Here is a 112027-nt window from a genome sequence, read left to right on the forward strand (position 1 = left end):
AAATGAACCCAAAAAAATCCTGTGTGTAAAGGCCAATAATTAATCGGAAGATGAACCAGACACTGCGACTCATCTGGTCCCACAACTAGCAGTGCGTTGATTCTTAGCATTCCTGTTCTCCCCATCCAGAGCTTAGACGGGATTCTTTTTGATAGCAGTGCAGTCAGCACACTAAGTGAAACGCTTTGCATTCTGCTGAGAAAGACGTTTCTCTTGTATCATCTATCACTCGGTCTTGTGTTTGGAGGAGGAGGAGGAGGAGGAAGCTGTGTGTTGTTTGGGCACCGTTTCCTCCTCCTCTTCCCAGTTTGCTTAGCTCACAGCTTGTGTTGGTTTTACCTGGCCATGGGGGAACAGGTCTCTGCTGCGATTCTACGTGTCTTTTGGATTTGCGCAGGGCCAGCGGGTGCCAAACATGTGCCAATTGTGCTACATCAATCTGCCTGGCCTTGTTTGTGGGCATAGGCGATATGCTAGAACAGCTTGTCCTAGATACACCAGAAGAGATGCTCTATGGCAACAGTGGAAATCATTTTCCATACAGCTTGGGAATGTGTTCTCTCTGCCTTGGTGTCATAACTATGCTGAGAGCCAGCGTGGTGTAGTGGTTAAGATCAGGGGCACTCTAATCTGGAGAACCGGGTTTGATTCCTCACTCTGCCACTTGAGCTGTGGAGGCTTATCTGGTGAACCAGTTAGCTTGTGCACTCCAACACATGCCAGCTGGGTGACCTTGGGCTAGTCACAGTTCTTCGGAGCTCTCTCAGCCTTACCCACCTCACAGGGTGTTTGTTGGGGGGGGGGAGGAGATTGTAAGCTCCTTTAAGTCTTCTTACAGGAGAGAAAAGGGGGAATATAAATCCAACTATTATTATTATTATTATTATTATTATTATTATTATTATTATTATTATTATTTGAGTTTTGTGTTATTTTAGATTGGTTTGTACAGAAGAAATGTCTTCCCAGTTTGTTTGGGTACCCATATTTGGCCATCTGAAGTTTGGTTGAAGGCTTCCAAAATCAGTGAGTCTTTTGATTGCTTTCCCCGTGGGTAAGGAAAGGATGGAACGTACAGTCAGGGCGATGAGCCAGCTTTGTGCCTTTCGAGGAGAAAAACCTTGTTCGTTGCAACGTTTGCATGCAGCCACGGCGCCCAGGCACTTAAAAAACCCCACAACATGGCACCACGTGGCGTTGACAGCGTGTTTGCTGATTCCGCAGGGAGGAGAGGCATGCAGGGTTGGCGTCAGACGTTCTACACTTGCAGCAAAAATTTGAAACGGCAGTGCAACTTGTAAAAAGAAAAATAGTGACGTAGCGAGAAGGAAACAGGACACCGGGAATTGAACCTGCGACCTGGCGCTACCCAAAAGGAGTGGTTTGTGCATCCAAGCAAGGATTGCTGCTCTAGTCAAAGCAGACTCCATTTGGCCAGCAAAGCTAGCAACCCTGCTGTGGCCCCTGCAGTCAGTCCGAGCTGCTTCCAGGGACCGGCTGTGCTCAGAGCTTCTGTTCCCTGTTTCAGCATCCTTGAAGTTTCCTTGCCAAGTACTCCCGGGAGGAGGGAAGCGAAACACTGCACACAGCAAAGACTGCTCTGAGCGGCGTCTATTAATATTTCATTCCAGTAAAAGGGGAGGGGGGGCTTTCTTGTGCTGCTGGGTAAACTCAAGGGGGAGGGGAAGAAGGAAGCCAGGAAGGCTTGGTGGAAATCCAAGGCAGGAAACGGAACCGTAGCCTGGGAGGAATACAGATAGGCGCTTGCTGTAGACTCCTGCCCCCGAATGGGGCACTTGGTGCTCACTCGAGAGGCCATTCACCACTGGCTGATAAGAACCTAAGAAAGAGTCTGCTGGATCAGACCAGAGTCCATCTAGTCCAGCACTCTGCTACTCGCAGTGGCCCACCAGGTGCCTTTGGGAGCTCACCGGCAGGATGTGAAAGCAATGGCCTGCTGCTGCTGCTGCTGCTCCTGAGCACCTGGTCTGCTAAAGCAATTGCAGTCTCAGATCTTGTGTTTTTCTGTCTCAGTATTTAGAACTGAATTGCCTGTTCCTGTGAAAGGCATCTTTTCATTGCCAGAAGTGTCTGGCTGTATGAGGGGGTGGGATTTACTAAGTCACTCTCTGCTCTTATTGGCAGGTCTCTTCAATAGGGGTGGGGTGGTCGGGGCCAGCTTTTTGGGAACAACTTGGCCCCCTGGTTGTCGGAGGGGTAGGGTGCAAAAACGCAGAACTCTGTCCATCTATTGAATGTTTCATCCCATGCAGCATGAGCAAACGTGCACGCTCCTGTGGATACATGTGAAAGCAAGCAGTGGCGGCGGAGGCCACATTTCCAAAAGCTGGCAGTGCATTTTCCGGCAGGGCTGCATTTATAAGTATTTCATGAGCTGCCAGGTCACTCATCCGCTGGGTTATTAATAACTCACTTCCCCAACACTCTATTGAGCATCTCCAAAGATCCCCTTCCTCCAGATTCCGGTTTAGTGCCGAACTAACAAAAGTCCGGGGCTCCTGGTATTTCTACGCTCCACATATTCCCTTTCATTGGTTTCTGCCCAGCAAGCAAGCAGGTTTGGCTTAGAGGTGCCAAGCCGAGAAGGGAAGTGGCAAACTCCTGGCAGGAGGATTCAGTCTCCCAGAAGAGAATCTCCCGAACCTGGCCAGCCCAGAAGGATTGCTGTGTGGTCACCTTACAATGGGTGTTTACATTTGCAGAGCCTCTTCCCCACATACTAGCCTGCCAATCCATACTTTCTGGATAGGCTGGCTTTCAAAATGTACCGTGATGACGTTGCTCAGGAGCCACTAAGTATGTAGATTGCTCCCAATGCTTGATATATTAGAAGGCCTGCTGTTTAGGATATTTCTGATTTCCACCCCAAGCATTTCATAAGCAAGCCAGTGTAGCTCCCCCACTTTCACAGGAAGATGCCCACCCCATAATAGACGTGCCAGCCTCCAGGTGGGGCCTGGAGATATCTCAGAATTACAGCTTCTCTCCAGGTGGCAGAGTTCGGTTCTCTTTGGAGGATGGGGTGTGTGGCATTATTTCCCAGTTAGGTCTCTCTCCTCCCCAACCCCCCCTCCCCTCCCCAGAGAGAGAGCGTGGTGTAGTGGTTAAGAGCAGGTGCACTCTAATCTGGAGAACTGGGTTTGGTTCCCCGCTCTGCCACTTGAGCTGTGGAGGCTTATCTGGTGAGCCAGATTAGCTTCTGCACTCCAACACATGCCAGCTGGGTGACCTTGGGCTAGTCACAGTTCTTCGGAGCTCTCTCAGCCCCACCCACCTCACAGGGTGTTTGTTGTGAGTGGGGAAGGGAAAGGAGATTGTAAGCCCCTTTGAGTCTCCTTGCAGGAGAGAAAGGGGGGAATATAAATCCAAACTCCTCCTCCTCCTCCTCCTTAGCAAAAACTGCCATCCTAAAATTCTGCTGCTTTCCCTTTTGCAGAGGTTTCTAGCAAGCTGGGGCTAAGGGCCACTAAATCGGTCCCAGGCCAGCCTTATTCCTGACCAGCCGGGCTAGGTTGGCCAAAGGGAAGGACCAGACCAGTGTGAAACCCACCTCTTTCCCTGACCTCTTCCTCCGGCCACAGTCACCTTTAGGCACCCAAGCTCTGTTTCCTTTCTTGCTGGCTGGCTGAAATGATTTTTGCAGCTTTGCTGGTGTGCTGGAGCTTTGCCTGGGCAGCCCGCTCTGGGGGTGTTACCCAGAGAGTTCCTAATGCAGACAGACGCACCTGAGCTTGCAGGGACAGCCTGTCAGAAGAGGCCAGCAACTGTTCTTGGGAGCCTCTATCCCCAGCAGGGTTGAATTATTCAAGGAGATGGGCCCAAAAAGAAGGGGGAGAGAAATCACATTAAAAAATAAGCAGCGTGTTACACTGGCAGATGTGCCGGAAAGAAAGGGCACTTGAGGCGAACAGCAAAAAAGCCTTTTAGGCCGACACAGCCAGCCGCTCAATCCCTCTTCAGATAGAAAGCGACGGTGAGCCCCGAGTGCAAATCGAAACCGTGGGTAAGGTGGACCCTCTCAGTGGGTCCTTACCCATAGCTGCCCCCTTTTGTTTTTGGCCTGGCTCCTACCACACTGTGTTTTCTTCCCTTCCAAGAATCCTTGGTCTCAAGCTGCAGTGGCCTGGGAGAAATGGCAGTGTGATAAGTTAGCAGCCCTCAGTTTATCAAGCAGAGCAACTGACAGGGCAGGAGACATAGCTGCTGTCGAGTCTAAACCCAGTTCCTAGAGTCACTGCAGTTTGGAAGGCTCCCAGGAGTCTAAAAGGCTCACGAGAAGCCCCTGTTGTTCCTGTATCATCCAGGAAACGGAAGCGTATGCCTGCTTCAAGAAGTGGATCTGTCACCTTGAATCTCTGGACAAAAGGGAGAATTCTAGCCAGCCCAGCTTCTCATGTCACGGTGCCAGGAGGAAATGTTCCTTTCTCCCAAGGGATCTGGCCCCACATTCCAGATGAGATTTGGGCTCCTGTCCCGTTCAGGGCTGTGGGAAACAAATTCCCATCTTGCCTCTCAGATTGCAGTATGGAAGGGATAGTAAAAACAGTTCCAGCTGAATCATAAGGAAGTCAGAAAAAGAATCTTGTGTTTGTAATGGGATAGTCTTAGGGGGGGTCAAAAGAAGGTTTAGCAGAATCAAGACAAGAAATATTAACTGATGTTTGGATTGCCAACTTCAGCTTGGGGGGTTCCTGAAGCTTGGGGGGCTGAGCCTGGGGAAGGAGCTCAGCAGGGATGTGATGTCACTATAGGACTTCCAGTTCTCCCGGACTCTATGGTATACCATAGAGCCTGCCTTCTAAATTTGCAATTTTCTCTGGGAAACTGACCTATCTGAAGTTTAGAAATCAGTTGTAATTCTAGGGAACCTCTGTATCCCATCTTGAAGCTGGCTGTCCTACCAGGCACGGACGTGTTTGCAGAGTGGAAGCTCCCATGTTTTTTAATAGCTGAGCGGAAGAGGAAATGAGGGGTGGCGCAGACGGAAGAAGGCTGTCCTGGTTGTGTTGGTTTTTAATTTTGCATCTAATCAGATATTGGATTCTCCTGTCGTTAGTGTACTAATACAGGACTCCTCTGTGGCTGTCTACATTGAGGGCGTTCCTGCATTTGGAATGATGGATAATTAGTCCAACTAAGGGTAATTAGCTCAGGGATGGGACTTGATGGGAGGTTTGAAAGTGTCAGCTGCATCTCAGAGCCGGTGTGTCATCTCTTCCTGTGAGTTTTTTTGGTTTCTTAGCCGTGAGGTATCTTGGACAGACTGTCAAACCTGACGACTGGGCAAATCCCCTCTCCACTGAGAACGAATGCTCCATGACATTTCCGGTTCACTCTGATTGAGCTCCCAGACTACCCATCGCTGACAGCGGCTGTTTTGCCCGCTGTAGAGCAAGTTCTTCTTAGCTCTCGCCTCCCTAGATATCGGGGACCTTAAATTTGACAGGTAGACTGGAAGGATTTTAGGCCCATAAATTCTGCAAAAATCCAGAATCAGCAGTGTGAGTGAGCCACTTTGCTCCTGGAAACAGCCATCCCATTCCTTGAGTCTCCTTACAGGAGAGAAAGGTGGGGTATAAATCCAAACTCTTCCTCCTCCTTTTTCTCCTTGTTCGTCTTGCTTTTTCTTTCTTATCTCTTCCCTTTTGTTGTTAGGTTTGTTCTACTTACTTTTAAAACTTTCTTTCCTTTTTCTGTAATTCTTCATTGAGAAATTAAAAATTGTTTTGAGAGAGAGAGAGAGAGAGAGAGAGAGAGTTCTCCACCTGCTTCTTCGCCATCTCATACAGAACGCCCGCCCACCATGGCTAAATAGTTGTCCCCCAGGATTTGTAGGCCCAATCAGAGGACGGCACCTTCCCAGCTCAGTCTGGGCATATTTGTGACAGTTAAATTGTGACAGTTAAATTGTGCACACTTCAAATCTCATCCTGTTTTGTTTTTGTTTTGGTTGTCTGTGGTTCTTACAACACCCCTGAAAGGTAAGCCAGCATTAATATCCCCAAGTTGCTGGGGCACGTGAATTTGGAAGATGTGGCTTGTCTGAGGCATGGATAGGATTTTTTAAAAATGATAATTGAGAGATGTGAAAAAAATGGTCTCAAAGATATTTACAATCCTATTGAGACTTGTGCATGATGGAACGTATAAAATCAGACCATAACACAATGTGCCTAAGACTTTAGACAACCCGTTTCTACCCCAGGGGGGTACTTGAGTGGGCTGCTCTGTCATTCCTTTTGTATAACTGGTTGTGAGCAGAATGAAAACAGTATTTCTATGTGGTATTTAATATAGTGCTCTATTTCCCATAAAAAATGAGCGGCGCCTTTCCCCATGGGACAGATTGTACATTTGCTTAGAAATAAGTCCTGTTCAATAAACGTCGAGCTCCTCTCCCTGCCATTTCTGCTTTCAGTTTTGTTACTTCCTCATTGACGTCGTGTAGCTGTGTAGGGCTCTGGGCTTATTTCTTGTTCAAGGGAGGTGGCTACCACACAGATGACTCAATCCTGACTCAGTTTTTGGACCTGGGAAAGGAATGATTGTATGTCATCACTGCTTTTCCCTTTGTAGTCAAAGCAACTGGTTCACCAGCACGGTGTAGTGGGTAAGAGCAGGTGGATTCTAATCTGGAGAACCAGGTTTGATTCCCCACTCCTCCACCTGAGTGGCGGAGGCTTATCTGGTGAACCACATGTGTTTCCGCACTCCTACATTCCTGCTGGGTGATCTTGGGCTAGTCCTCTCAGAACTCTCTCAGCCGCACCTACCTTACCAGGTGTCTGTTGTGGGGAGAGGAAGGGAAAGGAGCTTGTAAGCCCCCTGGAGTCTACTTACAGGAGAGAGAGGTGGGGTATAAATCCAAAATCTTCTTCTCTTCTTCCCTTTTGTTGTGATTGTATTTTCCTAGTTGTGCGATTCTGATACAGAGGGACAGTCCCCATGTTTTTGTCCCTGAGAGATAAATATCTCATTTTGTCTTTTTCTCATACCGACTAACATTTGCTGGCATCTACTTCATGAGCTGCCATTCTCTAGGGCTCCATCCTTAAGATCTCTATAAAAGTTATATTTCTTGCTGCTGGTAGGGAATACTGTACTGTCTCCACAGAACATGCATAAACGTGCACTTGCACGAGCACTAAAGCATCATGTGCTCGCTGGCTGTTTCACCCACTTTGACAAAGGCATCGAGTTATGAACTGGGGTAGCATGTTGTTGGATACTTACCAGTCCCTAATATGTCTTTAACCAAAAGAACTGTCTTGTGCGGTTTAAATTGGTACAGGACAGACTGCTGCAGACTAAGCTAGCACAGTGACTTCAGCAATATGTAATGCGGAGAGCCAGCATGGTGTACTGCATAGGTGTCAAACTCAGGCTCTCCAGGTGTTCATGGACTACGATTCCCATCAGCCCATGCCAGCAGGGCCAATTGGCCATGCTAGCAGGGGCTGCTGGGAATGGTAGTCCATGAACATCTGGAGGACCTGAGTTTGACACCTATGGTTAACAGCAGTGGACTTTTATCTGGAGAACTGGGTTTGATTCCTCACTCCTTCACGTGAAGCCTGCTGGGTGACCTTGGGCCAGTCACAGTTCTCTCGGAACAACCTCAGCCCCTACCTACCACACAAGGTGTCTGTTGTGGGGAGAGGAAGGAGAAGGAGTTAGGAAGCTACTCTGAGACTCTTTAAAGGTTGAGAAAAGTGGGTTGTAAAACCAACTCTTCTTCAGAGGGAAGGGTCTTGGCTTGTGAGGTTTGAAATGATAACAGAAGTTTGCAAGCATCCCTTTGTGTCCGTTGTTGAACGTCTGGAGGTACGGGATTGTTCCTGGCAAATAGGGACTGTTAGAGTGTACGACCCAGTTAAGCGGGATCCACAAGACTGTCAAGCGAGTTCTTTCCCAGGCCTGCCACCATCCAGAGGAACACAATGGGTGTCTGATCCAGCAAGGCCCAGCCTCTGTCCTGCTCCTGTCGTTGACCAAAATGACAATAGTTGTTGGCTTCATCCTTCCTATTGCTGCACAAACCTCCAACAAGGCTGCCTTGCCGTGGTTTCACAATCACTCTGTTCTAAAAGCTTCCCTTGTCAGGAAGATGAGTGGCCTGCAGGACCGGGTAGCCATGACGGGGAATCTCGGCTGCCTCTCTCTTTCATTAGTATGCTGTTCGCGGTATCTTTGCTTGCCGGTTCGGTCTCCTGGTTTGTGGGCATTCGATCAAGGTGGCTGTTTATCAATGGCTGAGACTGTTCCCGTAAAGAAGAGGGGAAATGCTGCGGCCACTTGTGCATTAATGGGCATTAAGTGCTTTGGATCAGGCTGCTGAAGAGTTCCTGGTGTGTGTTTGTGTGTGTGTGTGTGTGTGGGTGGGTGGGTGGGTAGAAGGGGAGGCAGGAGCTGAGTATGGAACAAATTCATTGCTTTCAACCTGTCATCCTGTTTGGCTCTCGCCAACCAACTGCGGATTCTGCGGGAGTGTCGCAGTGGTGTTCTGACTGCAAAGTCTGATTACAGAGGACCATTTCTATGTAGAGGGACTTTTCCCCACTTGCTGCTACTTTGGTGTTAGGTCTAATCCAGGTTCCAACGCTTGATAAAGCCTACAGATTTCACAAAAGGAAAGGGGTGAGGCTTTTCTAAATTACAGCTTTTTCCAAAGCTTTTTTCTTTCTTTTTTTTTCTCTCAAGGCAACTTACAAACCTCTCCCCTCCCTCTCCCCACAACAGACAGAGGCAGGTGGGGCTGAGAGAGTGCTGAGAGAACTGGAACTGGCCAAAGGTCACCCATCAGGCTTCATGTGGAGGAGGGGGAAAACAAATCCAGTTCACCAGATAAGACTCCAGCAGTGATGTAGAGGAGGGGGGAATCAAACCTGATTCTGCTGGTCAGAATCCACTGCTCTTAATCACAACACCACGCTGGCTCTCAAGAAAACCAGTTTCCTTCTGGCATCAGGTCTGCACTCATATTATGAAACCACACAAGAAATAATAGGAGTTTTACCTTCTTCAAAAAGATTACTTGAACAAAGATGCTGGATTATACACACCCCCTCCCCAAATTCTTGCTCTATCTGTGGATCTTCCCACCAAAGCAAGACACACACACTGCCACCCCCTGGAGCTCTGCAGAGCTCAGACTGCGTCACTGGCTTCACGATTGCCAGAGGGAGGGAAAGTTCCCACTGCTGAAACAACACAGCCCCTGCTGCGAAATTGCTGAGCACCCAGCAGAGCCGTCTGGATATTGAGATGTAAATGAGCCGGGCTAAGCACAGGCTGAGGAAGAATGGGGCTGCTTTGCTGGGAAGAGGGTCCGGCTGGGGGGACAGATGGGGGCGGGTGTCTGCTTTCCTGGGCTGAGTTTGCAGCCAGCCCGAGGAGCCAACCTGCCAATCTGTCTTGGCATTACCCACTCTTGCCAGTTCTTTTAGACTTGAGGACGTCCTTTGCAGGGAGAACACAAAAGTGGTTTTGAATACAGAAAGAAATTGGAATTGTCAGTGGGTTGCATCCAGCCACCTTTCCCACTGATTCTTGCCCATTTTTTCCTCCTTATTACAGACATAGGGCTTTTGGCCTTGCAGGTCCAGTGCTTGTGGGGAGGGGGGGGCAGTGTCAAAGAGAAGAAGAAGAGTTTAGATTTATACCCCCCTTTCTCTCCTGTAAGGAGACTCAAAGGGGCTTACAATCTCCTTCCCCCCACCCACAACTAACACCCTGTGAGGTGGGTGAGGCTGAGAGAGTTCTGAGAGAACTGTGACTGGCCCAAGGTCACCCAGCTGGCATGTGATGGAGTGCACAAGCTAACCTGCTTCACCAGATAAGCCTCCACAGCTGAGGTGGCAGAGTGGGGAATCAAGCCCGGTTCTCCAGATTAGAGTGCACCTGCTCTTAACCACTACACCCCGCCGGCTGCCATCTTTGTTTCTCACAGGTAGAGACCTCAGCTGGATGTAACCTACTGAGTCTCACTGAACAGGTAAATGGACAGGCACAGTTGTTGGGGCGGCAGGTCCTCTTAGCCAACAGGGGGGCTCCAGGAATTAATGGGTAGCAGGTAAGTCTGGAATAGGTGTTTAATTCACTCCATTTTCCCCCTAGGGTTGCCAATCTCCAGAATGCAGAGATCAGTTCCCCTGGAGAAAATGGCTCCTTTGGACCCTGCTGAGGGCCTTCCCCTAAACCTGCCTGCCCACCTCCCACCCCCAAACCTCCAAGAATTTCCCAATCCAGAGCTGACAACCCTACTTTTTATGGACAATCCAGATGACCCACAGTCAGTGCCTCGTGCTTACCTGTGACAGTTCAGTGATGCAGATCAGAACTTGGGGGAGTGGGAGATGGAAAAACAATACATAAAATTCTGGTATGTGAGGCTGACAATTATGTTGTCTGGATTCTGTCTGTGTGTGACAGTTCAGTGGTGCAAATCAAGGCTGGAACAAAGATGGAAAGCAATATCAAAACATCAGCAGCGTGGAATATCCATCAGTCAGCTGCAAACCAAAAACCCTCGTTCCCTTGGTGGGGTGTGTGAGTTAAGTACTATTCTGTGCTTTCTAGTTCTTGATCGATCTTTGTTGTTTGGTGATCGTGTTGTTGCAATAATAAACTAGCATGAGCTATGACTAGTGACATTGGCTGACTGCAACGTAAAAAGCTACCCAAAGGAACAGGAACTGGTAATTACCCATTATTTCCTGAGCAATAATCAGACCAGAGAAATGACAAAAAAAATAATCAATTCATTTGGAGACTAATGAAGTAAAAAAACCCAATGTATTGTTGAAGGCTTTCACGGCCGAAATCACTGGGGTGCTGTGTGGTTTCCAGGCTGTATGGCCGTGTTCTAGCAGCATTCTCTCCTGATGTTTCGCCTGCATCTGTGGCTGGCATCTTCAGAGGATCTGATGGGGGAAAAACCCAGATTGTTTTCATCATGCCATGGTAAGAAACGTTATTGTGGGGAATCATATTCCTTAGGAGGAAAGTTGGGGGCCTTTATACAGGCTGGTAGGCTCTGCATCTCAGAGCTGAGCGAAAGGCAGAAATTCCATTTAATATAATTATATACTACTTGCCTTCCCTGCTTTAAAGTTCAGCAGCCCATAAAGTTGCTATTCGAGAGTAACTGCAAACAGAGGGAAACTGACCCTCTTAAATGTTGGGTCCCAACTTGAGTTGCTTATGCATCAGTATTGCATCAGTATAGATCTGAACCAGCCCTTCCGATGCAAAACTGTGCCTATCGGAAGGCCATGCCACCCACAGCGTGCTGTGATACATCAGAATATGTTCTGACATTCAAAAGTGTTTTCTTCTCATGCATTCAGTTACCAAGCCGCTAATCAAGGTTGAATTTGGCAGCCCTATCAGGAAGTCGTGGATGACTTGATGTAGCCTTTTCATTTGGGGAAGTGGCAGCGTTTCTTCCAAAGGACACCATGCCTGTACTGTTCGTATTTCTAGTAACACAGTTACTCTGTAAAAATGGCATCGAGCTGCAAGAATAAAGGTGACCTCTTTTTTCACATTCAAACTCTGCTTTCTGTTTCCCGCTCAACACCTTTTCTCCTCCACCTGGTCCCAACAGTAGTATTTTAACATTAGAGTTTGTAGGGCCAATTGAATTTCCCAGTAATAATGGTCCATCCCGAACTTTTTTTCCTGGGGTCATCAAGAGGGGTACTATTTAAAGCTGCCATACCTTTATACTTTCAAAAGCAGAATACATATGCAATAGCATCCCAGTCCCAAGGAGGGGGTTTCTCAAAAACAGCTTGATCTGGACATAACTGTGTGTGCCTTTTTTTCTCTCTTGTCACCTACTACATTGGGAACCTATAAGGGATTGGTGGGGAAAAATTCCCCCAGTCACATAACTCCCTCCGCCTCCCCCAAATTCTGTTCCTGGAGCCTTGAATGAACTCTTGCCAGCTTCACCAGACTAGTTTCGCCTCTTTTCTCTTTGTTTTCCTTGAATTGGCTCAGCCTGTCTCTGCAGTTCCTCTTGTGTGGAAAGTCCTCATCCTATATAAAATAGTTTATTATTATTCTTGGAGGGTGGTTTATTTACCAAAATGCTGTTTCCCTGCACATCTGGGGCACCCCCCACGTAGCTAAAAGCAAAAGGTGAATCGTACAGTTTACCAGTCCGATTTGGGTTTAAAATGGGGTCCATGTTAAAATTACAGAGAAGGCAAATCCTTGCTCAGGGTTTTGTCCGAGGCATACAATGGCAGACCTTTTTCTGCTCAGAGACAACTCAAAGAAGAGTCCAGTTCTTGTAGATGATGTTGTTGTTATTGTGACAATACATGGAAAGATTGCCATGTGTGTGTGGGTAGACCTGCAACATTAAATCCTGGCCGCTTAGTTAGACTTTGTCACCACCATGAGTCAAAAACAAAATGCCGAAAAACATGTTTTTCACACTCAAAAATGCAAAGTGTAATCAGTTTGGTCAGGCTGCCATACCAAAGTTTCAAAATAGGATGAGGCATGTGTGTTTCAATGTTGTGTTGCAATACAAGCTAAGGGTAGTATGCCGTACTGGGCGCACCATCAGGCTGGGATGTGACAGATCCGGGTTCGAACCCCCCTTTTGCCACCCAACCTTATGCCCAGTTGCAGGGGGGCTCAGTAAACATGTTTAGGGTAGCCGTTTATCGACTGATGGATTTTTTGCGGGGTAAATCAGTCCCCAATTTCATCAAACGCCCCAACGTGAGTCTCATTCCACAACTTTAAGGAGCCGAAGGAAATTTAATTGTTTTTATTGTTTGCAGGGAGTGTAGGTGCGTCAGAGACAGGGTCCCTTAATCTATCGGCCTCCCCAAGCCCCCTCTCCGAATTCGCATCTTTCCCCCCTCATAACGCCCACACTACAACGCCCACTCTGCCCCGCGCGATCTCCGCGGCCGGCGCATAGAGGGGCGGCGCGGGGCATGCTGGGAGTAGTAGTCCCTCCAGGGAGGCGGACTTTCTACCTCGCGATTGGACGAAGAGGCGAGAAGAAACGACCAATCGAAAAAGGACTCGGGACGGAGAGGGCGGGTGTGGCGCCGCAGCGACGCGCGCGCTGGCCTGTGAGGCGTCGGGGCGTCACTCGTGGGCGGTGCGATGCGGTGACTGAGGAAGGGGAGGTGGCGGCCTGTGGCGCTTGGGTTGCGGTCCCCAATTGCGACGAGGCGATTCCCGAGGCCGGTCGGCGACCCGAGCCCGGTGAGACTCGACGACGTCGTAAGTCTCCCCTTGTTCCCGAGCTAGGCTTTAGACCCCGCCCCTTTTCTGTGGGGAAACAAGAATGACGTTTCTACCCTCCCATAGGGCACCTCTTTGCTTCCTCCCCCTTAATTCAAGCTTGAATCCCCCCCCCCCCCAAAAAAAACACGTATCCACAGTCCGACCCTTGAGGCCTGGTCTCCTCAGATTTCCTCCCTTCCCCCCCATCGGGTTTGTCTTACCTTCCTCACCTCCGCTTTTAAGCTGCCTTCAGTACCACGGATAGGTGGGAGGGAGGCCATTCACACGCGCATCATGCGTGTCAGGGAGACTAGATTGCCTCCCTGTGAATGTACATGTGTATTATGCATGCAAAATCTGTATCTTTTTTAAAAATCAAATATTTGGCATCCTCTCTTTAGTTGGTGCGTATTAAACACACATGTGTATAATTTGTTGGTTGTTTAAAATTTGTGTGCATGCAGTGAATGGTGTGTGGCCACTAGCAATATGATATATAATATTTAATGTGTTCATCTAATATGCAGGATGTGTAAGACAACCAAAATTTTGCAATATATATATTTCTGCATGTATGAATTGTGTGTGACTACAGATAGAAGATAGATTTATAATGTATGGATGCTGAGTGTAATACTGTACTGTACGCAATCATTGTTTCTCTATGTCTGTACAGAATGTGATGCGTGTTATAATGATGTCTGTATTAAATATGTATGCCTGCAAATCTTGTTTGTATTTTTGCTGAGGAGGCTCGACATGACTCCTCACCCCTGTACACAAACATGCTTGAAGGAAAATATGACGGGTGTTGAAATTACTCTCTCCCCCCACCCCCAATGGCAGATTCTGAGTATTCTGTTGGTGAGATATTGCAAAACTCTTCTTCTCCCCTATTCGTTTTGCTCCAAAAAAACTGTGTTGCAAGGGATATTGTGATGCTATGTGTGTGTTTATGTGTATCCGCGTACAGATGTGTATTTTTGTCAGGGTAGCTGGATTTGCGTTGTGCATATTAGGGTGGAGGCTCTTCTGCACTGTCTGAAAAATCAAAATGGGGAGGGGTCAAAATGAGTCCCCCACCTAAATTGGCAGCCAGGTAATGTAGGTCATCTTGTCCAAGAAATCTACAGAACTGTGAGAACTGCCCACCCTACTCCATTCGCTTCTGTTAGAGGGGCTGCTGTCTTCCTTTGGGGCGGTTTTCGGTATACAAGTCCTCGCCTCCTGTTCCTGCTGTCAAGTGATTATTGTGTGGGGGGTAAACCTTCCCTGAGGAATGGAGACTGTAATAACTGCCCTCTTTTCTTTCTGACCACCCGCTCCCCAGTCTTACTTCATTTGTTTTTCTCTCATGCCTCCTCTTATTGACCCAATACCAAGGAACAGGCTTTGTTTCACCCAATTCCCAACAGCTTCCCAAGGACCCTTATTTAAGATGTGTTTATTCCTTGACTCTGATCACTCACTGGACAGCTCTCTGGATTCACCCTGACAAGTAGCAGCGTAGATCCGTATTCCCATCTTGCTTATGATTGTATGTGGACAAGTTGAGGTTGAAGGAGGAGATTTTCCATTGATTAGAAAGAGATGGCTACAAAGGCATGTTGGCAGCAACTTCCATTAACTCTCCTGAGCGTTCTGTCTTCCTTCTCATTCCTCCCTTCTAATGCCTGCTTCTGATGTGTGCCCTCTAGTAATCAGGAACGTTGGTCTTCATATTAATATAACACACGTACCCCTTTCATTTGTTCTGGCTTTGTACCTTTACTGACATATTTTCTTGTGTGACTGACTGCTGTTCCCTGATTTTTGGAATCTCTTCTTTTGGATTCTCTATGCTTTCAGCCCTCCCTAGGAGGCATGTCATACCACAGAGTTCTCCTCCTTGTTAATCCTGAACCACCTTTTGTATTTGTGGCATTATAATCCACGTCAGCTCTTGCAGCTCTCATAAACCCGCCCTGAAAAGCTAGGGACAATTTACCTTCAGACTGCTTGCTGACTGCCCTGTTTGCAAATACGGAAAGGGCAAGGGAAGTCTGTAACATTTTGATTACTGAAAATGTGCTGTACTCTGAATACCTACTCTTTGTCGAAGTGTGCTGCTCTACTTTCGGTGGAGGAAAAGGTTGGGCAGAGTGAGGAAATTAACATGACGTTGATGTCTTCTGAATTCTAATGAGCCACTTGATTGATCTAAGAAGTTAAATCCAGTAGATATAATCCCCTTTTCTTTAGACATGGACTCTGGTTGCGGTTGTCAAGCGTTATGAGTCCATGGACCGAGGAAGGAGGGTGGAATGAGAGTGTAAGAAGGTAGCGATTTTGGTGTCTTAAACCTGCAGCGTTGCACTGCAAGTGGAGTCCAGTTCTTTGATCTGGGAATGATCTTTTTCTAGATTGGGGAGTGGCTATGCTTTCAATCAAAGAGACCAATCCTTTCAGGCTAGGTGAGCAAGGTGATGAGTGGATTCATATGACTGCTACTGCAGTCACTGGCTTTAGGGGTCCCCCCCCCCCCTCCGAGTTGGTTGCTATCTGTGCACGCATGTGAATAATGGTGCAGCCATTGGTGCTCAACCTGGGTGTTTGGCAGCTGGAATAATTTAGACTGTGCATGTTCTTCTTGATCATTCAGAAGGAACTATAAGGCTATCTTTTTTATTTTCTCTCTCCTTCAGGATCCTGGTATATTTTGACCGAAGATTCCCTGCAAAGGATGGAAGGCCTGCTGTGATCAGAATTGTCATCCTCTCTGCTTTTTGCCCACCTTCGGAGGGATTTAAACTGTCCTCTTTCTGCCAAGATTGCCTTGGAAAGTTTCGTCATCACCTTGCGCACCTCACAGCCTGACTGCACGCTTAGTATGCAGATAGCACCTCTTCACTAATGAGAGGGAGAATGGGGACCCAGGGCAGCCCGGTCAAGAGCTATGATTATCTGCTCAAGTTCTTGCTGGTGGGAGACAGCGACGTGGGCAAGGGAGAAATCCTAGAGAGCCTTCAAGACGGAGCGTCGGAATCACCCTACGCCTACAGCAACGGTAAGGATTTAGAAATAAGCGACTAAAAGGGCCACAGCCAAGATTCTGCGCTAATTGGGGATGGGAACCTTTAATTTATCGAATGTGACTTTATAGCCGGCAGCCTAATTGGGTAGGACGTTCACGGGTATAGCACAAAGCCTGGTTATGTCTAAACGTAGCCAGAGGACAGCTAGATTCACTCAAGTTTCCTGAATCCTGTCAGTGAGGTGCAGTGCTAAATCCTGCTCCTGTTCTGTGCGACTGAGGGCTTTTTTTGACACAGCGTGAATTGTCGTGAATTGTGTGGCAAGCCTGTAATTAAGAGCCGAGGCATCGCTCCCCCCTTCTCTCTTTCCAGAGTAGTTATGACTGTCACACCGCCGCCTGGCAGGGCCCCATGTCCTGTGGCGCTGTGCAATCTGCCACGGCTCTCTGTAGCCATCTTCAGTTCAGAATGATGGCCCCCAGGGGGCTCGACGGGAGAAAGCAAGCTCCTCTGCCCGCTCTGTTCCTGGGGCTTTTATGCTTGCTCTCTGATGCTAGCTCTGGAAGAAGAGTTTGCAAGGCTCAAACGAGTCATGAAATGGCAACACCCGTTTGGACCCAGACCTGCTTCGGTTGCAGATTGACTAGTAAGGTGTGCACTTTTTCAACACAAAATTGGCTTGCAGGGAGAAAGGGCCATGTGGCCAACAGGCTCCCCTCCTGGGGCCTCCCAATTGCTTTTCACATCCTCTTTCCCCATGGGGTTTTCCCCCTCGCCAGTCTCATTTGTGGGCTGGAAATTGACTGAGAAAAGCACCTGGGAAAACATATGCTGGCGGCGAGAGAATCCCAGGCACCAGGAGGCACTTGTGGGCCACCCCCCTATCATATTCCCCTTTTCCTTCTAACTCCTCTTCCCCATCTCCTCCTTCATATGCAATTTGAGCAGGCCCAGGTTTAAACCAAACCATCTGCCTTGACTCAGCATTCACCTCCGCAGAGCTCTTGCTGTTTCCTGATCCTGCAAAGCCGCTGGGCTAGCGCGGGCTCAAATTGCCAAGGATGGAGAGAGTGGCGTGAAGGAATTGGGCGGGATCGTGTAGAACCATGTTCACTGGTGAGTTGGATGAGGCAGACGAGAAACTGCCCGCTCCCGGAGCCATCCGGTGGGTTTAGGGCACTTTAAGCATCTTGTTTCTTAAATTTAAAAATGGTTACTCAGCACATATTTTCCGGAGCGGTTAAGCATAAATTCACCATGAACGCAATGAGGTTATAGCTGAAATATCCAGAGCAGCGAGTGTGTGCAAAAATAAAAATCCAGTGACAGTCTCATCAGACTGTGTTTGGGGGGCCCACGGCTGATCCAGAAGGTCAGAAGCACCCCAATATAAAACTGTCTGTGTCTACTAAAGGTGTTAGGGGCAGAGAAAGAATATGATCCCTTGCTGCTGAGAAGAAGAGGAGTTTGGATTTATATCCCCCCTTTCTCTCTTGTAAGGAGACTCAAAGGGGGCTTCGGCAGTCGTGCTTCTTCCCCACACCCTGTAAGGTGTGGGTAGAGCTCCCAAGAACTTCCGTGACTCAGCCCAAGGTCTCCAGCTTGCGGTGTTGAGTGCAAATATCAAGTTAGAATCCGGGTTCCCCAGATAAGCCTCTGCAGCTCAAGTGGCAGAGCGGGGAATCAAACCTGGTTCTCCAGATTAGAGTGCACCTGCTCTTAACCGCTATCCGCCGCTGCTCCTGCAGAACACGACTCCTGCAGCTTCTCTGAGAAAAGCCATAGGGAGGACCTGTTAGTGCCAGACTCTGGATGGCCTGGGCTTAGCAGTGTGTCAGGGAGGGTGACACACCATCCATCAACAACTCTTTTGCTTCTTGTGTAAATAAAATCCTCTGCCTCGAACCCAAACAGTCATGTGGCTAAATTGCCTCTTCTCTTCCTGCCGTCTGTGCAGCTGCAATCTTAGATAGCGTACTGACAACGCCTGTCTTTATTTTTATATATAGTCCTTTGGGATAGACATTTGCGTAAACACTGTTGTTATTGAAAACAGCCCAAGAGTTCAGAAACCGGATCGGGTGCTTTCGGGTTCATTGCTGTGCTAAGGGTGTTGCACAAATTTCACCTTTGTGAGCAGTGTAAAACAAACTAGGGAGACATTGGGGTCACTGCAAGTTTTCCGACTTGTCTGCTCTTGTCCTCCGCTGCAGTGGAGGTGAACTTGTGAGTGTGGAAGCTTATTAGCTTCATTTGTTCGTTTGTTCCCAGTCAGCTGTCATCTGCAGTTAGCACGGGCAACTTTGAACTACCAGCTGGGCTGTGAAAGGCTTCTGGCCTCTTTTCATCTGAACCTCAAAGGCCTTTTAATGGTGCAGTCAGACCACCGCTATGAACCATCATGGCAGACGTCTTGTGGCCTGCCGAAAGACATCCTCATTGTTAATTTCCACACATACTCTTGTCCTTTTTCCCTATTTGCGTTCGCTTGCCAGCATTCAGTTACCCCAGTCCCAGGTCATAGAAAACCAGCTGTGTAATTCATTCACAGTGATAGAGATGCTCCCTCCAGTCTCTGCTTCTTTCTGAACCCATCCTGGAGGGGAAAGTAAACATTGGCAAGTGTTGTAGAAAACCACCAGCGTTCTCCTGAACATTGGCTGCTGGAATCCCCAAATATAAAAACAGCCAGTCTTGCAATGTAGTCAGCTGAAACAACTGAAAAGTTTCCAAATACTTGCAGTGGCATACTCAAGAACATAAGAAAGAGCCTGCGGGATCAGACCAGAGTCCATCTAGTCCAGCACTCTGCTACTTTCAGTGGCCCACCAGGTACCTTTGGAAGCTCACAGGCAGGATGTGAAAGCAATGGCCTTCTGCGGCTGCTGCTGCTGCTCCCGAGCACCTGGTCTGCTAAGGCATTTGCAATCTCAGATCAAGGAGGATCAAGATGGGTAGCCAGAGATTGACTTCGCTTCCATCAATCTGTTAGTGGCCGTTGCCACCTCCTGCGGAAGCATATTCAAAACACCAATCCTGCGTTGCGTGAATAAATGTTTCCTTTTATCAGTCCTAATTCTTCCCCCCAGCATTTTCAATGTATGCCCTCTGGTTTTAGTATTGTGAGATACTTATGACAAAGACTTCCCTGCAGGTAGCATGAAGGATGGATTCTCTTGTTTTTCATTTGTGGCTTTGGAAACCCAAAGCAGCCATGGCTGAAAGTACTTTGGCCGGCAGCTGTTTGCAGAGAACGGGCCAACTTTCCTCGAGCGCAAACATTAGTCTCTTTCTAAACCGCTGATCTTGGTACGGCTGTCCTAGGCGAGCTTCTAAATCCAGTGGCCCCCGTGCGAGTATAGGTTTGCCTGCACGCAATGCTCACAGGGGCAAAGTCATTTGTTCCTTTCTGGAACCTGGCTTGTGTTTATTGCTGCCTCTTGTTTTCATGACTTATATCACAGTGGCTTTTTCTTCCTCCTTTAGCAGCGGTCAACAACTCTTGCGCAAATACTGGAGACTCCAGGAAGGTGGAAAATTCCATACTTGGCTTGAATCATGTGTCTCCAGAGCATGGGGCAGGGGGGGCGGCATCTGTAATCCACGAAGGCCTTTAAAGTGCTGGGGGAAAGTTCTGAAGCTCCCCCCCCCCTCTTCTGTCCTTTCCCCCTTAGTGCCTTCTGTTGCCTTCTGATCAGATGCCCACAAGATGCGGATTGGGAGTCATTAGATGGGCCTCATGCTGCGATCAGCTCATCCCTGGAAGCCCGTCTTCCTGCTCTAGACGCAGGAACGCAGTTGGTCAGCCTGGAGAGGAGTCATCAAGCGTAGCTTTCCCCCCTCCCTGAACCCTGGGAAGGAGCAGCGTCTTGAGTAAACGACGCTGTAACCCAAATCTTGAAGCTTAAACTGTAGCTGCCGGCCTTTCTCCAGTGACTGGGTACAAAATAATTCTGTCCAGGGTTCTTTTTTTCCCTTTTTTTTTTGATTTGGGATTATTGCCCTATTCTTTGCACATAAGGGAAGGGCTGAGTCATCCTCTGTCGCCCTTCTTTTCCCTGGCCTGTTTGACAGAGCATCTCACAGTGCAGCTGTGCATCAAGGCATTCAGCATCTGCAAAGAATTAACTCCCAAGTAGGGCTCAGAAGGGATCTCCCCCCGCCCCTCGCCCCCACTATATGCCAGTTTTAGAATATTTTGCATGCTTTCTCACAAGCTGGCCTTCCTTCCCCGTCCCCCTTTTCCTTTGGTTTTTTTGGTATTTTGTTTATGCTTTGCTGTATCATATCTCTTATGAATTATTCCCCCTCTGGCCCATCTGTCAGCAACTAAAGCACCGGGATGTTGTATCGTACAGAATTACACTTTTAGCATTGTGACATGACTGTTGTAAGCTTCGCCAAGCTCGCTTGCAGGGACAGGCAGCCCATAAGCCTAATAAATAAAATAGAGAGAGAAGCTGGTGCAGCTGAATGGAAATCCCTGTAGCTGGGAGCGCCGTTTAGATAGGACCCTTATGGTTCAGGACCCAGTAGAACAGTGGTTCCCAACCTGGGGTACACGTACCCCCAGGGGCACGCACCACAGTGTTTGGGAGATGGGCAAAAAAAAATATTACATAATGGGTTTGCTAATATGGGGGTACAATTTTAAGGAGCAGGAAGAAGAAGAAGTAGAGTTTGGATTTATACCCCACCTTTTCATTCCTGTAAGGAGACTGAAGGTGGCTTACAAGCTCTTTTCCCTTCCTCTCCCCACAACAGACCCCTTGTGAGGTAGGTGGGACTGAGAGAGTTCCAAAGAACTGTCACTAGCCTAAGGTCACCCAACAGGAATGTAGAAGGGCGGAAACACATCCAGTTCACCATATAAGCCTCTGCCACTCAGGTGGCGGAGTGGGGAATCTGCGGTTCTCCAGATTAGAATCCACCTGCTCTTAACCACTACACCACGCTGGAAATGTGTTGTACACGAATGAAAAAAAGCTTGGGAACCACTGCCGCAGAAGAAGAAAAGACAGTTTATTCTGTATTGAAATGCAACCTTGAGGAATAACAAATCATAGCAGCACAGCAAGTTTTTGTACCAAACTGGCATGGCGTACTGTGCGAACCTTGGTTGTGAAAAGCGTATTTGTATTCTACAAGGGGGGGGGGCTGTGCAACCACAGCAGGACACCTGCTTAGCCCACCAAAGAGCCAGTCCCCAGCATCTCCATCTGAAAGGATCAGGTCACAGGTTACGTGGAAGGTTACGTGGGATCCACTCCTTGCCAGAGTAGGCAGCACTGCCCTTGGCAGACCAGTGGTCTGATCGGGCATAAGGTGGCTACATGTGTGATCATGCACTCACCAGAGGAGGCTGCAATTACGCATGCTGAAAGTTTGTTTTGTTTTTCTCCTGTCTGGGTGTTTGGTGCTCCCCCCGCCCCCCCATCCTGTGGAATTCCTTCTGCTCTGCCCTGGATAGCCCAGACTGGCTTGATCCTGTCAGATCTCAAAAGCTAAGCAGGGTTGACCTTGGCTAGTATTTGGATGGGAGACCTCCAAGGAATACCAGGCTCGCTATGCCAAAGACAGGCAATGGCAAACCGCCTCTTGTTACTCTGCTGCCTTGAAAACCTTGCTGGTTTTCCATGAATCAGCTGTGACTTGAAAGCAAAAACAAATTCTGCTCCTGCCTTCTCCCTGTCCCCCTGTAAGTTTCTGGCCATTAGAAGAAGAAGAAGAGTTTGAATTTATACCCCCCTTTCTCTCCTGTAAGGAGACTCAAAGGGGCTTACAAACTCCTTTCCCTTCCCCCCTCACAACAAACACCCTGTGAGGTGGGTGGGGCTGAGAGAGCTCCGAAGAACTGTGACTAGCCCAAGGTCATCCAGCTGGCGTGTGCTGGAGTGCACAAGCTACTCTGGTTCCCCAGATAAGCCTCCACAGCTCAAGTGGCAGAGCGGGGAATCAAACCTGATTCTCCAGATTAGAGTACACCTACTCTTAGCCGCTGTGCCACTACAGGAGGTTAGGACACTGGCTTTCTAGCCATTAGGGCTAATAGATAGAGATTAAAACTGTAATTGTAAGGGTACTCCCTGATGCAAAAATGTACCTGTGGGGCCTTCGTGTGTCCCATAGCTTCTTATGTCTGTCACAGCAAATCTTCTCAACACTCTATTATGCAGTCACAACATCTCTTGCTTTCACTTGTGCATCACTTGCTTTTAACCTCTCGTTTGGTGTTAGCAGAGGTCCCATAAACATGAGACTTGTGCCAAGGAAACAGAGTGAGTTAGGCTGCCACATGCAGGTTGGGCACAGCCTTCACTGCGTTCTCAAAGAACCAATTGTGTAGCCAAGCTCTGGCTTTGGGGGTAGGGGGCAGAGTTTCACTGCTATTCTGAGAACAACACGCCAAATGACAAGGCGTTTTTCCCCCATCTCACCCCTGCTTTGAAGATGCAAGTTGGTGGATTAATATTCACTCCAACCCACGAAGGTGTGTTCCCCGCCACGCGGCTGGAGCCACGAGCGTGAGACAAAAGGCAGATGATGTGCTGAGCTCTGTGGAGCTGTGTGGTAAAAGGGGCTAATCATTTGTCAGCGGAGTCCCACTGTTGTGACTCTCCGATTGCTGGGGAATGAATCAGCACACAGTGCTCCAGTGAAATTGTATACACAGCTGAAAAGCCATAGGAAGGCAATGGCTCCATCTGCTCTTGCAGCCCCTTCAAGGAAAAGTTTCGATCTCGCCTTGCAGCTCTGCAGTGTTCAGCGTAGAACAGAGCAGTGCAAACAGTGGGATCGTTTCTGAAAAGAGGGGCTTATTTTGGGCTAAATAGCTTTTGGTCTTTGCAGCCAAAATGCTTTCGACCTTGGGTTTAAGTCCAGTGACTCTGAAGGGAGCATAATCTAACAGAGCCGACATTGGCACAGATGTAAAAATTCAGCAGAAGATCCGCTAACTGTTTTGAGTACCCAGTTAAAGAAATAGAAAATGTTGTCATAACTTCAAAAGGAGACTTTTAGAAGAATACCGAAGTTGAAATGAAAATAAAGTGTTTTTTTTGTGTGGACGAATCGTCTCAGATATATTGCTGGGGAAAAGAAATGTCGATAGACAGGCAAGTGAATAGGGCCACAGTAAAGTGGGGTATAAATCCAAACTACTACTACTCCTCTTCTCCTCCTCCTCTTCCTCACCATCCTAACAACAAAAATATCCCGTGAGTGTGACTGGAAAGGAATCTCTCTCCCGCTATTGGCCGCCATTAGCAACTTCTGCAAAGTTACATTCTTGCAAGGTTGAACGATCTTTCCCTTTGCAGCGGTGTTGAAGATATTTCTGGAAAGTTGGCTCTCTGGCAGCGTTTGTTGCTAAGGGTTGATGCGGCAGTCGGCAGTTCTTTCCTGATTTGTCACCTCTTTGTGTTCTCCCAAACACTTCCTGTCGGGCTTCTATTTTGGGTCGCCCAATAGCATGTTGGCCTTGGAAGTGCGCTCAGGTCTGGGCTGTTTGCTCCAGCCAACTGTCCATTTAGGGACTGTAAGGAAAGGCTAACTTGAGTCCATCATTCTCTGCCAGCCTGCACGGCGCAGAATTTGTCTTCCGCTGAAATCTGAGCTACGACATGTGTGCGATAAAGCATTCTTTTAGCACTTAAAGCTGTGAAAATATGCCCCAAAGAGCGTGCCCCTCCATCTCCACCAATTTGCCGGGGTTCCGTCCAGAACATTGTTCCCGCCTTTATACAAAATTCTAATCAACTCTGGGTTGGGGGGAAGGAGAAATAACACTTGGATTTGGAGAGCGTTGGATTTTGGTCTGTGATCAAAGATGATACCCCTGTACTTCCCTGGAATTAAAACAAAATTGAAAGCTGTCGCATACTGCAATTTTAGAGCATCCACAAAGACAGTCCAGGCCCTGAAGCTGACGGAAAACATGACAGCTGACCGCCAGCCAGGAATTAAGTGCCTCGTGTAAAACCAAATCGCAAGGCCAATTCACAGCCTGCAAATCCCAATTTTTTAATTTTATTTATTTAGATTTATTTAAAGCGTCTGTCATCCCCCTCCCTTACGCCAGAGCACATAAAAATGCGTCGAATCAAAATTTACTGTCACAATTTAGGGCTTCTTTAATCAAACAGAACTGACTTCAGCTGCCATCGAAAGGGAGGGGGTCAGGCACACGTCCCTGGGGAGGCTGCTCCGTAACCAGGGGGCTGCCACCGAACAGCCCTTTGTTGGGTATCCACCAAATGAGCTTGTTTGATTGACTAGACACTCAGGAGGGCTTTCACCTAGGGGAGCTTAACTCTCTGGCTTGGTATCCTTTCGTCTGATGTATGCTGCTGTTTGGTTTTCATTCTGGCCTTGTCTTGCTCGAGATCCTCGGGTCTCCTCTTGTAGGTTGGCTTGATTTTTTAGAAAAAAAGTTGTAGTCAACGTGTTTGGTTTTTTTCCCATCGACAGGCTTTGCACCTTGTTCACCGTTCCAGCAAATATCTGTATCCAGCCAAGCTGGATTAAAGTGATTAAAATATCAACCGGCTTTTGTCATTGTTTATGAAAGCCCTGTGTACCCTTAGACCCAGCCCTGCTTTGCATTTCGTTTGATTAGGAAACAGCTTGGAATCGGCGTAAAAGGCTTGTGCCTACTCTGCTGTGACGCCTGTTTATGGAGCTCTCTCCTTTTGAGCAGCCCTTTTAAACATTTATACAGCGCTTGCTTGCTCCAAAGAATGCTTCATCTGATTGTAGCCTTAAATGCCTCTGAAATGTTTTGTGGTCTGATCTTTAGATTTGCATCCTTTTAAGCCCCCTGAATTGAGAAGGTGGTAACCTTGTTTGTGATGGCACCATTGGTGAATCATACTTGTATACAAGGAACAGCTTTGTATCAGTTTTGTAACCTGCGTCAGGCCTCCCAATAGGAACTGGAATAGTGGGAAAGAAAGCTGTGTGAGAATGTTTCCTTGGAATGTGTACAACACCCAGAGGATATGCAGCTATTTGTCCACAGAAGTGGAGAGCAGGGAAAAATATTCCATCTGCCTTCAGCAACAACTAGACTGGGAAACCAGAGTGCCTTTGGTTTGCTCACTAACGTATTGCTTGAACTTTCGTACACTTTATTACAGCATCAAAAGACTGGCTGGGCTGGATTGAAACCTGCAGGCCGCTCGCAGCGCTCAAAACTAGGGGTTTCCAAAGTGCCTATCATTTGACGTTATTGCCAGGAGAGCTATAAAATTGGCTTGTGTCAAGATTAACACGGAGGTTCCTGGGGAAGGTAGCCGATAAAAGAGAAATTGACCAGATGTTCCTTCCACAGAGAACTAAATGCATTGTAGTAATGTGATGGGATTGAATAGATGAATCTTTAAGTTTTCCAATATTGTGGTTTTGCAAGGCTTCCATCTAAATCTCTCTGTATCTACTTCTGGCTTCCTCAGCCTTCTGTAATTCTGCTCTTCTGTTTCTAGAGGCACCCCCCCCCCTCCGCAATAAGACTGGAAACTCTGCTTGCAGGGAGCATCCTCGGGAGGCATCATCCTCTCGCCCTCAGCAGCTGTGTTCTCTGTGATCATGCTGGAGTGGCAGGATGGGGGCAGCTGTACACAAGCTCTGTCCAAGTTATACCCCTCAGCACTTCACTAGTTAAGCCAAGTGTGAGGAAGTGATTAGGAAGAAGGATCCATTTCATAGAACATCAGAACACCTGAACTAGCTGTGTTTAGGAAGCGCTATAATTGGAAGCCTGCAATCATCCATGTTTCACCTTTCTATTCCCGTGGCCAGTCTGCACGCTCGCGAGGCTGGGTCCCCACAGCGGCGGAGGCTGTTGCTTCCTGTTATTCTCACCCTGTCCTGTTTCAAGTTCCATGGGGAGCAAACATCCTTTTATAGCCTGTATGTTGCAATCATCTATTTCCTTGCAGAATATGGTGATGATGCAGGAAACTGTATCCCGAGGGGATGTTGTTTCCCATTCTACTCCAGAGTAGACAACTGCCGCAGAAACTTTTATCTAATACTTCAGCTCCTCTCCTTGTTGTCCCCGACTCCTTCTGCGCTGCTTCTAGGGAAATGCAACTCAGGAGAGACATCTAGTGTGTCACAAGGAGGACTCCTGAGAGCCAGCGTGGGTGTAGTGGTTAAGAGCAGGTGGATTCTAATCTGGAGAACCGGGTTTGATTCCCCACTCCTCCACCTGACTGGTGGAGGCTTATCTGGTGAACCGGATATGTTTCCGCACTCCTACATTCCTGCTGGGTGACCTTGGGCTAGTCACAGTTCTTCGGAGCTTTCTCAGCCCCACCTACCTCACAAGAGATCTGTTGTGGGGAGAGGAAGGGAAAGGAGCTTGTAGGCCACCTTGAGTCTTCTTTCAGGAGAGAAAGGCTGGATATAAATCCAAAATCATCTTCTTTGTGGAGTAAACATTTTTTATAATGTAGCCCAGATCCCAGTGTGTGCTCACTATGGTTTTTGCAGGTGGCATATCTGTGGGTTATAGAAGCTTTGATGAGCTGCCAGGATCCCCCCCCCCCCCCCCGGTATTTAAGGAAATACCAAGAGCTGCATCTGATGATTGGTGTCAGTCACCTTGCGATCTGTATAAATCATCCATGTCTGCATGTTCAAGAGATATATACGAAGGGTTGCCCGCCTACTCAATCTCTTAAACTAATCTCGCCAATTTCATGTGGCCAGCCACTTAATTGCAAACTCCTGTTTTTTGTCATGATGGTTTGTGTTTCCTGCATCGTGATCAGATTTCAAAACATGGCTTCTGAAAATTTCTTCACCACAGGGGTGGACTCCCAAAAAGCATCCAGTGTGATTGTGTTCAAGGGGTACGTTTTTCAGAAAGCTGTGGTTGATTGCTGCTCAGTGGAAGGCAAGTATTTGCCGCTGTGTGTTGTGTGAAATTGATTCTCCTGGAAAAGGAAAATTTAGTTGCTGATGCCCACTTGTGTTGTGTGTTGTGCAGTGCTATTCTGAACTTCTTTGGCATACCCCCAGTAACTGCCACTGGCCTGCTTGCTGGGTTTTGGGTGTTATGTATGTTTATATGTTTTTACTGAATTATTTTGAGTGTGTGTATACTCGAAAACATCTCAACATAACAAAAAACATTGAAAATACTGTTTGATATTCACTGGATCAGAGGCCTTCTTCGGGTGGAAAGGTGGCATACAAATTTTTTAAATAAAATATTCAGCGTTGAGCCCCAACAAACACGTATTGGGGTGCCAGTTTCTCATTTTTATTTATATGGATGATAGCATACTTTGCTTTTTGGACACATTTTAGACTCAGCTGAGATTCCCACTCAAGTGCCAGTTTCGCTCTGTCTCTTCTCATATTTACTTGCGTGCGGGTATGTCTGATTACGTTCCCTATAAAACAAAATGAAAAACCCTACAGGAGTGTCTCCCAGAAACATTAGTTTGCCTCGTGACTGGAAGAACCTCTACCAGTTCTCCGCGTTGTGTGTCCTGCGGCATTATAAACGTGGAGCCTGCTGACTCTGTGAGAGCTGAAACTTACTCGTATTCTGTTGCTGACACGGTGGTGGCCTGGCCTTAGGTTTGTGGTGCATGTCTTCCTCCTACATGGTAGTACAGTGACTCACCGTCAGCTTCTACTACTTTCTTCTTGCCTCCTCTCAGTCAAAACCCCACATATGATATGCCCACCACATTCAGGGCAAAGCCGCTGTCAGTCGCTTCGTGACAACCAAGATGTGTTGCCAGACGAGAGTCCCGTCGCTTTTGCCGGTCTCTTGGTGCTCCTGTGGCTAAGCCCCTGTTGGTTGATTATTCTCCGCCATCTGCAGGTCCCAAACCCAATCCCGTCTCTGCCTTCAGGGCCCCGGAGTGGCGCACCTTCTGGACTAATTACGTCTGGTATTCAATCAGCAATCTGGCAGTTTTAAAGAGGCAGCTAGACTGGCTTTGATGGAAACCTAGTTAATGTTCTTTATTGCTGTCGGCCTAAATGGTTCGTTCAGAGGAAGCTTGTTTTGTAGTCAGTATTTCCTGGAGTTGCAGCAGTGAAATTGATGTAGGAACTTGATGCAGTTGACATTAAAAAATAAAAAATCCATTGTGTGCACGAAAGACATCTTCTTAATTAGAGGCTGACTTCTGTGATTCAGGTGCTCGTTTTATGCTTGAAGTGACTTGAAAAACGAAATTTAAACTCTCAACACCCCTTATCAACCGTAAAAACAAAAGTAGCATCCGAAGGAAAAACCGGCTGCAAATTAAACCTGGCTGATCCCTACTCCCAGTGCCTTTCTAAACAAGAAAAGCTTGTCACTCCTCCTGAAAGGCTTCAGGGTTACAGTTCAGTGGACGTCCTCCAGGCTGGCCATTTCGCAAGCAGAGTTGCCCCCTCTCAGGGTGAGACATGGAAGAAAGCACCAGATTCAGGTGAGAGGGTGGATGTAAGACGAGAAGCAGTCACATAGTTGCTGGGCCGGGAAGGGCTTGAGAGAAGAAGCAAACGTCTTGAACTTGGAGGCTGGCTTGCTATGGGATAGGCAGCGCATTCCCTCACCTCTGCACATCCTCCCAGAAGCAAACAGCAGCATTTGGTGCCAGCTGAAAGACCCACGGTGTCTCCAAGGGTAGCTCAAGCCGACTCCTGTGCAGCAGTCAGACCGTGCGTTGACAGAACCTCATGTCGTGGAGGAGGAGGAGGAGGAGGAGGAAGTCTCTTCGAGATGGGGAGCCGCCTTCACGGGTTGTTGGCAGAAGGTGTCCTTGATCCAGCCTGACTGCCAAGGCATACAGATCTTGAACCTTTCTTGGCTATGAACCTGTTCTGTTAGCAAGTCAACAGAAGACCAGTAAAACCACCCTCCATACAGTAAGCAGCCTTCCATACCATCATAGCAGCCATCTTTGGGTAGTTGCTTTCAAACCTAGTTGAGCACTGAAGCAGCAACTTCTAGTTGCTTAGTGAAAGAGAAACAGCATAGTGCGGACTCCCAGCTTTTGGCTCTTTTGCCTAGGAAACTTTGAGCAGAACGTTGAACTGGGCAGCATCCAGTGACATCCTTGCAAATACAGCAAGAACCACTTGAGAACTCTGTGTGTGTGTGTTTGTGCGCGTGTGTGCGCGCGCACACGCATGTGTAAACCAGGTTTTAAAAAAATAACTGGCACCAATAACAGCCACCATGAAGTAGGGGCTGTAGACAGAGAAAATGAGTGATGCTAGGTGTATCCTGCTTTTTTTTTCACTGTGTTCTTTTCTAAATTTGAGACGGGCCATCCATAGAAGGTGCTGGCAGGTAGAACTTTCCTGGTTGCTGATATACCTGAAGGCCACAGGCAGAGACTTTGGATAGCTGTTTGAAGCTGTGACATTTTAGAGGTCATGAATTCATAGGAAGTTGCTTGACGGCCTGTAACGCATACACATTTGAAGTCCGCTTGGGCCCTTTTCTCTTTCTTGTTTCTCCAGTTCTTTGTACCGTAATTCTCTTTTACCTGCCAGCTTTGTCTCTTTGACTTCCTTTCCCCCATATTCTTTTGAATCTCATCCTCCTTTCCTGTCCCCCTGTTCTCCCCTCCCCCCTTGCTGCACTTTGCCAGAGAGTAAATTCCTTGCCGTGTGTGGGTTTGAAATTCTTGCGAAGAACAAAAGTCTGGTGACCTTCCCATGCAAACTGCATCTTGGTGTTATCTCGTTTATATTGCAACGCATGAAACGTAGCACTGCTAACCGTGAACAGACCGGGTCAGAATACCTAATGGATGATGATGATGATGATGATGATGATGATGATGATGATGATGATGATGATGATGATGATGATGATGATGATGATGATGATGATAAAAATAAAAATAATTTGGTAGTCATTGTCCCCTGGGTCAACTAGATGAAAAGCTTGCCAGAAGTTGAGTTGACGACTTGGATGCGATGATGCTGCAAGAATATTGGCCTTGCTGGAAATACACACTTCCGGGCTTGCTAGAGGGGGAGGCGAGTGAGTTTGGCTGCCTTCTAAGGAGTCAGCATTGGCTCCTCTTGTAATTGCAAGCGTGACTGGAGCAGGAGGATCAGAATGTGACTGAAGCCAGAAACGACCCTGACTGGTTTTCCAGGTTTCGCCAATGAAGCAGGAAGAAGTCCTCGGCGCTGCGTATAACGCCTGCATTCCTACTTTGCCCTCCAGACACGTGGTTACCAAAATAGGGGTTCCTGGAAAGAAGGTACTGGTGAATGAACAGGGGCCAATTTTGACTGACTGACCCCCCCCCCCCCAAAAGGTCTTGTTTTTAATCCAGATGAAGGGAAACGGAGAAACTGGTTTCTCGAATGCATCTTCCTGATGCCAGAGTGAGGGTCCCAGTGTCAGAATCCTGCCCTGTAAGGTTCAGCATCGACACAAGGAAGTGCCATCTTACAACAGCATAATTTTTATAATTGGTTGCCTCGGAGTGTGGAGATGGCCAGCGGCTCAGATGGATTTGAAAAAGGATTATCACCAAAATGCAAGGAACAGCAGGATTAAATCCCCAAACCACCAACACTTGGAATGAACTGCTGCAGATAATACACAAGGATCTTTTTAAAAAGCATTTTCCAAATGAAATCTTATACCACTTAGCACAGAGACAAAGTCTCCTCCATTTTCCATTACACCGAATCGCATCCGTTTATTTCGGCTAAGTCTGTATATGAAATCTTTCAGTGGGGATCAGTTGTTGCCAGGAGAAAATAACAGTTCCAAGTTGGAGATGCTGTGTGCAGATGTTGGTGGGGGGTGTTTGATAATCTTGTCGTTGGCTGTTCTATAATGAATTCTTGCCTGGGTGGTGGAGATTAGTTAGTCTATACCACTTCAGTACTCTAAAGGTTAAGGAACGGTTACTCTGCAAGCAGGAACCTGGTGTAAGAACTGCCAAATATGCAATTTTGTAGTTCCTAATGTCTGGGTGGGAAAGATCCAGACTGGGGGCAATTGGACGTTGACTGGCATGAAAGTCTTAGGAAAACTCCAGGATCATCAAAAAAATTCAGTGATTAGATGAGAGATCTGAAGAAAAGTCATTCTCTCAAAATGGGACACATGTTGGAAGATAAGTTTCCCATTTTGACAGAAAACTTTTCAAGGCTCTCTTCTGTAATACCCTGTTTCCCCGAATATAAGACATCCTCTGAAAATAAGCCGTAGTAGAGGTTTTGCTGAAGTGCGAAATATTAGGCATCCCCCGAAAGTAAGACGTAGCAAAGTTTTTGTTTGGAAGCATGCCTGACGAACAGAACACAGAAAAATAAGACATCCCCTGAAAATAAGACATAGCACATCTTTGGGAGCAAAAATTAATATAAAACACTGTCTTATTTTCGGGGAAACACAGTAGATACCAACAGGTGAGATATCTGCAACTAGCCATTTCTCTGGGGAGACGGTTAATACATTGTTAGCAGATTTGATGTGCAACTTACATCGATGTCAATTGATGTAAGTTACCATTATGGAAAGATACGTGAGGTTTGGGTCCTACAGTAAGTAGCATCTGGCTGTATTTTGAAATGGTACTCTGAAAGATGGATGTGTATGTATCTCCCAAACGTAGTGCCTTCCAAACACTAGTGTGTGTTTTTAAGGTTAGGCAAACGTGCAGAGGTTGGATTTGTAGTTATTACCTAGGATAGTTGAATAGAACCTCCATATTCAAAAGCAGTGTTCCTCTGGATGCAAGATACTTGCGAATCAAGCAGTACAGAAAGAGCTGTTTCCTTCATGCCCTGCCTGTGAGTTTGAAAGCGGGATACCATAGAAGCTTGAGCTGGATTTGTTCGTTAGCTCTCTTGCTTTTTGAACCAGTGTTGGGAATTCTTTGTCAATGTGTCTCTAAAGTCATTCCTGTTCTGGAAAAATTCCTGTCTGGCTTCTCTTATAAACGTGACTTTTAAACACCAGAAGCCATGTTGGGGTTGGCCTGACTGCGCCACAGTCGTTTGAACAAAAGGCACAAATGTGTACAATGATGTGGAAGAAGGTGGTGACGCTTCTGTGGATCGCTTTAGGTCAGAACCCATCTACCTATATCTTCCTGTCGTTTCCCCAAGGCCCGTGCTTTACGCAGGGCTTACGCAATTGACGATTGCGACCCGCCGCGTTGAATTCAGTGTATCAACCTTGTACAACAGACCTAGGTGGGGTGGGGACGCAGTAACCTCTTAGTCCTCATGGCCTGTGTTTGGGGATTGCAAAGAAGAAGCAAGCATGCATGGTTTTCATGGAGTGTCATGTTTGGACAGGTCTGTTTTTAAGCATTTGGTTCAACCTTTAATATCCCCTGTATTTAAACTGATAACTTGTGGGTGGCACACTGTGAAAAGGCTTTCCAGCTACTCTGCTGCATGTGCATCTGGGAACACTGGTCCCTTCTGATTCCCAGGTGTGTACATGGGCGTGTATAAGATTTGTGGGCATGAATGTTTATATGACACACACGTTGTGTGGTTCTCACAGAACACCTCAACACCACTGCTGTTTCCCACTGCAGTTGTAATATATGAAACAAGAAGGGCGGTGATAGTGGTGGTGAAAATAATGGTTTCAAGTACTCAAGATTGGGACAGCAGTAATTGTCTTCCGAGCCTCTGGGAGATGGCACCATCTGGTGGCAGAGGATCACACTAGCTCTGCTTCACCGCTGGTATAAAAAGGCCTCAAGACTAGATGTCTAGTGCATTTGGGCAGCTAACAGCAAACAAACCTGCTTGGTCTGGCTTGAAGGTTTCCAAACACAGAGTGATAACTGTAATGCAAAACTTTCTGTTATGGGGAGCTCCCCTTACGATAGGATCAAAATGTGCATTATACAGTGTTACAATTAAAACTGCGGCTGTTTGGAGGATCTAGCCGGGCATGTGAGCATTTTGGAATGTGAAGGTGGACGGGAGGCTGGCTGAATAAGGGGCCTGGAAGGAAGGCTGCTTGATGTGCAAGGTGTGGGCACAAGGTGTGGGTCGGAAAGATCTTACTGTGAAGGGGATCACCTTTGCTATTCCGAAAGTTTGCTTGGTGAGGATTCTGCCCTGAAACCCAGTTCTGGGACACAACCGTTAGAATTGTGTGTGGGTTTTTGAAGGAGGAGGAGGAGTTTGGATTTATATCCCCCTCTTTCTCTCCTGTAAGGAGACTCAAGGGGGCTTACAGTCTCCTTTCCCTTCCTCTCCCCACAACAGACACGTGAAGTAGGTGAGGCTGAGAGAGCTCCAGAGAACTGTCACTATTCCAACATCACCCAGCTGGCATGTGTTGGAGTGCACAAGCTAATCTGGTTCCCCAGATAAGCCTCGACAGCTCAAATGGCAGAGCCAGGAATCAAACCCGATTATCCAGATTAGAGTGCACCTGCTCTTAAACACTACACCATGCTGCTCAAAGTTGCTGTCGAGACTCTCCAAAATGGCCTGTGCCAGGGGGACACCTCCACACCTGCCAGGTAACCTTTTTTTGGAGCAGCTAGAGTCCATAACTCACTAAGCTCTTATACACGTTAACTTCTGACTCGCCCAAGCACCTGAAATACTAAAAATGTGTTGAAGCTGCTGGCCATGGCAGCGAAGCTCTGCTGCCGTTCCCTGAAAGCGTGAAATATTTCTTCAGCTCCAGTTCTAGCAAATGAAAGGGTTTCTCTCTTTGATATCGTATATAATTGTAGTACTGATACTGTGCTAGCTTCAAAAGTGTGTCTTTCCACATTAGAGAGATCATAAAAGTTTTGCGGATTTTTTTTGAAACCATTCCTGCAGAACTGAAAACAGGGTTGGGCGGGAAGGGGGGGCGGGTTGTTCCTTTTGGTGTCAATCCTTGAATTTAGTTTGCAGATTTCACGGAACCACGTGTAACGCTGTGGTTTTTCACAGCAAGGGCTGAATATACATACTGACTGTGGCTTCCCGCTGACAACTGTGGAGCCGTTATCGACTTCACACCACTCAAGTCTGCCACCTCAGAACTGTGTCTTCTCGAGACCAATTTTCCCCGCCGTGGTTCATTCTTTATATAAAAAGCAACTTGTTACCATGTAGGGTGCTTTTGATAGACATTGCCGATGAAAACCGAAGGGATTATGAATCCGTCATTTCTGTTTCGGTTACACTAAGGTTTTGTCGCGGGCGAGAAGAGAAGTTTACCGTTATTAAAAGAACCGCATTGGATCGCATATCATGTCAGAACACTTGCGCACAAAATATTTTCAGTCTTATTGAACAAAAATTGATTCTCTCCTTCCCATCCCAAGAGCCAAGAGCCCTGCTCAGAATTGCAAATTGTTATCTGAATACTGGAACCTCCCCGTGCCACCTTAGGAGTTTTATCCAGCTGTTATAAATTATTATTCTGGAGACGAAAATGTATGAATCGAAAAGCTAGGGAACCAGATTTTGCAAAGTGAACCCGTTCAAAGTTGCCCTATATTGCCTATGAAACGTAATACAAAATTTCAGCTCAAGACGATATGGTGAATTATAAATATTGAAGGTTTAAGACTCATAGGTGTCAAACTCGCGGCCCTCCAGATGTAATGGACTACAGTTCCCATCATCCCCTGCCAGCATCATGGGAACTGTAGTCCATAACATCTGGAGGGCCGCGAGTTTGACACCTGTAAGTGAACCGGAAGCTTTCTAGCTCTAGGTCTTTTGGGCAAAGTTTGTGTCAGAGGATGCCAGTGTGCCGCGATGTTTGTGTGTCGTGTGTGTTGACTGTTGTCCCCTTGTTCTCTTTACAGGGATTGACTATAAGACCACCACGATCCTCTTGGACGGCAGGAGAGTCAAGCTGGAGCTCTGGTGAGTGTATCTTTCAGCTGTTTCCCAGCATGTCTCAGTTTCCCTCTCATCTGAGAGAGAAGAGAGCTTTGATTCTTGCAAGTAAAGTGGTGGTGAAGCAGAGCTTATGCCTTTCGGGTGATGAGAGACGTTCATAAGCCTGTCTCATTTTCTACGATTAGATGTGCGCCTCCTGTTCTTCCAAAGCTTGGCTCCCAAGCATCTGTCTTCTCTTCTGGGCCCAGTTCTTATTGACTTCTAGGTCTCCTTCTTCCCTTTAAAGGTGAGGTGTAGGGGAAGCAAAGACAGGTGTGTGTTTCAACATAGTTCATCCCAAGGGGTCCTAGTACTGTGGTTTAGGGCCACCTTCTTCATAGGATTGGCTTGGTGCTCAAGCAAACTTGTGAAGTCACATGCCACCCCTCTGGCATTTTTAGCACAGCAAGCCAATAGTATGCAGAAAAGCTGCTGTGGCAGAAGTTATGTAACTTCCTGGCTGGCACTTTACATTTGTATATGTGAGAAGAGCGCTCCAAAAACCACATGCAGGTATCTTAAGGACAACATTTCCTAGAATCAGAACCCTGTAGATGGCCAGCGCTGAGAGCGGCGTTTTGAGTGTGTGCGGCTGGGTCATGTTTAGGAACTCAGAGTTCCTCTGGCTCCCTTGCACGGAAAGCCTGGGAAATTTAATACGGGGCGATGGGGCTTCCAGCTGCTTGTTACACACCCCACCCGGGGCTGAAGGCGGCGTCAGCGTACTCGCACTTCAGTAGGTCAGCATGGCACTCAGCACCACATCACAGATGTCTGCAGACGCCCCTCGGTGAGCTGCAACGTTTAAATAAATGTGAAGGCGTGCCTTCGACCCATACAAAGGCTGCGAGGCAGCTGGTGTCCTGAGTCACCCTGTGTTTGTTTACTACGGAACATGTTGTACTCCTCAGTGAATCCTAAACATTGCATGGGTTGTCGTGGGCCTCCAGAGTAGCCGCCACACTCTGGATCCAAAAAGGCCTTCTCTCTGCCCAGAAGCAAGTTAACCCTGTCTTGAAAAGCTACAAAACCTACTCCAAACCATAAGCTGAGAACTCTGTGTACCCAGAGACGGTTTCCAGCTTTGTTCTAGCAACAAAAGAAAACACCCCCAACTGAAGACCCCTGTTCTAAGACAACATCTAACAATGTCGTTTTTTTAATTGGTCGTCAAGTCACTGTCGGTTTCCAAGGCAGGAGACTTTCAGAGGTAGTTTGCCATAGCCTGCCTCTGCAAAGGCTTTCAGAGGTGGTTTGCCATAGCCTGCCTCTGCATTGTGACCCTGGTATTCCTTGGAGGTCTCCCACTCAGATACTGAACACTCAGTCATAGGTGTCAAACTCAGGCCCTCCAGATGTTCATGGACTACAGTTCCCAGCAGCCCCTGCTAGCATGGCCAATTGGCCCTGCTGGCATGGCCTGATAAGAAGTCGTGAATCCATGATTTTATCTGGAAAGGGCTGATTATTTGACCTCGCCTAACTAGGCTAGAACTCGGGGGCTGAAAGTGTGTGACTGGCTCAAGATCATCCAGCAAGCTTTCGTGGCCCAAGTGAGGATCCGGGCCTGGTTTTCCCAGGTCCTTGTCTGACTCCTGACCTACCATGTGGCACTGGCTCAAACAAGGTCATTCGGCAAGGCAAACATTTTAGCATGTGAGCATCAGTGCAAGTCTTTTGTGACACAGTTTGGCAGTGGAGGGGGAGGTCAGAATTGATCTTCATCCATTTTACAGCATTCCTCACTGCAGGTAATTCTCCCACAGATGAGAGGTTCTTTATTGAAGTTGCTTTAGCAAACAGCCGCAGTATGCAGCCAGCAAAACTGTAGACATTTGTACGCATAAATTCATCACAGTAATTACTGTTTGTGCATCGAAAGCCCCATGTTTGAAAAAGGTGGTATACGGTCTGTGCGGAAATGAGGCTGAGTAGTCGTTACTGGGCTAAGTTAGCTCAGCAAGGCATTTGCAGCGGTTGGGCTTTGTTTAAGTATTTCAAGGGTTGCTGACGCTGTCGGTTTGCCAAAAGTAGTACCTGCAAGGGCTTGCAGTGCAGTCAACAACAGGAGAAATATAACACACCACAGTCAAATAAAAAACACAAAATGGTAAAGAGGCACAGAGTTTTAAAAGTCCAGCAGCTTGAAAAGTTTTACAAAAGCTGCCACAGATAACCACTAGAATTGAAATTTGCATGGTCAGACTTATCCAGAGAATCTAGCACAGGTCTGCAACTTACGGCTCTCCAGATGTTCATGGACTACAATTCCCACCAGCCCCTGCCAGCATGGCCAAGTGGCAGAGCTGATGGGAACTGTCGTCCATGAACATCTGGAGAGCCGCAGGTTACAGACCCCTGATCTAGCACAATAACAGTTGAAGAAGAAACTGGCCATCAGCACCCTCACAACAGAGCAGGGATTTGAACAGTGTTCTCCACATCTGATACTGGGTTCTCTGGGCCATATTGGTAGTTCTGAGGTGAAGCTAAGCTAAGGCCTGACTTCTGTAACATGAACGCAGGCAGCGTGCTGGTGAGCTTTTAATCACCCTGTAACATATCCTGTCGGAGGGGCGCAATGCGAGGGGATGGAGAATTTGCTCACAGACCTAAAGGACTTCTAAGCAGGATTTTCGACACAGACGCTTGTGTGCCCTGAGGTGCTGTAGGCGAGAGAAGGTGAGTTTCAGGAGGGCCCCAAGACACTTGCTGCGGTTTCTACCAGCAGAATGCGCTCTGGAAGAGTTTCAGTGTATCCAGATATATTCCCAATTATTCTTAAAGCTCTTAACACAGAGAGAGCACATTGATTGTGGAGAGAATTAGCCACACTGAAACAATGAATAGATTGCTAAAAATATTCCTTACGTCTACCATGAGCATAGGAATTATCATTCTCTAATGCAGGGGATGTCCTTAATACAAATCTTCCAAATGTGAGTGAATCTTGTCTTTGTAAGCCTTTCACGCATTCGAAAGATCAGAAGACCTTACAACCACTGTATTTTTTTGTTCCAGGGACACGTCTGGCCAAGGGAGGTTCTGCACCATTTTTCGGTCCTACTCCAGAGGAGCTCAGGTAAGTAGTGCCGACTGTTTGTATATGTGAGTATCTGTCCCTTTTTCCCAGACATCCCTTGCTTCCCGAGCTTATTGTTGACAGCTAAAAGTGTTTAGAAAGGACTGAAAGATTTTTTGAGGTTTCCACGCAGCTCTTCTTTCATGAGCAGTCGACCTGGTAGGAGAATTTGTCTTGCTGCCTGAGAAATAGGAAGAATCCTTGTTCTGGGGTTCGCTATTCCGAGCTCTTAAGGTCTCCCCCCCCCCCTTTCTAGTTTAAAGTTCTGTGCTGGAGTTGAATCAAAGCTGTCCAGTTAAAAGGAAATAAAGTTTATTTGTGGAGAATGTAGCAGCATAGCCAGATGCTTCTTGTAAGTTTAAGGGGACTGGAAAGTGATGGTGGAGTTTGACTCCATCCTCCAAAGCATCCTTCCTGCTTAGCCTATGGAGCAGCAGTGGCATAGTGGTTAAGAGCAGGTGCACTCTAATCTGGAGGAACCGGGTTTGATGCCCCGCTCTGCCGCTTGAGCTGTGGAGGCTTATCTGGGGAATTCAGATTGGCCTGTGCACTCCAACACATGCCAGCTGGGTGACCTTGGGCTAGTCACAGTTCTTTAGAGCTCTCTCAGCCCCACCCACCTCACAGGGTGTTTGTTGTGAGGGGGGAAGAGTAAGGAGTTTGTAAGTCTCCTACAAGTGAGTCTCCTTACAGGAGTGAAAGTGGGTATATAAATCCAACTCTTCTTCTTCCTATCAAATCACATTTCGAGGCAGTGGTCAATTGACAACTGGCTTTAACAGGGCGATCTTCTAAAGCCACGTATATTGAGTGCCAGACAAGTGTAGGCAACCGTGTGTTTTTGAGCACAGGAGTCTGCCGTACAGCGAGTCCAACTGTTGCTCCCTCTGGCTTGATGTTGCCTGGCCCCAGCTGTCTAGACATTGGGAAAAGAAGGCATTTCTCAACCCCTGCCACATGAGCTCCTGTAGAGTGAGGTGTCAGAGACATTAATTAGATGGAGTCCTTCTGGAAGAATCCCTCTGCAAGTAAGCCATCCCCCCAGGTTTATCTTGAAACTGGAAAATGATGTCTTCTGCTCCACACAGGGAATTCTCTTGGTATACGACATCACCAATCGCTGGTCCTTTGATGGCATAGATCGATGGATCAAGGAGATCGATGAGGTAAGGATGGCAACCGTCGGCACTAGGTTGCCTTGAGCTACCTGGGGGTTGAACATCTGACTTGGTAGATCTGCACACAGCAATCTAAGATTGTAGAGTTGAATTAGCTTTCAGCAGCCAGGCGCCGTTCTCTCCTTCTGTCTTGGGACCCAGCACAGATCAGGAGGTAACTTCATGTTGGCTAGGATTTCCAGACCAGAAGGAAAGCGTTTATACCCAGCGGGGCAGGTGAGATGCCCCTTCTAGGCAAAGAAGTCTGTGGGGAGGCTAGAAGCCCCTCCTTTTAAAAACCAGCCTCTCAGGGAAGTGATGTGTGCTGGGCTGTTCCGGATTACAGATAGAAGCCAATGCGACAACTCCTCCATTCTCCCTCCCCCAAAGATAAAGATTCCTTGCACTTTGAAAGCTAGCAATTGAGGTGGGAATGTCAGAGGCTACTTTGGCCTTGATGGGTGTATTTTCTCCATGCAGGGTATTTCATTTCCTTGCAGTCTGCATCCACAGTCTGAAATAGGCAGGCCAGCCACAGTGAGAAGCGAATGCTTCTTCAGGAGAGAGCGTGTACAAAAAAATGACAGCAAGTCCACAAGCCTGGATTTGGGCTTGTTTGTTGTTTCATGCAGCTCTCTGGCTCTACTTTCTACTCATTGCTTGCAGTCTGTCATGCGTCCAGGTTTTTGCATATGGCAGCATCCAGGTCATGCAGTGCCTCTTTTCTCAAGGAGGCCAAGATCTGCGGCCTGCTCAGTCTCTTTTAGTTAAATGAACAGTGAGGAACTTGAGTCAATCCCCAGGGCTGTGTGGATAATAGGTGTTGAACGGCCCTCGTTCCAAAGCAAGAGGTCTTAGAAAGTGAACTGAGGTTTGAGAGCAATGGCAGATGTCCCTCCAAGATGTGCTTTCCTTTTCTTTTTGCCAAGCATGCCCCGGGCGTGCCTCGCATCTTGGTGGGCAACCGACTTCACCTGGCCTTCAAACGGCAGGTCCCAACAGAGCAGGCCCGGTCCTACGCGGAGAAAAACTGCATGACTTTCTTCGAGGTCAGCCCCTTGTGCAACTTCAACGTGATCGAGTCCTTTACGGAGCTGTCTCGCATTGTGCTGATGAGGCACGGCATGGAGAAGATCTGGAGGCCCAACAGAGGTAAGCAGGCCCGCTTCTCGGAGGGAATGTTTGAGCAGTTGCATCCTCTGCTAGGTTGTGCTGGGAGTGGCTGAGCAGGGGTCAGTTTGAGAATTGACTGCTAGGGCGAAGACTGAGGAGTTTGCTGTGCGTTAAAGAGCTCTTAGGTGTAAACCTTGGTAGTTTATCTCTAAGCCTTAGAACATCACCGTTGTCTCTTCTATTAGATTCAGTTGTTTAGATGCCTTGCTTATAAAAACTAGTTTGAGTGCAAGTATCTGTCCTACCCTGTCTTCCCAACCTCCTCTGATATTGTTTGGCACCTTCTTCATAATTCAGGTGGCCTTCCCGGCTGCCTTGACTTTCTGATGTATTGAAGCCACGTGTGCTCCGGTGCTATGAGCTGAACGCAGTCCGCCTAACCGTATCATTCGCTTAATGTTAATCATGTCAGAGGTTTCACTGTTTGGACACGACGCGTACTTTTTAAACAAAGCTGCCTCGCTCCTTGATTCTTCTTGCTCGCTTCTATTGTATTGGGAGTTTTGTAGACAGCCTTAGTGCAGGACAGATAATGGTCAAAATAGATGTGGTACGTGGACATCTGTGAACAGATTTTCCTCGCAACGGCCATGTGAGACAGGAGCAGAGGGTTATTCTTTTAATATAGGAGAGAGTGGCACCCTTTCTGTGCCGGTCTCTTCCACTCCAGGGCTGATCAAGGTCTGCCGGGGTTGGTTGCAATCTGCAGAATGGCACATGGGGAGCACAGGGGCTGCTCTCTGAATTGGAGCTCTACACGTGTCTTTTCCTGTTGGGAAATGCTTGGGAGATCTGCGCACAGTTCTGCTAGCGTCCCTTTTAGCTTTCATGAGAGCTTCTGCTTGTACGGCTGCAAGCTTCATCGCAGGGAATTTGGACCTTTCCCCCTTTAAGTCACACCAGAGGCTTTGAGAGGTCTCCTCTGGAAAGGAAAGGCTGCCATTGTTGATGCTGGTGTGCTGTATTGGAGTAGTCTTGGGGGTCACTTCTTGAGCAGTTCAGCTAATTCTGTACTATGTGCTATGCTTATAGTGTTCTTTCCCCTCCAGCTGGCTCCGTAAGTAAGGCTTGATCCTGATCACAGGTGGAAATTTTATCTTTGTTATGACAAGATACGCCTTTAACTTGGTTCTGAAGGTATCCTACAGCACCTGAAACATGGGCCCATAGGTGTCAAACTCGTGGCCCTCCAGATGTTATGGACTACAGTTCCCATCACCCCCTGCCAGCATCATGCTGGCACGGGATGATGAGAACTGTAGTCCATAACATCTGGAGGGCCACGAGTTTGACACCTATGTGTTACACCCTGGCCTGGGTATCCCAGACAAACCCGGTCTCATGAAATCTTGGAAACGAAGTAGGGTTGTGATAGGATTGGGGACCACCAAGGAAGTCCAGGATTGCTCTGCAGGAGGCAGGCGACAGCAAACCACCTTGGAACGACTCTTGCCTTGAAAACCATACAGGGTCACTATAAGTGCAGATTGATGGCAAAAAAATCATTTTAGCTGCTCCCCTCCCCCCCCCCTTTTGACATCTTACAGGTCATGACTTGTTTTAACTACGGTGAATTGTTGAAACCTGCATCGACCTGAGATGCAGCCATTAAGGTGCTAGTTTGGTTGCCGCATCTCTATTGCTTGGGAGAGAAACTGAACGTGTGAAAGAGGCAGATCAGAGGCAGCACTTAGCCAGAGCAGAGCACGTTTCCCGTCCTTACCAAGAGATGTAGCTGTCCTTTGCTGCCAGAAGAGGGCACTGTAGGTTTGCATTGAGAAGAGCGTAGGACACTCAGTCTCTGCCTCCTGTGTCATAAGATAGAGAGAGAATTCACTCCTTAAATATCCCCCTATCCAAGGCTGATGTTTGCAAGGTTCCCCTCTTGCAAGGAGAAAGGACTATGACTTTAGATTGGGTCTAACTCTGTTAAACTCTGTCAAACATTATAGCTAATTCCTAATCTCTGGTAGAAGAGGGGCTGCACTGCTCTCTTTTGGCCGTCCTGCTTACACTGGGCACTGTGTGAAATGAGGGGATAGACCAGGGGTCTGCAACCTGCGGCTCTCCAGATGCTCATGGACTACAATTCCCATCAGCCCTGCCAGTTAGCCATGCTGGCAGGGGCTGGTGGGAATTGTAGTCCATGAACATCTAGAGAGCCACAGATTGCAGACCCCTGGGATAGATGCTGGGGATAGCCTGCTGCAGTCTTCACGAAGATGAGCGGCTGGCACTCTGGCTGGCACTCAGTTTCAGGAGCGTACAGAGCTGGCTGTTGAAGAGACTATCTGTCAGCCTGCAGGAGTTCATAGCAGCTTGAGAGTTCGTTGTCTCCTTCAGTCAGGTGCCCAGTTTTCTCTGAATGGAGCTGGTCTTAAGGGGGCTGTTCCTTGAAGTCACAGGCTCCTCTGTGGGGGAAGGGGGGGCCTTTTCAAAGCAAACCTGGCCACCTTCCCCTAGCTGTCCTTGACAAAGCAGATGTTGCATTCAAAAGAAACAGACCTTGGGCTCTTAGGGGTGTGAGCAACTTGCGCTCAACAGGTCCCACTCCAGCTGTGGGAAGGGGTCAGAGTTCAGAGCTGTTTGCCTGAGGTTGCCGGGGCTTGCACTGTGGCTGAGCTGGAATGCGGTCTGTTCCAAGGCCCGCGGTGTGTGTCTGCTCACCTCCAGACCAGCCCTGTCCCTTTCCATTGAATTTTCCGTCGGGGAAGCCCTCTTGCAGTTTAATTGCAAGTCTCGAGGGCTTTGTCTGGAAAGGAATTGATATGCGGTGTGTCTTCTGCAGACAGTCGGCCTTCCTTCCCACCCGCCAGCCTATTGGTGGGGGGGGGGCATAAATTATGGTGACAAAGGCCCCAGAAACCCATTTGAGGCAGGGCAGTATGGATCAGGCAGAGATCATGGACTCGTTCCCATCTCTGAAACTCCATTGAGTGAATCGCCTTTTCACTTCCTCAGTTCTTCATCTATAAAATGGGGAAATGGTAGGGAACAGACCCCCACGGACTGTGTATTGAAAGCCAAAAGACATGTGGAGACTTGGAAGAGTGTAGTACTGATTTGCTGTAGAATCATGGAAACATAGAATTGGAAGAGACCACAAGGGCCATCAAGTCCAACCCCCTGCCATTTAGGAACACACAATCCAAGCACTCCGAACATATGTTCATCCAGCCTCTGTTTAAAAACCTCCAAAGAAAGAGACTCCACCACTCTCCCGGGCAGTGAATTCCACTGTTGAACCACCCCAACAGTCAGGAAGTTCTTCCTAATGTTTTGGTAGAATCTCTTTTCCTTCACCTTGAATCCATTACTCCGTGTCCTAGTCTGTGAGGCAGCAGAAAACAAACTTGCTCCCTCTTCAACATGGCATCCCTTCAAATATTTAAACATAGCTATCATGTCCCCCCTTAACCTTCGCTTCTCCAGACTAAACATCCCCAGTTCCCTAAGCTCCATAGGTCATGGATTCCTGACCTTTGACCTTTTTGGTTGCCCTCCTCTGAACACGTTCCAGCTTGTCAATGTCCTTCTTAAATTGCTTTGCCCAGAACTGAACACAGTACTCTAGGTGAGGTCTGACCAATGCAGAGTCAAATGGTACAATTACTTCCCTCAATCTAGACACTATACTCTTTATTGATGCGTCCTAGAATTGCATTGGCTTTCTTGGCTGCCATATCACACTGCTGACTCATGTTCAGTTTGTGGTCTATGAAGACTCCCAGATCCCTTTCACATGTAGGTGTCCCCTGTAGAGATGCACGTAGTAGCTGTCCCTTTTGATTTTTTCCAATAGCAAGTTTGTAGCCCCCAGACTCACATTTTTTTAAAAAAAAAGCAACTAGAGCCAGCTTGACTATACAGGCCAACTGAGAGCCTGTTTAGGGTGGCACAGGTCCAGGAGTCTCCATGAATGTGGGATTGGAACAAAAGCCCCCGGTTTCTTGCATGTTTGGCACCCAGTGCAAAACTCACAGTGTGTCCTCAAGGTTCTTTATGGCTTCAGAGTGGGCAGAGAAGTTTCAGACCCTGTAGCGTGGAGTCCGTGGCAAATGGATGACAGTGTGTGACATTTGAGGCTCTGATACTGGAGGGATGACTGTTGTAGCTATAGGGATGAATCTTCCGAAATACACGGCCAAACCAATTCTGAGACGGTTTGGGAAATCGGCGATTAGCAAGGGGGTAAAGAGTCCCTCGCCCCGATCTCTTGTGTTCCTTTCCATGGAGAGAAAACTGCATGAAACTAAGTTGGTGCAGGCGCTATTGCATAGCCATGCATTTTGTTTGGGTTTTTACTCTGACAGTTCCATAGTTTTATTATAGAGGCTGAGGGTATTGCAGGCCCTTGCGGGTTTTGGATTCCATCATTACTAGTTTGCTGTATGGGTACCCATTCTCAACCAAGTCAAATTTTCGGGGGTGCCCATTCCACTTGGACGTAATGGTTTGCTTTCTGTCCCCAGTGTTCAGCTTGCAGGACCTCTGCTGCCGCGCCATCGTCTCCTGCACGCCTGTCCACCTGATTGACAAGCTGCCCCTTCCTGTCACCATCAAGAGCCACCTGAAGTCCTTCTCCATGGCTAACGGCATGAACGCCGTCATGATGCACGGCCGCTCATACTCCTTAGCCAGCAGCGGGGGCGGGAGCAGCAGCAAAGGAAACAGCCTCAAGCGCTCCAAGTCGATCCGCCCGCCCCAAAGCCCGCCGCAGAACTGCTCGCGTAACAACTGTAAGATCTCCTAGCGAGCTGGGGGGCACACCTCCCTCTGAACGCGCATCGAGTGTGGACGTTTACATCCGGGGCTTTGTTTCGGCCAAATGGTTTCCCAGCGTGGCTCTGGTGACAGTGCGTACGGGGCTGGCAAAGAGCTGGCGCCCTGGCCTTCAGCCGGCCGGATCCCACGTCGCAGTGAAGGCAAGGCTGTGTCAGGCCACCCTTTCCCAGAATGCAGTCGGTCTTCCCTGGCCCAACTTGGGGGAATGACCGAGTTGGAGTGTGTGTATGGGGGAGGGACGGTTCTTCTTCAGACTTGGGGGAGGGTGGGGGGGGGATAAGGCATGACTTTGTGCTGCAACTTTAACCCTTGGGCTCCTGGATGGGATTGCTGGGGCTGCAGCCAACGCTGAAGCAGACCAAGCAGCCATGACCTGAAAATCCAACCTGACGGAGTCCCATCTTTATCCAATGGACTGTGACTGGCTGGAAGTCTGCAGAATCCAGGCCGCTGGAGATTTTCACCTATTTATAGAACAATCATATATCTCACTACTGTTTTTTAAAGGGAACTTCTTTTTTCCTTTCCTTTTTTTTTTAAAGAAGAGGGAGGCCGTCGGGGCAGATTTTTACGCAGCCGTGTAAATAGAAGCACTAAATTTTGAATCCCGGGGCTCACCGAAGGGGGTGCCAGCAGAGGTCAAAGTGTAGAATAATCCAGCATCCTGAGAACTATTTAGGAGGGACAGGGTTAGTCCTGAGATCCTTGGCTCAACATTATTATTCCATATGTGAAGGGAAGGAGGGATTTGCACCTGTCGTCCTCCAACTTCGATTTCCCAGACGTTTGTGGTAACGGGCGCCATTGGTTAGCCTTGGAGTAGAACAGGGGTTTGAATGATGTTACTGGGTCAGGGCGGGAGGAGAGAGGGCCCTGGCCACATCTGGGGCTTGTTAATGACTGGTCAGGGGATTGCTCTAGAGACAACTTTGCCCCCCGGAGCCTCCAGAGAAAAGGTTCATCTGGCCCAGATATCTCAAAACGAGGGTCACGGCTTGGAGCATTGCGGGGAGGTAATGCTTGGGCCACAAATGCTGCTTTTTAATGGTGTGACATAAGTACCGAGTCAGAGGAAGGGTCTAGGGCTCCCGGAAACATAAAAAAAATCACTCGTACCACATGTTCCCTGGTAGAGCTTGCTTTGCGGCTCTGTGGATCTAACCATATGGCTCAACTGTCCTGCTTCTGTGGCTTCATTTGAGTCCAGGGGAGGGGACAGCTCGAAGGGACCCCTGAGAAAAATCTAGGACTTTCTGGTTTCCACATTAACCTTTTCAAGAGTCTCGCAAAATCACCCAGGGATTGTTGAAGGAAGCGGTTCCAGAGTGGTGTAAGACCCTGTTGATTGTGTGTGAGAGAGAATTTGGTCCTTGACCTGGGTGGACCATCCTAGGCAATGGAATGAAGGGGCATGTCAAACCCAGAACCCAGGGGGCCTCTTTCCTGTTTTGCTGGATGCTGAGTAGAGCGTCTCCATCTTCAGTGTCCTTGTGGTCCAATCGGATACTTGGGTCTGGCGGTGGCTGCTGTGCTCTTTTTCGCCTACCTTGAGCAGGTTCTCGGAGTTGCCGTTGCTTTGGACAGGCACCTGTCCTCTGGCGGGAGTTCAGAGTCACGTCCTAGTGGTTCCTTCTGCAAAGCCTGGTGGAAAATACGCTCCAGCGTGAAGGAAATCTAACTACATGGGCGAGGAGCATTAGACACTTGATTGGTCAATGTGTAGCCCATGAAAGGCATGGTGTTTGACTTGTCTTCGGAGTTCTCTGTTCTCCCACCCCACTGCCTCTTTTCTCTCCTCTCGGACCGGGCGCCTCCTCCCGCCTGGGCAAGGATTGACTGGCTGCCACGTCGCAGATCAGAACGGGCGGTGTGATGCTGCCGGTCGCTCGTCGGGCAGCTGAGCGCCCGTTCCGTTTGAGCACTTTGACAGGGGTCTGGCCCGCACGGCTTGCAGCGCAGGGACCGCTCCGAGAGCGCTTGGCATGAAAGGCGAGCCGCTGAGCCTAGCTGCTTGGCACGAGCTCAGACAAACCAGCGAGGAGATAGGTCAAGGGCAGGGGAAAGCCTTTAGCGGCATCTCTGCCCGGCTGCGAACAAAGCTGGAGCCAAATCCAGGACGAGTGGTGTGGGAGCTTAGAGATTTACGGGGCATGTCCGCACAGGGCACCTGTTGCCGTTTGCTCAAAATGGACCAGGAGATGATCGCTGACTCAACAGCCTGGCATTTTGGGGATGCGCGCCAAACAGGTGATCTCCGATCGGCCCGTCTTTCCCCCCTCAGTTTTAAAATAGCCACGTCCCAAAACAGCTCTAGCATGTGCATTGTCTTCTCTGAAGAATGACAGGGAGCCCCCAGCCCCTCTTGGCAAGATGTAAATCCTCTTGTATTGTTCCTGCACTATTTGAATACAGCTTTGTACATACTTGGTTGGAAGGAGGGGGCCGTTGGCGTTTTTCTTACGACAGGTTTGAGAGATGCTGTGCATCACGAAGCCCTGTTTGATTTACCTGCGTTTCCTCTCCACCTAAATACTTCTGAATTGTAGACATGTGCTCCCCAACCTCAGCCCCCCAAAAGCCCCTGAACATTCCTTCCTGTTTCTTTATTTTCAAATTAAGGCCAATGCGGCCGCTTGGAATGAAATTTTTCTGGAATGTGTGCTAATCGAAGCTGGACTCTCTTCTCTCTTTATTTTGGTTAGTTTTCAACTCCAAGAATGTGATCTGATACGGAACACTAGAATGTAGCTGCTCTCAGACACTTGTACCATTCCTCTGTTTCTAATTCCTTTGTACAGTAAATGTTGTTGGGTCAACTGATACTTTTTTATATAAATTAAAGAAAACCTTGTCAAAAGCCCCCTGATTGGCTGTGGAAGTTTTGTCGGTGAGAAGCCCGTGAGCTCTTCAGGAGAGCACGGCTGAAGGGCAACGGGAGGGTAGGGGGTGGGTGGGGGCGGAAGCTTGGTCGGCTGGGTTGAAGGGGATTAAGAGGGCTTGTGGCAGTGGGATATTCCCAGGAGTGGCTATGGAAAGCACTTTGCTAACTGCCTCCTTTGAAAGGAACGTGAGTTTGACCCTGGACTAGCAGCAGGGGCGGGTCACAGAGGAATGCTTTCTTCACACCCTCGGGATGGCTAGTTATAGGCCGTGCCCTGAAAATCAAAGGTCCGGGCTGAGATGACTTAAATTCTGCACCCGAAATACGCCGCACGCTCAAAAACGGGCTCGCTCGTAACATCTCTTTTTGGCTTTTGGTCTTTAAGCCTCTGTAGTGAAACGTGAACGTGAGAACTGCCGCAAATTTGGGCCCAAATGCTTTATATAACGACTATCTGGTGGTAGTTGTGGTTCGTGTGCATTAGACAACCCTTCACCTTTGGAGAAAGCGTCTCCGTGAAGCATCTGTCTCTTTTGAATGAGCGAAGGGAGATGGAAGTGCGGCAGATGTCACGGGCCTTTCTGGATAGGAGATCTCGTGTGTCTTTAAAGGGTATTTTTTGGGGGGCGGGAGTTTTAAATGAACGTTGCACTTTTATACTGGTATGAAATGATTGTGAAGGAAGTGGGAAATAGCAACCTGGCCCTTTGCCAACGCCTTTGGAGACGAGTTTGAAAGTCCTCCCAAATGTTTCCACGTGTACAAGTTGTTCTGACAAAGGAATGTTTGTGGGGTTTGCAAAATATGGTCATCAATCCAGGAAACCTTAGCTAGGTTTGTACAACAAGTGTAGCATCTTGAGGTCAGAATTGGAACTTCCTGGGTCAAAGGTGACCTCTTGTCATTTAATGTGACCCTGATTGGAAAGAAGTGTGATCGGCTCGCATGCCAGTGCAGTGCTGTCTTTGGCACACTGAAGCTGTCCCAGAAGGAGGCGAGAGCTATGGAAAGACTGTGTGGTGACGATTCGATCTGCCATTGTGGCTAGAGGTTAAGAGCCAGCATGGTGTAGTGGTTAAGAGCAGGTGGACTCTAATCTGGAGAACCGGGTTTGATTCCCCACTCCTCCACTGGAGTGACAGAGGCTTATCTGGTGAACCAGATGTGTTTCCTCACACCTACACTCCTGCTGGGTGACCTTGGACTACGCACAGTTCTTTCTGAACTCTCTCAGCCCCACCTGCCTCACCAGGTGTCTGTTGTGGGGAGGGGAAAGGAAAGGAGCTTGTAAGCCACCTTGAGTCTCCTTGCAGGAGAGAAAGTGGGGGTGGGTATAAATCCAAACACCTCCTCCTCCTCCTCCTTCTTCATTGTTGCATTGTTGCACCTTCGGGTGAGCTGATGTCTCCCTCCAGCATGTCTCCCTAATCCAGCATGGGGGTGATAATGCTAGCTTGGCTTCCTGGGTTATTCTTCCTCCACCTTCTTCTTACAGACCCTGGCGTGGGGCAGGAAGGAATGGTCAAGGACCGAGGGAGAGCCCGGCGTGGCAGTGGCCCCCTTGTATGTGGTGTTTAAATGAGGCAAAATAAGCAAACATGTGCATTAGTTCCCCTGCGGCTCCGGGCAGTCTCCCCCCAGAGGAGGCCATTGGAAGGCGTTCTGTGATTTCAGGTGGGATTGGGAAACAAACAGCGGGAGGCGGGGATGTGCCCTTGAGGTGGCGCGTTCTCTTTCCGTGCAGATGTCCTCGGGTGGAAACAGGAGTGACTGGCCCACGTGGGGGCCAAGGATGGGGCGCGCGGGAGAAATGGAGCCATCAGATCTGTATGACCCATTCCTGAACTCCTTTATGCCCCCTGCCGTTCCTCAGCGCAACTACCAGTTCCCGTGTTTATGTACTCTCTTCATTTGTCTGCCTGGTTCGAAAGTGGGCATTTCCATGGCCTGTCTTGAGTATCCATTGGATATGCGCTGGAGGAGGACCTGCGTCAGCTCTGTGCTGGGATCCAGTTGCAGAGTCAAGGGGCCCTGCGCTGGTATGTGTGAAAGAAGGGTAAAACATTTCATGCCTGGATAACACTGTTGTCCTGACCTGGATGAGCCAGAGAAGAAGAAGAAGAAAAGGAGGAGGAGTTTGGATTTATACCCCACCTTTCTCTCCTGTAAGGAGACTCAAAGTGGCTTACAAACTCCTTTCCCTTCCTCTCCCCACAACAGACACCTTGTGAGGTCAGTTAAGCTGAGAGAGTTCGGAAGAACTGTGACTAGCCCAAGAACACCCAGCAGGCTTCAGGTGTAGGAGCAAGGAAACAAATCCAACGGGAAGTATGAGCCACATCCATTGGTGTAGGACAATTGCAGATCAATGACTTTCAGTATGTTCAAGAAGATTAATATGTCCCCTGCTGTTTTTGGGATGTTTTGATTTCTTACATCAGATTTGCCTTCACTGGTTCTCTCCTGCGCTGACCGAACCATTTGTCTGAAGGGTGTTGCTGGCACGTGACATATTACATTGAACGATGCGCAGGAGGACGAGCATCTCGGATGGCGTGAAACCCTCCAAGCGTGTAAGTGGATAAAGTTGGCACCTAGGTATGTTGGGGTGTGGTTTGGGGGTTTCTGTCTGTGAGGGGCTTTCCCCCCGACCTATCGTTTACCTGCAGCCGGAGCAGTGTTTTTTTAACAGAGTCCTTTTGAAAAGCTCTACCCAGGGAAGCATGTGAGCACAGCGGGCACAATGCCGCCCTGTTGTCTGTCGGCTCCTCTGAGAGGGCAAGCGTCCTGGGTCAAAGGGTCATGGCTGAGGTCTGTGGATCAAATGCCAAAGGGGATAACTTCCTGCAGTTCGGGCCTCTCCTTTCCAGCCCGGTCTGCGTTAGCCGCAAAGGTTGCCACTACTAGCGCACACACATTCCCGCCCCCACCCCCCCTTGATCCTGCACATTCGCTTTTGATCTCTGCGGCAGGGGTGTGAGACATCCAAATGTGGTGTGTGAAATGCATCAGCCCAGCAAGGGGGCTGAGGAATTGCTGGTTCTTTTCTTCTCTTTGAGAGCCATGTTCTGGGTGTGGGGTTTTTTGTAAACCCAGGAAACTCTGCCTTCCTTTCCCCCCCCCCCATCCAAACCAAGTGAGTTTTTGACGTATTGGGGAGAGGGACATAGGTTAGCGTTTAGTGGGGGCTCAGGAATGTCCTTGTTTTAATCCCCCCACAGATTTGATTAGACAACAGGCATTTGAAACAACAAGTAATCTTTTGATGGCTGTGAGGGCTGTAGAAAACAGAATGTGTCCTGGGGTAAGGGGTAGGTTGCCAGAGTTCTGAAATCATGTCAATCCTTCTCCTTTTTCTGTAGATCTCTTGGATGTTGTCAGCTCTGTGGAAACTTGAATCTGTTTTCCCCCTTTCCATACACTCCCTTTTACAGTAAAACCATAGCCATGTGCATTATGATGTGCAGAGCCTTGGTAACGTAGCATGTTTATAAATCTTTCTTCTCCTAAGAGTTGGTGATCTTTGACTTCGTGCTGCTGGTGCTCTTTATTTCTGAAATACGAAGCTAGATGCACAGAAGTAACAGAATGAAGTTATAGCGTTGAGACGCTTCCCCCCTGTGTAAAGTCCCTCGCAAGTAGAAAGGTGGGTGTCTCAAGAAGAAATCCTTTCCCTTCTGTGTTAGTTTTCTAGCTGCAGGCCTGTGTGTAAGTGTTGTAGCAAACGGTGGAATCTGCCCTGATGTAGTTATATCTTGGGGGATTCATATATGAAGTTGTGCCATTTATATTGCATTGTTGCGAGTCTTGAAAGCGGGCTGCGTTTATGGTATCTCCTCCTCGTAAGATGCTTGTGTTTCTGGAAAATGTGCTTGAATGCCACTGTATCACACCATTGTACCCCTGCCTGGTTTAGCCCATGATGCCTCTTTCCAAAGTTAGCAGTTGAAGAGAAATTTTTATTTCAGAAAGAGACTTTTTCACAAATGTGGAAGGGAATCGGTAGAAGAAAATCTACAAAGGCCATTCCAGTAGGCCCTGCTCCGTCTGTGGGTAAGTTCTCCGTAGTGGTGTCGCCCGAACGATAATATTTGCTGGCTGCGGCACCACGAGATTTTCTTGCCCTGGATGAGGCTTTCTAATCTTAGCGCCGAAACCCAAACATGCGCATGCCGAATCCCTGTTGGAAGTTGCTTTGCAAAACCTTGAAACGGTTTGAGAACGAGAGAGAGACTGGAATGAATCCATGAGAGATTGGGGGAAGAGTCATCTGCCTAGCCCGGAGTAGCTCAGAGAGATTTTGTTGCCTGAGGCGGAATCATCAGAAGGACACCACCTCCTCTGGGTGACTCCCAAGTGGCGGTCCCTCGGAAAGTCCCCCCGACCAGCCTTGTTGAAGCAAATAATTGGGCCGAAGGCCATGTCAAATGTCAGGGGGGTTTGCAGTTGTCACTTCTGTTGTCCAGGGTGATCACCTAAGCATAGAACAATTCCTAGCCTGCTTTCAGGGAAAGAAAAGAGAGCTTTCCTACAGCTGTCTTGGTCTCCAGCTGTTGCAAAAGGCATCGCCACAGAGGCCCACAGGAATGTCAGCCACTCTTCTGGAGAGGCACCAACTGATCTGCCACATAAGGCAACTCCTGTCCAGTCTCTGCCAGAGGTTTCACTTTTGGAAAACAGGAGAGCTTTATGATTGTGCCTCAGTTCTGCAACTGACATGTAGCGGTGGACACCTTGCCGATGTGGCCCTTTCATCCGTGCCCAGGGCAATGGCCGATTTTCCTCCAGGCCATATTGGCCAGGGATCCTGGAAGTTTTTTGCCTTCTTCGGAGCTTGGAGCAGGAGTGCGGGGAGAGGTAGTTTTGAATTGCCCTGACTGCCCCTTGAGGTGCTTTCCAGCTCTGTGTGTCCAAGAGAAAGCATTGGGGATTTCTTTTTGTATAGGTTTATGCTGGCCTGCCTGGTGTCTTTCAGCATCCAGTGGGAAGCACGGGCAAGCTGTCATAAGGGCCAAGGAACAGGAGACTTTCCTCTCAGACCTTTCTGTCTTTGCCTGGACTCTGGGCTATGCATGCCGTGTCCCAAGTGCAGGGCCCTGGGTTTTGAAGATGCTGAGTTTCTAGCCCTGAACACTGACATGATATTCTGTGGAGTTTCTCTGGGCACCATCTGGGGAGGCCAAAGAAGGCTATAGAGCGTGTATTGTCGAAGGCGGTCTTCCCAATGGCACTAACCACTGTGTTCTCTGTCCTCGCCAGAGGTGTACTGCCTCCGTTTGTGGAGGCTCGGCCTCTTGGATTTCTTCCCAGAGCCACTTTCAGCCTCGAGTCCCCATCCGCCAGGTGCGCGCCTTCTGTTTTGCCTGTCGATTGCAAAGAGAGCCCATCCCTACAATGCGTGGGAGTCCTTTTGAGAGATCTGGGCTTGCCTGAGCCCTCGGAGGTATGGTCAGGCTCTCTCCTGGTGGATGGGAAGCGTTTGGGTGTTCTCTCATCCCGAAAGAATGCCCCTGGCTCTGTGGCCGGGGTCTGTCTCTCTCTCTCTCCCTCTCTTTTTTGGAAGGCTCTTCACTGTTTCCCCCCCCCCCCTCCCCCTTTGATCTCCTCCTAGTGTTTGTCCAGTTGATCAACCCAGACAGGGTTAGAGTCTGAGGTCAGTAGCTGTTCCATTCCAAACTCCCAGACGGCATCGGTGAGAGGGGAAGGGATTCAGGTTACAGCCCCCTCCTACTTTTCCCCCTATCTCCCCCCCACATCTCCCCAGCAGCTTTATAACTCTTTGCACTGGCCAGTGATTACAAGTGCCTGCTGATGGTCCCCAACTGCGAAGACAAAAACGGAGGGCTCGATCTCTATCTGTCTATCTGTCTCTGGGCATGTGTTTCCAGTAGGTGGGGGTTGCACGGTTGCTCCTGACCAGGACCAAACCCCCACCCTTATTTGGGGGGCTTTAAGAACTCTCGGCAGGGGGAGAAGCTGCCAAATTCGAGGAGGAGGGGAGCAGGTCCGACAGAGAGCCCCATCTCTCTCGAGGCGCGTGTAAGGCTGGGGCCCCGGTCCAGGCGTGGGATGGCTGCACTGGCTTCCTCCGAGGGCCTTGTGGTTTTGCATGGCTGGCATCCAAGCACGGGAATGGACACCCTGCAATCTGCTGCTGAGGGACAAATCGTGGTGATAAGATGCGCTTGTGCTAGGAGGAGAAACTGAGACCAGCGGGGAGAAAAAGAAGAGGAGAGGTTGCTGCTTTTAAAACGCGAGGAGCCTGCCTCCTTCCTTCCTTTCCCCCCCCCCACCCCCCTCGGCTCTTCTTTGCGAATGTGATTGTTTTGTCTATCACACCAGGCGAAGTGGAAGACTCCCCACCCCTCCTGGCTGGGGTGGGGGAGAAGCGCAGAAGGGCTGCAAAGGAGCCTACCGCAGCTGGATGCCTTTCTGGACTTTGCTGGGGACGGGATCTAGGAGCGGCGTCTGCGAGAGCCGGCTTGGGGGGCCAGGCCGGGAGCTTCATCCGGACCCCATGCTTCCCTCACTCATCCTCTCTCTGCTCTCCGTCCTGGCAGAAGGGGCCAGCCTGCGACCCACCCAGACCGGCCACCTGGGGGTGTGCCCCAACCAGCTGAACCCCAACCTCTGGGTGGGATCGGCTCCAGAGCACTCTGGGTGAGCGGAGAGTGCTAAGCCAGGACGGACTGCGAGTAAAAGTCTTGGCCTCGTTCAGCCTGGCCGGCGGGAGGCTCTGCAGGGATCCTGGGATGCAGAAATGACTTTTTATGGGAAAGGAGGCTGAAGGTGGCAGCAAAGGGATGGGTTGGTAGCTGAGAGGGAGGACTGCTTTGGAAAGGGTCCACATTTGATCCCCAGCACCCAGCATTGCCTGGCTGAATATCCCCATCTGCCTGAGATCCCAGAAAGCTGCCACCGACCAGAGGGGGCTCCTTTTAAGGCAGCGGGGGGGGGGGGGGGGGGGGGGGGCCCCTGACATATTCAGCTACTTAATTAATTCTCCGCCCAGCCCATCCTAGAAAAGCCCCTTTCCTGCAGGCACAAAAAATGGTGCAAGACTGGACCGCTCTCATTTCGCACATCTGCCTTTGCAGACGTTGCTGGCTCTGATCTGGACGTTTTGTTCACGTGCGCCTTTATGGCCTCTGCTTGCCACCGCTTCTGTTGAGCCTCGCCCCACTCCCCCGCCGCTGTTTTCCTTGTACTAGTTTCTCAGCAGCCTTCCTGGGAATTGAGATAGTTATTGGGAAGGAATTCTCTTCTCCCCGGCCAGCCGTCTGCTGTACAGAAGATGGTCCTGGGCCGAGCAAGGTGCGGGACTTTTAGGTGCCCTCCAGGAGGGGAGAAGTTGATCCCATCTGCCCTGCTGGCATGCTGCAGCATACCCTGTTTCCCTGTTAATAAGACATCCCCGGAAAATAAGACCTAGTAGAGGTTTTGCTGAAGTGCGAAATATAAGGCATCCCCCAAAAGTAAGACGTAGCAAAGTTTTTGTTTGGAAGCATGTCCAATGAACAGAACCCAGAAAAATAAGACATCCCCTGAAAATAAGACATAGCGCATCTTTGGGAGCAAAAATTAATATCTGTCTTATTTTCGGGGAAATACGGTAGCTCCCGTTCACGTCAGCTGGGCTTGTGAGGAACAACTCCCCAGAGGCAGGTGAATTGGTGAGACTTCCTATTGTTCTTGGGTCATAAAATGCGGGAGGAGCCCTGAGGTATGACCACATTTCCAAGGGGAGGGGAAAGGAATGGCTATTTCCAGTGAAGGATGCCGAAAAATGCATGACACATTCTTTATTGACCTCTCTGTGCCGACATTTGTGGCTAGGGGAATCGCTGCCCAGCTGGGCAGATTTTTGTGCGCAATTGTGCCCGTGTGGTGGAGAACCAGCGAGGGTAGTGCGGCAGTGCCGTAATTCAACTCCTGAGTGTTCAGAGTGCAGTCCGGGCATTGAGAAAGCCCAGAGGACAGTTCTTCACACAAGTACCTGGGGTGCAGTGTAGTTTCAAGTCAGGGTCGCTCAGTTTGCTCACTGGGGAACAGTAGAGGTTCCCCGTATCCCCCTCTGACCCCATCAAAACAGATAGTCAGTGTCTCAGGATTCATATGGGCTGAAATTCCTTCCAGTAACCTTCCACTTCACTTGGAAGGCAGGTGCCAGACCTGGCTTGGAAGGAAAATAGCTGGGAGTGTTGACTGTCTGGCCTGGGTCTTGCTTTGATCCAGTTTCTTTTTTTAACCCCCCCTCCCCCTCCACACACATATACATGCCACTTTCTGCCATGTATATAAATGAGTCTGATGACTTTACACTGTCAGCGGCAGAGCGGCTTCTGAGCCTTGAAAAGGTTACGGAGGGAAACAGTGTTAATCTCTCAAGCGCCAAGGGACTCTGTGGTATCCTGTTCCCACAAACTAGCAGGGCTAGCTGGCTGGTGCCCTCATCTCGTTGACCCCGGCCAGCCCGATCTGCTTGGATCTTGAAAGCTAAGCAGGGTCAGCCCTGGTTAGACAGGAGAGCACCGAGAGAGTCCAGGGTGGGCATGTTGAGGCAGGCGATGGCAAACTGCCTCGGAACATGTCTGGCTGTAAAAACTCCCCGAGGGGTCACCACAGGCTAGCTGTCACTTGACGGCAAAAAGAAAGACAAAAGCACTGATACCCACCTGTTGCTGAGCATGAAAACAGCCCTGGTGCTGTGCGGTAAAAGTTAGGGACTGCAAGCGTTCATGTAGTGAAACAGCTGCCTGAAAGTAATGGTTGAACTTGATGAAGAGGGAGATGTTAAGACTCACATGCTAGCATCCCTCTCCTAAAGAGATGTTGTGTTTCCACTGAAGAAAAGGTTTAGGGTGGACTATTATATGGGGATCTAGTCAAGCGGAGGCTGCAGCGTTGACATGTTCGTTGTCGCATCCCCTACAGGACTGCGAAGGCTTCGAGAAATGTTGCACCAACGTCTGTGGCCTGCGGAGCTGTGTGGCCGCCCGTTACGCGGATGGAAGCCTCTCCTCACCGGAACTGGCGCGGGAGGCCACGTGCGAGAGCTTTGTCTGCACGCAGCAGGGGTCGGACTGTGACGTCTGGGATGGCCAGCCTGTCTGCAAGTGCAAAGACCGGTGCGAGAAGGAGCCCAATTTCACCTGCGCCTCAGACGGACTCACCTACTACAATAAGTGCTACATGGATGCCGAGGCCTGCATCCGAGGCGTCGGCCTGGCCGTGGTCCCTTGCAAGTACATTTTTGCCTGGCCTGATGCCAGCCCAGCCCCCACAGAGACAACGGCTCGCCCGACTCCTGGAGCAGCTGCGGAGGTGCCCGTCCCTCCGGCGCTCTACAATAACCCTTCCCACCGGTCAGTGTACGTGGGTGGGACCGTCAGCTTCCATTGTGATGTGAGTGGCCGACCGCGCCCTGACATCACGTGGGAAAAGCAGAGCGACCGCCAGGAAAATTTCATCATGCGCCCCGACCGGATGTACGGCAACGTGGTGGTTACCAACATCGGGCAGCTTGTCGTCTACAATGCTCAGCCGGAGGATGCTGGAGTATACACCTGCACCGCCAGGAACGCTGCCGGTCTCCTCAGAGCGGACTTCCCCCTCTCGGTTGTTGAGAGGGAACGCTCTGGATGGGAATCGAGGGCACCGGGCGTCTCACAACTTCCTCCTGGAGAGTGCCTGAAGGAACCAGACAAACGGGACTGTGAGGCCAACCAAATCCGCTGGCATTTTGACTCGAAGAAGGGCTCCTGCATCACGTTCCGCTACGGAGGGTGCGGTGGGAACAGGAACCACTTCGAAACCTACGAGGAATGCCGCCTGGCCTGTGCCGATCACGTGGTTGACCCATGTTCCCTCCCCGTCGTGCAGGGCCCCTGCAAAGACTGGGAGCCCCGCTGGGCCTACAACCGCCTCATGAAGCGGTGTCACTCCTTCATCTACGGAGGCTGCGAAGGCAACGAGAACAACTTCGACGCCAAAGAGAGCTGCGAGGACGTTTGCCCCTTCCTCAAGGCCTCACGGTGCAAAGCCTGCCGCCTGAAGAGCAAGATGGTGTCGAGCTTGTGCCGCAGCGACTTTGCCATAGTGGGGCGGCTGATGGAGGTGGTGGAAGACCAGGACTCTGGCATTGCCCGCTTTGCTCTGGACGACATCTTGAAGGACGAGAAGATGGGCCTCAGGTTCTTTGACATCAAGTACTTAGAAGTGACCTTGTCCAATATGGACTGGAACTGCCCCTGTCCCAACGTGACCGCCGAGGACGGGCCTCTCGTCATCATGGGGGAGGTGCATGACGGCATGGCGGTCCTCGACTCGGACAGCTACGTGCGGGCGGCCAACGACAAGCGGATCAAGAAGATCCACGAGCTTCTGGAGAAGAAGACCTGTGAGCTTCTCGACCGGTTCAGGGACTAGCGTCGCCGGCTCTCTGCCATGGGCAAGGGAGGACTCCCTAAAACGGTCCATCTGTGACCACCCTTGCATTTATGTCAAGTCGACTCGGCCTTCCCCTCTTAGAAACCCCACATGTCTCTGAAGAGATGCACAGAAATGTATCCTCGTGCCTTCGTCGTGGGCTGTGGCCCAGCCTCTCATTTTTGAACATTCTGCATTTATTTTCAGTCTCCTGTTATGACTCCCCCACACTCGTGGCGGAGCCATTCTATTCGTCTGTTTTCGTGTGTGCTGTAATTTATCTCTTTGTGCCTATACCACTCTCCCCTGGCTTCTGTACGATTAAAAGGACTTCTGTGGTTTTTTTCCCCCCAGGCATGACTGTCTGCCTCCATCTGTGTCCTCGTCCTTTTTTGGATCTGCTGTTAGGGTTGCAGGGCAAGGTCCATGACAGGGATTTGGATGATTGTTTTTAAATAAAGATTTGATTACTTAAGAACCCTTTGGGGGGAGTCTGCACTTTATCTGTACACACTAGTTAAATTTGAGTCCCCAGCAGGAAACACCTCTCTCTTTCTCTCTATGTGTATATATCATGTCCCCTGTTTTAGAACAAACCTGCTCTCTGATAAGGGAAGCCATTTCATCACATACTTCCCCAACCTCTACACTGTACCTGCTACATTTATGAGAGCCCAGTAGTTTCTGTCTAGCCACAAAGAGTGTAGGGAAGAGTCAGCACAGAGGAGCTACACAAAAACTTTGTTTTCTACATATCCTTTTGACAAACACATTCCTAATGCAACTTTTGAGAATGAGCCCTGTAAAGTTAAATGAGAAGGAGGGTGTTGGGTTGGAGCTAGGAAAAGGACATAAACATAGATTTCTATCTATCTATGTGCAGCAGTTACAGCTACATCCTCTCCCTATCTATCTGTCTATGTGCAGCAGTTACAGCTAGGTCATCTGTCTGTCTGTCTGTCTGTCTGTCTGTCTGTCTGTCTGTCTATGTGCAGCAGTTACAGCTAGGTCCTCTACTTATCTATCTATCCATCCATCCATCCATCCATCCATCCATCCATCCATCCATCCATCCATCCATCCATCCATCCATCCATCCATCCATCCATCCATCCATCCATCCATCCATCCATCCATCCATCCATCCATCCATCCATCCATCCATCCATCCATCCATCCATCCATGATAGCCATGTTTAGATATTTGAAGAGATGTCATGTTAGTGAGGGAGCAAGCTTGTTTTCTGAAGGTCCAGCGACTAGGACCAGGAGTCATGGGTTCAAGGTGAAGGGAAAGCAATTCCATTTAAACATCAGGAAAAACTTTGTGACAGTAAGGGCTGTTCAAAAGTGGAATTCACTACCTCAGAGTGTGGTGGAGTCTCCTTCTTTGAAGGTTTTTTAACAGAGGCTGGATGGCCATCTGTCAGGAGTGCTTTGATTGTGCGTTCCTGCATTGCAGGGGGTTGGACATGATGGCCCTTGGGGTCTCTTCCAATTCTGATTCTATTATTGTGATCAAGTCTGAAAAGGGCATTAATTTTTCCTGGGATTCAGGCTGCCATACCAAAAAGTTCCACAGGATGGCGGTAGAAGACCACAAATGCATTTTCACTGATTTGTAAATGGGCTCCACTTGGGGCCAGTTGTGGCAAGATTTCTGCTTGTGTTGCACCCGTTGAAGCATTAGCTGGGCCTTCTTGTGTGTTGTTGTCTTCAGGGTGACCCCTAGGTTCGCCCCAAAGATTGTAGCCATTTTCAGGATGGCCGTAGTTCCGCTTTCCTGCACCCTAAACGTGGCCTGTCTACGTGACAAGTGACATGGCAGAACATTTTGAAACCTGGGCAGTGGCTGCGATCGTCTCCTGGTCAGGTTCATTAGTTGGATCAATGGGAGGGTCTTTGGGGGCAGTTCCATTACATGGTTCTGAAAGGGGGAGGGGGTGGGCTTTGTGATTTGTTCAGTGTCATCCTGAAACCAAGTACCAGCGATGGGATCTTGTAAGAGACTGTCTGGTTGTGTTGCCAGCACTCCCCAAAAGCACATAGAGTGGCATCCAGAAGGGGTGTGAATGTGGGAAGCTTCAGGTCTTGTAAGTCATTCAAAGTGGGAGCTTTTACTCCCAGGAAACTGTATCTGGGATTGTAGCCTTAGTGGGTGACATCGCCATAGCATGAATCCACTTGTCCAAAGAATAGTGGTTGCACATGGCTGAAGAGGAAGCCAACAGTGTGAACCAGTGCTTTCTTTTGGGGCTACTGTGTGAAGGGTTTCCTGAATGTGTGAGTGTGCCTTTATGTCACATCCATGGCTTTACTGTCATCCCCCTGGACTGTTTCATAACAAGACTCTGTGTTCAGGTGATGTCTTTTTTACGAAACAGCATCAGGAATAAGAATGTAGACCTCCATTGCCAGACCAAAAGCATAAGGAGCAAAGCGCCCTCCATTATAACCCACCCAATGTCACACAAAACCACCCCTGACTACCAGTTCCCAAGGAGGGATGGCACCCCATCAGTCCCACGGTGCAGAGACAGTGCAGCCTGGCCTAAACATCCTCTCTACGTGGCTTCTAGGTTCTCCCTACCTGACTTCTAGGGGGGCTGCAGTGTCCCCCAAGCATCCTCTCTACGTGGTTTCTAGGTTCCTTTTCTGCTGTCACAGAGTGGGAGAGTCGAACCTGGGTCTGCCAGAGGCAGGTCTGTGTAACCACAAACATTGTGTTGAACAGATCAGCCAAGTTACCCAGGAGGACTCAGAAACACAGTCTCCTCCGCTAGTCGGGGAATCATGAGTTGGGTGCCCTGTGTCTGTCCAGGGTTTGTTCAGTTGTGATGAACAGAGGCCTGTGAATGTCATCTGTGCGTGTGTGCACCTGTGCAGCCGGTGCCTCTGAACATAGCAGTGTGATCCCTCCAAGAGGGAAGGGATAGGTCCTTTTGTGGGCAGTTAATGCAGTGGTGGACAATGTCATGGGGGGCTTCAGCGTGTGGATACTGTGGGCAAGGGAGAGATGGAAATGTGTGCCACGTGTGCATCCGATGGGCATTTTGGAGAAACTCCAGAAGACCCCTTTTATCAGGTAATGCTAGGCAGAGGTGTCTACTTGAGTGTCAGGGAAGTGAATGGGCTTCAATGTGGGTGAGAGGTGACTGGAGCCACCTGGCTAGTCAGGTGTGCTCTCAATAGCGTCAAAGTGAACTTTTAATAGGTGAACTGTTAACCTCATAGGTGGACTTTTAACCTCATGTGCTGCAGCCCCAGAGTAATGTTGGTTGCGCTTGTGTGTAGTGTGAGGCGTTGTGATCTCATGTGTGGAATGTGGCAGTGGGAAAAGCATGCAATCTCCCGAACGAGGGCATCACACAGCAGGGTGTGACAATGTTGTCTTGTGAACATGGCATTCCTCCTGGCAGAAGTGGTGGTCCTTTCTGTACCCCGCATTGAGGAGAAGTGTGCATTTTGAGGAAAAGCTTTTTCATTGTTTGGGGTTGCGCTGATGAGGGGCATGAAGCAGGCAGGGAGCCCTCCATTATACCCCACGTCACACCACACCACCCCTGACTAAAAAAAGGAAAGCTGGGGTTTCTTGTGCGTTTTTGTGGCTGGATGGCCATCTTTCAGGAGTACTTTGATTGTGTGTTCCTTCATTGCAGGGGGTCCGGCTTGATAGTCATTGGGGTCTCTTCCAACTCCGATTCTATGATTCTATGGTGATATCTTCACTGGTGATTAATCCTGGGATTGTCACCCGAAATATCCAGGTTCCCTCAAGATCTCCTCACAGCCGAACCACGGAACACAGACCAGTCCCGTTTCTGGTGCTCCCCCCCCCCCCCCCCCATCACGGGATTTTCCTGGACATGCTTGTACAGTATATGCACCTTTTTGAAAAAAACACTCCAATGGGAGCTAATAGGAGATGGGGGCTACACATTTGAGGGTCCACAACATTCGCCCCCATGAACCAAACTTCACCAAACCTGGGTGGTATCATCAGATGGTATCTCCCAAAGATACTCTGAAATTTTGGTGCTGCTAGCTTAACAATTGCACCCCTGACAGCAGGCACCCCCCCCCCAAGGGGCAGGCCTAGATGTCTTCACTAGAAACATACTACAGTAAGGATGTTGGAACCTGGATGAAAAGGTGCTGATTCTTTTGAAACTTGGTTGTATCTAGATTAAATTTTCAGTGGGAATTCGGCCTATGATTGTGAGCAAGTCAGAAAAAAGCATTAATTTTTCCTGGGCTGCCATACAGAAAACATCCACACGATGGCAGTAGAAGACCACAAATGAATTTTCACTGATTTTGTTTCTCTCTACCTGGCTTCTGGGTTGCTGATTTGTAAATGAGCTGCATTTGGAGCCAAGGGTGGCAAGATTGTGTTTGTGTTGCACCTGTGAAGCATTAGCTGGGCCTTCTTGTGTGTTGTTGTCTTCAGGGTGGCTCCTAAAATTCGCCCCAAAGTTTGTAGCTATTCTCAGAATGGCCATAGTCCTGCCTTTCTGCTCCCTAAATGTGACCTGTGTATGTGATGACTGACTGGGTAACACTAGGTGTCCTTTGCCAGAACTGAAGTATAAGGAGCAAAGCGCCCTCCATTATACCCCCACATCACGCCCCAACATCACAACACATCACCCCTGACTAAAAACAAAAAGCTGGGCTTTCTTGTGCATTTTTGTGTTATGTTTTGGCAGAAGAAAAAGCCAGCAGGGGAAGAGAAGAGAGTCAGGGTCCCATGTCCTGGCCAGGCGTCATGGGACAATCAAACCAGAAATGGGCTGATGGTGACATGCACATTTTCAAACAGAGGAGTAACAGACCTCTGGTCTTCTTTGGGGCCATCCATCTCAAAAGTGAAGAATCCTGTCAGCATTGTCGTTGACATGTAGCTTGGCTTGTTTGCAGGAGCTTACAGCGCCGTTTTATGTGTGACATGTAGCCTGGCCAACTATAACATACACAACCAGCTTAGTTTTTTACTTCCAGAGAGCGCTTAAGGGACTTTATTTCAAAGAAAGACCCCTGGATTGGGGCAGTCCATGATGCCATCTACTTGCGAGGCCCCGGGCTCAGCCTGCTTATGTGCATTAGGCTGAATTAGTCACATACTCTCAGCCTACCTTACAAGGTTGTTTTGAGGAGAACGATGCTTTGCAGGGGAGTGGGATATAAATAAAATAAATGACTACATTTATGTGGAAGGGAGGGGACCAGAGTTATTTCTATGTGGGGTGCAGTTTGCAAAGCCTTTCCCCCTGGTTCTGGACACTCACCAGATGACCTCCCTGCCCCGCACCCCCAAGAAGCAACAGAGCCACGCCAAGGAGAACGCGGCCAGATCCCCCTGCCTGTGGCTCAGCTGTACGGGCAAGACGCACTCCGTGGAGGCCGCCATATTGAACTGGTCACATGACAACTCTGTCACTCGCCAGCCCAGCTCTGGCACTCGCGGCGCCCTCTTGTGGTCAGGGGAGGCGTGGCACGTTTTGGCACCCAGTATCCTTTGCAAAGTTTTTGCATTTTGTAGGATCAGAGGAGCAGGTCCTAAAATGCGGGACAGCATCGCCCCTGGAAGCCTCTTGGGGGTCGGGGGATCCGGGAGGGCCAGTCGATTTGCATGGGTCAGACATGACTATGCAACAGAAGTTGCACAGGACACACGTGGCCGGGGTTTCCCACGATCGCGGGAATGGGACGACAGCTGCTGGGAGTTGCAGGAGCGTTGCGGACTAGGCCTTTTCAATGGGGCTACTTCGGAGAAAGCGCCTGAGCTCTATTTGTTTAGTTGTAGTTGTTAGAGGCAATTTTAGACTATCTCTAGTTGTGTGTCTGACTGCCAGTAAATAAATATTCAATTTAGTTTGAATCAGTTGGTCCCTGTTGCTTTTTCTGTTTCAAAGGAATAACACCTGTGTATACATAGGCAAAAGATCCCTTGTTTCTCAGGCTGGAGACTCTGTAACATACTGACCCCCCCTCCCCCTGGGTTCAGTTCAAGTAAAATGGCAGGTAAATAGAAGCAGAGGTGGTTGGAATCCCTTCAGTCCTTCTACATCGATTTTCATAAAACGCAAGGAGACTAAAATGACTTCATACAGTATCTAGAAGGGGCACTGAAGTCTCCGTGTGCTGGGGAAGTTAAATAGGTGAGTTTTCTCATGATGACAAAAGGCAGGATGTCTACGCTTCCTTTGCCATTCTCCCCACTCCCCAACTTGGTATTTGTTTTCACTAAGGAATCATGTTTGTTGCCTGTGGAGCTGTAATTTCCAAGAAGATGTGCAGCTGTCTCACCACAAAACCCTTTTGTTCTCTTGTTTCCTTTGTATGGTTCCTCTTTCCTCTCACAGCCTTTCTTCCGCCTACCTTTATCTGATAATAACAGACCTGGGATGAAAAAGGATTGGGTATCTTCTACACTGGAGATAGAGCAGATCACCTCCACTTGTTCCCACCACCAGCATGTCCCAGCGAAGACCACCCCGCCTATCTCAGTATGGCCGGCCAAGCTCATTGAAGCCGATCCTCATCCTAGGAGTTACCTTGCAGTAGAAGAGCTCTTGCTCTTTTGAAGTCTTTCAAATAATAGGCAGTTTCCCTGTCATTAACACCTAATACCCCCAAGCCAGTCTTGCTGTCTTTGAATTTTGGACAACAGGAAGGCACAGAGACATTTCCCATCCCATAGGGAGCTACAGGGATGAGGCTAACTCTTTTTTAATGAAGAGCAAGAGAGATTCTAAGGACAGGGCCAAAGCAAGATCCCGCCAGGAGCTCCGCCAGTCTTCACTGCTGCCAGATGATCAGCTAAAACTAATAAACAAGGTATTCTCTCCCCCCTCCCTTTTCAGTCCCTCCTGTAACAAAGTTGATGTCACATCTGAAGGAAGACCTACGGGCACACTTTTCAGCCGTTCCCAGCTGCTTTTGGCTGCCTGGCTAGCAAGTTGTTGAATCTGGATTCATTACCCAGAGGGAAGCACAGCCAGTTATTCTCTGTTTGTCTGAGCGATTTTGCCAAAATTGGTAAGTGTCTGCCACTGCTTGAGCCAGCTATGAATAGCTGAAGCAAGTAAATAAGAAGTCCTTAGTGAATCCCACTGTGGAGGTTTCACAGCAAGTTTGGGAAACAACTGAATAAGAGTCCTCAGCTGACAAGACATAGGAATGCAGCAGCCTGGACCCTTGTTTTGTGTGGGGCTGTCCAATTAGTCATTGTTAGAACTGTAAAGGGCACCGCGTATCATCATCCATTCCTGCACAGCAATAGGAAACCTACTGAAGCAGTTTGGTTTTCAACATTGTTTTCTAGTAAGTACAAGTCATGAAAGAGACTTTCTCTCTAACAGTGGACAGGGCCTGTCCTCCCCTAGGATGCAGGGCGAAACCAAGAGGCCGTGGCTCCCACATCTCACAGCAATAAGTGTGAATCACAAGTTCAGGGGGAGGACAGAGAGTCCCGTGGCACCTCAAAGACTGACAAATGTCCCAACGGGCCCTGGATCACAAAAAAATGTGTTCGACCATGGTTATTTTGGTTGCAGGAGAGTAGCGTAGCTACCCCCTCTGAACTACCCATATGCTTCAGTTGCTCAACCAACCAGGACTATTGTGGTGGGGCTTCATGTGTTTAATTTCTTCACTAGTTACATAACTATACAGTAGCAGCAAAAAACAAAAAAAGAGTTACATAATTTCAGCAAAAAATAAGGGACCCAAAGCAATGTTAAAAACTCAGATACTACCTGAAATATAATAAAAATGTGCTCTGGGTCCGGGCATAGTGGGAGTTGGTCTTGTTTGTTTTCACTTAAAATGTGCATATTTTTTTAAAAGGGAAGCATAGAAATGCTTTTGTATAGAGGGGAAGTGCTTAAGATCTGAAGAACATGACCCAAAAGAAAGACAAGTACCCTTGTAGGTACAATGAGCCAATGCAGAGAACGGGCTCCCCATTTTGGCACTGCACTGCTAGGCACCCCAAGGGTTGGCAGAATGGGTATAGGCATCGCTGTCTTAAAACAGAGCTCCACCCAATCACTATGGGTTGGTCAGGCAACCCCCCCTCCGCCCTCAGCCTGATGATGACTGACATCTCTACAAGGAAGGGGATGTTGACAGCAGTTCAACATTGCTTAAGGAGGCAAGGAGGGTAAAAATGGATGGGGTTTATAGCATTCTGGAAGGTGAGACTTGGGTCAAGAAGAAGAGTTTGGATTTATATCCCCTCTTTCTCTCCTGTAGGAGACTCAAAGGGGTTTATAATCTCCTTGCCCTTCCCCCCTCACAACAAACACCCTGTGAAGTGGGTGGGGCTGAGAGAGCTCCAAAAAGCTGTGACTAGCCCAAGGTCACCCAGCTGGCATGTGTGGGAGTGCACAGGCTAATCTGGATTCCCCAGAGAAGCCTCCACAGCTCAGGCTGCAGAGCAGGGAATCAAACCGGGTTCCTCCAGATTAGATACACGAGCTCTTAACCTCCTACGCCACTGCTGCTGATTATTTACTTCCTCCCCTAGAATTCCTCTTGCCCCTGCACCATTGGTACATTTCTGAGTTCTAAAATACAAGATCACTGTGAAAGAAAAAAATAATTATAACTAATTCTAAGTATAGATTAGATTTGGTCAAGGAGTCAAAGCAGGTGTTTTTCAAAGTAGCCAAGCATTATCCCATGATTACGGAAGTGAGATGTCTGATCACCTGATCCTGAAGTCTTTTAGAGGCAACAATTACTAAATGCTCTTGGGCATCTTGCCCTCTCAACCAAGTCAAAAAATCCCTGATTCCTGCCTTCCGTTGGTTCTTTGGCTGACTTATCTTTTTGTAAAAAAAATATTTATTTGTTTATTTACTTGGTTGATTTTCACCCTGCTTTCCTCCACCATAGTGGACTCACTTCCAACTGCTACTTCCAACAGGCAATAAGTTTTACAACATTTATAATAAAATGCATGTCTTGTCTTCTGAGGGGAGAGTTCATTCCAGATACAGAATGAACATGACTGGCCCCAGGCCAAGAAGTTCGCCACCACTGCCCTCTCCCTATGGCCTGTCATTAAAAAAGCAGCACCAGGGCCAGCTCAGGACATGGCAAGGCTGCCCCCCCCTCAAGACCCCACTTCTCCCTCCGTGCGCATCCCCTTGCCAACCTCCAGGTCCCCTCCACCCTCCCCTTCCAACGACCAGGAACTCCCCCCCCCCCCTCACCGCCAACCCCGCAAAGCGGGTGCCAACGCGCAGAAACGACTCCAGCCTTATGCAAGGACGAATTGCCGGAAGTTAAGATTGCACGGCACTCTGCTTGTTTTCCTACCCCTTGGGTGAAGATGCCCGGTGCACCCCCATAAACGGCCCCTGCGGAAACTCCCGCCACCCCCTCGGGTGTTCCGCTCAGCACGGCTGCTCCGCTCATCGCTTTGCTGGGGGCTAAATCCGGAAAATAGGCAGCTAACACAGGCCGAGCCGTATTTCTGAATGAAATCTGGAGCTCTGCGAACTCTCTTTGTTTCCGCTTTGGAAGGAGCGGAAGTGTCCCCACCCGGACAATATAGTGGACGGACCGCCCTTACTCAAAGCGCAGGCGCAAGTCAAGGAGGTGAGAAAGCGCGATTAAAGAGGGGATGGGGGCAGAGCGGTTGCTTGGTCTAAGATCCGGCATACCATTGTGTGCAAGGATAAATTTTGGCAAGGATTGCTGACTGCTAGGATCAGGGTCTCAAAAGCTGCTCCTATTAAATGCAGATTTAGACCTGACTTGGATGGCCCGAGGTAGCCGGGACTCGCTGGATTGGGAAGCTAAGCAGACTCCCATTTGGTGCTGAATGAGAGACCACCAAGGAATACTATGCAGAAGAAGGGAATAGCAGACCACCTCTTTTAGTCTCTTGCCTTGAGACCCCTTGAGGGGTTCACCAGCAGTCAGCTGTGACTTGGCTGGCCCCAGGTAGCTGGAACTTGTTAGATTGGGAAGCTAAGCAGACCCTATTTAGTTGAGGATGAGAGACCACCTAGGAATACTATGCAGAGAAAGGGAATAGCGGACCACCTCTGGTAGTCTTTTGCCTTGAAAATCCCATAAGGGGTTCACTATCAGTCAGCTGTGACACTTGACAGACACACACACACCCCAATTTAAGCCCTTCTGTGCCCAGTGAGATCCGTGGACTTTGAAAGGTTCAGTTCTGTTTGGGAGTGCCCTGTTAGCCTCTGTTTCCAGTGGTCACTCTTTGCTTGGGAAGCAAAAGGAAATTGAAAAATAAACGTATATGGAAGTTTGCTGGGGTAACCTTGGGACAGTCACACACTGCTTAGCCTACCTCACAGGGCTGGCCTTGCATTGTTGTCCTCTTTCGTATTTGAAGCCCTTTGTCTGTTGGATGTCTTGTACTGTGCGATTACATGTTTCCTCTTTCTATAGTCCGTAATCTGTCTTGCGCTTCAGTAAGGTGAGCTATAAATGAATAAAAGTACAGGAGACTCATGTAAGCTACTCTGTGCCACTTTTTATGAGAATCAGGGTGTATAAATGAGGCTAAATAAGAGGGCCACAGAGACTGTATTTCCCAGCATCAGTATTACTTTTCCTGTTGTTGTTTCATAGACAGCCATGGCTCGCAAGAAACTTTACCGCCCCATCGCAGCCATGGCCAAGAAGATCCGAGAGTACAGGGCTTTGAAAAACCAACCCCGAGACTCACAGCGCTTTGCCCTGGACTACGAGACCATGACCCGTCCCTTTACAGGCAAGCGTCTGCCTGCACTGGCTTGGGAGGATGTGAGGAACGAAAATCGGCTCTTCACCCTGCTGTGCCGGCTGCATCATTTTGGCATCAGGCGCATGGTGACGCGCAAATCTTGGGTGTGGGAATTTGATGAGCCGTGCTACTGGGTCATCACCAGCATAAAAGTGGATTATACCGCTGAGGTGAGTGCTATTGGCCAGCAGGAAATGGAGAAAGGTGGAAATAAAAGGTCCTTTTCTTCTGTTTGCTCCACCGTCTCTTCTACATTTGGGGAGAGTGCCTGGACTTTTAGAATGGTGGGGGCCTCTTCAAGATGTGCATTTAATCCTTAGCATCTCCAGTAACAGCTTCCATTGGAGACTGCCCCCCCAACCCCCCGGGCAGAAATGTTTGCAATCAAGAGTGAATATTACTAACACTGACAGACTGCTGCTTTGACATGTGAGAAAGCAACGTCACATACTTTCCACGATTCAAGAGAGGATTTGAACCGTGGTATCTCCATCCACATCTGACTGCTGCAGAACTAGCCCTCTGCATTAGCCCTGGAAAGAAAATACACAACTGTTTCTTTTACTTATTTATTGGCACAGCTGATAGCCTGCCTTTCCGGCTGAGGCTCCAGGTGGATAACCCAGGGTCATTACAAACCGTAAGAACAGACATCCAGTAAGCAATGTAATAGGGTTGGGATTGCAAAAATCTAAGACCAAGCCAAAACAAAACATGACATAACATCACATGTTGAACAATGCAGAAATTACATAGTAGGATAATACATGCATCAATCAACAGACAATAGATGCTATATAAAGTTGTACAGTCTAGACTTCCTGTCCTTTTAGCAAAGCGTCCTTCTGAACCATTTCATTACAGTACAGTGTGAAAAACCACTGCAGAATAATTCAGTTTTGCCTACTTTGATGAAAACCAGGAGAGCAGGAGCTTTCCTGACTTCCTTAAGCACGCCATTCGGTAGGATAGAGGGCCATAGTGGAGAATGCCACTGAACGGGCAGTTGTTGATTTTGCCTATTTGTGGGATGGCACTGTCAGGAGGCCATGCTCAGGTGAGTACAGCATAGGAGGCCAGGTGGTCTAACAGTTTTGAGGGGCCACGCCCATGAAGGGCTTTGTATGTGGAAGCCAGTATGTTGAACTGAACCTGGTCACTGATAAAACAGCCATCGGCCTGGCTGCGGAATGGGAGTAATATGCATGCTCCTCCTGGCTTCTGGTAAAAGCTAAGCTGCGGCATTCTGCATCAGCTGGAATTTCCAAGTTGACTTTGAGTAGCGACTGACCTAGTAGCCTCATCTTGATGTCTCCGTAGCATGGATCCAGATGAGCCAATTCGGGAGAGGGGCTGGAAGTTGGAAGGACGCGTTTTCTGAAGCTGCGTTAACTTGTTTTTCCAGCTGTCATGATGAATCCAGTATGTCCCCTAGTTTCTTAACCAAGCCCGCAGCGTCCAGCTGAACCCTGTCAGAGTCGGGAGGCGCGGTGTCATTTGAGATCTCTACCTTCCTAACCAGCATTACTTCTGTGCTCTGTTACAGAATATGGATCACGGAAAAGCATGGGGCTATCTAACATTCAGAGGTAAGGAAAACACAAACAACCCTCCTATGGTCACGGAGAAAATTCCATGAAGAAACTTAAGCTAGAGGACCATCATTTTCCAGTCAGTGGGATTCTCCTTGATCTGAAAAGCTGGAGAATTTTGCATTTTTGTCTAGCATTGCCCACATATTTCCAAGTGCATTAGAAGGGCTAGAAACGTGTTTTTAACTATACAAAACTGCATTTTGTGCCAAGTACGAAACTTTGCACGCGTGTGTGTAGTATACATGTCCTTTGGTTTTTTTACTCAAGTTGAATTACAGCACCTTTCAGCTAGCACAGGAATGTGCATAGTAATCAGTAGAAATCACCTCTCAGCCATGTTAGTTGTGGGAGCTGATCTTGCTGGGATGTTGTTGTTGTTTTTAGCAAGCCTTTATTGGCATAGACAACAGTACAACAATAATAAAAAACGGATTAAAAAGCATATACAATACAGGAAATAAATGTTAGGCCGAAGGAAATCTGCTGGCGTTTAGTAATTTCCAGGAGAAAGTCTGCCACTATCATACAGAGAGAAGGATCAGGATTGTCCAACAAGTAGTGTAATCTAATTAAATCGGAGATCGGGTAAATGTAAAGGAGTAAGATTCACATAATTGGATCTGATTTCCTTGAATCTGAGACAGTGTAGTAATTGGTGGGCCAGAGATTCAACTGAGCCATCATTACATGGGCACAATCTTTTAGCCTTTTCTTGCTTATTAAATCTGCCATATAACAAGGCAGAAGGCATAACATTAAACCTGGCGAGCATTATGGCTCTCCTTTGAGCAGGGTTTATTAAGCAATACAGGTAGTGTGCCAAGTGGCCCTGTTCAAATGGGAGAGAAAAATACAGGGGGGAACACGTTTTCTTGGCTGCGGTGATTAGGGTAGAGAACTCTCTATCCAACAGTTGACCTTTTAATTTTCTATAAGCTTCTGAATAGGACAAGGGACAAAGTGAATCCACTGACAGTCCAACAGAGGCCATTTTTTCTTCAATTATGGAAAACCAGGGGTTGGAATGGGTGTCAGAGAGCAGACAGTGGACCAGGGAATTACAGTCCGAGAGAAAATGAATTTGCAGCCAGAATCTAAAAGCCCTCAGCCAAGCGGCTGATTCCAAGGAGTTTTGACCTAACTCCAGACAAAGGGCTGCATAGGGCACGCAATTTGGGAGTCCAGTTATCTTATGAAAAAAATTGGATTGAAGAGAATTCAAGGAGTGGTTAATAGCTTGAATCCAAATTGGGACTCCATAAAGCAATCTCAAGGTGACTTTGGCATTGAAAAACTTGAGGGCAGGAGGGATAAAGGAGTGGCCAGTGCTGTAAAAGAAATGTAGTAATGCTGACATACTGTTAGATGTAGCTAGGAGAGCGGCCTTCCTCTGGGTTGCCCATGAAAGATTAAAGGAGAATGAGAGGCCAAGGTATGTATAGCACTTAACCTGTTCAATTTGGGTGCTTTTCATTGCCCATGTGATCTTCTTAAAAGCGCCTAGAGAAGACCAATACCTTGGTTTTTTCATAATTAATTGTCAGTCTATTGGATTCACAGTAATCCACACAGCGCTTCATTAAGCGTCTGAGGCCAACTCTGGATCGAGAGAGGACAGCGTCATCTGCATAGAGCAGAATTGATACATGGGATGTACCCAGTTTTGGGGCATGGCTGTTCACTGCTGAGAGAGCAGAGGGGAGGTCACTTAAGAAAAGATTGAAAAGAGTGGGGGCCAGGACGCAGCCCTGTTTGACCCCTTTGGAAATTGGAATACTGTCTGTCAAAAGGCCTTCGTGGGAACACTTGATCCGGCAACTGGTATTTGTGTGCAGTTGCCTAATTAAGAACAAGAGTCTGGCATCAATGTTGAGGGCAGCCAGTTTTGCCCAGAGAAGTTCTCTTGGCACAGAGTTAAAGGCAGCCCTTAAAATCTATAATTTGTTTGTTATCTGCATTGATTGAGTATTTACTGGCTAGGTGTAATAGCACCAGGGCGTGGTCCAGAGGAGATTTCCCCTTGCGAAAGCCTATTTGTTCAGCCCCCACTGCACCAGAGTGGGAAAGCCACAGCTGAAGTTTCTTCAGTAACAATTTAGCATAAATCTTCCCTATCACTGAGAGGAGGCTGATGGGGTGGAAGTTGGTGGGTTCTGAATGACTTCCTTTTTTATGGATGGGAAACACAGTCGCAGACAGCCACGTCATATAGTTTGTAACATTCTTATTTGGTCTGCTTGTTTTTAGGCCAGACGGACAACACACTGCAAGAAATTCCGAAGGTCATGTATCATGATTGGCGCATGGTTCCTAAGCATGAGGAGGAGACTTTTAAGAAATGCACGCCTTTGCAAGAAGAAAGTGTACGTTATGTTCCCTACCCTCCGTTGCTGCGGGCCATGATTCTTGCTCAGAGACAGAAGGAAGGGGATCTAGACGCACTGGAGCCTATTCTCGACCTGGAGGGTTTTGATGCCCTCAAGGAGAAGCGTTTGAAATTTTCCCGAAAGAAGCAAGAGGAGGGGACGCCAGTCTGAGGATCTCGGGGATCTTTTCTCCAATCTTTCTATTTCAGTTTGTTTTCTAGAAAATTACCCATAATGGAAAGGACATCTTGCCAAATTTCAGTTTTGCTTAGTGTGTAGAATGCTGTCATGAATCCATGTGGATCGGTGTGAATCCATCTGGATATGCTGGACTGCCCGTACAGGCCAAATGCATTTGAGACCCAAATCCTAAATGTGTTCATTGTTTGGAAAAGACCCACTGATTTGAGTGAAACTGGTTTCCTGACCAGCTGTGTTCAGCAGTGCATTGATAAGAACTTTATCTCACAGTAGCTAAAACAGTTTTGGCAACTGCTAAGAAATTCCATCTGTTTTTAATTGGTTTAGGAGGGTTAATTATAACCTTAAAATATAATAAAATACTTCCATAACTTATAGCTTTGTTTTGCTTGGATCTTGTTTGATAACTATTACATTACCTAGGTGCCTGGGCAGGGGCGTAAGGAGGCAAACTGGAGCCCTGGGCAAAACATGAGTTGGATGCCCTTCCCATGGGAGGCCACCCCACCACAACCAAGAAATTTTTTTTTCCCATCAGGTCATTAGTGCCTTTAGCCCCCCCCCCCTCCCGGCTCCCCCAGGACCGCCCGTCCTGATCGGGTGCCGCAGCTGAGGAGAATCTGCCCCTCTGGAGAGCCCCCCCGTCCCTCCCCTGAATCACACCACGCTGACCGCTGCCTTCGCACGAAACCGCACATGGATGTTAGGGGGGGATTCCGCCATTTTCCCAAGCCTCTTTGAGCTTGGCAGCCCGTTTGGACAATGGAGCCAAGAGCCCCTAGGGCGCCACCTTCGCACGAGGCCCCACGTTGAGGTTGTGGTGTGGCGTGTCGGAGCCTCTTTGGGCAGGGGAGCCGCTGGGGGTGCTGCTGCTGCCCTCCAGTGGCCAAAGGTGTGAATTACAAGCGCAACCCCCTCCCACACACACACACGCTGCATTTCTCAGGTTATAGTTGCTATCATGTGGCGTGTTGGGGCCTCTTTGGGAAGGGGAGCCGCTGCGGAGGGCACCCCAAGAGCGTGCTAAGGCTGCCAGAGAGCGTTGTAACACTGCCCGAAAGATCGTGGTAACGCTGTGGAGGGGCTCCCGGAGAGCATGCTAAGGCTGCCAGAGAGCGTTGTAACACTGCCCGAGATCGCGCTAACACTGCCCGAAAAAGATCGTGGTAACGCTGCGGAGGGCTCCCAAGAGCGTGCTAACGTTTTCTGGCAGCATTAGTCCTACTGCAGCAGCACATGTACGTCCAGTGGCGGATCCAGCAGCTGGAAGACGAGGTGAAGAGAGTCCAGAACAACAACACCCTGCGAAAGTAAATTTGGGTTTTGTTTTCCTTGAAAGCTGGTTTGTGGGGGTCCTCCCAGCCTCCCCTGTCCTCAGGTGGGCTCCCCTCAAAGACCTTGTTATAGAACTTAGAACATTCAGATAAATATAACCCTAACCCATACCCTCAGCGGCTGATCTCTCCAAAGGCCCGGTGGTATCTTTCAAAGGGGGGGAACCCTTTCCCTTTCCATCACCTCCCTCTTTCCTGTGGATTCAGAATAACTTACTCATGGTGTGGGTATTACACCATTCCACCCTCTGACAGATTAATTTGTTTTGCAAACCTTACTTTTTAATTTTTAAAAAATGGTGCACATGACAACACGTACCGGGATCTAACTTCAATGCAAAAGAGAGCTGTATATAGCGATCCCTTGACACAATTAGAAATAAGTAATAGTGAGACAGAGTTCAACATTAAAATATTGAAAAACTTTAATAGGCATTTCTCCCTTACACCTTGCGGGTCCTTTTTCTGAGAATGTTATTTAAGTCATGAAGATTCTGCTGCCTAATGGTTTAGCGGCCTCTACACAGCACTCCAAAGAAAAGATGGCTCTTTCACATTACCAGTATTTAATGACATCTTCATTGGGAACAATTATTTATTACCTGTTGGTAAATAAACGCCCCACTTCCTCATTTTACAAAATGGGTTATATGTAGTCTCAGTCTAAATATAATTATTTTTCTCAACTACAAGATACACCTACAAACCTCCAGGACATTCAACTGTAATAATTCATGCAAAAAAGCATGGGAAGCATGCGGATTATATTGACCTCTGAAAAAAGCCACGAATACTAACCCAAAAGATACTAAGAGATGAATTTCCTATGTTACCAGAGTCTTATTTGCTGGGTATATTCCAAGACAACATTCCACCCAAAAACATTAACCTGTTTTTATATCTTTCCACCACTGCAAGAATTCAAATAGCAAAAAAGTGGAAAAGCAAAGTGAAACCGAGTTGCAAGGACTGGATCAGTTTATTGGAAGACTAGAACCACGGACAGAATATCGACATATCAGAAGGATCTGCCAAAAAAGAAGATTTGAAATGATGTGGGAACCATTTAATCAATACTGTAAAAAAATTTGAAACAAAGATATAATTAAAAACAGTAAAGTGTAAAGGAAATACTGAAATCAAAATTTACCGTTTTGGTTCAAATCTCCACTAATTAAATTAATTAAATTAATTATAATTTAAACATGCTGGAATAACAAATATAGTTGAATATATGTATTAATTTTGCGATGTGACTATGTTAAACTAAAGTTCCAAACTGCGTCCCTTATGCAGCCCTGTGTTTAGAACTGGGGCAAAACACCCTGGAACATAGAGCCTGGCTTAGAGCCTTTAGATTTTGGCTCCGCCTTCACTACCTGCCATCTGAACGCTCCCTTGTCTCATTGACATTACAGGACACGCAGGCTAACCCCTGGTTTTCTCTAATCGAGAGAAAGATTATTTCCATCGGCCTGCCTATTGAAACACTCTACCTAATGTCCTATTCAGAAGCGTACAATAGGCTCAGAGATCGGCTTTTAGATCTAGAATTTGCAAATTTGCATCTAGCAGCCAAACGAACCTGCTCCCCAACACAACTCCTAATTCCATTTGAGCAGAGACGTGTGGCCTATTATCTCCATACCTTAACGAACCCACGGGCAAGGAGAGCCCTTACCATTGCATGTTTTAACGCTATGCCCTCTGCCCTGTTAAAGGGTAGGTGCAGCAATTTAGATAAATCCAGAAGGTCATGCAGTTGCAAACTTAATGTGGTTGAAACCCTGACTCACCAACTCTTGCACTGCACCAGATTTGATAACATCAGATCTAAATATACCAACTTACATTTTTTCTTCCAATCTGGGCTGCCTGATCTGATTAGGTTATCTCTGTTGTTAAACAACTCGGACCCCAGTCTTTGTGAAGAGATCGCCAATTTCATTGCGGAGATAGTTGAGAGTTCCCAGTAGAACGTATTTGTTGTGCTCCCCGTGGGGCCTTTATCTATCATGTATCCATGCAATTGTTCCTGAATTATGTAACTTTTTCTGTTTATGCCAATAAAAGCTTATGTATGTAAAAAAACCTAAAGATTAATAATACATATATGAAGTAAACTTATTGTATGAAAATAGAAGCTCAACAAATATAACTCTTAGAGGCAATTTATAGTTAAATTTTGCACCCCCACCAACATATCCTTCTCCAGTTCCTCTTACACAACATCCCCCGTTTGCTTTCACCCCAAGGACCATATCACAACCCAGAGCCTTCTAACTTGAGCACATGCAACTGCCGAGTCATATCTCTACACATCCCACAATCACTGCCACAAGATGTTCCCCCTCACCCACACCTGAGCAAGAGGCACACCTTCATTCACCTTGTCAGACACGCTCAGATGTCAGATCTCAGATGTCAGACACGCTCAGTCAGCAGCCGACTGACTAAGGAGGCCTTCTAGAGCAGAGGTCTGCAACCCGCAGCTCTGGAGCCGCATGCGGCTTTCACCCTATACTCAGTGGTCTCCCGTGGCCTGGAGGTCGGAGGGGCCAAACTGGGTGTCTCCTCCAGGAAAGGTGAGGGAGGGGCAAACTGGAGGAAGCCGCCTCCCGCCTCGGTAGATCTTCGGGCTGTGGAAAACGGGTCCAAATGGCTCTTTGGGTGGTAAAGGTTGCTGACCCCTGTTCCAGAGGAACATCCGGGATTCTCCCACCATTGAGGAACCAGCCCTCCTGCGGAATAAACAAAGGAGCAGAGAAGATTAGTTTCATTCTTGGCCTTCCTCCACTCAGGACTCATCCTCTGCACCATCCCAAGAGATTGACCAGACCCCAGGCAGGCGTCCCACACCCCACTCCACCCACCCACCCACCTCGCCAGGTTAGGGTATACGTGCGAACACTGCAGCCTTCCAGATGCTATGGATCATAGTTATCATCCCCTGCCAGCATGATGCTGGCAGGGGGTGATGGGAACTGTAGTCCATAACATCTGGAGGGCCGGGAGCTCGAGACCTGTGGGTTAGGGCTACTACAGGACTAGCACATTAATCACTCTCCACATCCGCGCCTGTGCGCGCGAACACAAAAGCGCGTGCACATAGGATCCTGCCACCGAGAGCGAGGACCAAAAGTTTGGTTCTGGGTCGCGGGAACCGCCCCCCATGCGCACGCGCTGATGGTGGCAAATGTGCCAGGGCCGAATGGAAGGAAGGCAGGGCCAAAGGGGCCCGAGCCACGCAAGGGAAAGGGGAAGCCGCACCATAGATGGGAAGGGGGAAAACGGACCCGCATTCACGGGTTGCAATTTTGATTTATATCCCCGCAGGAGGCGGGCAACCAGTTAAACACTGAAGACACACAACACTGAAGACACACAACACAGCATGGAAGGCAACGTTATGCACTGCAAGTCAGCAAGCCTCAAATGTTCAACTACAATACAGCCTGTCTAGCGAATGCATCAGCCTTACACACACACCCCCCGCCCGCCCCAAAGCAAAATCCGGTCCGACGACCGCACACCCCACGCACACACACGCAGCCACACGCCCGCCCGGCTCACCGGCCTCTCCCGCAGCACAGCCACCAGGCGCCGCCCGTCGACTCAGGCCCCGCTCCTTGCCGCCGCCGCTCCCCTGCCTCGGCCCGGACGACTCGCCGCAGGAACCGGCTGCCTGCACAGAGAGAGAGAGAGAGACCGAGTGAGACGGCAGTCCCCCGCCCAGCTCCCGCCCTCCTGGCACCAGCCCTAGGCCGCCTGTCGGAGACGACTGAGAGAGCCTCGGCCCAATGCCGCCCCCCCGGAAGGCCGGGCGGCCAGAGTCCCCGCCGCGACGACGCCCTATCCGGCCAGCCAGCCCAACAGAAGCTCCGCCGCCACTCATAGGCTACACGCTGAGCACTTCCGCCTTTACGCCCCCCCATAACCCCGCCCCTCCGCCGCAGCCAATCAAGAGCGGCGGCCCGACACCCCGACCAATCGACGCGCTCGTCAGCCGCGGCCATTGGCTGGGCCGCCTCACCCGGAAGACGGCGGGGGGCGTGCAGTTACACGTGCGGCTGGGCGGCGGAGGGGAGCGGTGACCTTCTGACCCCGGGACCCCACCGGCGAGAAGCGGATTCACCTGGGCCGCCCCCGAGACAACTGCGGGCCCGGCCGCTTATTGCACACGACCCTCAAGTGACATCTGCAGGATCCCCAACAGCTGCGGGAGTCACCAGACCGCCTCCTCTCCCTGATTCGACACTGCGGGGTCAACAACAGGTCAGCCCTCCTGGGCCCACCTGATCCCATTCCCCTCCCTGGCACGAGGGCATCCAGCAGGGCATCATCCCCCAAACCACCTCCCTCCTCACATTTGACAGGGCCACAAACCACCCTCCACAAGGGCGGGCACCTCACGGGGGAAATTGGCTCCTCCAGCGCACCTTCAGATTTACATTGCTTATATTACGTTGTACCACCGTCTCCTTGTTGGTTTATTGCACGCTGCCCCTGAGCCTTTCGGGGGTCGGGTGGTCTATTACATTTAATAAATAATAATAATAATGCCCACTGGCCATTCTTTCAGTACGCCACACTGCGACTGCAACATCAGAGGAATAGCAGAATTTGGATTTACGCCCCCTCCCCTTCTTACCATTTCTTCAGCGCTCAGGAGGGTAAACACCACCCCCACCTCCTTCACAGGTGCCCTCAGCACGAAGTCTGGAGACAACTGCTCCCCTTTCCACCACCCACCCCGGCGGAGGAATAACACCCCTGAACACGGCCTGCACACTGTCAGCTTTAATCAGAGGCTGAGTGGTCTCTGTGTCATACAGGTTAACACAAGAGACACAGCGGTTACATGCATGCAAGGTACAACTTCCACAGTCAAGACAACTCGTGAGAGATTGCTTTCACTGGACACTTCACTGAGCAGCGACAGTGTGGACAGCTCAGTGTCAACGCCCTGGAGACATGTTCACAAAGGTCACACAGGTCTCCTTGGTCTCTCACGCCTTCAAGATTCCTTCCCTCCACCCCAATGGCACGCATCCTCCGTGGCTGATGGCAGTCCAATACCCTGGCCGGCAAGAGTCCCATGTTTCTTCCCAGACGGGACAGGGCTTGGTCGTCCACTTCACCAAAAGGGCACCCAGACGCTTCACTCTGAAACCCTGGCCCTTTTCCGGAGAAATGCCAGCTTCGACTGGCCTGAAGGCAGATCCTTTGCCCGGCAGGTCTTTCGGGAACCCGGCACCTACGTCCTCCGGCATCGCTTGTGCCGGCACACCTCAGCTTCTGAACCGCACGAGCTCTCTGACTCGCTACTCGGCCAGGGGGAGGAAGAGGGAGACGCCAAGCCACAGTTCATGTTCAGCACCCAACCCAGTTTGTTCTGCAGGACTTGCTTCAGTCCCGGAGGGAGAGGCTAGGCCTCGAGTGTGTCTGTGGAATCTGGGAGCAGCTGGCGGAGGCGGTGGCAGCACAGGTACTGCAAGGAGGTGTGGCTGGCACAGGACCGGATCACTTTCATGCTGCTCTTGGCAGCCGTAGAACACACCATGGGGTAGAATCCCTTGTCCTGTAGCTTTGTGGCAGCAACTCCTGCATGGAAGCCAAGGAGCAGGATTAAGTGGGTCCCACAAACACACCGGACAGACCCATGCCGCCTTCTCCACTGTCAATTATTGCAGATCTGCCACACTTATCCCCTTGAGAGCTCCTTTTTGGGCCTTCACACAACATTCACTTCATGAGAACCTTTCTGGCTACACTATTCTTGACTCTACAGGAGGCTCAGCAACGAAAGCCTCCTTCTCCCATCCTTTCCTAACAACTTTCTCTGTACCTAACCTCATGGGGTCACTGGCCCCATTCTCTCCCACCACCCAATTTCACTCAACAATGCAACCAGACAGGGCCCTACCATTCTCAGGGGTGGGGGGTTTCACAGACTCTCTGTTCCACCAAGTTTACTAAGCTGGCTGTCGCTGACACCCTTCATGAGGATTCTGTCCCCCTCCAATTGTCTGGGAAGGACAACGGCCTTCCCATTCCTCAACATTTGCCGCTTTCTTGGCAAAGGATCGAAAGCAGGAAAAGTACACCTTCCCACAGTTCCCTCACCATTCCCCAAGAAAGCCATCTCCCCCATGCACACTGTCCCCAAACAACCACAGGAAACATCTGCGAGGGGCCCACTCATTACTTTCAGCCTTCTCACTTCCACCCTCTACACAACTCTCAACATATCTCTGCTCCTTCATCACAGGCATGTACTTGGGTGGGTGAACAATGCCCAGCAGACATCAGACAGATACACCACCACCAACACATTTAGCAGAAGAAGAGTTTGGATTTGTAGCCCCCTTTTCCCTCCTGTAAGGAGACTCAAATGGCTTACAAATTCCTCTTCCCTCCCTCTCCCCACAACAGACACTTTGTGAGGCAGGTGGGGCTGAGAGAGTTCTGACAGCACTGTGGCTAGCCCAAGCAGGCTTCATGTGCAGGAGCAGGGAAACAAATCCCATTCACCAGCTCAGGTGACGGAGTGAGAAGTTAAACCCAGTTTGCCAGAATACACTCCACCTGCTCTTAATTATTGCACCATGCTGGGACCCCCAAAACCAAGCATACAAGCACACCTTTCTCCACAAATCTCTGCACTTCACCCCACAACATTGATGCTTCAGGACTGCCCACCTTAGCCAAGGGTATTCCATTCCCAAAGGCGTACGCACAAATCCAACCCCTCTTCCCCAATCAACCACATGTTCCCAGAGAAAGCTACCATTACACACGATTCCTCGCTGTCCTGGCAGGATACACATAGTACTATCCTTCAAAAAGCTCCTGGAACATGTCCAGTCAGAATCCTTGGCTCATGCACACTTCCCCAAGGCAGGAAAACCTCCCACCGGTACGCAACTTTGGATTGGTGGCAATAATCACATCCGCCCAGCTCCCCTCCTCATCCTCCCACCGTCAACAGCTTACCAATGCACTTCCTGTTTTTGAAGAAAGTCAGAGTCCCGTGCCAGGTATCCAGATGCACCCCGATAATGGAGCCTTGTCCAAACCGCGTGGAGAAATTGACTCTGTCACCTTTGTGGTGGAGGAGCCCTGCAGGACAACAAACAGCCACACATCAAAACGAGGCAGATGCAACCCACCCATGTTTTCTGCTGCCTCGCAGACTGGGACACGGAGTCATGGGTTCAAGGTGCAGGAAAAGAGATGCCACCTAAACATTAGCAAGAACTTCCTGACTGTCAGGGCTGTTTGATGGTGGGATTCACTGCCTCGGAGAGTGGTGGAGTCTCCTTCTTTGGAGGTTTCTAAACGGGCTGGATGAACATTTGTCCAGAGTGCTTTGATTGTGTGTTCCTCCATGGCAGGGGGTTGGACTGGATGGCCCTTGGGGTCTCTCTGCCCACTTGGGTTCAGGTTTGCTACCTTGAGAAACAAAATTAGTGAAATTGGATTTGTGGTCTACTACTGCCATCGTGTGGACATTTTCAGTATGGAAGCTTGAATCCCAGGAAAAATTAATGCCCTTTCCAGATTTGCTCACAATCATAGAATCACAGAATCATAGAGATGGGAAATATCCCAAGGGGCATCAAGTCCACCCTCCTGCAGTGCAGGAACACACAATCAAAGCACTCCTGACAGATGGTCATCCAGCCTCTGTTAAAAAACCTCCAAAGGAGGAGATTCCACCCCACTCCAAGGTAGTGCATCCCACTTTTGAACAGCCCTTACTGTCAGGAGGTTTCTCCTGATGTTTAGGTGAAACACTGCTCAGTTTCTCCACTAATTGCTTCATTTTTTTTTGGTGGGACTAAGTTGAGCAGACTGCAAGATCTCTGAGAATGCAACTGCCCATTTACCACATAAGAAACTCTCCATTGGAGGGAACAACAGCTAATTCTGTCAGAGAGCCGAAGGCTCTTCCAAAGAATCAGTCCACCGGCAGAAAACGGTATCTATGTTCATCTGCCAATGGGGAGGAAAAGAAACGCGCTAGGCTTCCCCGAGAAATATTCCTGCGGTTCTTCGGAAGGACTGTTTGTTCTCTCTGTGTTTGTAACACGTGTAACATGTGTTTCTCAACTTGTTTCACCACTATTAAAAATTAATATTAACAGCAGGCACAAGCTTTTTGCAGACGGGGAAAATTGGACGGATGGTGACTAGCTGATCAGCTTCATGCACAGCCAGCTTCTTACAGCAATCTTGTAGAACTGTCCCCCCACCTCCAGAGCTCAACAACTGATGACTGCATTGTCTGCATGAACCACGTCACAAACAACACTCCCTACCCCTCCTGTTTGTTTGTTTTCCCATCTGGTCCTCCTGTTCTTCTTCTATAAGAGGGCTGGAAAAGGGGACAACAACAGGTACTTACCCCACATGCATAAACATGTAGGTGAGAAACCGCCAGGCATGGGCTCTTTGCCGTGGGTGATAGACCAGGGGGCTCTTCATATACTCCGGATGGTACATCTGCAATGCCCATTTGTTCAGGCGAGCGCCGTAGCAGAGGAAAACGATTATCTAAGGCAAGGAGAACCGGGGGGGTGGGGTGGGGGGGCGGACACAGGCAGGCAAAGCCGGCAGACATCTTAAGCTCCCAAAGCACAACTGGATCTTTTCACCAAGGAATAGAACGTGCTCAAACCCCTTCCCCAAAGTGCTGGGCCACCTCACCTGAAAGGCGACGGGGGGGGGGGGGCTACAGTCACACGTGCGGATGGGGGCAGTGAACGTCTGACCCTGGGACCCCACTGGCACCAGCAAGAAGTAGACCCACCTGGGCCACCCCCGAGACACCTGCAGGCCCGGCCGCTTATTGCACACCACCCTCAACTAATATCTTCAGGATCCCCCATGGCTGTGGGAGTCACAAGACGGGCTCCTCTCCATAATGCGGCCCTGGGGGCAACAGGTCAGTCCTCTTGGCCCAACCTATCCCATTCCCCGTCCTCCAAGGATGCTGCCCTGGCACCAGGGCATACAGGGCGTCCCCTGTATTTGAAGGGCCTCAAACCACCCTCCACAAGGCTGGGCACCTCCCAGGGGAAACCATCTCTTCCCATGCCCACTCGCCATTCTTTCAATACCCACCGCTGTGACTGCAACACCAGAGTAGGGAAGCCCCCAGAAGACACCCCAGTCCCAGGGGAGGCCTCCTACCATCCGCTGGGGGTTTCACAGTCTCTCTATTCCAATAGGTTTACAACGCTGGCTGTCGCTGACATCCTTCATGAGGATTCTGTCCCCCTCCAATTGTCTGGGAAGGAAAGTTCCCATTCCTCAACATTTGTGGCTTTCTTGGCAAAGGATCTAAAGCAGGAAAAGTACACCTTCGCACAATTCCCTCGGCATTCCCCAAGAAAGCCATCTTCCCAATGCACACTGTCCCCAAACAACCACAGGAAACACTTGCGAGGGGCCCACTCATTACTTTCAACCTTCTCATTTCCACCCTCTACACAACTCTCAATATATCTCTGCTCCTTCACTACAGACATGTGCTGGGTGGGTGACCAATGCCCAGCAAACATACACCACACATACACCAATAACACATTTAGGAGAAGAGTTTGGATTTACAGCCCCCCTTTCTCTCCTGTAAGGAGACTCACACAGCTAACACATTCGTCTTCCCTTCCTCTCCCCACAACAGACACTTTGTGAGGCAGGTGGGGCTGAGGGAGTTCTGACAGAACTGTGACTAGCCCAAGGTCACCCAACAGGTTTCATGTGGAGGAGTGGAGAATGAAACCCAGTTTTCCAGATTAGAGCCCTGTGCTGTAGAGCCCACTACACCATGCTGGAGAGGCTGGGAATCGAACCCGGCACTGCCTGCAAGCCAGGCACATTCTCTACTGCAGAGCCACAGCTCCTCAGGTTTGCCCTACCTGTGGGCAATGCGTACCTGTTGGAGAAATCCCACCGCTTGTTAGATTTAATTACAACCTCTTTACCACCTTAGCAGAATCTTCCCCAGGGCCTTTTCTCATCCCAGTGCCCAGGTCTTCTTAGCGCCTCTTCAAACTCAAAGGAGTGAATTAGGCCTCATTTCAACAAGAATGTGGATGGGATGGAGTAGGTACGGAGTGTATTACAAGGAGGGTCAGGGACCAAACCCTAGGAGGAAAGGCCCAGGGACTGGGGAATGCTCACGCTGGAGATTGAGGGGGCATGTTAAGATCTGCCACTTACAGGAGGGCAGTATGTGCTAGAATGGCTTCAAATTATGGGAAGAAGGGCTATTAGGAATTTTTTTCCCCAATAAGAATTGTTTGGCAGTGGAACTGGCTGGCTGGTGAATGGGGTGAGCTTCCTCTGACTGGCTGCCTTCAAGCAGCGGCTGCGTGAACACTTGTCATGGATGCGGGCTGATCGTGCATTGAGCAGGGGGTTGGATTCGATGGTCTGTATGGCCCCCTTCCACCTCTCTGGCTTTAATAGCCCAGTGGTGAGACAGTGGTGCAAAGATGGAACCAATCTTTGCCTAAGCAAAGATGCACTGCTAAATAGACTCTACGCAGCCTAAACTGAATATTAACTTAACCAAGTCAATTGGACAAATGTAATCCAAGGAAGTGGCCAATTCCAAAAAGGCATGCAGCCTGAAAACTAAAATATACACTAAATTCTTCACCTAAATTCCCAAGAAGCCGCTCAGCCGCAAGCTGTTGTAATGCAAAGCAAAACACTCCACAAGTGTCCAGGGGTCAGCGAATTCAGCCCTCTCGTTCAGACCTCCAGCTTCTCAAAAATGGGGTGGGGGAAACATTTTGAATGGTGAAATAAAAAAAGGGGGGGAAGACACAGAGGAACGACATTACAGAGCAAAATTACAGGGCTGGATTTAAACAAACACCAGAACCAACTCTTAAGATGCACCCCCTGCCCCGCGCCTGCACCAAAAAGGAGGGAGGAGCTAAACACAGAGGAAATGACGGGGGTGGGGGTGCATCAGAGTTGGTCCTGGTGTTTGTTTAAGCCCACTCCCTGTAATTTTGCTCTGGCCTTTACCAGTTCATAACAAGAGAAGGGGAGAATTGGGCATCTTCAAAAACATTTTAGGCACAAACTTCCAGGCTTCCTGCTCCCTTAGCTGAAGAAAAAACACTTTGGGGTGAAATTGGAGGGAAATGAAGGGACATCCTTCCCCCCGCCACGCCCCACCCCACCCAGCCCAGGTGTTCTCCCTTTCTCACTTTAGAGGCTCAATTAATTACAGATAATTCATTGATGACACTTTTGTTCATAAATGTGAACTCATATCTTCCTTTGAAATTTGCTGGGAAAAGGTCTATGTTGTTTTCTTGTGGGATACGCAAGGGGGCGTTGGGAAGAGGAGGAAGAGAGTCTTGGACTTAGAGGCTCAGGGGTTATACACAAGGGAGCAGAGAATTGGACTTAAGTATTGACAGTATAGTAGACACTAGAGAGGTTTGGAAGAGAGATTTGGAATTACCTTCCCAAGGTATCTACCACAGGTTTGCATACATATTCACAACCGATAAATCACACAAGGCAAACAATCCTTTTTATTCATTAAAAAAAACATAAGATACAGAGAGATTCCCAAGGTACCATTACAAGATACCGTCTCAATACTATGACGCTACAAAAAAAATCCCACAAATATAAAGCACGGTACTCATTCCTTCACACCAGAAGAGCTTCTTCTAAGCGTAGAGTTCAGCTTTGCATGGAAGGGAACTTCAGCCCGGGAGCACGATGGTCTCTGCAGGCCACCTCACTGCTTTCGGAACACGAGGCACTTGTTATTGGCTGGCATGTCAACCTGGGGGGTGAATCCCAAAATCAACTGGGATTTTATGCCGTGCTCATGCTGAGCCCCTGCCACACAGGCAACATTCCGAATATACAGTCACACCCCACAAGTACGTAACAACATCCAACACAAGCCATCCAACTCCTCAGAAGCACACACTTCAGTGAATCAGGTCGGAAGGCTCTGCTTGAGAATGTCTCCAATTCCACGTGCCCCACAACCGACCCAGGTTCCATCCCTGACAACATTCACCATGAGTACAGATGCAATTCCTTCTCCCTGTACGACTCAAGATTGTGCCAATATTGATCATTTCTAAGTAGATAGTTGTTTTCCAGGACTCGATATTACTCTGTAAAGTTGTACTACGAAAGTAGTAAGATCAGAGGTATGCACAGTGATAAGATTATGTAGTTATTCCTCGGGGGTAAGAATCAAGACATATTAAAGTCAATTACCACAGTGGAAGTATTAATCACAATGGGGTGTTGTGGGGTTCCTGGGCTGCATGGTCGTGTTCCAGTAGCATTTTCTCCTGACGTTTCACCTGCATTTGTGATTGGCATCTTCTGAAGATCCTCTGAAGATGCCAGCCACAGATGCAGGCAAAATGTCAGGAGAAAATGCTACTGGAACACAGCCATACAGCCCAGAAACCCTACAATACCCCAGTGATTTTGCCTGTGAAAGCCTTCGACAACACATTAATCACAATAATGGGTAGGAAGCAATAGAAGGTGCAGACCTTCCCCACACCAAATTAAGTGTACCAGATACTAGTTATATAACTTCACAATCTGATGTGGTGATTTTGAGATGTTGCTTTGTATAAATTATTGATTGTATTTTCAAATTTTAACAAAATAAAATTTATTTTAAAAAATTTCTAAAAAAAGATTGTGCCAATATTTCACAAGGAGGACTTAGAGGCTGAGTTTGCATCCCCCCTAAACGTCCCCAAGTCAAAAAAAAATTCAAGGGGACATACATCACAAAAACATACTCCATGGGATTTTCACTGAAGGGAAACAACAATTGCAACAGACACACCACTAACAGAAAGCACTATCATGTACTAACTACCACGTGAAGTGCCTGAATTGATAGTTTCGCACGCTAGGGGTTCAAAAAGCTGAGTGGCAGGTGGAATATCATTGCTGTTTGTTTTTAAACACTAGGGAATACATTATTATTTTATTATCATTATTTATTAAATTTAGTATACCGCCCTATCCCCGAAGGGCTCAGCGCAACATACAAATAGGAGCGCAACATACAATACAGCGCATTGGAGCGGCGGTCCCATGTCTACCTACCATCCTCTCCAGTTGCATCCCATTCTCCTCAGCAAGTTCCTGCAGTAAAGACATGTCCCGAAGACCCCACACTGGGTTTCTGCCACAAGAAAACAAAAGTCACATATTCAATGCTCCACAATTCTACCTCTCAAACGTGTGCTCCCTTCAAAAAACTAGCCCCTCTGGAAGCACCACACTGGTACTCCACTCAAAGGCATGACAGTAAACACCAGGCTGAATCTCTGGCTCCCCACACATAACATGGCAACAAGGGAGAGCAACAGTCATCTCCAAGTCCATGTTCATGTCTAGGAACTGGCTCTAGATCCATGAATGCCACCAGGATAACATAGAACCCCTTTGAGGCTACACTTACATCCCCCCTAAACGTACCCAAGTCAAAAAACAATATCAAGGGGACATAGATCACAAAAACAGGCTCCATCGGATTGCTACTGAAGGGAAACAACAACTACAACAGACACACCACTAACAGAAAGTTCTACCATGTACTAACTACCACGCGAAGTGCCTGAATTGATAGCTTACTGCCTGTTGATATCATAAATCCAGAGTAGCTTTCCACTCCTTTCAGAGTGGTCCTATGAAACTTTCCAAAAAAGACCGTTTTTGTTAAGCAATTTGAAAAAGGTTACTGAGAAGATACAGTGCTTCTAACTCTGTTTCTTCCATTACACATCCTCTCTTTTTACATTTAGATGAAATTTAGATCAAATAACATGTCACTTTCACAGTGGAACACACAAATGTTTGAAACAACAGTCTTTATTTACACTGAAGGAATATTTGAAAGCAGTGAAGGAATATTTGAAAGCAGGGAGCAGCAGTGGCGTAGTGGCTAAGAGCAGTGGCTAAGAGCAGGTGCACTCTGATCTGGAGGAACCGGGTTTGATTCCCAGCTCTGCCACTTGAGTTGTGGAGGCTTATCTGAGGAATTCAGATTAGCCTGTACACTCCCACACATGCCAGCTGGGTGACCTTGAGCTAGTCACAGTTCTTCTGAGCTCTCTCAGCCCCGCCCACCTCACAGGGTGTTTGTTGTGAGGGAGGAAGGGCAATGAGATTGTAAGCCCCTTTGAGTCTCCTACAGGAGAGAAAGGGGGGATATAAATCCAAACTTCTTCTTCTTCTTCTTCTGAAAGCTTCATAAGTCCCTATCACCTTGAGGAAGAATTAAATCCTTGAAATATGCTGTTGCTCATTTGGTCTTTGAACGCTACGTAAGAACCTTTCCTCAGGAACTCCATGCAAAGGGAAAGAATAGGAAAACTGACCCTTGCAATGGTAGATGTGGGAGTGTATAGTGATATGTGGCTTTTTGTGTTGCAAAACTGAAAATTCATTACACCAACAACAACAAAAGGTCACTTGGCTGGAACAAAGATTTCAGACACTGGTCACTTCTCTTGCTACACTTTGCTCACACTGTCAATTACAGTAGAAACTTGGTCAGAAAGAAGCAGCTATGCCTTAGAGTTGGCCAAACCTCCATTCCATTTAATTAAACATATCCAGAGGACTTCAGCCCAAGATTCTATATAAAAAGGACAGAGTAAAAGGACAAGGGAGACATACCCTATCTATCCTGGTTTGCAAGGACAATATCTACTCAGATACCTTCCATTTCAGAACATCCCAGATGGCAAAATGTTACACCTAAGAAGCATGACAGCTCTAGGTTACTGCGAAACTGTTCGACTGGAGATGTACGATGGTCAGGAGCTGGTGACATCCCTATCAAAAATGCAGAATGAGTCTTCATGGCTGCCCCAATTATATGTTGTTAATACCCTTTACCAAACATACCCTTCACTAAACACCAGGAAATACTTCCTGACAGTCAGGGCTGTTTGACAGTGGAATGTGCTACCTAGGATTGTGGTGGAGTCTCCTTCTTTGGAGGTTTTTAAACAGAGGCTAGATGGCCATCTGTCAGGAGTGCTATGATTGTGTGTTCCTGCATTGCAGGGGGTTGGACTTGATGGGGTCTCTTCCAACTTATTATTCTATCATTCCTTTTCTACATTCAACAGAAAAGGTCCCTAGTCAAATTTTTATATAACTATTCAGAAACAAACACAGCCTTGCATGCAAAGGAATGTCCCCAGAGCCAACTATCTTGGATTTTTAATGTCACACAGGCGAAACAACGATTTCAGGCAAAATACCTCATAGTACATGATAGCTTCACATCTTCACATCTTTAAGTGGTCCTTCACTTAAAATCCCACAGAATTACATTTATCCCACCACTAAAAGGGCGTCCAACAAAACCTTCCCCATGCTAATGACCTTTTAGAACAACTTCACTTCTGCAAAGTTTGTTTCCAAAGCCTAAATCCACTACTTCAAGGCTGGATGTGTGTGTCTATGGTGCACTGGCATAAATCAAGGCCCTCAGTAACCCAACTCAGACACACGCTCTTACCTCATCCGCAAGCTGTAATCGAAGTCCACGTTACTCTGGGGGGTGATGCATCCGTTGATAGCGTAAGGCTGTGGACCACAGATGGAAAAGAAGCTATGGATGAAAGGACATCCCAAACACATGGAGAATATCTTTTCGCCACACACACAAACACAATCACGCCTGTGTCAGGAAAGCATGTTGTTCAAGAGGACAGGGTTGGGTTTTCCAGGCCACAAAACTACAGCTTTCCAATCGACTGTTGGCGACACAGGCTTGCCGAGAATACAGATAGGGACTGTGAAATTCACAATCAAGGCATTGTTCATTACATGCACTGAACAATTCTGCACCTCTGTTTTTTCAGCTGATCAGCTCAACACCCCCATCCACATGCTGGGACCTTCCTTCAATGATGATGCTTACGAGGCCACCACCCAGTCATCATTCGCACGTCCTTCCCCAACCACCTACCCCGTACGTGATCATCACGGCTCTCGGTTTCAGCAGCTTCCCAGCTCCTTTGAACAAACCCTGCAAAGAGAGAGAACAACAAATTCAACATTATTTCAAGGGCAGAAACCATTTCCAAGCTATTTTGGAAAACTGACTATTGTCCAATCCCCCTGCCAGAAGCCCAGCTGTGCCAGTTCCCCAGGAGAAGCAGAGACTTAGCAGACAAGGGTCGGCTTCAGACAGGGATGATCCCGGGTTCAAGTCCCCACACAGTGGCCTGGTCCTACCATGGGCCAGGCACTCGAGCTCACAGTAAACATAACATGCGAGAAAGCATGGTTCAGCATTCCATCCCACCCATCTATATGCCTCTTCCCTGCCTGTGTGTCCTGCCCATGCTCACACCTAGCTTACCCTCCACTTCTCTGGTGGAAGATGGGCCCAGGGATCATGAACGCACTGGCACCTCCTAGGAACCCTGGAAGCTGCCCCACCTTAAGATATGCTGGGGCCACTCCTTACGGGGAGGGCGGGGTATAAATATGAAAATGAAATGAAAACATAAAACCCCGGGAAACCCCTTTCTACCACCTGGCTGATAAGCAAAACCATCAGATTGAGAGGAGGGTTTTTTCCACGCAAAGGCGGGGGGAAAATAAGATGTTAATAATAGTGAGTAGAGCTCCACAGAATTGCCTGATTCTTTCCGTTCCCTCACCATTTAACCTCCCCAACTACCCTATGGCACAGTGGCCATGCTGGCAGGGACTGACGGGAATTGTAGTCCATGAACATCTGCAGAGCCATAGGTTGGCCACCCCTGGACTCTAAGGGTAATGACTGGCCTTGAATGTCCCACAAAACCCCTCTATGAGTCAGGCTCCAAATCCCTCAGTGGGGCCAGGGGGAGAAAAGGACAATCTCACCTCAGTACAGCTCACATCTGAGATGTGGATCATGTTGATGTTGACAATGAGATCCAGAGAGCCTGGCCTTGGCCCCCAGGTCTCCCAGCTCCGGGACGAATCCAGAAAGATGGGCGGTTTGACGTTCGGAAGGCACAGCACCTGGGTGTAGGCAGAGATGCTGCAAGACACAGAAGAGAGGAGAGAACTCAGAAATGGTCAGACCCGTTCGCAAAAGGCAGAATGTCTACTGCTTTGGGGAGCTATCCCATTGCCCTTCTGCACAGCAAACCACAAGGATCGTACCCAACCAGGCCAAATGTGGTTCTGGACTTGATCCAGCACTCCCAGTCCCACACCCACCTGGGATTTGCTTACACCCAACTGGCACTGGCAGGAGCAGATGGGCACCAATAGCCCGCAAACATCTGGAGGGGCAGGGTTGGACATCCTGGCTTAGCGAAGGAAGAATTCCTCTGGCTTTTGGGGGAACTGCCCAATTCCGGCCAACTTGCCCTGGAGGGATCTTTGGCCAGGAAGGGGAAGCCCAGCAAACCCTTTTCTGCACCTTCCTTTTTGCAAACCACCCCACCCCACCCTTTACCTCTGCATGCATTTCGCGTCCACCTCCGACGGCTGCCACGCCACGTTGGGCAAGCCTGGGGCGAAGTGGGCCACGTGCTGCCCGGTGCCCGAAGCCACTTCCAAGGCCTCGATCCGCGGATGGCTGGGATCCACGTATTGCCTGAGCACCCGCAGGATGGGCTCCTTGTTTCGGTCCGCCGCCGCCGCCACGATCATGCCGAGGGCTGGGCGAGCCGTCCCGGAGCAAGGCCGGCAAAGGAGCAGCCTGGAAAGTGGGGGGCGGGGATGTTGCACAGCGGTCACTAAAGCAGCCCCCGCAGCATGGCAAACAGCAGCAACCTTGCAAGCCACAGGATAGCCCGGAAGGACTACGCGGCTGGAGCCTGGGCAGGACGCAAAGACTACACTTCCCAGGATGCACCGCGCGGGGGACGGTCCTTTAGTCCTCATGTGTTGGCGAGCTGTCAGAGGCTGCCAACGCTAAGTTGCCTTTAGGAGCGCGAAGGAGTCTTTGCATGCAAGGCGAGTGACTTTGGCCCGTTCCACACATGCAGAATAACGCACTTTCAATCCTCCTTCACAATTGTTTGCAAGGGGAGTTTGCTATTCTGCACATCTGCAAAGTGCACCGGAAGTGGATTGCAAGTGCGTTATTCTGCTCGTGCGGAAGGGGCCTTTGAAGTAAGAGACTTTGGGGGCTTGCTCCCTAGTAAAGGCTGTTTAGGGTTGGCACCGTCTCGTTTCCTATAGCTTCGTCTGGCAGTAAAGGAATGGCAAATACTCTAAAATAAACACTAGTTAATAAAGGGTTCGTGCATTCTTCCTACTCGACGGCCCCGATTCTGGAAGAGCGAGCCCCGTGCCAGCATAACGCAATTGCAAGCTGGACAGCATGAAGATGTTTATAATTTTTGTTTAGTTTTAATACTATTTTATATTATTGTAGTGTTTCTATATGTTTTACACGTAAGCCGCCTCAAGTCCCTCGGGAGGTCGGCGGGGTAAAAAAGTAATATATAAATAAATAAAAATAAGATGCAGCCCTGCTGTTGTTCAAGAGCAAGAGGCGAAAATAAGAAAAATCCGTTCCGTTTCCTTGCAAAAACAAGTCAGCTCCACGGCTAGACAAAAACTAGGCATTGGAGCTGTAAAAGGTGCAAATTTGGGCAAGGAGTTGAGAAGAAGAAAAAATTCTGCGCCGCCCGGGAATCGAACCCGGGTCGCAAGAATGGGAATCTTGCATGATACCACTACACCAGCGGCGCGGTTACACAATTTTGCCTCTAGAGGTTCTCATAAAGCTACAGAGAGCCTCCTAGAGGAGCACAACTATAGTACAATTTGTTGTTTTCTGGCCAGGTGGTGGAAATACCCTGGCTATCCAAAACTTACAACTCAAATTACAGATGCATAATTTTGCCCTAGCAAGTCTGGGCAAATTGCTAATGGTCAAAGCAAACAGTCCATTATTTATCATAGACGTACACACATACAAATTAATTTGGAAGGGGGCAGAAAGTCCGTGCTGGCAGGCCTGGCTGCAAACTTGACAGACTTCCCCTCCCCAGTTCTATCTCACATGTAAGAATCTCGTGCATCAGGGCAGAAAAAAAATATTTCTGTTCCATTTCTGAAAGGATATAAGCAGACCAAATTACAGGAACAGCCAGCCCCCAATACACTGAACCTTTATCCCCATCATAAGAACATAAGAACAAGCCAGCTGGATCAGACCAAAGTCCATCTAGTCCAGCTCTCTGCTACTCGCAGTGGCCCACCAGGTGCCTTTGGGAGCGCACATGTAGGATGTGAACGCAATGGCCTTCTGCGGCTGTTGCTCCCGATCACCTGGTCTGTTAAGGCATTTGCAACCTCAGATCAAAGAGGATCAAGATTGGTAACCATAAATCAACTTCTCCTCCATAAATCTGTCCAAGCCCCTTTTAAAGCTATCCAGGTTAGTGGCCATCACCACCTCCTGTGGCAGCATATTCCAAACACCAATCACACGTTGCGTGAAGAAGTGTTTCCTTTTATTAGTCCTCATTCTTCCCCCCAGCATTTTCAATGAATGCCCCCTGGTTCTAGTATTGTGAGAAAGAGAGAAAAATTTCTCTCTGTCAACATTTTCTACCCCATGCATAATTTTGTAGACTTCAATCATATCCCCCCTCAGCCGCCTCCTCTCCAAACTAAAGAGTCCCAAACGCTGCAGCCTCTCCTCATAGGGAAGGTGCTCCAGTCCCTCAATCACCCTTGTTGCCCTTCTCTGCACTTTTTCTATCTCCTCAATATCCTTTTTGAGATGCGGCGACCAGAACTGGACACAGTACTCCAAGTGCGGTCGCACCACTGCTTTATATAAGGGCATGACAATCTTTGCAGTTTTATTATCAATTCCTTTTCTAATGATCCCCAGCATAGAGTTTGCCTTTTTCACAGCTGCCATGCATTGAGTTGACATTCCCATGGAACTATCAACTAAGACGCCTAAATCCCCACTTTACCATGTGCTCCCCTTGCCTCTCTTGTTTTTTCTAATTGAATCCAGCCTGATGAAGAATTCTGCTGAGTTCAGAAGCTTACACCATGTTTTGTGTAAATTCAGATGGTCTAAAAAATAAACAGACACAATGTGAATTTATGAAACATGCAGATTCCGAGGGTTGTTTACTTCATTTTCTTCCTTAATGGAAACTCAAAACCACCTATACAATTTCCCCCTGCTCCATTGTATCTGCAGATCCCACAACAACAGGAGGGAAATATTCAGAGTAAAATTATATCTTGGCGTCCTCTGCAGTTCTTGTGTTAGATCGTCTGCAGGGCAGGGGACACCAATTGATTGGGCAGCGTTTATACTGTCAAAGAGGCCTTAGAAGCAACATGTCTGTTCAGACTGCAGAGCCAAATCCTATACATGCCAGGCATGTTTAGGATAGATGCTCTACAAGAAGATAGCTCTCAAACTCATGCTCTGGATGCAATGCGCAATATAATTTTCACCTGGCTACAGACACGGAGGTACGGCTCTGCTGCAAATTGAGGGGTATTTCTGCAACAAGATAAGCTGGAACGAACTTTGGACACGGTCGTCTCCCAAACGTTTTCTGAATAAAATTAGAAGTCTCATCTCCCACTCTTTAATTTTTAGGGCTCATGCAGGCTGGTCAGCCTCCAGTGGGGTCAAGAGATCTCCCAGTATTATAGCCGAAAGACAGAGATCAGTTCCCCTGGAGAAAAAAAGCCACTTTGGCAAGGGAACTCTATAGTATTACACTTGCTGATGTCCACATTTCCCTGGTTCCTCCCCTAAAACTCTCTAGGGCTCATTCCGCACATGCAGAATAATGCACTTTCAAACTGCTTTCAATGCTCCTTGAAGCTGTGCGGAATGGCAAAATCCACTTGCAAACAGTTGTGAAAGTGGTTTGAAAACGCATTATTTTACATGTGCGGAAGGGGCCTAGGTATTTTCCAACCCAGAGCTGGCAGCTGTAGGCTCGTGTGGGTGCTGACTATTCTCAGGTGCCCGTTCTTTTTTGCTGCAAAACTCACAGTTCAGTGCCTTCCCTTAAACTGGACCTCAGTAAAGCTGCAACCCAGCTTAAGTCAGCCAGTCTTAGAAAAACACCTCACCAAATTTCATAGGACTCGCTCCCTGGAATGTATGCAAATAATTGCCAATCCTTATTTAGTTGTTTTATACCTCGCCTTTCCCCCCAAATGGGGATCCAGATTGGGTTAAAGCCTCCTCTTCTCCTCCACCCTGTCCTCACAACAACCCTGTGAGGTGGGTTAGACTAAGAGTGCATGTGACTGGGCCAAGGTCAGCCTGCAAAAGCTTCTATGACAGAGTATGGATTTTGCCCTGGGTTTTGTGTGAACCACTCTAGCAAGACAGACGTTGAAAAGCAGTATGTTTAGATCAATAAATGTACTTGTTCTCAATAGGGTACCTCCTAGCTAGGGGCAGGCGACCTAGCGTCTCCTTCCTCTAAGCTTAGATTGTACAAATGTGTCCTTGTTGCTTAAGAAAATCTCAAGGTACACTGTCGCTACCTCTGTCCCCAATTCTGGAGCCATTCATCAGTGTCAACAAGCCCACGCTGCAGGAAGAGATGGACCTTGGAACTTTGCTAAATATCAGTGCAAATAAGATTCACAGCAGGCCAGATTTCATGCCATTGCTGCGCCCCACAAAGCGTTCTTTCCTCAAGAGGTGGGGGGCAGAGGAATCAAACGTTCTTCACACCGTTCAGGAAAAAAGAACTACATTACAGCTGTCTTTGGACTGAAATATCAGTTATGACGATACCCAGCTGTACTCTTTTTATCAGGAAGGGGTAAAGGATTCTTTGTTGGCCATTTCTAGCTTTGGCATAGAACCACACTGACTGTGGATTCCTTGGTGATGGGCTTTTCCTGGCCAGAGCAGGGATCCGCAAGGTCACCTCTGAAATGGGCTGTCCTGCAGAGCCCAACAAAGCTGGCATTTTAATCCAGCAAATTGCTCTCTTTTTCTCTGGAAAGACACGTCTTCCAAGGAGTTCCTTGCTGGGTTTCAGATTGGAACGCGTCTTCCCATTAACAACTATGTAAATAGGAAACTCACTTGGGGGAGGGCAGCTTCCACCCCACCCCCCACAATACTGGCTACATTGTTTGCAGGGGGACATGGCAAAATCAGGAATCCAAGGGCTTTTCTGCCCATTGCCACCCCTTTGTCACACTGACAGTGCAATGCTATAGTTTAGTGGTGGCGAACCTATGGCATGGGTGCCAGAGGTGGCACTCAGAGCCTTCTCTGTGGGCACGGGTGCCCAGAGTTCATCATGTGGGCGGGGCGGAAAATCACCCCCCCACACACACACACACACATCTAGGCTGGCCTGGGCACAATTCTTTACCTGGGAGTAAGTTCGGTTGCTGGCAATGGGGCTTGCTTCTGAGTAAACTCTCCTAGGGTCGTGATTCACCCATTCGAAGCTTATTCCTGAGTAACGCGCACCTCGGAGCCAACCGTTTTTTCTAAACGAAAACCTTAGCATTCAGGTTAAATTGCTGTGTTGGCACTTTGCAATAAATAAGTGGGTTTTGGGTTGCAATTTGGGCACTCGGTCTTGAAAAGGTTCGCCATCACTGCTATAGTTATTCCAGTCTACACCCATGAAAAAAGAATGGGTTTAGACTGCACTAACTTTCTTCAGAATCGCACTGTTGCTCAACTTGTACATTTGCAAACATGCAACATGATTATGAAAAACAGCCCCAGATTTGGCCCTCTCTATTCCTTCATGTTCCTGAAGTGGTCTGGATCATTCTCAGTTCTCTGCCACCTTGTCCCCTGCTGGCATGTGCGAATGCGGGTAGTTCTCAGTACTCTTGCCATAACTGAAAGGAGACTTGAGACCTCTAGAATGTGCCTCTTTGTTCCAAACTTATAACATAATTCAGCAGATGACATTTTCCTGTTCTAATTTTGGAGACAATCTTGCCATGACCTTTAAGAAGATGGAGTCAGGTTTATTGCTGGGGAGGAGGAGTTAATTTTTGTTTATGCCTGTTTGTGTTTTTCAAATTGGAGCATGGAATATTTGCATTATTTAAAATGTTTTTTAAAGTTCAAATTGGAAGGAAAACAATTGGTTTTCATCAGGCCTTGGAAACTAAGCAGGGTTAGTAGCTGGATGGGAAACCACTGAAGGCGATGGCAAACCACCTCTGCTTCTCACGTGCCTTGAAAGCCGCTTGCAGGACGTGCAATAAGTCACAAGCACTTGTGTATATAATTAAGGTGCAAGAGATTTTTCCCAAACCTCCCTCCCTTTTGTACATGCCACAAAAAGAAAAAACAACAACACAGAATTACTCCAAGCAAGATACAAAGGAAACTACGAGAGGTCCCACATTTATGGACCAAATTATAATGAAATTATCTGTAAATAGTTGGTTTTGGTGGGTTTTCCAGGCTGTGTGGCTGTGGTCTGGTAAACCTTGTCCCTAATGTTTCGCCTGCAGTAAGTGTTTGGGTGTAGGTTGGTTCCCCACCCTGGGACATGGGCAACATATACCCCACTAAACTTTCCCTTCTCACTAGACACAGTGTGTAACAGACTTTTCTCTGTGATACACCTCTGAAGATGCCAGCCACAGATGCAGGCAAAACGTTAGGAACAAGATCTACCAGACAACGGCCACACAGCCCAGAAAACCCATCAAAACCAGTTGAATCCGGCCGTGAAAGCCTTCGACAATATCTGTAATTAATTGAGTCGCTAAGGTCTTTGGACCCATGAATTAAGACAGAGTTTAATATGACCGGCCAATTGTTCATTCCATTTAAGGCATTGTATTACTACATTTCTATTAGCACAATAGAGACTAGATTTCTAATAAAGATCAGTTAAGAAGAGAATGTAGATAGGGCAGCTGGTAGCTCTCCAATCTGTTATAGACATCAAACTGCCACAATCTATAAAGATAGAGAAACTGAAAAATTGTCTAGAACGCCAGCAACAGTGGTGTCTAAAAAATGTAAGAGCTGTTTGAAAAATCTAATTTAGTGCCATGGAGACTAAAACCTAAATCTGAACGCAGTATTCAGGAGGACAACCAATTTATTAGTGCCTTTTCTGATCAGGACCACGGAAAGTACCCTGCCTCTTCAGGAGGTAAACGTTCTTTATTAATAAAGCAGTTAATGGCCCACTCTGCTGTATTCAATCCAGAAGAAGAGTACTGTGCAACTCATATTGCATACGGTTCCTGTAGGAACCCTAGGTGGTACAAATAATTTTTTTTAATGAGCTAGCACAGAACTGCAGCCTCTAGTGGAGGATCTAAAAAGCCATGAAGAAATAAATTGTTCCCAGACCTTGTTTGGCCACAAAATCTAGAGGACTGGAAAGCTGATCACCCCAGGTGTGGGCCTCTGTGGGGTCGCCCCATATTCACGCTACGGCCCATGCTAGGAGAAAGGCTGAGAGAAAAATGCAGAGGAAACGCCTTTTACTGAATCTGACCATTGATCTATCCAATTCACTATTGCCCACTCCAGCTGGCAGCTCCCTGGGGCTTCAGGCTAAGGTCTGACACATCACCTGCTGCTGTCTGATTCTTTTATCAGGATATGCTGAGGATCAAACCTGGGACTTCCTGAATGCTAATTTACACAGCCACAAAACTGAGTGTTTATTATTTTCCCTTAGGAAATCCCCTGACTTGAGGAGCACCTTCCACTTCCCAATGATGCTTGGCCCCTATCATAGATACAAGCGGAGCCGTTTTGCATGGTAGGACAACCGGGGAGGGGATTCACACAGGCCCCTCCCGCACATGCAGAATAAAGCCCTTTCACAACTGTTTGCAAGCGGATTTTTCTATCCCGCACAGTGAAATCCAGCTGCAAAAGTGCATCGAAAGTGGATCGAAAGTGCAGTATTCTGCATGTGCGGAAGGAGCCACAGACGAGTCCCAGTCCTGGGTTCGAGGCCGGGCCACCGGCGCACGTGTGCGCTGCGCGCTCTTCCGGTTGAGCAAAGTGGGGGAAAGGGGGCGCGATCCGGATTGGAAGGGCTCCCGGTTGCGTCAGCATCCAGCCCAGGCTGGGACGGCTCCTTTAAGAGCGGCGGCGGCGGCAGTGGGGCGCGTGTTGGAGGCCTGGCCGGCTGGCGGGCACCGGGATCTGCCACTGAAAGGAGAAGTTGTCGGAGGCGGTGCCCCCGGGGGCCGGTTGCGGGAGGCAGGGAAAGGCAAGGCTCGGGGCTCGCTGGCTCCCTGCCCACCCGCCAGGGGGCATGCCAAGTTGGCCACTCTCCGCCTGGCTAGCGCGCGTGCCATCGGGGGACCTCCTGCCTTGAGTCCCGGAGGGATGTACACCATCACGCGTGGGCCCAGCAAGATCGCCACTCAAAGGAGAACAGGTAAGCGGGGCCGGCACCCGCCTCCCCCCCCCTCCCCACCCCCCGGGCGGTGCATGCCCAGCGGGGCAGGGGACTGCTCCCCTTTGGGTGCTCTGCACCACCCACCCTGGCACCTTCGATCTCCCCCTTTGGGGACCGCTCTGGGCTCCTGCGCACACGTCAAGCCTGCCCCCTTCTGTCGAGGGGAACCCCCCCCCCCCGCCACACACACACAGGGGGCCCGGCTGAGCTTGCTCGCCTCTCCCCGCAGGTCCCACGCAGCAGGTGGACAGCAAGGCGAGCGCCCTGAAATGCAAGCGGCGGCCGCAGCAGCAACTCAGCTCCTGTCCCCTGTCAAGGTGAGTGGCGCTTGGACCCTCTCCTGTGGCTGGGGGGGGGGGGGGGATGCGCCCGATCCCCAATGCGCAGAAGTAGGGCCGCGTGGTGCCCTGCGCCCGGTGACCTTGCGGGCCGCGTGGGCCCCGGCTGGGATAGTGACAGCCCCCGGCGCGGGGGACGGGACAGCGAAGGGCCCCGATCCCGGCTTGCAAGGGGCTTTCCGGGCACCCGTTGCACGCACCCGCGACTGCAGGAGGCGGGCCAGCGAGGGATGACCTTGGGCAAAGGTTACCGGGGGTGTCCTTGCCACATGACTCCGGAAAGGAGCAGAGGGGCGGGCAGGAAGCAGCGTGGGGCGGGCTGAGCCAGGGGGCTGGAAGGCTTTGCAGCTGGGGGGTGGGGGGACGCCCAGCAGATAAGCGGGGGTCCCACGTGCTTCTGACGTTGGGAGGGGGGATTTGCTTGCGTGCTTCTGGAGGGTGAGTGTGTGTGTGTGGGGGGGCAGTAACGCGACCCACACTGCGCCCCCTCCCCGACTGTCCAACACATCACCTTTGCCCTGGAAAGCTCCAAGGACACGCCCCCCAGGGAAGGGGGCGGGACAGGGGGCGGGACCCGAAGATCCTAGAACACGCGGTCGCTTTTTGCCTAGTTCTTTCTGTCCTTGGGGAGCAGATAAGCTGGGGAAGGGTCATTGCCAAGATCCGGGCCCTAGAAGGCCAACACTGTGATGGGGATATTTAGATATTCTTCTGCCCTACACTCCAAAGCATTATCTATTGCAACGGAATACCTTGATGGGACAATACAAATAAGCCAAAGGATCAATAGTTTCAGTACAGCAGAGTTTATCCCATTCCAGCCCCCTGGAAGGAGAAGATATGCAATTGTGGGGAGGGGTCCTTCTTTGCAAGAATTGCCCCCCCCCCCCACCTCCATTAACTGACTAGAGTCATCACTGCCAAGAGATTGTCTACAGCGAGTTCCCCAGGCTCTGGTAATAACTAGGTTTGCCTGCCACACACAGAGCGACCCTTGAAGACCAGCTGGAGTCCACTAATCCAGAGCATGGTCAAGGTGGTTAGCCCTTAGTACCACGCTCCTCTTGTGTCCAAAGACTTTGTCCCATTCCCAGCTTGTTTCGTGATATGCTTCAAGATGCTGCCTTTGGCCGACAGAGCCCCAAACTGTCTGGGATGGGAGGTCGTAAAGACTTCTGGCTCCCCTATATCCACCTGCTTTTATTTAAATTAGGACTTTGGCCTGCACATGTGGGACAGAGGCCCAGATAACAATAGCCGCTCGCTAGGTGTGACGTTCCTGGGAAATCACAGCCTACGGGTGGAAGTAACAGGTGACAAAAGAGGAAGTGCGGTTGCATGCCTTCTTGAACTAGTGCTCGATCCTACTAACTTTTCCATTGGTACAAGAGGGCCTTGGATCCCCAGGTTCAAATTGCCACTCGGCCACAAAGCTCGCTAGGTGACCTTCAGCCAATCTTGCTCTCTCTGCTGACCCTACACCCAGCGTTTGCTTCAACAGTCAACAGTCAAGCAGAGAGGGCAGAGGGAAGCGCCCCATTGTGAGAGTGTCGGAGGCAAGTCAGGATTACAAACTGTAGGAAATGAAGCTGTTGTTCTGGGCTTTGCATTCTCCGTCCTCTTCCCACCGTGGGCTGCTTCCTTGACACTGACCTCAGAGCAGAGAGTGCCAACTGGTGCTTGCTGCATTTCGGAGTGAGCCTGGATCGGGTATAGAGTTCGGCAGGAAAGAGCTAGATGCGTGTGAACGGACTTAGTCTTACAGATACCACCAAACTCAAAATACACCCCAAAGTGTCCCAGATGGGGCAAATCTCCAATGGGAGAGAAGCCACAGAGTTATGGGAAACTTACGGGGGGGGGGGGTGAGCAGCAGTCGGCTCTCCTGACAGGGCCCCTGTTTGACTTTGGATTTCTACCAGGGCTGGGTGGGATTTATTATTAACTTCGGGTTTCCTCGGTAGCTCTGCTCCCAAGCTCGTGTTCAACAGGGTGAATGGCAAGAGACCACCGCTGATGCCACAGCAGATGCCAGCCACAGAAGAAAGCTACACGACAGCTCATGAAGAAAATGTCCGGTTCGTGTATGAAAGTAAGAAAAGCTGGGCTTCTGCCTTTTCCCTCCTCCCCATCTCTCTCTCTCTCTCTGAAGACAGAATAAGGAGATTGAGCGATGCTGGTCTCTTTAATCAGTGGATAGTTAGTATCTTCAGTCAGTTTCACAGGAGAGGTGGTTTCGCATCAAGAGGCCCATTTAATTAATTGTTAATTGCAGAGAAGCCAGCGTGATACCGTGGTTACTCTAGGAACTGGCAGTCGTGGACTCATACCCTCACCCTGCCACCGAAGCTTGCTGGGTGTCCACAGACCCATCACTTGCTTTCAACCTAGCCTACCTGTAAAGATTGTTGCAGATAATAGTGTAGACAGACAACAATGAATGGGACCCTGAGCTGCTTGGGTTGAAAATGGTATAGATTGTGGAGGGCAGAGTGGAAAGCCCTAGTCATGGCAAATCATGCCTCCCCAGTCAGTAGCTTTGACAGGAGGTCCAATTCAATGGACTTATAAGGGTGTAACAGTGCTTAGAATTGCACTGTGATGAACAATAACTAAGGCAGCAGTTGGCAGAAAATAGTTCTCTTGTAAACGAAGCACGGGAGCAAAGTCGAGATAAATTACATGAGCCGAAATCCCCTCTTCTAAAGAACCTCAGTCTTTTTCATGCGATGGGCCACCCTTAACAGCAGCCAGGCGAGTGCAGAATTCTATACTTTCCCCACCTCTTTCCATGCAGCCCCGTCAGTGAGGAAAGCTGCCATCGGTTGCCAGTTCCACTACGGAGACAGGCTCCTCTTCAATAAACAGGAAGTCAATAAAAAGTCACTTTTTCTGCAGAGCAGCTGCCACCACAGAGGGAACCATTTTAACAGAGATGCAGAATCCCTTCTGGGCAAAGTTGCTGCCAGCTCTTTCTAGGGAAAGCCTTCTGTGCTTTCAAAGAAAGAGCCTTCCTGCAGTTGGCAACAGAGGGACAAGAAACAGATATCTGAGGTCTACCGGTAATTCTTGCCAAGGCCCTGAACCCACGTTTGGGCAAGTGCTATTATCAGACTGGGATATAACTTCCATATATTCACTCATAGATCTGTGATATCCTTCAGTTTCACACATACCTCGAAGATGTGGAAGCCTCTCTTGTGAACAGAGTTGGTGGCCAAAGGAAATGGGACCTTTGTGGGCGCTTGCTTCCTCTGGAGTCTTTCCTGCCTCACGTCTATCTCTCTTTTTTCCTCTTCAGCCTGGCAACAGGTAGAACAGCAGTTGTTCAACAGCCACCCTGGAGAAAACGGATCCGGCCCCATGCAGTACACAGACAAGGTGCCCAGCCCGGAACTAAAAGGTTAGTCTAAATCAGAGGTAGGGAACCTGCGGCTCTCCAGATGTTCAGGAACTACAATTCCCATCAGCCCCTACCAGCATGGCCAATTGGCCATGCTGACAGAGGCTGATGGGAATTGTAGTTCCTGAACATCTGGAGAGCCGCAGGTTCCCTACCCCTGGTCTAAATGTATGAAGCGGCTGGGTATTGAGTCAGACCCATTCATCCATTTATCTCGGTATAGTCTACTCTGACTGGCTGTCCAGATGCTCAGGCAGAGAAAGGTCTTCCCTGTCACCTGTCCGGGAATGGATGATGGGAAACAACCCTTATTATTTAGCTGAGGGAACTGGGGAGAAGAACTTGGGAGTGGCCCTCCCATTTGTGGTCAAGAATGGTGATTGCAGCAAGCCGATAGCTGAACAGCTGGTGGAACAAACAGAACGGCTTTCAAGGGCTCCCTCCCCCCCCCCCCCAGCTCAAAGCTGCAAGGCATCCACCTGGTGCACACGAAATAGCACAAGTTGGCAGCTTCCTATTTCAATGATGAATAACTAGTAATTAACACATAATACGTAAAATGACACAGCCCTGCTCCAGCCCCAAATGCTGGCAGGGGAAAAAAAAGAGGGCCTCTACGCTGTTTCCAAATAATCACACTGCTGAGTTTGCGCAGGATTTAGTTGGGAGTCTGGGCCCACTGCTGAGAAGCTGTAACCAAAAAGGCCCCCACAAGAGCCCAGTTCATGGAAGCCACTGAAAGGCATGAACTAGAAGCCCCGATAGAGCTTCACAAAGGGTATTTTCTTGGGATGGAGAAGTCCCAGGTAGTGATGTCAAGCTCCAGGTAGTGGGTGGGGATCTCTTGGGGTTACAGGTGATCTCCAGGCGGTAAAGGTCAGTTCAACTGGGGAAAACGGCCACTTTGGATGGTGAACTTTATGAGATTATACCCCAATGAAGTTCTGACCCAACCCCACCCTTTTAAGCCTCCAGCACAAACATCTCCTGGCTTTTCCCATCCTGGAGCTAGTAGCCATCGTCCCAGGGTCAAATGGAAGGTGATGGGTTCCTGTCCTTTCTTCCACCTTTATGTACCTCTCCTAGAGGTTGCGTGAACAAAACCAGATTTGCAAAACACATATTTCACTATCAAAACGACCTGATATTCTGTAACCGTAGTAGAGCCAGAAACGACGCTACAAACTATCCTTAAACCTTATCGCCTTCCTAAAATACTCGGTGCAGCATAGAGTTTTATAACATGAAGTTAAAAGTTAAATAATTCAAAGAGGTCAACCAGGTCGCTTGAACCATTAAACATTTATGTTTAATACCTGATTGAGAATATTTCTTAACTTCCTGGTTAAGCTCTAACTTGAAAAAATGGACAAAGAACTGGTTTGTTTCGTTAGTTAGAAATAATGTTTACTCCTGTTTACTCCAGGTTAGCGTGTAAAAAAAATTAGCCACCTTCAACCAGGTTAACAAAACATCACACAGTTTCCTTTCAATGTATAACTCTAAAATGGAACGAAAAAGGAGTTTGGTTATTATTTTACGAGTCACTTTGTAACTTTGCCTGAGGCCTCTCTGTCTGGACCTCGCTTCCCCCCCTACACTACATTAAAAGACTTCCCCCCTCTGCAGTTGCTACCTATAAGTTGGTAACCTCCAAGAATTACAGCCGGCCTTGAGGACAGAGGTCATTTACTCGGGGGCAAATGGCTGCTTGGGAGGGCGGACTTGATGGGATTATATTTTTCTGAAATCCCTTCCTTTCCCAAATCCTGCTTACCCAACGGTTCACCACCAAACCTCCATGAATTCCCAGACCTGGAGTTGGCCACTGGACTCCTTGGAAAGAGTCATCATTATTGCACTTTGCTTGCATGATGTTTTTTTCATTTAAATTGGCTGCAGTTTTTCCAGCGCATAATTCACTTATTGAAGCACATGCAAAACAGCACAGCTCGTTTTCTTCATGGGGCCTTTGTTTTTATTAACGTTGCTTGCGCTGCGTACGGTATTAAAAACAACGATTCTGCATCGTGACTCTCCACAACTAAACAAGCAAGATATCTTATTTCAGGAGGAAAGTTTCTTTAAACACAAGCCAAGGAATGAAAATGATGCTTTAGGCCTAGCCTTGGCCAAAATAACAAAATGGTTGTTTTATTTTATTAAGTACCTTTAAATAGCTAAGCAACATTTTACCCCACGGTTCAAACCAGTGGTGGGATTCAAATAATCTAACAACCGGTTCCGGTGGCGAGATTAAAATAATTTAACAACCGGTTGTTTACAAGCACTATTTTAACAACCGGTTCTGCCGAAGTGGTGCGAACCAGCTGAATCCCACCGCTGGTTGAAACTCAGCTCCCTTTATTTATTTGCTTCATTTATCCTCACCTTTCTCTTTAAAGTGGATCCTTCTCCTCTCCTGCACTTTACCCTCACAACTTTGTGAGGTAAGTTACACCAAAAGTGTATAACTGGCCCAAGAGAGTGGGGTATTGGAACTTGGTTTCCGGGATACTAGGTCTAGGCCAACACTCTTAACCACTGCCTTTCCTCCTAGTATTGAACCACACGTTTTGAAGTGATGACTACTGTCTTGAATTTAAGAGTTTGATCAGTGGCGAAGCCACCAGGGGGCCGGGGGTGCGTAGTGCACCGGGCGCACCGAGTCTGGTCACGTGGGGGCGGAAAAATCCCCCACAGCCCCTTTGGCCCGGCTCCCCCATGGTACCCCACTTACTTTTAGGAATGCAACATCCCAGAGAAGAAGCCTGCCTGCATTGCCTGGGCCTGGTGGGAACTACATTTCCCAGGGGCTCCTGGGAAATGTAGTTCCCACAAGGCCCAGGCAATGCAGGCAGGCTTCTTCGGCCTGCTCCTTTCCTAAAAGTAAGTGGGGTGGGGTGGGGTGCTTCAGGGGTCCGTGGGGGGCCACGAGGGGGGCGAAAAAGCCAGAGGGTGCACCGGGCGCACTCTGGCCTAGCTACGCCTCTGGGTTTGATGGATTTTTAGCTCTGGTTCACCGGAAAACCTTTCTCAACCAGTCTTTGCATTTTGCCTTGGTTCTACTGCACACAATTGCACTTTCCATTGCAACCCTGTGGCATCAACGCAGAGGCAGAAATCGCAAATAAGGTCTCATATTCAATGAGAATTGTTAGCAGAGCTCACTGACAGTGGGTTTGCCCCCTGCCCCTCTGGCCTGCAACCCTCCATATTCCCTGGAACATCTTCCCTCATGCTGAAATGGGAAAGGGGAATTAGTAGAAATTATGCCTCCCTCCTCTGCCAGCAGACAACAGGGCTTTTTTTGTGCCATGGACGCTTTTGGTAGTCTGGTGAAGCCTATGTGTAAAACACATACGATTACAAAGACAGCCAATTATTTTGCCATGCAGTTGTACTAAATTTCATTTAGAGATTAGTAAAAGATGTAACTTTCTTCCAGCCAGGTTTTTGGATCCTCCCCACATCTTTACACAGAACCCTAGAGGGCTGAGCATCTGTATTTACAGAATAGAAAAGGGGCTACTGTTATATAACACTCTGCCGTCCGATGCCCTTTTCGCCTGCACTAAGATGTCACGGAAAGGATTTTGTTTCCATACCCTCTCACACACATTTCCTCTTTCTCTCTTTCAGATTTTGTGCCAATAGATCTTGAAGACTGGTGGGCACAGCAGTTCTGGGCCAAAATTAAGAATGGCTCTTAATGCAGGATGCAGTAGAACGATTTTACAACTGAAACACTAAAGTTCGAGGTACCCCCCAAGGCCTGCCCCTGCCCAAGAGGAGAGAGAAGCGTTGGGACCATGGCAGACCTGCTCATTGGCTATGTCCACAGCGAGGGGCAGGGAAGAGACCAGACTCTGCCCAGCTGTGCTACTTCGGTGCTGGCTTTTGCACAAGGAATATTCCTGGAGACGGCAAGTTCTGGATGTGCTGTGGTGATGTGGGAGTGGGCCCGGGGAGGGGCCAGCAGCCCCCACTGTTCTCTCGCTCTGGGCCGGCACGCTACTTATAAGCCTGTGGTGCGGCCTGCAGCCAGGACTGTTTTCAGAATAAAAGTGCTGATGACATCAGCGGAACGAATGACGCTGTCTGCGAGGAGTTATTGTGGGGAATAGGCCAAGGACGCTGGGAAACAAGACTGCGTGACTGGCAAACCAAGAACAAACCAACTAGGAGACTTTGGGTCTAGGCAGAAACAGCCTCTTTGATCTGTGTGACATTGGGGGAGCAATAATAATCATGGTATCAACATTTACAAGTCCCTAGGTAGCTTTTCCCTCCTTTTGATTCATGCTTTAGCCTAGAAATGAAGTAACATTTTGCATTCAGTTGGAAACATTCTGTTCTTCAGGTACAAGCCAAGGTTGACATTCGGGGCTCTAATCACCTTCACAGATTCCTACAGCTTCAAAGCACAGAGCTGGCCTACCTATCTAGCATGGCTTTTTCTACACTGTACCATTTCAGACAGCAGAAAGGAGAATCTCACGTTTGCATGCGCTCCCATGGAGGGAAGGGAACAGCCCTTGCACATTTTAAAAAGTACGCTAAGGTACATCCTTGACTCCGACATCCTCTCTTGCTAGATTTCTGTGTGCAAGACATGGAAGCAGCGTTCCAGTGCAAGTCTCTCTTGCTTGCCATTTAAAACAGCACATGCCAGGGAAGTGGTCCCCATGCATCCATGCAGCAGAGCATTCACAGGCGTAGATGTTCTTCTCCGCTCCCCTGAGTGTCCATGAAATGCCTCCACGACCAAGCAATGTTCCCAGCCTTGTGATCTTTGCTGTGCCTTGGTTATTTAGTGGTTATTTAATCCAACATCTTGGGTTGTCCTGTTGAGCTACAGGCCAACTCTTTTGAGAACTGACACACAGACCATAAAAAGGCATACACGTCACCCTTCTGAAAATCTGGTTTTATTTTGGAGATGAGAGGGTGGGGGAATGTCATCGCTACAGCCAACTGCAGTACGTAAGAGCCATCAAAGAGCAGATACACACACCACACACACACACACACTTTTCCGAGACACAGACAAGCCCTGCACTCCTCCCTTTGAATATGACCTCTATCTTTCCAATCTTTTAAAAATATAATTTTCAGATGCAGAGATGCATACACACACAGGCAAAAAACCAACAAAAATGTGAATCACGAGGGAGAAAATCACAGACAGGGTATATATGTCAGAGGACCTTGTACCTATACTCTGTCTCAGATAAAGATGTCAGTACGGTCAGTTGAGGTGTAGTGGTTAAGAACATTGTATGCAATATATCATCTTTTTGTGAGACAGAGCATAGTTGGGTTCCGTGGCTTCTTTCATAGATGGCTAATTGTCTGCCAGATGTCACATGGACGGAAATGATCAATGGTGCTTCTCAGTTTCTGACTCCCTCCTCGGCCATTCTTGCGGTAAGTACTGGGGCTGAAGCAACAATGGACATCCCAAAATCACAACCCAGATTCGTAAACACACTGTGCAAAACTGCAGAAACTTGTGCAAGGGGAAGATGTCTGCAGCATAAGCCAGTGCAGAAAACAAAATTAAAAGGGACTTACTCTTCCGGACCTAGGATATCTAGAGGAGTTGGTTTGCCAGTGAAACCAGGCTGCAGGGAGCCTTTCTTCCTACTGCAAACTGCTTGCTGCAGAGGCAGAGCTACTCACAAAATTGCTGCCACAAAATCCCTGCCACAGGAAACAGAACCAGCCACAAAATGGCAGCTGTGGCTTACCTGAAGTCACACAGTGAAGATCCTCGTGCTGCGATAATGGCTGCTGCCAAAATCACTTTTTTCCCCTGAAAAATCTGCACACCCAATCAAATCTCCAATCAGAAGTCATCCTGTTCTACCCGCTTTTTAAAAAGTGTCAACAGGTCCCATCTGGGGGACTCCTTCTCCAAGAGCCAGAGAAAATATCCTCGTGAGTGCATCCAGATAGGGCAGGTTCCTTACTTTCTGATCCCACTTTTAACAGCAGAAATTAAGCAGGTCAGGCAAACCCTGATACTCACAGGGACGTGTCCCTTTGAGTGTTCAGGAACAGGACACACATCTGTCTGCCATGTTTAACAAATCAGAGAAAGGAAACACCATTGGGAACTCAAATTGGTTTTGAGATGGGACAACCATCGCCCCCACCCCTGCAAATCTGCTTGAAGCAGTTGAAGTACTCTATTCTCTGGTTATAGACAAATGTACTGGGGAACATGCTAAATTGTGACATCAATACTACACAACCTGTAAACGAGTCACTGCCTTCTGTATAAGGGAAAGCAACGGAAACAAAAGAAAGGACTTGCAAATATCTGCACTTTTCCTCGCATGCCAATATTTTCATTCTGACCCCTTCCGCACGTGCAGAATAACGCACTTTCAATCCACTTCCAATGCACTTTGCAGCTGGATTTCAGTGTGGAATAGCAAAATCCACTGGCAAATTGTGAAGGTGAACTGAAAGTGCATTATTCTGCACGTACGGAAGGAGCCTCTGTGACGTCTTTGCGTGGCAGAGCTGAGGCCTCTGCCAATCAAAATGGGGGTGGGTGGATGTTGCCTGTTCCCTGAAGCCAGACGCTCTCTCAGTGATTCTGCGGCCTTGGGGAAAAGTCCAGCAAGGGATCCAGAATCACAGCCGCTCTGTCTGAGGTAGGTGGGAGCCAGTGGTACCAGTATTCTGTTCGTCCCTTTTCTGGGGTGCCTGGCCGTAAGTGACTGAAGCCCTCCCAAGTGCAGGGCCCAAGGCAGCTGCTGCTTGCTGCCCACTGGCTAAGATTGCCCCTCCATGAAACCAACATCTTCTTGCAAAATGTACTCCCTTCTCACTTATAATCAGGGGAATTGTTGAACGGGTGCAAAAACTCTCCTTTTCAGAGGGCAGGAAGCATAGCCCTCATCCTGTCAAATCTAGGCAGCACGGCAGCACTGGTAGGTTGGATCATGCAACATCCATTTCTTATGTCACAAAAGCAACCTGGGGCAGCAAACAGGAGCTAAACATCTCACTACAGAAAATGCTCGCTCACAAACATTCAACTCGGCCCTTCCAATAATGGAGCTGGCAAACCCAGAGGCGAGCTTATCACGAGGCCAGGCAAGATTGCCACGTTCAGCCGCAGATTTCAGCAGCAGCGGATTTTGTGGACAAGGCTCACGCAGAATGCCAGGATCAGCTGTGCCACATGTCCATTAATGGGAACGGGTACCAGCCAGACTATTTGCATCAAGGTACTGAAGCGTTCTAAGCTCTCCCTGGCCAAACCGGACGGAATGTGAACACCGACATGGTAAATAAGAAGGATAACAAACGCTAATGCATTTATATATTTAAAAAGACAAAGGACCCACACTTGATATTCCTTCTTTGAGTTTCCACCTTGGTTGCCTGGCATTGTAAACAGAAGCCGGAGGTGGAGGAGGGGATATCAGCTCGGGCGGCTGGCTGCTTTAGCATGGACTACTGCAACATCGGGGCCTTCTCTTGTAAATCAGAGCTGACGAACCATGCACAACATACACACACATACACGCTGAACAGGCCTTGGATGGTTTGAGATAGCCTTGGGGAAACCACGGGCTGTCCCTTGGAACATGCAGAGTTATTTCTAGGTCAATTGGGAAAAATTCAGATTTCCTAAGCATCCCCACACATTTTGGGTGGCACTCTCTTTTACATCACACATCAGAGAGAATCAAAGCATATCTGGGATCTTATTGGGGCAGCCTGATCGTCGGTTGCACATCACGGATAATGCCACGGGCCTGTGCAATGCCATTAAAACCTAGAAACTAGAACGGAATGAGAAGCAGAAGACAATCACGGATTCCTTCTTCACCCTTCCTCCTCCAGAATTCAGATCGCAAATCATTTAAAGATGAGGAATCCAATGTCTATAACATCAGAGACTGGA

At 48.7% G+C, this 112027-nt stretch overlaps 6 protein-coding genes and 1 non-coding gene across 16 annotated transcripts; 4 read left to right on the forward strand and 3 right to left on the reverse strand.

Annotated features, from left to right (window-relative positions):
- Nucleotides 1-13155: 13155 nt before the first annotated feature.
- On the forward strand, nucleotides 13156-48201 carry RAB40C (RAB40C, member RAS oncogene family). 2 transcript variants are annotated; one of them, XM_048494723.1, is made up of 7 exons: nucleotides 13156-13260; nucleotides 15966-16327; nucleotides 35072-35132; nucleotides 38169-38229; nucleotides 39318-39395; nucleotides 40316-40538; nucleotides 45032-48201. In XM_048494723.1, the coding sequence occupies exons 2-7, from the start codon at nucleotides 16174-16176 to the stop codon at nucleotides 45310-45312; spliced, it is 858 nt and encodes a 285-aa protein (XP_048350680.1). In that variant the 5' UTR covers nucleotides 13156-13260; nucleotides 15966-16173; the 3' UTR covers nucleotides 45313-48201. The 2 variants fall into 2 exon arrangements, with proteins under 2 accessions (XP_048350680.1, XP_048350679.1); XM_048494722.1 differs by having other exon boundaries at nucleotides 13158-13278.
- Nucleotides 48202-54742: 6541 nt separating this feature from the next.
- On the forward strand, nucleotides 54743-59131 carry WFIKKN1 (WAP, follistatin/kazal, immunoglobulin, kunitz and netrin domain containing 1). The gene is made up of 4 exons (XM_048494177.1): nucleotides 54743-54885; nucleotides 55437-55539; nucleotides 56062-56129; nucleotides 57075-59131. The coding sequence occupies exons 1-4, from the start codon at nucleotides 54743-54745 to the stop codon at nucleotides 58651-58653; spliced, it is 1893 nt and encodes a 630-aa protein (XP_048350134.1). The 3' UTR covers nucleotides 58654-59131.
- Nucleotides 59132-68219: 9088 nt separating this feature from the next.
- On the forward strand, nucleotides 68220-73961 carry LOC125431004 (28S ribosomal protein S34, mitochondrial-like). 3 transcript variants are annotated; one of them, XM_048493474.1, is made up of 4 exons: nucleotides 68220-68265; nucleotides 69271-69594; nucleotides 70971-71013; nucleotides 73267-73961. In XM_048493474.1, exons 2-4 carry the CDS (start codon nucleotides 69277-69279, stop codon nucleotides 73554-73556), a joined length of 651 nt encoding a protein of 216 aa, XP_048349431.1. In that variant the 5' UTR covers nucleotides 68220-68265; nucleotides 69271-69276; the 3' UTR covers nucleotides 73557-73961. The 3 variants fall into 3 exon arrangements, with proteins under 3 accessions (XP_048349431.1, XP_048349430.1, XP_048349432.1); XM_048493473.1 differs by lacking the exon at nucleotides 68220-68265 and adding an exon at nucleotides 68280-68613; XM_048493475.1 differs by lacking the exon at nucleotides 68220-68265 and adding an exon at nucleotides 68280-68438.
- A 1919-nt stretch (nucleotides 73962-75880) lies between these two features.
- On the reverse strand, nucleotides 75881-84619 carry SPSB3 (splA/ryanodine receptor domain and SOCS box containing 3). Of its 7 annotated transcripts, none has more exons than XM_048495054.1 (7): nucleotides 84050-84619; nucleotides 83331-83479; nucleotides 81917-82042; nucleotides 78494-78605; nucleotides 77725-77729; nucleotides 77013-77658; nucleotides 75881-76186 (listed from the first exon to the last, which is right to left on the reverse strand). In XM_048495054.1, exons 2-6 carry the CDS (start codon nucleotides 83368-83370, stop codon nucleotides 77387-77389), a joined length of 555 nt encoding a protein of 184 aa, XP_048351011.1. In that variant the 5' UTR covers nucleotides 83371-83479; nucleotides 84050-84619; the 3' UTR covers nucleotides 75881-76186; nucleotides 77013-77386. The 7 variants fall into 7 exon arrangements, 6 of the variants coding, with proteins under 6 accessions (XP_048351011.1, XP_048351012.1, XP_048351014.1 ...); XM_048495055.1 differs by having other exon boundaries at nucleotides 77013-77312; nucleotides 77344-77658; nucleotides 83331-84619; XM_048495057.1 differs by having other exon boundaries at nucleotides 75881-75948; nucleotides 77310-77658; nucleotides 83331-84619.
- A 1845-nt stretch (nucleotides 84620-86464) lies between these two features.
- METTL26 (methyltransferase like 26) lies at nucleotides 86465-92795 on the reverse strand. The gene is made up of 6 exons (XM_048495052.1): nucleotides 92430-92795; nucleotides 91847-92006; nucleotides 90939-90998; nucleotides 90486-90553; nucleotides 88055-88133; nucleotides 86465-86747 (listed from the first exon to the last, which is right to left on the reverse strand). The coding sequence occupies exons 1-6, from the start codon at nucleotides 92624-92626 to the stop codon at nucleotides 86700-86702; spliced, it is 612 nt and encodes a 203-aa protein (XP_048351009.1). The 5' UTR covers nucleotides 92627-92795; the 3' UTR covers nucleotides 86465-86699.
- Nucleotides 92796-93604: 809 nt separating this feature from the next.
- Nucleotides 93605-93675, reverse strand: TRNAG-CCC. Its single transcript has one exon. It is a non-coding gene; the product is annotated as a tRNA-Gly (tRNA).
- Nucleotides 93676-100015: 6340 nt separating this feature from the next.
- On the forward strand, nucleotides 100016-108189 carry MCRIP2 (MAPK regulated corepressor interacting protein 2). Its single transcript, XM_048495060.1, has 5 exons — nucleotides 100016-100335; nucleotides 100586-100673; nucleotides 102659-102786; nucleotides 103996-104097; nucleotides 107740-108189. The coding sequence occupies exons 1-5, from the start codon at nucleotides 100284-100286 to the stop codon at nucleotides 107808-107810; spliced, it is 441 nt and encodes a 146-aa protein (XP_048351017.1). The 5' UTR covers nucleotides 100016-100283; the 3' UTR covers nucleotides 107811-108189.
- Nucleotides 108190-112027: the final 3838 nt, after the last annotated feature.

The sequence above is a fragment of the Sphaerodactylus townsendi genome, linkage group LG04 (assembly GCF_021028975.2).
Source record: "Sphaerodactylus townsendi isolate TG3544 linkage group LG04, MPM_Stown_v2.3, whole genome shotgun sequence".
NCBI lineage: Eukaryota > Metazoa > Chordata > Lepidosauria > Squamata > Sphaerodactylidae > Sphaerodactylus > Sphaerodactylus townsendi.

Excerpts from the sequence above, each read along its gene's own strand:
- SPSB3 (XM_048495054.1), bottom strand. The coding sequence starts at position 83,370 with ATGCCTGGCGGTTTCTCACCTACATGTTTATGCATGTGGG. Across the intron at positions 82,043-83,330 it reads TACATGTTTATGCATGTGGG|GGCTCCTCCACCACAAAGGT; the intron begins GTAAGTACCTGT and ends GTTGTCCTGCAG. Across the intron at positions 78,606-81,916 it reads CAAAAACAGGAAGTGCATTG|GCAGCCGGTTCCTGCGGCGA; the intron begins GTAAGCTGTTGA and ends CTCTCTGTGCAG.
- RAB40C (XM_048494723.1), top strand. The coding sequence starts at position 16,174 with ATGAGAGGGAGAATGGGGACCCAGGGCAGCCCGGTCAAGAGCTATGAT. Across the intron at positions 38,230-39,317 it reads CCTACTCCAGAGGAGCTCAG|GGAATTCTCTTGGTATACGA; the intron begins GTAAGTAGTGCC and ends TGCTCCACACAG. Across the intron at positions 39,396-40,315 it reads GGATCAAGGAGATCGATGAG|CATGCCCCGGGCGTGCCTCG; the intron begins GTAAGGATGGCA and ends CTTTTTGCCAAG.
- METTL26 (XM_048495052.1), bottom strand. The coding sequence starts at position 92,626 with ATGATCGTGGCGGCGGCGGCGGACCGAAACAAGGAGCCCATCCTGCGG. Across the intron at positions 90,999-91,846 it reads CAGATGTGAGCTGTACTGAG|GGTTTGTTCAAAGGAGCTGG; the intron begins GTGAGATTGTCC and ends CTCTCTTTGCAG. Across the intron at positions 88,134-90,485 it reads GATTACAGCTTGCGGATGAG|AAACCCAGTGTGGGGTCTTC; the intron begins GTAAGAGCGTGT and ends TTCTTGTGGCAG.
- WFIKKN1 (XM_048494177.1), top strand. The coding sequence starts at position 54,743 with ATGCTTCCCTCACTCATCCTCTCTCTGCTCTCCGTCCTGGCAGAAGGG. Across the intron at positions 55,540-56,061 it reads ATGGTCCTGGGCCGAGCAAG|GGGAATCGCTGCCCAGCTGG; the intron begins GTGCGGGACTTT and ends ATTTGTGGCTAG. Across the intron at positions 56,130-57,074 it reads GTGGTGGAGAACCAGCGAGG|AAAAGGTTTAGGGTGGACTA; the intron begins GTAGTGCGGCAG and ends TTTCCACTGAAG.
- LOC125431004 (XM_048493474.1), top strand. The coding sequence starts at position 69,277 with ATGGCTCGCAAGAAACTTTACCGCCCCATCGCAGCCATGGCCAAGAAG. Across the intron at positions 69,595-70,970 it reads AAGTGGATTATACCGCTGAG|AATATGGATCACGGAAAAGC; the intron begins GTGAGTGCTATT and ends GCTCTGTTACAG. Across the intron at positions 71,014-73,266 it reads GGGCTATCTAACATTCAGAG|GCCAGACGGACAACACACTG; the intron begins GTAAGGAAAACA and ends GCTTGTTTTTAG.
- MCRIP2 (XM_048495060.1), top strand. The coding sequence starts at position 100,284 with ATGTACACCATCACGCGTGGGCCCAGCAAGATCGCCACTCAAAGGAGA. Across the intron at positions 100,336-100,585 it reads CGCCACTCAAAGGAGAACAG|GTCCCACGCAGCAGGTGGAC; the intron begins GTAAGCGGGGCC and ends CTCTCCCCGCAG. Across the intron at positions 104,098-107,739 it reads GCCCAGCCCGGAACTAAAAG|ATTTTGTGCCAATAGATCTT; the intron begins GTTAGTCTAAAT and ends TCTCTCTTTCAG.